This window comes from Schistocerca nitens, chromosome 3 (assembly GCF_023898315.1).
Source record: "Schistocerca nitens isolate TAMUIC-IGC-003100 chromosome 3, iqSchNite1.1, whole genome shotgun sequence".
Taxonomy (NCBI): Eukaryota; Metazoa; Arthropoda; class Insecta; order Orthoptera; family Acrididae; genus Schistocerca; species Schistocerca nitens.
The window spans coordinates 94,454,339-94,598,517 of NC_064616.1; positions in this window are offsets into that span (position 1 = coordinate 94,454,339).

Here is a 144,179-nt window from a genome sequence, read left to right on the forward strand (position 1 = left end):
TGCTAGTTGCTCACCCAAATACACATTTTTTTGATACTTTGGCCAGTCTGCCTCAAGTGACACCCCACTAGCTGTGTATCTTATGAGAAGCTTCGTTACATTTGCAAGCGGTTTCTTGAAGTTGGTGATTGGATTATGTTGGTGACGAGGCATTGGCTACCTTAAGAGAGTCATAGTGCTTCCTGCCAGTTGCTCACCCAAATACACATTTTGAGATACTGTGGCCATTGGCCTGAAGCGATACGCCGCTAGTTGTGTATCTTAAGAGAAACATCGTTACCTTTGCCAGCGGTTTCTTGACTTTGAAGATGGGATTATACTGGTGACGAGATATTGGCTACCCTAAGAGAGTCACAGTGTTTCCTGCCAGTTGCTCATCCAAATACACATTTTTTAGATACTCTTTCCAGTCTGCCTGATAGCTACGCCACTAGTTGTGTATCTTAAGAGTCATTGTAACTTTTGCCAGGGGTTTCTTGAAGTTGCTGATGTGATTATGCTGGTGACGAGGCTTTGGAAACCCTATGAGTGTCATAGTGATTCCTGCTAGTTGCTCACCCAAATACACATTTTTTTGATACTTTGGCCAGTCAGCCTCAAGTGACACCCCACTAGCTGTGTATCTTATGAGAAGCTTCGTTACCTTTGCAAGCGGTTTCTTTAAGTTGGTGATATGATTATGTTGGTGATGAGGCATTGGCTACCTTAAAAGAGTCATAGTGCTTTCTGCCAGTTGCTCACCCAAATACACATTTTGAGATACTGTAGCCAGTCTGCCTGAAGCGATATGCCACTAGTTGTGTATCTTAAGAGAAACATCGTTAGTCTTGCCAGCGGTTTCTTGACTTTGAAGATGTGATTATACTGGTGACGAGATATTGGTTACCCTAAGAGAGTCACAGTGTTTCGTGCCAGTTGCTCACACAAATACACATTTTTTAGATACTGTTTCCAGTGTGCCTGAAGCGATACGCCACTAGTTGTGTATCTTAAGAGAAACATCGTTACTTTTGAAAGGGGTTTCTAGTAGTAGCTGATTTGATTCTGCTGGTGACGAAGCATTGGCTACCTCAAGAGGGTCATAGAGATTCCTGCCAGTTCTTCACCCAAATACACATTTTTTAGATACACTTTCCAGTCTGCCTGATAGCTACGCCACTAGTTGTGTATCTTAAGAGTCATTGTAACTTTTGCCAGGGGTTTCTTGAAGTTGCTGATGTGATTATGCTGGTGACGAGGCATTGGCTACCCTATGAGTGTCATAGTGATTCCTGCTAGTTGCTCACCCAAATACACATTTTTTTGATACTTTGGCCAGTCTGCCTCAAGTGACACCCCACTAGCTGTGTATCTTATGAGAAGCTTCGTTACATTTGCAAGCGGTTTCTTGAAGTTGGTGATGTGATTATGTTGGTGACGAGGCATTGGCTACCTTAAGAGAGTCATAGTGCTTCCCGCCAGTTGCTCACCCATATACACATTTTGAGATACTGTGGCCAGTCTGCCTGAAGCGATACGCCGCTAGTTGTGTATCTTAAGAGAAACATCGTTACTCTTGCCAGCGGTTTCTTGACTTTGAAGATGGGATTATACTGGTGACGAGATATTGGCTTCCCTAAGAGAGTCACAGTGTTTCCTGCAAGTTGCTCATCCAAATACACATTTTTTAGATACTCTTTCCAGTCTGCCTGATGGCTACGCCACTAGTTGTGTATCTTAAGAGTCATTGTAACTTTTGCCAGGGGTTTCTTGAAGTTGCTGATGTGATTATGCTGGTGACGAGGCATTGGCTACCATATGAGTGTCATAGTGATTCCTGCTAGTTGCTCACCCAAATACACATTTTTTAGATACTCTTTCCAGTCTGCCTGATAGCTACGCCACTAGTTGTGTATCTTAAGAGTCATTGTAACTTTTGCCAGGGGTTTCTTGAAGTTGCTGATGTGATTATGCTGGTGACGAGGCGTTGGCTACCCTATGAGTGTCATAGTGATTCCTGCTAGTTGCTCACCCAAATACACATTTTTTTGATACTTTGGCCAGTCTGCCTCAAGTGACACCCCACTAGCTGTGTATCTTATGAGAAGCTTCGTTACCTTTGCAAGCGGTTTCTTGAAGTTGGTGATGGGATTATGTTGGTGACGATGCATTGGCTACCTTAAGAGAGTCATAGTGCTTCCTGCCAGTTGCTCACCCAAATCCACATTTTGAGATACTGTGGCCAGTCTGCCTGAAGCGATACGCCACTAGTTGTGTATCTTAAGAGAAACATCGTTACTCTTGCCAGCGGTTTCTTGACTTTGAAGCTGTGATTATACTGGTGACGAGATATTGGTTACCCTAAGAGAGTCACAGTGTTTCGTGCCAGTTGCTCACCCAAATACACATTTTTTAGATACTGTTTCCAGTGTGCCTGAAGCGATACGCCGCTAGTTGTGTATCTTAAGAGAAACATCGTTACTCTTGCCAGCGGTTTCTTGACTTTGAAGATGGGATTATACTGGTGACGAGATATTGGCTACCCTAAGAGAGTCACAGTGTTTCCTGCCAGTTGCTCATCCAAATACACATTTTTTAGATACTCTTTCCAGTCTGCCTGATAGCTACGCCACTAGTTGTGTATCTTAAGAGTCATTGTAACTTTTGCCAGGGGTTTCTTGAAGTTGCTGACGTGATTATGCTGGTGACGAGGCATAGGCTACCCTATGAGTGTCATAGTGATTCCTGCTAGTTGCTCACCCAAATACACATTTTTTTGATACTTTGGCCAGTCTGCCTCAAGTGACACCCCACTAGCTGTGTATATTATGAAAAGCTTCGTTACCTTTGCAAGCGGTTTCTTGAAGTTGGTGATGGGATTATGTTGGTGACGAGGCATTGGCTACCTTAAGAGAGTCATAGTGCTTCCTGCCAGTTGCTCACCGAAATACACATTTTGAGATACTGCGGCCAGTCTACCTGAAGCGATACGCCACTAGTTGTGTATCTTAAGAGAAACATCGTTACTCTTGCCAGCGGTTTCTTGACTTTGAAGATGTGATTATACTGGTGACGAGATATTGGCTACCCTAAGAGAGTCACAGTGTTTCGTGCCAGTTGCTCACCCAAATACACATTTTTTAGATACAGTTTCCAGTGTGCCTGAAGCAATACGCCACTAGTTGTGTATCTAAAGAGAAACATCGTTACTTTTGAAATGGGTTTCTAGAAGTTGCTGATTTGATTCTGCTGGTGACGAAGCATTGGCTACCTCAAGAGGGTCATAGAGATTCCTGCCAGTTCTTCACCCAAATACACACTTTTTAGATACTCTTTCCAGTCTGCCTGATAGCTACGCCACTAGTTGTGTATCTTAAGAGTCATTGTAACTTTTGCCAGGGGTTTCTTGAAGTTGCTGATGTGATTATGCTGGTGACGAGGCATTGGCTACCCTATGAGTGTCATAGTGATTCCTGCTAGTTGCTCACCCAAATACACATTTTTTTGATACTTTGGCCAGTCTGCCTCAAGTGACACCCCACTAGCTGTGTATCTTATGAGAAGCTTCGTTACATTTGCAAGCGGTTTCTTGAAGTTGGTGATTGGATTATGTTGGTGACGAGGCATTGGCTACCTTAAGAGAGTCATAGTGCTTCCTGCCAGTTGCTCACCCAAATACACATTTTGAGATACTGTGGCCATTGGCCTGAAGCGATACGCCGCTAGTTGTGTATCTTAAGAGAAACATCGTTACCTTTGCCAGCGGTTTCTTGACTTTGAAGATGGGATTATACTGGTGACGAGATATTGGCTACCCTAAGAGAGTCACAGTGTTTCCTGCCAGTTGCTCATCCAAATACACATTTTTTAGATACTCTTTCCAGTCTGCCTGATAGCTACGCCACTAGTTGTGTATCTTAAGAGTCATTGTAACTTTTGCCAGGGGTTTCTTGAAGTTGCTGATGTGATTATGCTGGTGACGAGGCTTTGGAAACCCTATGAGTGTCATAGTGATTCCTGCTAGTTGCTCACCCAAATACACATTTTTTTGATACTTTGGCCAGTCAGCCTCAAGTGACACCCCACTAGCTGTGTATCTTATGAGAAGCTTCGTTACCTTTGCAAGCGGTTTCTTTAAGTTGGTGATATGATTATGTTGGTGATGAGGCATTGGCTACCTTAAAAGAGTCATAGTGCTTTCTGCCAGTTGCTCACCCAAATACACATTTTGAGATACTGTAGCCAGTCTGCCTGAAGCGATATGCCACTAGTTGTGTATCTTAAGAGAAACATCGTTAGTCTTGCCAGCGGTTTCTTGACTTTGAAGATGTGATTATACTGGTGACGAGATATTGGTTACCCTAAGAGAGTCACAGTGTTTCGTGCCAGTTGCTCACACAAATACACATTTTTTAGATACTGTTTCCAGTGTGCCTGAAGCGATACGCCACTAGTTGTGTATCTTAAGAGAAACATCGTTACTTTTGAAAGGGGTTTCTAGTAGTAGCTGATTTGATTCTGCTGGTGACGAAGCATTGGCTACCTCAAGAGGGTCATAGAGATTCCTGCCAGTTCTTCACCCAAATACACATTTTTTAGATACACTTTCCAGTCTGCCTGATAGCTACGCCACTAGTTGTGTATCTTAAGAGTCATTGTAACTTTTGCCAGGGGTTTCTTGAAGTTGCTGATGTGATTATGCTGGTGACGAGGCATTGGCTACCCTATGAGTGTCATAGTGATTCCTGCTAGTTGCTCACCCAAATACACATTTTTTTGATACTTTGGCCAGTCTGCCTCAAGTGACACCCCACTAGCTGTGTATCTTATGAGAAGCTTCGTTACATTTGCAAGCGGTTTCTTGAAGTTGGTGATGTGATTATGTTGGTGACGAGGCATTGGCTACCTTAAGAGAGTCATAGTGCTTCCCGCCAGTTGCTCACCCATATACACATTTTGAGATACTGTGGCCAGTCTGCCTGAAGCGATACGCCGCTAGTTGTGTATCTTAAGAGAAACATCGTTACTCTTGCCAGCGGTTTCTTGACTTTGAAGATGGGATTATACTGGTGACGAGATATTGGCTTCCCTAAGAGAGTCACAGTGTTTCCTGCAAGTTGCTCATCCAAATACACATTTTTTAGATACTCTTTCCAGTCTGCCTGATGGCTACGCCACTAGTTGTGTATCTTAAGAGTCATTGTAACTTTTGCCAGGGGTTTCTTGAAGTTGCTGATGTGATTATGCTGGTGACGAGGCATTGGCTACCATATGAGTGTCATAGTGATTCCTGCTAGTTGCTCACCCAAATACACATTTTTTAGATACTCTTTCCAGTCTGCCTGATAGCTACGCCACTAGTTGTGTATCTTAAGAGTCATTGTAACTTTTGCCAGGGGTTTCTTGAAGTTGCTGATGTGATTATGCTGGTGACGAGGCGTTGGCTACCCTATGAGTGTCATAGTGATTCCTGCTAGTTGCTCACCCAAATACACATTTTTTTGATACTTTGGCCAGTCTGCCTCAAGTGACACCCCACTAGCTGTGTATCTTATGAGAAGCTTCGTTACCTTTGCAAGCGGTTTCTTGAAGTTGGTGATGGGATTATGTTGGTGACGATGCATTGGCTACCTTAAGAGAGTCATAGTGCTTCCTGCCAGTTGCTCACCCAAATCCACATTTTGAGATACTGTGGCCAGTCTGCCTGAAGCGATACGCCACTAGTTGTGTATCTTAAGAGAAACATCGTTACTCTTGCCAGCGGTTTCTTGACTTTGAAGCTGTGATTATACTGGTGACGAGATATTGGCTACCCTAACAGAGTCACAGTGTTTCGTGCCAGTTGCTCACCCAAATACACATTTTTTAGATACTGTTTCCAGTGTGCCTGAAGCGATACGCCACTAGTTGTGTATCTTAAGAGAAACATCGTTACTTTTGAAAGGGGTTTCTAGAAATTGCTGATTTGATTCTGCTGGTGACGAGGCATTGGCTACCTCAAGAGAGTCATAGAGATTCCTGCCAGTTCTCCACCCAAATACACACTTTTTAGATACTCTTTCCAGTCTGCCTGATAGCTACGCCACTAGTTGTGTATCTTAAGAGTCATTGTAACTTTTGCCAGGGGTTTCTTGAAGTTGCTGATGTGATTATGCTGGTGACGAGGCGTTGGCTACCCTATGAGTGTCATAGTGATTCCTGCTAGTTGCTCACCCAAATACACATTTTTTTGATACTTTGGCCAGTCTGCCTCAAGTGACACCCCACTAGCTGTGTATCTTATGAGAAGCTTCGTTACCTTTGCAAGCGGTTTCTTGAAGTTGGTGATGGGATTATGTTGGTGACGATGCATTGGCTACCTTAAGAGAGTCATAGTGCTTCCTGCCAGTTGCTCACCCAAATCCACATTTTGAGATACTGTGGCCAGTCTGCCTGAAGCGATACGCCGCTAGTTGTGTATCTTAACAGAAACATCGTTACTCTTGCCAGCGGTTTCTTGACTTTGAAGATGTGATTATACTGGTGACGAGATATTGGTTACCCTAAGAGAGTCACAGTGTTTCCTGCCAGTTGCTCATCCAAATACACATTTTTTAGATACTCTTTCCAGTCTGCCTGATGGCTACGCCACTAGTTGTGTATCTTAAGAGTCATTGTAACTTTTGCCAGGGGTTTCTTGAAGTTGCTGATGTGATTATGCTGGTGACGAGGCATTGGCTACCCTATGAGTGTCATAGTGATTCCTGCTAGTTGCTCACCCAAATACACATTTTTTTGATACTTTGGCCAGTCTGCCTCAAGTGACACCCCACTAGCTGTGTATCTTATGAGAAGCTTCGTTACATTTGCAAGCGGTTTCTTGAAGTTGGTGATTGGATTATGTTGGTGACGAGGCATTGGCTACCTTAAGAGAGTCATAGTGCTTCCTGCCAGTTGCTCACCCAAATACACATTTTGAGATACTGTGGCCAGTCTGCCTGAAGCGATACGCCACTAGTTGTGTATCTTAAGAGAAACATCGTTACTCTTGCCAGCGGTTTCTTGACTTTGAAGATGTGATTATTCTGGTGACGAGATATTGGTTACCCTAAGAGAGTCACAGTGTTTCGTGCCAGTTGCTCACCCAAATACACATTTTTTAGATACTGTTTCCAGTGTGCCTGAAGCGATACGCCGCTAGTTGTGTATCTTAAGAGAAACATCGTTACTCTTGCCAGCGGTTTCTTGACTTTGAAGATGGGATTATACTGGTGACGAGATATTGGCTACCCTAAGAGAGTCACAGTGTTTCCTGCCAGTTGCTCATCCAAATACACATTTTTTAGATACTCTTTCCAGTCTGCCTGATAGCTACGCCACTAGTTGTGTATCTTAAGAGTCATTGTAACTTTTGCCAGGGGTTTCTTGAAGTTGCTGATGTGATTATGCTGGTGACGAGGCATTGGCTACCCTATGAGTGTCATAGTGATTCCTGCTAGTTGCTCACCCAAATACACATTTTTTTGATACTTTGGCCAGTCTGCCTCAAGTGACACCCCACTAGCTGTGTATCTTATGAGAAGCTTCGTTACATTTGCAAGCGGTTTCTTGAAGTTGGTGATTGGATTATGTTGGTGACGAGGCATTGGCTACCTTAAGAGAGTCATAGTGCTTCCTGCCAGTTGCTCACCCAAATACACATTTTGAGATACTGTGGCCATTGTGCCTGAAGCGATACGCCGCTAGTTGTGTATCTTAAGAGAAACATCGTTACTCTTGCCAGCGGTTTCTTGACTTTGAAGATGGGATTATACTGGTGACGAGATATTGGCTACCCTAAGAGAGTCACAGTGTTTCCTGCCAGTTGCTCATCCAAATACACATTTTTTAGATACTCTTTCCAGTCTGCCTGATAGCTACGCCACTAGTTGTGTATCTTAAGAGTCATTGTAACTTTTGCCAGGGGTTTCTTGAAGTTGCTGATGTGATTATGCTGGTGACGAGGCATTGGAAACCCTATGAGTGTCATAGTGATTCCTGCTAGTTGCTCACCCAAATACACATTTTTTTGATACTTTGGCCAGTCAGCCTCAAGTGACACCCCACTAGCTGTGTATCTTATGAGAAGCTTCGTTACCTTTGCAAGCGGTTTCTTGAAGTTGGTGATGGGATTATGTTGGTGACGAGGCATTGGCTACCTTAAGAGAGTCATAGTGCTTTCTGCCAGTTGCTCACCCAAATACACATTTTGAGATACTGTGGCCAGTCTGCCTGAAGCGATACGCCACTAGTTGTGTATCTTAAGAGAAACATCGTTACTTTTGCCAGGGGTTTCTAGAAGTTGCTGATTTGATTCTGCTGGTGACGAGGCATTGGCTACCTCAAGAGAGTCATAGAGATTCCTGCCAGTTCTTCACCCAAATACACACTTTTTAGATACACTTTCCAGTCTGCCTGATAGCTACGCCACTAGTTGTGTATCTTAAGAGTCATTGTAACTTTTGCCAGGGGTTTCTTGAAGTTGCTGATGTGATTATGCTGGTGACGAGGCATTGGCTACCCTATGAGTGTCATAGTGATTCCTGCTAGTTGCTCACCCAAATACACATTTTTTAGATACTCTTTCCAGTCTGCCTGATAGCTACGCCACTAGTTGTGTATCTTAAGAGTCATTGTAACTTTTGCCAGGGGTTTCTTGAAGTTGCTCATGTGATAATGCTGGTGACGAGGCGTTGGCTACCCTATGAGTGTCATAGTGATTCCTGCTAGTTGCTCACCCAAATACACATTTTTTTGATACTTTGGCCAGTCTGCCTCAAGTGACACCCCACTAGCTGTGTATCTTATGAGAAGCTTCGTTACCTTTGCAAGCGGTTTCTTGAAGTTGGTGATGGGATTATGTTGGTGACGATGCATTGGCTACCTTAAGAGAGTCATAGTGCTTCCTGCCAGTTGCTCACCCAAATCCACATTTTGAGATACTGTGGCCAGTCTGCCTGAAGCGATACGCCACTAGTTGTGTATCTTAAGAGAAACATCGTTACTCTTGCCAGCGGTTTCTTGACTTTGAAGCTGTGATTATACTGGTGACGAGATATTGGCTACCCTAACAGAGTCACAGTGTTTCGTGCCAGTTGCTCACCCAAATACACATTTTTTAGATACTGTTTCCAGTGTGCCTGAAGCGATACGCCACTAGTTGTGTATCTTAAGAGAAACATCGTTACTTTTGAAAGGGGTTTCTAGAAATTGCTGATTTGATTCTGCTGGTGACGAGGCATTGGCTACCTCAAGAGAGTCATAGAGATTCCTGCCAGTTCTCCACCCAAATACACACTTTTTAGATACTCTTTCCAGTCTGCCTGATAGCTACGCCACTAGTTGTGTATCTTAAGAGTCATTGTAACTTTTGCCAGGGGTTTCTTGAAGTTGCTGATGTGATTATGCTGGTGACGAGGCGTTGGCTACCCTATGAGTGTCATAGTGATTCCTGCTAGTTGCTCACCCAAATACACATTTTTTTGATACTTTGGCCAGTCTGCCTCAAGTGACACCCCACTAGCTGTGTATCTTATGAGAAGCTTCGTTACCTTTGCAAGCGGTTTCTTGAAGTTGGTGATGGGATTATGTTGGTGACGATGCATTGGCTACCTTAAGAGAGTCATAGTGCTTCCTGCCAGTTGCTCACCCAAATCCACATTTTGAGATACTGTGGCCAGTCTGCCTGAAGCGATACGCCGCTAGTTGTGTATCTTAACAGAAACATCGTTACTCTTGCCAGCGGTTTCTTGACTTTGAAGATGTGATTATACTGGTGACGAGATATTGGTTACCCTAAGAGAGTCACAGTGTTTCCTGCCAGTTGCTCATCCAAATACACATTTTTTAGATACTCTTTCCAGTCTGCCTGATGGCTACGCCACTAGTTGTGTATCTTAAGAGTCATTGTAACTTTTGCCAGGGGTTTCTTGAAGTTGCTGATGTGATTATGCTGGTGACGAGGCATTGGCTACCCTATGAGTGTCATAGTGATTCCTGCTAGTTGCTCACCCAAATACACATTTTTTTGATACTTTGGCCAGTCTGCCTCAAGTGACACCCCACTAGCTGTGTATCTTATGAGAAGCTTCGTTACATTTGCAAGCGGTTTCTTGAAGTTGGTGATTGGATTATGTTGGTGACGAGGCATTGGCTACCTTAAGAGAGTCATAGTGCTTCCTGCCAGTTGCTCACCCAAATACACATTTTGAGATACTGTGGCCAGTCTGCCTGAAGCGATACGCCACTAGTTGTGTATCTTAAGAGAAACATCGTTACTCTTGCCAGCGGTTTCTTGACTTTGAAGATGTGATTATTCTGGTGACGAGATATTGGTTACCCTAAGAGAGTCACAGTGTTTCGTGCCAGTTGCTCACCCAAATACACATTTTTTAGATACTGTTTCCAGTGTGCCTGAAGCGATACGCCGCTAGTTGTGTATCTTAAGAGAAACATCGTTACTCTTGCCAGCGGTTTCTTGACTTTGAAGATGGGATTATACTGGTGACGAGATATTGGCTACCCTAAGAGAGTCACAGTGTTTCCTGCCAGTTGCTCATCCAAATACACATTTTTTAGATACTCTTTCCAGTCTGCCTGATAGCTACGCCACTAGTTGTGTATCTTAAGAGTCATTGTAACTTTTGCCAGGGGTTTCTTGAAGTTGCTGATGTGATTATGCTGGTGACGAGGCATTGGCTACCCTATGAGTGTCATAGTGATTCCTGCTAGTTGCTCACCCAAATACACATTTTTTTGATACTTTGGCCAGTCTGCCTCAAGTGACACCCCACTAGCTGTGTATCTTATGAGAAGCTTCGTTACATTTGCAAGCGGTTTCTTGAAGTTGGTGATTGGATTATGTTGGTGACGAGGCATTGGCTACCTTAAGAGAGTCATAGTGCTTCCTGCCAGTTGCTCACCCAAATACACATTTTGAGATACTGTGGCCATTGTGCCTGAAGCGATACGCCGCTAGTTGTGTATCTTAAGAGAAACATCGTTACTCTTGCCAGCGGTTTCTTGACTTTGAAGATGGGATTATACTGGTGACGAGATATTGGCTACCCTAAGAGAGTCACAGTGTTTCCTGCCAGTTGCTCATCCAAATACACATTTTTTAGATACTCTTTCCAGTCTGCCTGATAGCTACGCCACTAGTTGTGTATCTTAAGAGTCATTGTAACTTTTGCCAGGGGTTTCTTGAAGTTGCTGATGTGATTATGCTGGTGACGAGGCATTGGAAACCCTATGAGTGTCATAGTGATTCCTGCTAGTTGCTCACCCAAATACACATTTTTTTGATACTTTGGCCAGTCAGCCTCAAGTGACACCCCACTAGCTGTGTATCTTATGAGAAGCTTCGTTACCTTTGCAAGCGGTTTCTTGAAGTTGGTGATGGGATTATGTTGGTGACGAGGCATTGGCTACCTTAAGAGAGTCATAGTGCTTTCTGCCAGTTGCTCACCCAAATACACATTTTGAGATACTGTGGCCAGTCTGCCGGAAGCGATACGCCACTAGTTGTGTATCTTAAGAGAAACATCGTTACTCTTGCCAGCGGTTTCTTGACTTTGAAGCTGTGATTATACTGGTGACGAGATATTGGCTACCCTAACAGAGTCACAGTGTTTCGTGCCAGTTGCTCACCCAAATACACATTTTTTAGATACTGTTTCCAGTGTGCCTGAAGCGATACGCCACTAGTTGTGTATCTTAAGAGAAACATCGTTACTTTTGAAAGGGGTTTCTAGAAATTGCTGATTTGATTCTGCTGGTGACGAGGCATTGGCTACCTCAAGAGAGTCATAGAGATTCCTGCCAGTTCTTCACCCAAATACACACTTTTTAGATACTCTTTCCAGTCTGCCTGATAGCTACGCCACTAGTTGTGTATCTTAAGAGTCATTGTAACTTTTGCCAGGGGTTTCTTGAAGTTGCTGATGTGATTATGCTGGTGACGAGGCGTTGGCTACCCTATGAGTGTCATAGTGATTCCTGCTAGTTGCTCACCCAAATACACATTTTTTTGATACTTTGGCCAGTCTGCCTCAAGTGACACCCCACTAGCTGTGTATCTTATGAGAAGCTTCGTTACCTTTGCAAGCGGTTTCTTGAAGTTGGTGATGGGATTATGTTGGTGACGATGCATTGGCTACCTTAAGAGAGTCATAGTGCTTCCTGCCAGTTGCTCACCCAAATCCACATTTTGAGATACTGTGGCCAGTCTGCCTGAAGCGATACGCCACTAGTTGTGTATCTTAACAGAAACATCGTTACTCTTGCCAGCGGTTTCTTGACTTTGAAGATGTGATTATACTGGTGACGAGATATTGGTTACCCTAAGAGAGTCACAGTGTTTCCTGCCAGTTGCTCATCCAAATACACATTTTTTAGATACTCTTTCCAGTCTGCCTGATGGCTACGCCACTAGTTGTGTATCTTAAGAGTCATTGTAACTTTTGCCAGGGGTTTCTTGAAGTTGCTGATGTGATTATGCTGGTGACGAGGCATTGGCTACCCTATGAGTGTCATAGTGATTCCTGCTAGTTGCTCACCCAAATACACATTTTTTTGATACTTTGGCCAGTCTGCCTCAAGTGACACCCCACTAGCTGTGTATCTTATGAGAAGCTTCGTTACATTTGCAAGCGGTTTCTTGAAGTTGGTGATTGGATTATGTTGGTGACGAGGCATTGCCTGCCTTAAGAGAGTCATAGTGCTTCCTGCCAGTTGCTCACCCAAATACACATTTTGAGATACTGTGGCCAGTCTGCCTGAAGCGATACGCCACTAGTTGTGTATCTTAAGAGAAACATCGTCACTCTTGCCAGCGGTTTCTTGACTTTGAAGATGTGATTATTCTGGTGACGAGATATTGGTTACCCTAAGAGAGTCACAGTGTTTCGTGCCAGTTGCTCACCCAAATACACATTTTTTAGATACTGTTTCCAGTGTGCCTGAAGCGATACGCCGCTAGTTGTGTATCTTAAGAGAAACATCGTTACTCTTGCCAGCGGTTTCTTGACTTTGAAGATGGGATTATACTGGTGACGAGATATTGGCTACCCTAAGAGAGTCACAGTGTTTCCTGCCAGTTGCTCATCCAAATACACATTTTTTAGATACTCTTTCCAGTCTGCCTGATAGCTACGCCACTAGTTGTGTATCTTAAGAGTCATTGTAACTTTTGCCAGGGGTTTCTTGAAGTTGCTGATGTGATTATGCTGGTGAAAAGGCATTGGCTACCCTATGAGTGTCATAGTGATTCCTGCTAGTTGCTCACCCAAATACACATTTTTTTGATACTTTGGCCAGTCTGCCTCAAGTGACACCCCACTAGCTGTGTATATTATGAAAAGCTTCGTTACCTTTGCAAGCGGTTTCTTGAAGTTGGTGATGGGATTATGTTGGTGACGAGGCATTGGCTACCTTAAGAGAGTCATAGTACTTCCTGCCAGTTGCTCACCGAAATACACATTTTGAGATACTGTGGCCAGTCTACCTGAGGCGATACGCCACTAGTTGTGTATCTTAAGAGAAACATCGTTACTCTTGCCAGCGGTTTCTTGACTTTGAAGATGTGATTATACTGGTGACGAGATATTGGCTACCCTAAGAGAGTCACAGTGTTTCGTGCCAGTTGCTCACCCAAATAGACATTTTTTAGATACAGTTTCCAGTGTGCCTGAAGCAATACGCCACTAGTTGTGTATCTTAAGAGAAACATCGTTACTTTTGAAAGGGGTTTCTAGAAGTTGCTGATTTGATTCTGCTGGTGACGAAGCATTGGCTACCTCAAGAGGGTCATAGAGATTCCTGCCAGTTCTTCACCCAAATACACACTTTATAGATACTCTTTCCAGTCTGCCTGATAGCTACGCCACTAGTTGTGTATCTTAAGAGTCATTGTAACTTTTGCCAGGGGTTTCTTGAAGTTGCTGATGTGATTATGCTGGTGACGAGGCATTGGCTACCCTATGAGTGTCATAGTGATTCCTGCTAGTTGCTCACCCAAATACACATTTTTTTGATACTTTGGCCAGTCTGCCTCAAGTGACGCCCCACTAGCTGTGTATCTTATGAGAAGCTTCGTTACATTTGCAAGCGGTTTCTTGAAGTTGGTGATTGGATTATGTTGGTGACGAGGCATTGGCTACCTTAAGAGAGTCATAGTGCTTCCTGCCAGTTGCTCACCCAAATACACATTTTGAGATACTGTGGCCATTGTGCCTGAAGCGATACGCCGCTAGTTGTGTATCTTAAGAGAAACATCGTTACTCTTGCCAGCGGTTTCTTGACTTTGAAGATGGGATTATACTGGTGACGAGATATTGGCTACCCTAAGAGAGTCACAGTGTTTCCTGCCAGTTGCTCATCCAAATACACATTTTTTAGATACTCTTTCCAGTCTGCCTGATAGCTACGCCACTAGTTGTGTATCTTAAGAGTCATTGTAACTTTTGCCAGGGGTTTCTTGAAGTTGCTGATGTGATTATGCTGGTGACGAGGCATTGGAAACCCTATGAGTGTCATAGTGATTCCTGCTAGTTGCTCACCCAAATACACATTTTTTTGATACTTTGGCCAGTCAGCCTCAAGTGACACCCCACTAGCTGTGTATCTTATGAGAAGCTTCGTTACCTTTGCAAGCGGTTTCTTTAAGTTGGTGATATGATTATGTTGGTGATGAGGCATTGGCTACCTTAAAAGAGTCATAGTGCTTTCTGCCAGTTGCTCACCCAAATACACATTTTGAGATACTGTAGCCAGTCTGCCTGAAGCGATACGCCACTAGTTGTGTATCTTAAGAGAAACATCGTTACTCTTGCCAGCGGTTTCTTGACTTTGAAGATGTGATTATACTGGTGACGAGATATTGGTTACCCTAAGAAAGTCACAGTGTTTCGTGCCAGTTGCTCATACAAATACACATTTTTTAGATACTGTTTCCAGTGTGCCTGAAGCGATACGCCACTAGTTGTGTATCTTAAGAGAAACATCGTTACTTTTGAAAGGGGTTTCTAGAAGTAGCTGATTTGATTCTGCTGGTGACGAAGCATTGGCTACCTCAAGAGGGTCATAGAGATTCCTGCCAGTTCTTCACCCAAATACACATTTTTTAGATACACTTTCCAGTCTGCCTGATAGCTACGCCACTAGTTGTGTATCTTAAGAGTCATTGTAACTTTTGCCAGGGGTTTCTTGAAGTTGCTGATGTGATTATGCTGGTGACGAGGCATTGGCTACCCTATGAGTGTCATAGTGATTCCTGCTAGTTGCTCACCCAAATACACATTTTTTTGATACTTTGGCCAGTCTGCCTCAAGTGACGCCCCACTAGCTGTGTATCTTATGAGAAGCTTCGTTACATTTGCAAGCGGTTTCTTGAAGTTGGTGATTGGATTATGTTGGTGACGAGGCATTGGCTACCTTAAGAGAGTCATAGTGCTTCCTGCCAGTTGCTCACCCAAATACACATTTTGAGATACTGTGGCCAGTCTGCCTGAAGCGATACGCCGCTAGTTGTGTATCTTAAGAGAAACATCGTTACTCTTGCCAGCGGTTTCTTGACTTTGAAGATGGGATTATACTGGTGACGAGATATTGGCTACCCTAAGAGAGTCACAGTGTTTCCTGCCAGTTGCTCATCCAAATACACATTTTTTAGATACTCTTTCCAGTCTGCCTGATGGCTACGCCACTAGTTGTGTATCTTAAGAGTCATTGTAACTTTTTCCAGGGGTTTCTTGAAGTTGCTGATGTGATTATGCTGGTGACGAGGCATTGGCTACCCTATGAGTGTCATAGTGATTCCTGCTAGTTGCTCACGCAAATACACATTTTTTTGATACTTTGGCCAGTCTGCCTCAAGTGACACCCCACTAGCTGTGTATCTTATGAGAAGCTTCGTTACATTTGCAAGCGGTTTCTTGAAGTTGGTGATTGGATTATGTTGGTGACGAGGCATTGCCTACCTTAAGAGAGTCATAGTGCTTCCTGCCAGTTGCTCACCCAAATACACATTTTGAGATACTGTGGCCAGTCTACCTGAAGCGATACGCCACTAGTTGTGTATCTTAAGAGAAACATCGTTACTCTTGCCAGCGGTTTCTTGACTTTGAAGATGTGATTATACTGGTGACGAGATATTGGCTACCCTAAGAGAGTCACAGTGTTTCGTGCCAGTTGCTCACCCAAATACACATTTTTTAGATACAGTTTCCAGTGTGCCTGAAGCAATACGCCACTAGTTGTGTATCTTAAGAGAAACATCGTTACTTTTGAAAGGGGTTTCTAGAAGTTGCTGATTTGATTCTGCTGGTGACGAAGCATTGGCTACCTCAAGAGGGTCATAGAGATTCCTGCCAGTTCTTCACCCAAATACACACTTTTTAGATACTCTTTCCAGTCTGCCTGATAGCTACGCCACTAGTTGTGTATCTTAAGAGTCATTGTAACTTTTGCCAAGGGTTTCTTTAAGTTGCTGATGTGATTATGCTGGTGACGAGGCATTGGCTACCCTATGAGTGTCATAGTGATTCCTGCTAGTTGCTCACCCAAATACACATTTTTTTGATACTTTGGCCAGTCTGCCTCAAGTGACACCCCACTAGCTGTGTATCTTATGAGAAGCTTCGTTACATTTGCAAGCGGTTTCTTGAAGTTGGTGATTGGATTATGTTGGTGACGAGGCATTGGCTACCTTAAGAGAGTCATAGTGCTTCCTGCCAGTTGCTCACCCATATACACATTTTGAGATACTGTGGCCATTGTGCCTGAAGCGATACGCCGCTAGTTGTGTATCTTAAGAGAAACATCGTTACTCTTGCCAGCGGTTTCTTGACTTTGAAGATGGGATTATACTGGTGACGAGATATTGGCTACCCTAAGAGAGTCACAGTGTTTCGTGCCAGTTGCTCACCCAAATACACATTTTTTAGATACTCTTTCCAGTCTGCCTGAAGCGATACGCCACTAGTTGTGTATCTTAAGAGAAACATCGTTACTTTTGAAAGGGGTTTCTAGAAATTGCTGATTTGATTCTGCTGGTGACGAAGCATTGGCTACCTCAAGAGGGTCATAGAGATTCCTGCCAGTTCTTCACCCAAATACACATTTTTTAGATACTCTTTCCAGTCTGCCTGATAGCTACGCCACTAGTTGTGTATCTTAAGAGTCATTGTAACTTTTGCCAGGGGTTTCTTGAAGTTGCTGATGTGATTATGCTGGTGACGAGGCGTTGGCTACCCTATGAGTGTCATAGTGATTCCTGCTAGTTGCTCACCCAAATACACATTTTTTTGATACTTTGGACAGTCTGCCTCAAGTGACACCCCACTAGCTGTGTATCTTATGAGAAGCTTCGTTACCTTTGCAAGCGGTTTCTTGAAGTTGGTGATGGGATTATGTTGGTGACGATGCATTGGCTACCTTAAGAGAGTCATAGTGCTTCCTGCCAGTTGCTCACCCAAATCCACATTTTGAGATACTGTGGCCAGTCTGCCTGAAGCGATACGCCACTAGTTGTGTATCTTAAGAGAAACATCGTTACTCTTGCCAGCGGTTTCTTGACTTTGAAGCTGTGATTATACTGGTGACGAGATATTGGCTACCCTATGAGAGTCACAGTGTTTCGTGCCAGTTGCTCACCCAAATACACATTTTTTAGATACTGTTTCCAGTGTGCCTGAAGCGATACGCCACTAGTTGCGTATCTTAAGAGAAACATCGTTACTTTTGAAAGGGGTTTCTAGAAATTGCTGATTTGATTCTGCTGGTGACGAGGCATTGGCTACCTCAAGAGAGACATAGAGATTCCTGCAAGTTCTTCACCCAAATACACACTTTTTAGATACTCTTTCCAGTCTGCCTGATAGCTACGCCACTAGTTGTGTATCTTAAGAGTCATTGTAACTTTTGCCAGGGGTTTCTTGAAGTTGCTGATGTGATTATGCTGGTGACGAGGCGTTGGCTACCCTATGAGTGTCATAGTGATTCCTGCTAGTTGCTCACCCAAATACACATTTTTTTGGTACTTTGGCCAGTCTGCCTCAAGTGACACCCCACTAGCTGTGTATCTTTTGAGAAGCTTCGTTACCTTTGCAAGCGGTTTCTTGAAGTTGGTGATGGGATTATGTTGGTGACGATGCATTGGCTACCTTAAGAGAGTCATAGTGCTTCCTGCCAGTTGCTCACCCAAATCCACATTTTGAGATACTGTGGCCAGTCTGCCTGAAGCGATACGCCACTAGTTGTGTATCTTAAGAGAAACATCGTTACTCTTGCCAGCGGTTTCTTGACTTTGAAGCTGTGATTATACTGGTGACGAGATATTGGCTACCCTAAGAGAGTCACAGTGTTTCGTGCCAGTTGCTCACCCAAATACACATTCTTTAGATACTGTTTCCAGTGTGCCTGAAGCGATACGCCACTAGTTGTGTATCTTAAGAGAAACATCGTTACTTTTGAAAGGGGTTTCTAGAAATTGCTGATTTGATTCTGCTGGTGACGAAGCATTGGCTACCTCAAGAGGGTCATAGAGATTCCTGCCAGTTCTTCACCCAAATACACATTTTTTAGATACTCTTTCCAGTCTGCCTGATAGCTACGCCACTAGTTGTGTATCTTAAGAGTCATTGTAACTTTTGCCAGGGGTTTCTTGAAGTTGCTGATGTGATTATGCTGGTGACGAGGCATTGGAAACCCTATGAGTGTCATAGTGATTCCTGCTAGTTGCTCATCCAAATACACATTTTTTTGATACTTTGGCCAGTCTGCCTCAAGTGACACCCCACTAGCTGTGTATCTTATGAGAAGCTTCGTTACCTTAGCAAGCGGTTTCTTCAAGTTGGTGATGGGATTATGTTGGTGACGAGGCATTGGCTACCTTAAGAGAGTCATAGTGCTTCCTGCCAGTTGCTCACCCAAATCCACATTTTGAGATACTGTGGCCAGTCTGCCTGAAGCGATACGCCACTAGTTGTGTATCTTAAGAGAAACATCGTTACTCTTGCCAGCGGTTTCTTGACTTTGAAGCTGTGATTATACTGGTGACGAGATATTGGTTACCCTAAGAGAGTCACAGTGTTTCGTGCCAGTTGCTCACACAAATACACATTTTTTAGATACTGTTTCCTGTGTGCCTGAAGCGATACGCCACTACTTGTGTATCTTAAGCGAAACATCGTTACTTTTGAAAGGGGTTTCTAGTAGTAGCTGATTTGATTCTGCTGGTGACGAAGCATTGGCTACCTCAAGAGGGTCATAGAGATTCCTGCCAGTTCTTCACCCAAATACACATTTTTTAGAAACACTTTCCAGTCTGCCTGATAGCTACGCCACTAGTTGTGTATCTTAAGGGTCATTGTAAGTTTTGCCAGGGGTTTCTTGAAGTTGCTGATGTGATTATGCTGGTGACGAGCATTGGCTACCCTATGAGTGTCATAGTGATTCCTGCTAGTTGCTCACCCAAATACACATTTTTTTGATACTTTGGCCAGTGTGCCTCAAGTGACACCCCACTAGCTGTGTATCTTATGAGAAGCTTCGTTACATTTGCAAGCGGTTTCTTGAAGTTGGTGATGTGATTATGTTGGTGACGAGGCATTGGCTACCTTAAGAGAGTCATAGTGCTTCCTGCCAGTTGCTCACCCAAATACATATTTTGAGATACTGTGGCCAGTCTGCCTGAAGCGATACGCCGCTAGTTGTGTATCTTAAGAGAAACATCGTTACTCTTGCCAGCGGTTTCTTGACTTTGAAGATGGGATTATCCTGGTGACGAGATATTGGCTACCCTAAGAGAGTCACAGTGTTTCCTGCCAGTTGCTCATCCAAATACACATTTTTTAGATACTCTTTCCAGTCTGCCTGATGGCTACGCCACTAGTTGTGTATCTTAAGAGTCATTGTAACTTTTGCCAGGGGTTTCTTGAAGTTGCTGATGTGATTATGCTGGTGACGAGGCATTGGCTACCATATGAGTGTCATAGTGATTCCTGCTAGTTGCTCACCCAAATACACATTTTTTTGATACTTTGGCCAGTCTGCCTCAAGTGACACCCCACTAGCTGTGTATCTTATGAGAAGCTTCGTTACCTTTGCAAGCAGTTTCTTGAAGTTGGTGATGTGATTATGTTGGTGACGAGGCATTGGCAACCTTAAGAGAGTCATAGTGCTTTCTGCCAGTTGCTCACCCAAATACACATTTTGAGATACTGTGGCCAGTCTACCTGAAGCGATACGCCACTAGTTGTGTATCTTAAGAGAAACATCGTTACTCTTGCCAGCGGTTTCTTGACTTTGAAGATGTGATTATACTGGTGACGAGATATTGGTTACCCTAAGAGAGTCACAGTGTTTCGTGCCAGTTGCTCACCCAAATACACATTTTTTAGATACTGTTTCCAGTGTGCCTAAAAGCGATACGCCGCTAGTTGTGTATCTTAAGAGAAACATCGTTACTCTTGCCAGCGGTTTCTTGACTTTGAAGATGTGATTATACTGGTGACGAGATATTGGCTACCCTAAGAGAATCACAGTGTCTCGTGCCAGTTGCTCACCCAAATACACATTTTTTAGATACAGTTTCCAGTGTGCCTGAAGCAATACGCCACTAGTTGTGTATCTTAAGAGAAACATCGTTACTTTTGAAAGGGGTTTCTAGAAGTTGCTGATTTGATTCTGCTGGTGACGAAGCATTGGCTACCTCAAGAGGGTCATAGAGATTCCTGCCAGTTCTTCACCCAAATACACACTTTTTAGATACTCTTTCCAGTCTGCCTGATAGCTACGCCACTAGTTGTGTATCTTAAGAGTCATTGTAACTTTTGCCAGGGGTTTCTTGAAGTTGCTGATGTGATTATGCTGGTGACGAGGCATTGGCTACCCTATGAGTGTCATAGTGATTCCTGCTAGTTGCTCACCCAAATATACATTTTTTTGATACTTTGGCCAGTCTGCCTCAAGTGACACCCCACTAGCTGTGTATCTTATGAGAAGCTTCGTTACATTTGTAAGCGGTTTCTTGAAGTTGGTGATTGGATTATGTTGGTGACGAGGCATTGGCTACCTTAAGAGAGTCATAGTGCTTCCTGCCAGTTGCTCACCCAAATACACATTTTGAGATACTGTGGCCATTGTGCCTGAAGCGATACGCCGCTAGTTGTGTATCTTAAGAGAAACATCGTTACCTTTGCCAGCGGTTTCTTGACTTTGAAGATGGGATTATACTGGTGACGAGATATTGGCTACCCTAAGAGAGTCACAGTGTTTCCTGCCAGTTGCTCATCCAAATACACATTTTTTAGATACTCTTTCCAGTCTGCCTGATAGCTACGCCACTAGTTGTGTATCTTAAGAGTCATTGTAACTTTTGCCAGGGGTTTCTTGAAGTTGCTGATGTGATTATGCTGGTGACGAGGCATTGGAAACCCTATGAGTGTCATAGTGATTCCTGCTAGTTGCTCACCCAAATACACATTTTTTTGATACTTTGGCCAGTCAGCCTCAAGTGACACCCCACTAGCTGTGTATCTTATGAGAAGCTTCGTTACCTTTGCAAGCGGTTTCTTTAAGTTGGTGATATGATTATGTTGGTGATGAGGCATTGGCTACCTTAAAAGAGTCATAGTGCTTTCTGCCAGTTGCTCACCCAAATACACATTTTGAGATACTGTAGCCAGTCTGCCTGAAGCGATACGCCACTAGTTGTGTATCTTAAGAGAAACATCGTTAGTCTTGCCAGCGGTTTCTTGACTTTGAAGATGTGATTATACTGGTGACGAGATATTGGTTACCCTAAGAGAGTCACAGTGTTTCGTGCCAGTTGCTCACACAAATACACATTTTTTAGATACTGTTTCCAGTGTGCCTGAAGCGATACGCCACTAGTTGTGTATCTTAAGAGAAACATCGTTACTTTTGAAAGGGGTTTCTAGTAGTAGCTGATTTGATTCTGCTGGTGACGAAGCATTGGCTACCTCAAGAGGGTCATAGAGATTCCTGCCAGTTCTTCACCCAAATACACAATTTACAGATACACTTTCCAGTCTGCCTGATAGCTACGCCACTAGTTGTGTATCTTAAGAGTCATTGTAACTTTTGCCAGGGGTTTCTTGAAGTTGCTGATGTGATTATGCTGGTGACGAGGCATTGGCTACCCTATGAGTGTCATAGTGATTCCTGCTAGTTGCTCACCCAAATACACATTTTTTTGATACTTTGGCCAGTCTGCCTCAAGTGACACCCCACTAGCTGTGTATCTTATGAGAAGCTTCGTTACATTTGCAAGCGGTTTCTTGAAGTTGGTGATGTGATTATGTTGGTGACGAGGCATTGGCTACCTTAAGAGAGTCATAGTGCTTCCTGCCAGTTGCTCACCCAAATACACATTTTGAGATACTGTGGCCAGTCTGCCTGAAGCGATACGCCGCTAGTTGTGTATTGTAAGAGAAACATCGTTACTCTTGCCAGCGGTTTCTTGACTTTGAAGATGGGATTATACTGGTGACGAGATATTGGCTACCCTAAGAGAGTCACAGTGTTTCCTGCCAGTTGCTCATCCAAATACACATTTTTTAGATACTCTTTCCAGTCTGCCTGATGGCTACGCCACTAGTTGTGTATCTTAAGAGTCATTGTAACTTTTGCCAGGGGTTTCTTGAAGTTGCTGATGTGATTATGCTGGTGACGAGGCATTGGCTACCATATGAGTGTCATAGTGATTCCTGCTAGTTGCTCACCCAAATACACATTTTTTTGATACTTTGGCCAGTCTGCCTCAAGTGACACCCCACTAGCTGTGTATCTTATGAGAAGCTTCGTTACCTTTGCAAGCAGTTTCTTGAAGTTGGTGATGTGATTATGTTGGTGACGAGGCATTGGCTACCTTAAGAGAGTCATAGTGCTTTCTGCCAGTTGCTCACCCAAATACACATTTTGAGATACTGTGGCTAGTCTGCCTGAAGCGATACGCCACTAGTTGTGTATCATAACAGAAACATCGTTACTCTTGCCAGCGGTTTCTTGACTTTGAAGATGTGATTATACTGGTGACGAGATATTGGTTATCCTAAGAGAGTCACAGTGTTTCGTGCCAGTTGCTCACCCAAATACACATTTTTTAGATACTGTTTCCAGTGTGCCTGAAGCGATACGCCACTAGTTGTGTATCTTAAGAGAAACATCGTTACTTTTGCCAGGGGTTTCTAGAAGTTGCTGATTTGATTCTGCTGGTGACGAGGCATTGGCTACCTCAAGAGAGTCATAGAGATTCCTGCCAGTTCTTCACCCAAATACACACTTTTTAGATACACTTTCCAGTCTGCCTGATAGCTACGCCACTAGTTGTGTATCTTAAGAGTCATTGTAACTTTTGCCAGGGGTTTTTTGAAGTTGCTGATGTGATTATGCTGGTGACGAGGCATTGGCTACCCTATGAGTGTCATAGTGATTCCTGCTAGTTGCTCACCCAAATACACATTTTTTAGATACTCTTTCCAGTCTGCCTGATAGCTACGCCACTAGTTGTGTATCTTAAGAGTCATTGTAACTTTTGCCAGGGGTTTCTTGAAGTTGCTGATGTGATTATGCTGGTGAAAAGGCATTGGCTACCCTATGAGTGACATAGTGATTCCTGCTAGTTGCTCACCCAAATACACATTTTTTTGATACTTTGGCCAGTCTGCCTCAAGTGACACCCCACTAGCTTTGTATATTATGAAAAGCTTCGTTACCTTTGCAAGCGGTTTCTTGAAGTTGGTGATGGGATTATGTTGGTGACCTAAAGTTTCATTCACCTTTGCAATCTTGGATATGCTTTTACATGCCCCACTGGTGTAAAGCACCATTCATTTTATGGCAAAGCTGATAGCCATTGACAGAACTCTACATTTTCTAAACAACACTCCCTTGACCATGTTTCAATCTCCAGTGACTCAATGAACAATGTCCAGGCCATTGATCACTGGTACTCTTGTCACCCTGTGATATATGATATTCATGACCTTCTTTCTGACCTGATGCATTTTGCCTGCTCTGTTGTCTTTCTCTGCGTCCTCGGTCATGTGGGTATCACAGGGAATGAACTAGATGCAAATAAGACGTCCACTCACTCAGAGATTGAACAACATCTGATGGGTTACTGCCCCCTTCATAAACTGCACACTGCTGAGGCTACTGCTGTGTGGTGCTTTTCCTTCCATTCCTCCCAGAAGTAATTCGCCTTCCTATGTCACTTCCATGTCAGCCATACCACACTAAATCCATAGTTTTATTCTTTGTAATGAGGCACATCAAATTGTGGTTGTGGAGCCTTACAAGCAGTAACTCATATCCTGGTGGAATGTCCCGTAATCATAGACATCTTTGCTAAGCATGATCTTTTGGATTCTTTGCCTCTGATTGGTGGACTATTCATGAACAGTTGAAATGGTACTCCATTTTCTCCATGAAAGAAGTTTTTATTGTGAGATATAAAGTTTTCAACTACTGGACCAGAGTGTGTGGTGTTTGGGGTTGAGGCACTTCCCACTATATTTTGCCAGATGCCTTTTTCATCCCTCTTTTACTCTTGTGTAATTTTTTAAAATGTGGTTTATGTCTTTTTCTGCTGCACTCTATCTTCCATTTTAGGTGTGTGTTGACTACAGTTGATCAGAGGTGAGACTGCTGTCGGTGGGATGGCTTCTATCACATGCAAAGCCCTGGGGACACCTACAGGCTACTGTACCTATTTCTCTCACCTTATTGTTGCTGTTTACATTCCATTATGTTTCTAACTTTCTCAGTTGTTCTGAACCTCCCGACTACAAGGCATCCTTTGCTCTGTTCCTGTCTTCACCCTTAATTGGGATGGCAGGAGTCGGATATGGAGGGATTTCTCTCACCACAGATGAACCCTGGTAGATCCCTCATCTGTTGCGACTTACATACTGGCCCAGTCCATATATTTCTCTGTAAATTATTTCTCCGCTCTGACATCAGTATTGCCTTCAGTGTATTGACTTTATGGCTGCTACATACTTTCATCGTCAGCATGAATTCCTGGTGGATGACACTAACTACAAATGAACTACCTCTGGAATGAAGGAGTGATGACATCACTGTTTGGTCACTTAATGCTCAACTGACCAAACATCCCTCCCCCATCTTGCACCCAAATTCTAACTTGCCATCACCTGCAGTTTTAATGTACTACATATGTCTTTGATAATAATAATAATAAATATAAAATATATAAAACATTGTAATAAAATAATAATTTGGTTACAGCTGTGCTTAGTACATTGCTTTAACATAACTTTGCCAGCCAGTGTAGCCAAGTGCTTCTAGAAGCTTCAGTCTGGAATCGCGCGACTGCTATGGTCGCAGGTCCAAATCCTCCCTCGGACATGTGTGTGTGTGACATCCCTAGGTTAGTTAGGTTTAAGTAGTTCTAAGTTGTAATGGACTGATGACCTCAGATGTTAAGTCCCATAGTGCTCAGAGCCATTTGAACCATTTTTAACATAGCTTCAAAGAAATTTCAGTTCATAGAAATACACTATTTGAAAGGCGTTTATCCTAAAATTTGAGGTGTACATGTCTCATGCAATTGATGTAAAAATTATAATAGCAACAAACTCTCTATTCACTTGGCACTCAACTGCATGCACAGGTCTTCGAAATATGACAATTCGAGTGAGTAAGTGAGAAGAATGCTGTTTCTTTTACTCATTTCTGCCTGTTCTGAAAATCAGATGTTCTTAGTGTTCAGCATGGAGAGGGTGTCTTACACTTCCTGTTCTGGGTTACCCAGTTTCCCGTGGTTTACTGGTCCTATCTGTGGACTCTTGGACTGTGATGGATACGTTTTTAGCTGCACGTAAGGGCAACCTGTGACTAGAACCCATGTTCTCCACAGGCATTCAGGTTGCAAGGCCATCCATGTGCGCAAGAAGCTTTAATTCCTTGCCATTTTTTGAGACTTCTAGTTTTCGTTTGTAACCTCATATATCAAAAAATGTAAATGCTTTTACTAAGATTGCCTGCCCTGGGAGCAATGGAACAGATAAGGTGCCACTGAGGGAATAAATTTTTTCCGTTATGTGGTAATTACAGGGTGTGGGCAAAAGTATGGAAACACCAAAAACACAACACATTACCATGCCTGGTATGGTGGAGGAAAATGTTTGGTACTCAAAACAGCTCCCAGTCATCTCAGAATGGATAATTACTGAACCCATATGATTTTCAATGGGTTCTTACACCATTCTTCCTGCAAAATTGTGACAAGTTCAGCTAAAGATGATGGAGGTTGATAGTGATCACACAGTGTTCTGTCCAAAATAGACCACGAAGGCTCAGTATATTGAGATAAACCAGTTGTGGAAGATGTGAGCTGTGTGGGCAGTTTCTGTCATCTTGGAACACATGTCACCACTTGGAAACAAATATTATACCATGGGATGGACCTGATCAGCCAGAATGGTAGCTTTGGCATCATGTATTCCTGTTACAGGCACGTTGGTGATAGGGTGCATGAGTGCAATATTCATCTCAGCAGTGACTCTTGCAGATGTTGTCTTCTTATTTTTTGTCACACTCCTCTTCAGTGACCAGTTGCCATGATCACTCAACACACACTGTGATCCATGTTGTGACCTGGCATATGATATTTTTCCATTTTCCCTATATGTGGTGTAAATCCTTGATTGGTGCCTCTTAAAACACCGAACATGTTGACACCATATGAGCACCAACAATTTGTCCATGCCTGAATTCACTTAGCTCCAATATAATGCACTCACAACTACATAGAACACTGTTCTGGTCATCAGCATACTGAGGACATTTGACAGGTGCCGTTTGTGGTCACATACAACAAGAACACTGTTCTGACCATCAGCATACTGAGGACATTTGACAGGTGCCGTTTGTGGTCACATACAACAAGAACACTGTTCTGACCATCAGCATACTGAGGACATTTGACAGGTGCCGTTTGTGGTCACATACAACAGTGCCACATGCAGACTTGCATTTATGTTGTCATGTTTTTCTTGTGATGTTTTCACATTTTTCTCCTGCCCCTGTATATGGCCTTTGACTATGAAGTTATGTTAGCAATGAAAGGCAGCAGAATTTTCTGTTCATGGTATTTATTTACTGTTGAAGCTTTCATGTATAAATAACACTAAGAAAACTAACAGATGTATAAGAAAAAAGACATAAAAACTATAAATCTTCAGAGACTGTGTATAAATTACATGTAGATTGCTTTGTATGTGCAGTGTTCTGACTCCTCATTTATATAATCTCTCTCTCTCTCTCTCTCTCTCTCTCTCTCTCTCTCTCTCTCACACACACACACACACACACACACACACACACACACACACACACACATTTTCATTTTTGTTGTTGCTGTAATTTTTTTTTTTTTTTGTACATTTAGTAAAGTATTTCTTTTGTTGATACATTTTCTGTAATTATATAATAATGATTTTATAGAATTGAAAATAAGTTTTATTTAATTTAAGATAAAACTTAATTATGAGAAATACATCAAAGAAATGGTTACACTTGAAGATTAATAATTGTAGTAGATCAACTTGTTGGCAAATATACAGTGATAACTGCAGGAATGTGTGGTATGTTGGGCAGTTGGGTATCATATAATATTTCTGTCACTTGTTCACAGGGTAGTTTAAGGCATTAGGCCTTACATGGCAGGATGAGTATGAGAATTGAGTGGGTGAATGAGTGATTGTGTGTGAGTTGGTGGCAGAGTATTTAAAGATGTAATTATGCACATATATGGAACAGGGAGCATATGCAGATCAGTGAAGTGTGGAACAGGTGTATTCTCATAAAACAATTTCTGGTACATTTTCATAATATATCTATTCCATAGCATGTAGTCCAGTGCGTGATAGTTGCTGTAAAGACTATCGGCAACATTGTGCTGGTCACCTGCCTTCTACAGTTCATGTTTGCAGTTATTGGAGTCCAATTGTTTAAGGTAGGCAGCAGTTAAAAGAATGTTTTATTGACAAATGCACCTTTGGGAAAGGATTAATCTTAATGAGTTAACTTTTGTGATAATTTGTAAAAAAAAATCAATATTAATTTCAGCACTTCAATTTGTGGTGTATCTCAGATCAGTTTGATTCTTAATTATCATTATGACACCATGCTCCACATGAGTCAGGGAGTCAGCCAGCAAGTTTTTCTGTGACACTGTCTCAGAAAGCTTCCCATACTCATTTATGCATGTGTGTGTGAATTAGACATTGTGGCCACACCTTTCCCTTTATTTTTGATACGGATTTCATTTAGGAAGCTCATTAACTATGGAGTAGCTTGTTAACATATTAGTGTCTTAATAACTAGATCAGAATTCCCAGTGTCACCCTTGTATGAGACATTAGTCATACCTACTCCTTATGTGTGTACATGTCCATTAGCAGGGAAATAGGCTTATTTCAAACCAAAAGAAAAATTTGTTTCATGAAAGTATGTATGAGCTCACACACACACACACACACACACACACACACACACACACACACAGGATGAGGAAGAGCTAATGAGTAAAGTTACAGCTGCACACAGGGAGCCATCAGGCATGCAGCTATCTAACAAGTTAGTCAGTATACCATCACATATAACTGCTTACTTCTATCAATTATATGCTTCATAAAGGTTATTTGCTGCACCTTGAATGACTGAATTTACATAAGATACTGCCAGAATGAAGGACTTATGTGTGAGCTCCATCAAACACAGCAGTATTTAGTTATGGGGCAGCATATATTTCAGTGGAGAAATGGAAAAACCAAGTGCATTTAATAACTTGGAGAAGCTCTTTCTCTTCTGTATTTCAATAAATACCATCAACATGTGTTCAAAAAACAGCTTATTAATTGTGTGATATAATGTTATTTGTATACATTGCTTGCTGGCTCCCTACACTCTGAAGTAATTTTCAGCTTGCGAGTGTTATTTATTCATTTATACTCCTTATTCCCAATAAAAAAAGTCATCATGGCCAATTGTCTTTTCCCTGTTTCTTATACCCTCCCCCTTTAAGGGAGAAATTTTTTTATTACCAGAGTGAAGAAAAAAAGCTAGGCCTATCAAAGATTCTGCTGAGCATTTGTAGCAACACAGAAACAGCAGTGAATTTTTTGTCTGTAGAGGTTTCTCTTACTTTGAAAAGAGTTAGCATACAGATTGGTGTTCAGTTTCTCACAGTTGTTACTGCAATAAAATACTTTCACTTTTTGTGGATTAAAATCTTTGATGATCAAAAATTTTGAATTCTAGTTTTATTTCCATCACTCTGTCAGTTCTGGCACGGAGTTGTCATTCCAGCTCTCCTGCCCATCTCCCCTTAGGTGCATTTGACTGTATTCCTGCCTGCCTACCTGCCTAGCTTTGGGCTAGAATAACCATCACATCAATGCCCATACTGACACTTGCCTCTCTCTCTCTCCTCCCCTAGTACGTAGTGAAATGCGTGATAGTAGCCATTAAGACGATCGGCAATATCATGCTGGTAACCTACCTTCTGCAGTTCATGTTCGCTGTCATTGGAGTGCAGCTATTCAAGGTAACTCCCTCCAGAGCCTCTGTATATGTAGCACCTTGACGCTTCAGTATTGTTTTTACAGTTTTCTTGCATTTTGTATCCACTGGTATAGAATGTTTGAAAATTAACTTCATGCTTGCGAAGACTTTCACCATTAGTGTCTCTTGTGTGCAGATTCATGTTAAATGCACGAATGACTCGTATCCAAAAAACTGCACTGCATGTTTGCTGCCCATGCACAGCTTAGCACTGTTATATCCATAGAATAAGTTCTTTTAGTAAAATTTGATATCTGTTTGAGATACATGTCCATCTTTAACTACTGTTTCATATCATGCCAGTTATTCACTTAGCCTGGAAGACAAAGAAACTACAGAGAAAATTAAAAAAAACCTAATATATTTCTTGTGCCATACAAAACTTGCTTTTTGTGCTTAATGTGAATTTGAAAGAATGGAATTAGAACTTAAGTAGTGTCTTGTTTGTTCTTTTTCTGTATGTCATTGTCATATATGTGGTGCATACATTAAATAAATAAAGAATTAATTCTTTTTTTTAATTGATGTAATATGAATTATTTTAATAGATTTTTCATAAAGTTTCCTGTTGCATTTGTATATATAATCCTTAATGGTTACCAGTTTTGTACAAGTCTCTTCATTTTCCAACCATTGACTGCGTCTTTATCATGTGACTGTAAAATAATTCCAGTATACTCTATAAAAGTTTTGTTCTCATCTTAGAGTATTCATTTGAACTGTCTGTCCTTGAGACAACTGAGTTCCATACAGTAGGTCAACATAGCAAAAGTGATTGAATGTTGCTAAGTGGACCTAGTGTATGGAAGACAATTGCCCCAAGAGAAGATAATTCAGAAGTACTCGGTAAGAACAGAACAAAACTTTCATATATTGCACTGAAATTATTGTACAGTCACATAATAAATATGCCACCAGTGGCTGGAAAATAAACAGGCTCTTTTATAACTAACCACTATTAAAGAATATGCAGCTATGACAGGAAACTAAATAAATAATAAAATATAGTTGATAGTCCTTTGTGCCAACGCAATGTTGGACTTACACAAATTAATTTTTTATTTGTATGTTGCTGTTCATTAAATTGAATTTTTCCTTAAATATTTTTTGAGGCATTTCAACTGTATTGCATTTCAGGATTGTAACTTATTTCACTTTTTTTATTAGTTAAATAATATTTTTATGTTTGTTAATACCAGAATATAGTATATGAACAATGCACATGTTATTTAATAAGTCTTGCTACTTTGTTTATGCTATTGGACATAACACTTTTCTGTCTTTGGTATTCATTTTAATACTGTGCACATTAGCATAGAATTTGTGATTGATAGATGGAATTGTACAATAAATCTTTATTAAGTGCTATAAACTGCCATTTTATGGTCCATATAATGCGTTCTCCATTAAAATGGCAAAAAAGTGTAACTCATAAAGCCAATCCACCACAGTCATGATTTCCAATTTAATTGTATGGTGTCAACGAGGGAAGTAAGGGCTTTTTTCTTGTTACAATGTTTAAGGATAAAATTTTAAATGCCTGCAGCTGTAACTTATCTGTAAGCAGTGTGTGCAGCATGAAGTGTAAAGTATCTAAATAAACTAGCTCTCCTGTGCTGAAATGCATGTCTATAGTATCATCAGGACATGCAACACATGTCAGAGTTAGCCAACAGCTCACTGCTAAAAGCATGAAGGTTCTTCACTGCAGACGCAAGCATAGTATATATAGATGGCATGCAAGTTGAATGTTCAGACATAGTATTTTATCTGGGCATAAAAACAAATTATTTGATTATCATATTCATGCTTAATATTTCAGATGGTAATATCCAAAATATTTTTAGTTTTAACTGCTACAGAAGTGTAAATGACAGTTACTTAAAATGTACCAAATGATAGGGGTTCCCATTACTAAGTGTTAAAGGACATATGAACTGCATTTACTCATATCATTAATTGAGGAGAGGACATGCAATTTTGAAAGATATTCCCCATTCCAGTAACATATTCCCTATGTTTTGTACTACAGTCCCTCTAGCTCTCTGTCTGTATTTTCCAGTTTGGGTAGTTCTGATTGCTCATAGATTGTATGTACTTGAACAGCAAGCAAAAGCCTTAATATTATTATTAAGTGGATCTTTGGTATAATTTTAAGGACTACCACAGAAAGAAGGATCTAATTTTATAATAAAATTGCCGCTCTCTTCCAAACGCCTATACATACATCTCTGTAGTACTGGTCATCACTAAAAGAAATATCATTTTGAGTCTCACCTTACATTTCATGTTAGTTCAGCAATATTTGAATATGTGAATTATTATCTTGTGACCTTATAATTTATGTGCATAAATAATTGCACATACTTTTGGGGTGTACAGAAGGTACTTTCATTTCTAAAAGTAGAAAATATAATGACATTAGACTGAAGCAAACTTAAACTCCAAAGTGTGATATATATATGCTGGTTGCTGCAATGAAGGAAAATTTGTACCAAACCAGGATTCAAACATGGATCTACTGCTTGCTAGTAAGATGCACTAACTACTACACCACCCTGGAACAGTGGCTTTGCACAACTGCACCGACAACTCTAGCATTCCTCCGTCCTGTATCCAAATTGTCATTCACACCTCAACTCACTTGGTATTCCCCCATAACTCAAACAGCATCGAAGAGATTCTCCAGCTGTATTGAAATAGCACCTCAGCATTAAATGAAATGGGGGATCTTGAGTGAAACCCAGGTATATGTGGTTTCATCAATGAAACTAAATGGTTGCAGAGACCTTTTAATGTCTCAAACATCTATGATGTATAGATGTAGACTGAATCAATGAATGGAGGGAGAGAGGTATGCTAGAGTAGTCCATGCTGTTGTGCACAGCCACTGTGCCAGGGTGGCATAATGGTTAGTGGATCTGCCTAGCGAGCAGGAGATCCAGGTTCAAATCCCATCCTTCATACAAATTTTCATTCATTGCTTCCATCTGCATATATATATATATATATATATATATATATATATATATATATATATATATATATATATATATATTTTTTTTTTTATAGACCTATGAGATTTGAAAAGGTCTCTGGAACAATTTAGTTTCATTTGATTAAATTTTAAAGCATCAAAACTTTTATAACACGGCAAAGATAACAACACCAAAACTTGTTGGAGTGTTCATCTGTACCACCTGCTACTCTTATGATGCGCAAGTACACAAAAACGTACCATTGCCACAATATTAAGTGTCAAATTTAAAATTTAATAAGGCTGTGGCAGCTATATAACTTCACCTATTCGTTAACTTATTTGCAGAAGGTAATGACAGGAATGCAACATACTTTGATTAGTCTGTTCCTAATTGTGCAGGCTGGCCTGACCCAGCGTATATAATTATAATATGAAGGGCAAATCAGTGATATTAGCCAGCTTGTGTGTAACTTCTGTTATGTGAATTAAAAATGGACGTTTCACTGTTGTTGTGCAATGCATATGCACCACATCAGATATGGTGAACTGAAATAGGAAAGAGGATTGGGGAGGATTTTTCATTGTTACATCAAATACTTGTGAATTAACAGTTACGTATTCATAAGGCATACCGTACTTCAGACATTTGATTAAGTTCATTGTGAGTGAAACAGTATTAAGCCATTGCTTTGATCTGAAATTTTGTCATCAGGACGCATACTTGCACACATAATTTTTTTTCCTTTTCCTTTAATATATTAAAACTGGCCTCTGTTTTTTATGAAAAAATCTAAACTTCAGGGCAGTACTACTTTTGGAAAAAAAAAACCAGGTGCAACATAAGTGTAAAAGATTTTAATCACAAAGATATCAGTGCCAATTGGGATACCACTCTTTTTTTAATGTTTGCACATACTCTGAGTTTTAATGTTTGTACTACCCAGACAGTGAAACACTCCCATCCATTGATGCAGAGATGCTAAAGTGTCTGTGCAGTTACCTGTGTCAATGTATCATGTGGGGGGGGGGGGGTTGCAATCACGAAAGGAACTAGTTGCAACATGGCCAGTAACAAATGTTTTGTGACAATCATCTGTTATGCTAGAAATGTCACATGGAAGTGACGAGGTTTTGTGAGAGAACTTTATACAGTTGCTCACTTTCAGTTGTGAAACTTATTTTTAGTAATGAATATGAATTTAATTTAAATCTGTTGAACACTTGAAATGTGCAAAGACTTGCAGCAATGAGAAGTGACACAGTGTCTGTTGAAATCCTCCGTCATCTGCAGAATAGAACTAAGGCAATGAGTGTCACTAAGTCCTGTATAGATTGTATTCATGAATTCACCTCAGAGATATTTGTGTAGAAATGGTGGTGCAGAGCAGCATCTTGTAAAGTACTGACAACTTAGTTTTCATGCTTAAACTCTTCACCGTGTGGTTAGAGGTGCCACGTCACTGACTGCATGGCTCCTCCCACCCCTCCCACCGGAGGTTTGAGACCTCCCTCGTGTGTGTGTGTGTGTGTGTGTGTGTGTGTGTGTGTGTGTGTGTTGTTCTTAGCATAGGATAGTTTATGTAGTGTGTAAGCCTAGGGACTGATGACCTCTGTAGTTTGGTCCCTTAAGAACTCACACATATTTCAACATTTGAAATCTGCTGTGGTAAAATTCCATTGAACTAGAACTCTAGAACAGTTCATGAAAGCACATTTAAAACATACATTGAAATGTGATACAAAATGGCAGCAACCCCCCCCCCCCCACACACACACACACAGCTCACATGCAAGACTTCACGACATGGTTACTAGAATGTAGCGTCCTTTGAACCAAACAATAGATGACCAGGAAGAGAAGGCATGAAGTACAGTATTTTCTACTGAATGAATCAAGGACACTTGAGCTCATCTCAGATTTTAATTGACACAGTGTGCTTACACTGTTTCTATTTTTGTAGATCTGTGGCTTGGTTGGAATTCCCACAAATGGTTCAATTCTCACTTCTTTTGTGTTGTTAATTGTGTGTTTGCTGTGAAGTGAGACATTTTTAATTTTGATAGACCAACGGTCAGCAGCTGGTGGATGGCGGTCCAGATCTGGACGGTGGAAGGTCAAAAACTGGACCGCCAGCAAGAAAGTATATTCAAGAAAATTATTTTAAAAATGGTTTTTTTGTAGGTAACAATACGTTTGACTGGCACCCTTATCACTTTTAATAGTATTTTACAAGTAATTGCATGACCCATTTGTTTTGAGTTCTTAATGGTTAGTAGGTAGATTAAAAACACAGTTGCTATGCTGTGTAGCTCAGAAGGGTGCACTGCAGAGCAGAGGCAGAGGGGAGAGCAAGCTGTCTGGCTGGCACAGCATGTTGTGTTGATCCACATGAAAGCTCTGCACATTTGAAGGCAACACAAGAATTTTATTTAATGAAATAGGAAATTTTATAAATCAACCTCTGACTCTGGAAACTTGTGAAGCCTCTTTTAATCAGAGCAGGCATATTCATTTTAACACAACTCTAACAAAAGTTTAACGCTGCTTTATGAAACTTTGATGTGAAATGACAGTTTTATCTTTCGGGCAAGTGAACACAGTGACCTGTGACATGGAAGCAGCTCATTTATGGTGCCTTGGCACATGATTTGTGCCCAGCAGTATCTTTTAAAGGATGAATAGAAATAAAATAGACAAATTTTAACTGTCACTTTGTCAAGAGTAGTTGCGACCTCATACAGAGCTGTCATTCATTGGTCTTGTAGTAACAAGAAGCTTATAATGTTTGTTTGCATCAATATGGAACCTAAAATTCACAAAGATAATTCTGAAAACAGGAAGTATTTAACTGACTGGACTGAAGAACAATTGTTTTTCTTTTTTTTACACTGCATTATAGGCCTGGAGCTGTTTCACTTTGCCTCATATGTAACAAAACTGTTACTTATGTGAGACATATCAATTTAAAGTGACACTAGTAAACATCTCATCAACATTCCATAAAAATTTTCCTCTGGATAGTGAAGCTCATAAAAAAGTCTGTAGGCATATCTACCTTCTTTCAAAAAATGCATGCCCTTACAAAATCGCTCTATGAGCAGGCAAGTAAAAATCTCCAGAAAAAGTGTTGTGCATATGTTGGGTGCTTAATAAACTGTAGAAGCCATTTTTGGACACTGAGATAGAAAAAAAAAAAAAAATGTTGGAAGTGTCCACCGCACTTTCTGAAGAAAGAAAAGATGTTGTTGCCACAGTTCATGGTATTCATTGTCAGCAACAAGTAATACAAGAAGAACCAAAATTTTGGCTGGTGACAGTAAAACTAATTTGCATGAACTACTGCAGAAGACGCCTTGCCATGCCACAGCACTTGATGAATCATGAAGAACAAATCTCCACTTTCATGTGATTTTTGGATACTGAAAATAAATCATGTAGGAAAGCCTTACTATCATATGTTGCTTGACAAGACTCACGGAGAAGATTTATTGAAGATATCTGATGATTATATGAGAAAAACAACCATTCGGATGATAAAGTTATGTTTCTATGGTGCCCTGGCGATGATCGGCAAAGAAAAGGGACTAGTAAAGAGAATCAAGGACAAGAATGCTGGGCTACTATCTTCCCAGTGCATAATTCACCAGGCAGCCCTTTGTGGAAAACTTAGTACCACTCTGAAATACGTAATGGATAGCTTTATCAAGTTGATTAATTTTATGAGGTCTCATTCTGTTCTTCAGCACAGACAGCACAAAGAGTTTCTATCTGAGTGTGATTCATCGCACTGTGACTCAATGCAGCACAAGGGTGTACATTGGTTAAGCAAAGATCAAGTGATTAAATGATTTTGGCAAACAAAAGACCAATTAACCTCTTTTGTAGGCAAGAAGCTATGAGTTCCTAGCAATTGAATGCAGTATTCTGTCTGTGGATTTCCTGAAAGACATTCTAAAACATTCAAATGCACTCAAGTACCAAGCTCCATGGAAATGGGAAATTAATATGCGATCTGACATAAAGTATGTCTTCTTTCCGTCACAAGCTGAATGTCTTTGAAAACGAAATGTGATTCAAGAATATATTCACTTCCCAACAATTCTTGAAAATAAAAGTAATTCTGAAACAGGCATTTCAGTATTTTCATATTTTACATCTGATCTTAGGAAGAAATTTACAGCAAGATTCCAAGACTTTGCTGAGATACAGAAGTTGCTGTGATTTTTAAAATCGTCTTTTGAAGTTTCTCCAGTGGCAGAACTAACTGATGTGGCCGTGAAGTTGTTCCGCAATTCAAAGCCTTTTCTCCAAATATAGATAATGGGCTTGAATGGAGACATCACCTTGCAAATGTAGAAAACTCTGGCTAGCAAAATAAGGAAATTGAAAAAAAATGGCCATTTACCTGCTATTATGTTTGACTTCACATGTTTGTGAAACTTATGCTCTCTAGTGTCTGGAATATGTAGTATATCTACTGTTGAAACATCCATAGTGCTGCTTCAATCATCACTGCAGTGGCAGTTTTTGTACAAAGGCTTTTGCTTGTATGGTCATACTTATGATATGGATGGTTTGAAAGTGGACATGGGTGTCTGAAACAGTCAAGAGCTAAGAAATATACTTCCTAATGCAACTTATGATGGAGCTACAACAATTTATTCAATTTATTTTTTAAATGATTGTTTTTGAAGGATCAGTATCTCTCAGGACTAACAGTCATCCACCTTGAAGATGCTCTTCACATGTCATGCATCCCGTGTGAACCTGACTTAAAAAAAAACTACGTCAAGACCACAAATGTCATTTTTGAATGGAGTTATGTCTACCTATGGTTGTTCATATTATTCTCTGTAGTAAAATGTACCAAACATTCTCACAATTAATTAAAAAGAAATATCTTCTTCTGAAACTGGATGAAAGTAAATGAAAAAACCTGTCCAGTGCATGTCTGTACACTATGGGTTCTGTAATACAAACCCAAGGAATGGGAAATTTATTTTTCATTGAAATTACATAATTACTTGTTTAACAGTAATTTAATGTGATGTCACTTAAGGAGGATAATTTACTTCTGAGTCTTACCTGCAATAGGAAACATCTGTTATGTGAAACATATTTTCCTGTAAGTGCTCACGTAAAAATATGGTAATGCATTCCATTACGAAATAAATACTAAACATGTTCATAAAACAGTAATATAGTCTATAATATTATACATCCTTTTTTATGTAAGAAAGTTGTCTAAAGACATTTGTTTTTGCTTGCTCTTCAAAATGAGTGCTAAACACAGAAGACAGCTAGTTAAATGAAACATCTTTCCACATATTGGTTAATGCACAGTTTTATTGGATTCATGTTGGTTAATGATGACAGATCTAAAATAGAATTTATAAATGGCTATTTGAAGACCGTGAATTAATATGAGTCTTTGAAGTCAGGAGAACTTGCAACATTATTACAGAGAATTTGTAATATCATCATAGAGTCCTGAGTGGACATACTGTAGAGAACAGTTTCAAAATGAGTAATGTGGCTAAGATACAGCTGAATACTGCATTCTCAGCAGCACTGTCATTTATTGGAGCTTCTACTATACAAGAAGGAAGGTCATAGAACATCAAGTGACTTAATGTGCAACTGTAGCAGATGAAGACAGAAGGTTATTTTTCAATAGTTACCAGAGGCTAAAAAGAGGCACTGGACAGACCTATTATGTGAAACAGTGCTCATTAAGTGATTCAAGCTTTTACAAAATTATATTGTGTATTACTCATTATATGAATCACTCTTTATAGAAGGCGTTCATTAGGTGAGGTTTGACTGTACTTTATTCATCGTAATAATAATACTGATGTAAACATTAAACTGTTTATTCTTCCATATTTTCTGTTATTCCATTGTTATTTCTTTCCTCCAGAATACAAGCCATAGCATCAAGAGTAAAATCAATAACAATAATGGTATTATCCAGTGATTATATACAAATGCACAGTGCTTTATTGACACAACTGCAATTTTATGCTTGATGACTAATGTCTTTCATTTATATTATTTAAAATCATACTTGACATTTATCAGGATAAAAAAAATTCAAAAATTCCAATGAGAAGACTTTGTCTGTTTATTTGTTAATAATTTGTCAAATATTGGCTCTATTTTTGACCACAAATAAACAACTAATTTTCTAAATGAAGCCTATTACTCTACCTACAATGTTCACCACTGAAGAGAATGTCTAATTCACATAGATAGGAAGTGGTGAATGTCACTAATAAAAAGCTCTCCTTGCCAGCTGTGGATATTCATCTTTTCTCCTCATCCAGAAGATGTCAAACTGTTGGTGATATGATTATGTTGGTGATGAGGCATTGGCTACCTTAAGAGAGTCATAGTACTTCCTGCCAGTTGCTCACCGAAATACACATTTTGAGATACTGTGGCCAGTCTACCTGAAGCGATACGCCACAAGTTGTGTATCTTAAGAGAAACATCGTTACTCTTGCCAGCGGTTTCTTGACTTTGAAGATGTGATTATACTGGTGACGAGATATTGGCTACCCTAAGAGAGTCACAGTGTTTTGTGCCAGTTGCTCACCCAAATACACATTTTTTAGATACTGTTTCCAGTGTGCCTGAAGCAATACGCCACTAGTTGTGTATCTTAAGAGAAACATCGTTACTTTTGAAAGGGGTTTCTAGAAGTTGCTGATTTGATTCTGCTGGTGACGAAGCATTGGCTACCTCAAGAGGGTCATAGAGATTCCTGCCAGTTCTTCACCCAAATACACACTTTATAGATACTCTTTCCAGTCTGCCTGATAGCTACGCCACTAGTTGTGTATCTTAAGAGTCATTGTAACTTTTGCCAGGGGTTTCTTGAAGTTGCTGATGTGATTATGCTGGTGACGAGGCATTGGCTACCCTATGAGTGTCATAGTGATTCCTGCTAGTTGCTCACCCAAATACACATTTTTTTGATACTTTGGCCAGTCTGCCTCAAGTGACACCCCACTAGCTGTGTATCTTAAGAGAAGCTTCGTTACATTTGCAAGCGGTTTCTTGAAGTTGGTGATTGGATTATGTTGGTGACGAGGCATTGGCTACCTTAAGAGAGTCATAGTGCTTCCTGCCAGTTGCTCACCCAAATACACATTTTGAGATACTGTGGCCATTGTGCCTGAAGCGATACGCCGCTAGTTGTGTATCTTAAGAGAAACATCGTTACTCTTGCCAGCGGTTTCTTGACTTTGAAGATGGGATTATACTTGTGACGAGATATTGGCTACCCTAAGAGAGTCACAGTGTTTCCTGCCAGTTGCTCATCCAAATACACATTTTTTAGATACTCTTTCCAGTCTGCCTGATAGCTACGCCACTAGTTGTGTATCTTAAGAGTCATTGTAACTTTTGCCAGGGGTTTCTTGAAGTTGCTGATGTGATTATGCTGGTGACGAGGCATTGGAAACCCTATGAGTGTCATAGTGATTCCTGCTAGTTGCTCACCCAAATACACATTTTTTTGATACTTTGGCCAGTCAGCCTCAAGTGACACCCCACTAGCTGTGTATCTTATGAGAAGCTTCGTTACCTTTGCAAGCGGTTTCTTTAAGTTGGTGATATGATTATGTTGGTGATGAGGCATTGGCTACCTTAAAAGAGTCATAGTGCTTTCTGCCAGTTGCTCACCCAAATACACATTTTGAGATACTGTAGCCAGTCTGCCTGAAGCGATACGCCACTAGTTGTGTATCTTAAGAGAAACATCGTTACTCTTGCCAGCGGTTTCTTGACTTTGAAGATGTGATTATACTGGTGACGAGATATTGGTTACCCTAAGAGAGTCACAGTCTTTCGTGCCAGTTGCTCATACAAATACACATTTTTTAGATACTGTTTCCAGTGTGCCTGAAGCGATACGCCACTAGTTGTGTATCTTAAGAGAAACATCGTTACTTTTGAAAGGGGTTTCTAGAAGTAGCTGATTTGATTCTGCTGGTGACGAAGCATTGGCTACCTCAAGAGGGTCATAGAGATTCCTTGCCAGTTCTTCACACAAATACACATTTTTTAGATACACTTTCCAGTTTGCCTGATAGCTACGCCACTAGTTGTGTATCTTAAGAGTCATTGTAACTTTTGCCAGGGGTTTCTTGAAGTTGCTGATGTGATTATGCTGGTGACGAGGCATTGGCTACCCTATGAGTGTCATAGTGATTCCTGCTAGTTGCTCACCCAAATACACATTTTTTTGATACTTTGGCCAGTCTGCCTCAAGTGACGCCCCACTAGCTGTGTATCTTATGAGAAGCTTCGTTACATTTGCAAGCGGTTTCTTGAAGTTGGTGATTGGATTATGTTGGTGACGAGGCATTGGCTACCTTAAGAGAGTCATAGTGCTTCCTGCCAGTTGCTCACCCAAATACACATTTTGAGATACTGTGGCCAGTCTGCCTGAAGCGATACGCCACTAGTTGTGTATCTTAAGAGAAACATCGTTACTCTTGCCAGCGGTTTCTTGACTTTGAAGATGGGAATATTCTGGTGACGAGATATTGGTTACCCTAAGAGAGTCACAGTGTTTCGTGCCAGTTGCTCACCCAAATACACATTTTTTAGATACTGTTTCCAGTGTGCCTGAAGCGATACGCCGCTAGTTGTGTATCTTAAGAGAAACATCGTTACTCTTGCCAGCGGTTTCTTGACTTTGAAGATGGGATTATACTGGTGACGAGATATTGGCTACCCTAAGAGAGTCACAGTGTTTCCTGCCAGTTGCTCATCCAAATACACATTTTTTAGATACTCTTTCCAGTCTGCCTGATAGCTACGCCACTATTTGTGTATCTTAAGAGTCATTGTAACTTTTGCCAGGGGTTTCTTGAAGTTGCTGATGTGATTATGCTGGTGAAAAGGCATTGGCTACCCTATGAGTGTCATAGTGATTCCTGCTAGTTGCTCACCCAAATACACATTTTTTTGATACTTTGGCCAGTCTGCCTCAAGTGACACCCCACTAGCTGTGTATATTATGAAAAGCTTCGTTACCTTTGCAAGCGGTTTCTTGAAGTTGGTGATGGGATTATGTTGGTGACGAGGCATTGGCTACCTTAAGAGAGTCATAGTACTTCCTGCCAGTTGCTCACCGAAATACACATTTTGAGATACTGTGGCCAGTCTACCTGAAGCGATACGCCACTAGTTGTGTATCTTAAGAGAAACATCGTTACTCTTGCCAGCGGTTTCTTGACTTTGAAGATGTGATTATACTGGTGACGAGATATTGGCTACCCTAAGAGGGTCACAGTGTTTCCTGCCAGTTGCTCATCCAAATACACATTTTTTAGATACTCTTTCCAGTCTGCCTGATAGCTACGCCACTAGTTGTGTATCTTAAGAGTCATTGTAACTTTTGCCAGGGGTTTCTTGAAGTTGCTGATGTGATTATGCTGGTGACGAGGCGTTGGCTACCCTATGAGTGTCATAGTGATTCCTGCTAGTTGCTCACCCAAATACACATTTTTTTGATACTTTGGCCAGTCTGCCTCAAGTGACACCCCACTAGCTGTGTATCTTATGAGAAGCTTCGTTACCTTTGCAAGCGGTTTCTTGAAGTTGGTGATGGGATTATGTTGGTGACGAGGCATTGGCTACCTTAAGAGAGTCATAGTGCTTCCTGCCAGTTGCTCACCCAAATCCACATTTTGAGATACTGTGGCCAGTCTGCCTGAAGCGATACGCCACTAGTTGTGTATCTTTAGAGAAACATCGTTACTCTTGCCAGCAGTTTCTTGACTTTGAAGCTGTGATTATACTGGTGACGAGATATTGGCTACCCTAAGAGAGTCACAGTGTTTCGTGCCAGTTGCTCACCCAAATACACATTTTTTAGATACTGTTTCCAGTGTGCCTGAAGCGATACGCCACTAGTTGCGTATCTTAAGAGAAACATCGTTACTTTTGAAAGGGGTTTCTAGAAATTGCTGATTAGATTCTGCTGGTGACGAGGCATTGGCTACCTCAAGAGAGACATAGAGATTCCTGCCAGTTCTTCACCCAAATACACACTTTTTAGATACTCTCTCCAGTCTGCCTGATAGCTACGCCACTAGTTGTGTATCTTAAGAGTCATTGTAACTTTTGCCAGGGGTTTCTTGAAGTTGCTGATGTGATTATGCTGGTGACGAGGCATTGGCTACCCTATGAGTGTCATAGTGATTCCTGCTAGTTGCTCACCCAAATACACATTTTTTTGATACTTTGGCCAGTCTGCCTCAAGTGACACCCCACTAGCTGTGTATCTTATGAGAAGCTTCGTTACCTTTGCAAGCGGTTTCTTTAAGTTGGTGATGGGATTATGTTGGTGACGATGCATTGGCTACCTTAAGAGAGTCATAGTGCTTCCTGCCAGTTGCTCACCCAAATCCACATTTTGAGATACTGTGGCCAGTCTGCCTGAAGCGATACGCCACTAGTTGTGTATCTTAAGAGAAACATCGTTACTCTTGCCAGCGGTTTCTTGACTTTGAAGCTGTGATTATACTGGTGACGAGATATTGGCTACCCTAAGAGAGTCACAGTGTTTCGTGCCAGTTGCTCACCCAAATACACATTTTTTAGATACTGTTTCCAGTGTGCCTGAAGCGATACGCCACTAGTTGTGTATCTTAAGAGAAACATCGTTACTTTTGAAAGGGGTTTCTAGAAATTGCTGATTTGATTCTGCTGGTGACGAAGCATTGGCTACCTCAAGAGGGTCATACAGATTCCTGCCAGTTCTTCACCCAAATACACATTTTTTAGATACTCTTTCCAGTCTGCCTGATAGCTACGCCACTAGTTGTGTATCTTAAGAGTCATTGTAACTTTTGCCAGGGGTTTCTTGAAGTTGCTGATGTGATTATGCTGGTGACGAGGCGTTGGCTACCCTATGAGTGTCATAGTGATTCCTGCTAGTTGCTCACCCAATTACACATTTTTTTGATACTTTGGCCAGTCTGCCTCAAGTGACACCCCACTAGCTGTGTATCTTATGAGAAGCTTCGTTACCTTTGCAAGCGGTTTCTTGAAGTTGGTGATGGGATTATGTTGGTGACGATGCATTGGCTACCTTAAGAGAGTCATAGTGCTTCCTGCCAGTTGCTCACCCAAATCCACATTTTGAGATACTGTGGCCAGTCTGCCTGAAGCGATACGCCACTAGTTGTGTATCTTAAGAGAAACATCGTTACTCTTGCCAGCGGTTTCTTGACTTTGAAGCTGTGATTATACTGGTGACGAGATATTGGCTACCCTAAGAGAGTCACAGTGTTTCGTGCCAGTTGCTCACCCAAATACACATTCTTTAGATACTGTTTCCAGTGTGCCTGAAGCGATACGCCACTAGTTGTGTATCTTAAGAGAAACATCGTTACTTTTGAAAGGGGTTTCTAGAAATTGCTGATTTGATTCTGCTGGTGACGAAGCATTGGCTACCTCAAGAGGGTCATAGAGATTCCTGCCAGTTCTTCACCCAAATACACATTTTTTAGATACTCTTTCCAGTCTGCCTGATAGCTACGCCACTAGTTGTGTATCTTAAGAGTCATTGTAACTTTTGCCAGGGGTTTCTTGAAGTTGCTGATGTGATTATGCTGGTGACGAGGCATTGGCTACCCTATGAGTGTCATAGTGATTCCTGCTAGTTGCTCACCCAAATACACATTTTTTTGATACTTTGGCCAGTCTGCCTCAAGTGACACCCCACTAGCTGTGTATCTTATGAGAAGCTTCGTTACCTTTGCAAGCGGTTTCTTGAAGTTGGTGATGGGATTATGTTGGTGACGAAGCATTGGCTACCTTAAGAGAGTCATAGTGCTTCCTGCCAGTTGCTCACCCAAATACACATTTTGAGATACTGTGGCCAGTCTGCCTGAAGCGATACGCCACTAGTTGTGTATCTTAAGAGAAACATCGTTACTCTTGCCAGCGGTTTCTTGACTTTGAAGATGTGATTATACTGGTGACGAGATATTGGTTACCCTAAGAGAGTCACAGTGTTTCGTGCCAGTTGCTCACCCAAATACACATTTTTTAGATACTGTTTCCAGTGTGCCTGAAGCGATACGCCACTAGTTGTGTATCTTAAGAGAAACATCGTTACTTTTGAAAGGGGTTTCTAGAAGTTGCTGATTTGATTCTGCTGGTGACGAGGCATTGGCTACCTCAAGAGAGTCATAGAGATGTCTGCCAGTTCTTCACCCAAATACACATTTTTTAGATACTCTTTCCAGTCTGCCTGATAGCTACGCAACTAGTTGTGTATCTTAAGAGTCATTGTAACTTTTGAAAGGGGTTTCTTGAAGTTGCTGATGTGATTATGCTGGTGACGAGGCATTGGCTACCCTATTGGTGTCATAGTGATTCCTGCTAGTTGCTCACCCAAATACACATTTTTTTGATACTTTGGCCAGTCTGCCTCAAGTGACACCCCACTAGCTGTGTATCTTATGAGAAGCTTCGTTACCTTTGCAAGCGGTTTCTTGAAGTTGGTGATGGGATTATGTTGGTGACGAGGCATTGGCTACCTTAAGAGAGTCATAGTGCTTCCTGCCAGTTGCTCACCCAAATCCACATTTTGAGATACTGTGGCCAGTCTGCCTGAAGCGATACGCCACTAGTTGTGTATCTTAAGAGAAACATCGTTACTCTTGCCAGCGGTTTCTTGACTTTGAAGCTGTGATTATACTGGTGACGAGATATTGGCTACCCTAAGAGAGTCACAGTGTTTCGTGCCAGTTGCTCACCCAAATACACATTTTTTAGATACTGTTTCCAGTGTGCCTGAAGCGATACGCCACTAGTTGTGTATCTTAAGAGAAACATCGTTACTTTTGAAAGGGGTTTCTAGAAATTGCTGATTTGATTCTGCTGGTGACGAAGCATTGGCTACCTCAAGAGGGTCATAGAGATTCCTGCCAGTTCTTCACCCAAATACAAATTTTTTAGATACTCTTTCCAGTCTGCCTGATAGCTACGCCACTAGTTGTGTATCTTAAGAGTCATTGTAGCTTTTGCCAGGGGTTTCTTGAAGTTGCTGATGTGATTATGCTGGTGACGAGGCATTGGAAACCCTATGAGTGTCATAGTGATTCCTGCTAGTTGCTCATCCAAATACACATTTTTTTGATACTTTGGCCAGTCTGCCTCAAGTGACACCCCACTAGCTGTGTATCTTATGAGAAGCTTCGTTACCTTTGCAAGCGGTTTCTTGAAGTTGGTGATGGGATTATGTTGGTGACGAGGCATTAGCTACCTTAAGAGAGTCATAGTGCTTTCTGCCAGTTGCTCACCCAAATACACATTTTGAGATACTGTGGCCAGTCTGCCTGAAGCGATACGCCACTAGTTGTGTATCTTAAGAGAAACATCGTTACTCTTGCCAGCGGTTTCTTGACTTTGAAGATGTGATTATACTGATGACGAGATATTGGTTACCCTAAGAGAGTCACAGTGTTTCGTGCCAGTTGTTCACCCAAATACACATTTTTTAGATACTGTTTCCAGTGTGCCTGAAGTGATACGCCACTAGTTGTGTATCTTTAGAGAAACATCGTTACTTTTGAAAGGGGTTTCTAGAAGTTGCTGATTTGATTCTGTTCGTGACGAAGCATTGGCTACCTCAAGAGGGTCATAGAGATTCCTGCCAGTTCTTCACCCAAATACACACTTTTTAGATACTCTTTCCAGTCTGCCTGATAGCTACGCCACTAGTTGTGTATCTTAAGAGTCATTGTAACTTTTGCCAGGGGTTTCTTGAAGTTGCTGATGTGATTATGCTGGTGACGAGGCATTGGCTACCCTATGAGTGTCATAGTGATTCCTGCTAGTTGCTCACCCAAATACACATTTTTTTGATACTTTGGCCAGTCTGCCTCAAGTGACACCCCACTAGCTGTGTATCTTATGAGAAGCTTCGTTACCTTTGCAAGCGGTTTCTTGAAGTTGGTGATGGGATTATGTTGGTGACGAGGCATTGGCTACCTTAAGAGAGTCATAGTGCTTCCTGCCAGTTGCTCACCCAAATACACATTTTGAGATACTGTGGCCAGTCTGCCTGAAGCGATACGCCACTAGTTGTGTATCTTAAGAGAAACATCGTTACTCTTGCCAGCGGTTTCTTGACTTTGAAGATGTGATTATACTGGTGACGAGATATTGGTTACCCTAAGAGAGTCACAGTGTTTCGTGCCAGTTGCTCACCCAAATACACATTTTTTAGATACTGTTTCCAGTGTGCCTGAAGCGATACGCCACTAGTTGTGTATCTTAAGAGAAACATCGTTACTTTTGAAAGGGGTTTCTAGAAGTTGCTGATTTGATTCTGCTGGTGACGAGGCATTGGCTACCTCAAGAGAGTCATAGAGATTCCTGCCAGTTCTTCACCCAAATACACATTTTTTAGATACTCTTTCCAGTCTGCCTGATAGCTACGCCACTAGTTGTGTATCTTAAGAGTCATTGTAACTTTTGCCAGGGGTTTCTTGAAGTTGCTGATGTGATTATGCTGGTGACGAGGCATTGGAAACCCTATGAGTGTCATAGTGATTCCTGCTAGTTGCTCATCCAAATACACATTTTTTTGATACTTTGGCCAGTCTGCCTCAAGTGACACCCCACTAGCTGTGTATCTTATGAGAAGCTTCGTTACCTTTGCAAGCGGTTTCTTGAAGTTGGTGATGGGATTATGTTGGTGACGAGGCATTAGCTACCTTAAGAGAGTCATAGTGCTTTCTGCCAGTTGCTCACCCAAATACACACTTTGAGATACTGTGGCCAGTCTGTCTGAAGCGATACGCCACTAGTTGTGTATCTTAAGAGAAACATCGTTACTCTTGCCAGCGGTTTCTTGACTTTGAAGATGTGATTATACTGATGACGAGATATTGGTTACCCTAAGAGAGTCACAGTGTTTCGTGCCAGTTGCTCACCCAAATACACATTTTTTAGATACTGTTTCCAGTGTGCCTGAAGTGACACGCCACTAGTTGTGTATCTTAAGAGAAACATCGTTACTTTTGAAAGGGGTTTCTAGAAGTTGCTGATTTGATTCTGCTGGTGACGAAGCATTTGCTACCTCAAGAGGGTCATAGAGATTCCTGCCAGTTCTTCACCCAAATACACACTTTTTAGATACTCTTTCCAGTCTGCCTGATAGCTACTTCACTAGTTGTGTATCTTAAGAGTCATTGTAACTTTTGCCAGGGGTTTCTTGAAGTTGCTGATGTGATTATGCTGGTGACGAGGCATTGGAAACCCTATGAGTGTCATAGTGATTCCTGCTAGTTGCTCACCCAAATAAACATTTTTTTGATACTTTGGCCAGTCTGCCTCAAGTGACACCCCACTAGCTGTGTATCTTATGAGAAGCTTCGTTACCTTTGCAAGCGGTTTCTTGAAGTTGGTGATGGGATTATGTTGGTGACGAAGCATTGGCTACCTTAAGAGAGTCATAGTGCTTCCTGCCAGTTGCTCACCCAAATACACATTTTGAGATACTGTGGCCAGTCTGCCTGAAGCGATACGCCACTAGTTGTGTATCTTAAGAGAAACATCGTTACTCTTGCCAGCGGTTTCTTGACTTTGAAGATGTGATTATACTGGTGACGAGATATTGGTTACCCTAAGAGAGTCACAGTGTTTCGTGCCAGTTGCTCACCCAAATACACATTTTTTAGATACTGTTTCCAGTGTGCCTGAAGCGATACGCCACTACTTGTGTATCTTAAGAGAAACATCGTTACTTTTGAAAGGGGTTTCTAGAAGTTGCTGATTTGATTCTGCTGGTGACGAGGCATTGGCTACCTCAAGAGAGTCATAGAGATGCCTGCCAGTTCTTCACCCAAATACACATTTTTTAGATACTCTTTCCAGTCTGCCTGATAGCTACGCAACTAGTTGTGTATCTTAAGAGTCATTGTAACTTTTGAAAGGGGTTTCTTGAAGTTGCTGATGTGATTATGCTGGTGACGAGGCATTGGCTACCCTATTGGTGTCATAGTGATTCCTGCTAGTTGCTCACCCAAATACACATTTTTTTGATACTTTGGCCAGTCTGCCTCAAGTGACACCCCACTAGCTGTGTATCTTATGAGAAGCTTCGTTACCTTTGCAAGCGGTTTCTTGAAGTTGGTGATGGGATTATGTTGGTGACGAGGCATTGGCTACCTTAAGAGAGTCATAGTGCTTCCTGCCAGTTGCTCACCCAAATCCACATTTTGAGATACTGTGGCCAGTCTGCCTGAAGCGATACGCCACTAGTTGTGTATCTTAAGAGAAACATCGTTACTCTTGCCAGCGGTTTCTTGACTTTGAAGATGTGATTATACTGATGACGAGATATTGGTTACCCTAAGAGAGTCACAGTGTTTCGTGCCAGTTGCTCACCCAAATACACATTTTTTAGATACTGTTTCCAGTGTGCCTGAAGTGATACGCCACTAGTTGTGTATCTTAAGAGAAACATCGTTACTTTTGAAAGGGGTTTCTAGAAGTTGCTGATTTGATTCTGGTGGTGACGAAGCATTGGCTACCTCAAGAGGGTCATAGAGATTCCTGCCAGATCTTCACCCAAATACACACTTTTTAGATACTCTTTCCAGTCTGCCTGATAGCTACGCCACTAGTTGTGTATCTTAAGAGTCATTGTAACTTTTGCCAGGGGTTTCTTGAAGTTGCTGATGTGATTATGCTGGTGACGAGGCATTGGCTACCCTATGAGTGTCATAGTGATTCCTGCTAGTTGCTCACCCAAATAAACATTTTTTTGATACTTTGGCCAGTCTGCCTCAAGTGACACCCCACTAGCTGTGTATCTTATGAGAAGCTTCGTTACCTTTGCAAGCGGTTTCTTGAAGTTGGTGATGGGATTATGTTGGTGACGAGGCATTGGCTACCTTAAGAGAGTCATAGTGCTTCCTGCCAGTTGCTCACCCAAATACACATTTTGAGATACTGTGGCCAGTCTGCCTGAAGCGATACGCCACTAGTTGTGTATCTTAAGAGAAACATCGTTACTCTTGCCAGCGGTTTCTTGACTTTGAAGATGTGATTATACTGGTGACGAGATATTGGTTACCCTAAGAGAGTCACAGTGTTTCGTGCCAGTTGCTCACCCAAATACACATTTTTTAGATACTGTTTCCAGTGTGCCTGAAGCGATACTCCACTAGTTGTGTATCTTAAGAGAAACATCGTTACTTTTGAAAGGGGTTTCTAGAAGTTGCTGATTTGATTCTGCTGGTGACGAGGCATTGGCTGCCTCAAGAGAGTCATAGAGATGCCTGCCAGTTCTTCACCCAAATACACATTTTTTAGATACTCTTTCCAGTCTGCCTGATAGCTACGCCACTAGTTGTGTATCTTAAGAGTCATTGTAACTTTTGCCAGGGGTTTCTTGAAGTTGCTGATGTGATTATGCTGGTGACGAGGCATTGGCTACCCTATGAGTGTCATAGTGAATCCTGCTAGTTGCTCACCCAAATACACATTTTTTAGATACTCTTTCCAGTCTGCCTGAAGCGATACGCCACTAGTTGTGTATCTTAAGAGAAACATCGTTACTCTTGCCAGCGGTTTCTTGACTTTGAAGCTGTGATTATACTGGTGACGAGATATTGGCTACCCTAAGAGAGTCACAGTGTTTCGTGCCAGTTGCTCACCCAAATACACATTTTTTAGATACTGTTTCCAGTGTGCCTGAAGCGATACGCCACTAGTTGTGTATCTTAAGAGAAACATCGTTACTTTTGAAAGGGGTTTCTAGAAATTGCTGATTTGATTCTGCTGGTGACGAAGCATTGGCTACCTCAAGAGGGTCATAGAGATTCCTGCCAGTTCTTCACCCAAATACAAATTTTTTAGATACTCTTTCCAGTCTGCCTGATAGCTACGCCACTAGTTGTGTATCTTAAGAGTCATTGTAACTTTTGCCAGGGGTTTCTTGAAGTTGCTGATGTGATTATGCTGGTGACGAGGCATTGGAAACCCTATGAGTGTCATAGTGATTCCTGCTAGTTGCTGATCCAAATACAAATTTTTTTGATACTTTGGCCAGTCTGCCTCAAGTGACACCCCACTAGCTGTGTATCTTATGAGAAGCTTCGTTACCTTTGCAAGCGGTTTCTTGAAGTTGGTGATGGGATTATGTTGGTGACGAGGCATTAGCTACCTTAAGAGAGTCATAGTGCTTTCTGCCAGTTGCTCACCCAAATACACATTTTGAGATACTGTGGCCAGTCTGCCTGAAGCGATACGCCACTAGTTGTGTATCTTAAGAGAAACATCGTTACTCTTGCCAGCGGTTTCTTGACTTTGAAGATGTGATTATACTGATGACGAGATATTGGTTACCCTAAGAGAGTCACAGTGTTTCGTGCCAGTTGTTCACCCAAATACACATTTTTTAGATACTGTTTCCAGTGTGCCTGAAGTGATACGCCACTAGTTGTGTATCTTTAGAGAAACATCGTTACTTTTGAAAGGGGTTTCTAGAAGTTGCTGATTTGATTCTGTTCGTGACGAAGCATTGGCTACCTCAAGAGGGTCATAGAGATTCCTGCCAGTTCTTCACCCAAATACACACTTTTTAGATACTCTTTCCAGTCTGCCTGATAGCTACGCCACTAGTTGTGTATCTTATGAGTCATTGTAACTTTTGCCAGGGGTTTCTTGAAGTTGCTGATGTGATTATGCTGGTGACGAGGCATTGGCTACCCTATGAGTGTCATAGTGATTCCTGCTAGTTGCTCACCCAAATAAACATTTTTTTGATACTTTGGCCAGTCTGCCTCAAGTGACACCCCACTAGCTGTGTATCTTATGAGAAGCTTCGTTACCTTTGCAAGCGGTTTCTTGAAGTTGGTGATGGGATTATGTTGGTGACGAGGCATTGGCTACCTTAAGAGAGTCATAGTGCTTCCTGCCAGTTGCTCACCCAAATACACATTTTGAGATACTGTGGCCAGTCTGCCTGAAGAGATACGCCACTAGTTGTGTATCTTAAGAGAAACATCGTTACTCTTGCCAGCGGTTTCTTGACTTTGAAGATGTGATTATACTGGTGACGAGATATTGGTTACCCTAAGAGAGTCACAGTGTTTCGTGCCAGTTGCTCACCCAAATACACATTTTTTAGATACTGTTTCCAGTGTGCCTGAAGCGATACGCCACTAGTTGTGTATCTTAAGAGAAACATCGTTACTTTTGAAAGGGGTTTCTAGAAGTTGCTGATTTGATTCTGCTGGTGACGAGGCATTGGCTACCTCAAGAGAGTCATAGAGATGCCTGCCAGTTCTTCACACAAATACACATTTTTTAGATACTCTTTCCAGTCTGCCTGATAGCTACGCCACTAGTTGTGTATCTTAAGGGTCATTGTAACTTTTGCCAGGGGTTTCTTGAAGTTGCTGATGTGCTTATGCTGGTGACGAGGCATTGGCTACCCTATGAGTGTCATAGTGATTCCTGCTAGTTGCTCACCCAAATACACATTTTTTTGATACTTTGGCCAGTCTGCCTCAAGTGACACCCCACTAGCTGTGTATATTATGAAAAGCTTCGTTACCTTTGCAAGCGGTTTCTTGAAGTTGGTGATGGGATTATGTTGGTGACGAGGCATTGGCTACCTTAAGAGAGTCATAGTGCTTCCTGCCAGTTGCTCAACGAAATACACATTTTGAGATACTGTGGCCAGTCTGCCTGAAGCGATACGCCACTAGTTGTGTATCTTAAGAGAAACATCGTTACTCTTGCCAGCGGTTTCTTGACTTTGAAGATGTGATTATACTGATGACGAGATATTGGTTACCCTAAGAGAGTCACAGTGTTTCGTGCCAGTTGCTCACCCAAATACACATTTTTTAGATACTGTTTCCAGTGTGCCTGAAGTGATACGCCACTAGTTGTGTATCTTAAGAGAAACATCGTTACTTTTGAAAGGGGTTTCTAGAAGTTGCTGATTTGATTCTGCTGGTGACGAAGCATTGGCTACCTCAAGAGGGTCATAGAGATTCCTGCCAGTTCTTCACCCAAATACACACTTTTTAGATACTCTTTCCAGTCTGCCTGATAGCTACGCCACTAGTTGTGTATCTTAAGAGTCATTGTAACTTTTGCCAGGGGTTTCTTGAAGTTGCTGATGTGATTATGCTGGTGACGAGGCATTGGCTACCCTATGAGTGTCATAGTGATTCCTGCTAGTTGCTCACCCAAATACACATTTTTTAGATACTCTTTCCAGTCAGCCTGATAGCTACGCCACTAGTTGTGTATATTAAGAGTCATTGTAACTTTTGCCAGGGGTTTCTTGAAGTTGCTGATGTGATTATGCTGATGACGAGGCGTTGGCTACCCTATGAGTGTCATAGTGATTCCTGCTAGTTGCTCACCCAAATACACATTTTTTTGATACTTTGGCCAGTCTGCCTCAAGTGACACCCCACTAGCTGTGTATCTTATGAGAAGCTTCGTTACCTTTGCAAGCGGTTTCTTGAAGTTGGTGATGGGATTATGTTGGTGACGATGCATTGGCTACCTGAAGAGAGTCATAGTGCTTCCTGCCAGTTGCTCACCCAAATCCACATTTTGAGATACTGTGGCCAGTCTGCCTGAAGCGATACGCCACTAGTTGTGTATCTTAAGAGAAACATCGTTACTCTTGCCAGCGGATTCTTGACTTTGAAGCTGTGATTATACTGGTGACGAGATATTGGCTACCCTAAGAGAGTCACAGTGTTTCGTGCCAGTTGCTCACCCAAATACACATTTTTTAGATACTGTTTCCAGTGTGCCTGAAGCGATACGCCACTAATTGCGTATCTTAAGAGAAACATCGTTACTTTTGAAAGGGGTTTCTAGAAATTGCTGATTTGATTCTGCTGGTGACGAGGCATTGGCTACCTCAAGAGAGACATAGAGATTCCTGCCAGTTCTTCACCCAAATACACACTTTTTAGATACTCTTTCCAGTCTGCCTGATAGCTACGCCACTAGTTGTGTATCTTAAGAGTCATTGTAACTTTTGCCAGGGGTTTCTTGAAGTTGCTGATGTGATTATGCTGGTGACGAGGCGTTGGCTACCCTATGAGTGTCATAGTGATTCCTGCTAGTTGCTCACCCAAATACACATTTTTTTGATACTTTGGCCAGTCTGCCTCAAGTGACACCCCACTAGCTGTGTATCTTATGAGAAGCTTCGTTACCTTTGCAAGCGGTTTCTTGAAGTTGGTGATGGGATTATGTTGGTGACGATGCATTGGCTACCTTAAGAGAGTCATAGTGCTTCCTGCCAGTTGCTCACCCAAATCCACATTTTGAGATACTGTGGCCAGTCTGCCTGAAGCGATACGCCACTAGTTGTGTATCTTAAGAGAAACATCGTTACTCTTGCCAGCGGTTTCTTGACTTTGAAGCTGTGATTATACTGGTGACGAGATATTGGCTACCCTAAGAGAGTCACAGTGTTTCGTGCCAGTTGCTCACCCAAATACACATTTTTTAGATACTGTTTCCAGTGTGCCTGAAGCGATACGCCACTAGTTGTGTATCTTAAGATAAACATCGTTACTTTTGAAAGGGGTTTCTAGAAATTGCTGATTTGATTCTGCTGGTGACGAAGCATTGGCTACCTCAAGAGGGTCATAGAGATTCCTGCCAGTTCTTCACCCAAATACACATTTTTTAGATACTCTTTCCAGTCTGCCTGATAGCTACGCCACTAGTTGTGTATCTTAAGAGTCATTGTAACTTTTGCCAGGGGTTTCTTGAAGTTGCTGATGTGATTATGCTGGTGACGAGGCATTGGCTACCCTATGAGTGTCATAGTGATTCCTGCTAGTTGCTCATCCAAATACACATTTTTTTGATACTTTGGCCAGTCTGCCTCAAGTGACACCCCACTAGCTGTGTATCTTATGAGAAGCTTCGTTACCTTTGCAAGCGGTTTCTTGAAGTTGGTGATGGGATTATGTTGGTGACGAGGCATTAGCTACCTTAAGAGAGTCATAGTGCTTTCTGCCAGTTGCTCACCCAAATACACATTTTGAGATACTGTGGCTAGTCTGCCTGAAGCGATACGCCACTAGTTGTGTATCTTAAGAGAAACATCGTTACTCTTGCCGGCGGTTTCTTGACTTTGAAGATGTGATTATACTGATGACGAGATATTGGTTACCCTAAGAGAGTCACAGTGTTTCGTGCCAGTTGTTCACCCAAATACACATTTTTTAGATACTGTTTCCAGTGTGCCTGAAGTGATACGCCACTAGTTGTGTATCTTTAGAGAAACATCGTTACTTTTGAAAGGGGTTTCTAGAAGTTGCTGATTTGATTCTGCTGGTGACGAAGCATTGGCTACCTCAAGAGGGTCATAGAGATTCCTGCCAGTTCTTCACCCAAATACACACTTTTTAGATACTCTTTCCAGTCTGCCTGATAGCTACGCCACTAGTTGTGTATCTTAAGAGTCATTGTAACTTTTGCCAGGGGTTTCTTGAAGTTGCTGATGTGATTATGCTGGTGACGAGGCATTGGCTACCCTATGAGTGTCATAGTGATTCCTGCTAGTTGCTCACCCAAATAAACATTTTTTTGATACTTTGGCCAGTCTGCCTCAAGTGACACCCCACTAGCTGTGTATCTTATGAGAAGCTTCGTTACCTTTGCAAGCGGTTTCTTGAAGTTGGTGATGGGATTATGTTGGTGACGAGGCATTGGCTACCTTAAGAGAGTCATAGTGCTTCCTGCCAGTTGCTCACCCAAATACACATTTTGAGATACTGTGGCCAGTCTGCCTGAAGCGATACGCCACTAGTTGTGTATCTTAAGAGAAACATCGTTACTCTTGCCAGCGGTTTCTTGACTTTGAAGATGTGATTATACTGATGACGAGATATTGGTTACCCTAAGAGAGTCACAGTGTTTCGTGCCAGTTGCTCACCCAAATACACATTTTTTAGATACTGTTTCCAGTGTGCCTGAAGTGATACGCCACTAGTTGTGTATCTTAAGAGAAACATCGTTACTTTTGAAAGGGGTTTCTAGAAGTTGCTGATTTGATTCTGCTGGTGACGAAGCATTGGCTACCTCAAGAGGGTCATAGAGATTCCTGCCAGTTCTTCACCCAAATACACACTTTTTAGATACTCTTTCCAGTCTGCCTGATAGCTACGCCACTAGTTGTGTATCTTAAGAGTCATTGTAACTTTTGCCAGGGGTTTCTTGAAGTTGCTGATGTGATTATGCTGGTGACGAGGCATTGGCTACCCTATGAGTGTCATAGTGATTCCTGCTAGTTGCTCACCCAAATACACATTTTTTAGATACTCTTTCCAGTCAGCCTGATAGCTACGCCACTAGTTGTGTATATTAAGAGTCATTGTAACTTTTGCCAGGGGTTTCTTGAAGTTGCTGATGTGATTATGCTGATGACGAGGCGTTGGCTACCCTATGAGTGTCATAGTGATTCCTGCTAGTTGCTCACCCAAATACACATTTTTTTGATACTTTGGCCAGTCTGCCTCAAGTGACACCCCACTAGCTGTGTATCTTATGAGAAGCTTCGTTACCTTTGCAAGCGGTTTCTTGAAGTTGGTGATGGGATTATGTTGGTGACGATGCATTGGCTACCTGAAGAGAGTCATAGTGCTTCCTGCCAGTTGCTCACCCAAATCCACATTTTGAGATACTGTGGCCAGTCTGCCTGAAGCGATACGCCACTAGTTGTGTATCTTAAGAGAAACATCGTTACTCTTGCCAGCGGATTCTTGACTTTGAAGCTGTGATTATACTGGTGACGAGATATTGGCTACCCTAAGAGAGTCACAGTGTTTCGTGCCAGTTGCTCACCCAAATACACATTTTTTAGATACTGTTTCCAGTGTGCCTGAAGCGATACGCCACTAATTGCGTATCTTAAGAGAAACATCGTTACTTTTGAAAGGGGTTTCTAGAAATTGCTGATTTGATTCTGCTGGTGACGAGGCATTGGCTACCTCAAGAGAGACATAGAGATTCCTGCCAGTTCTTCACCCAAATACACACTTTTTAGATACTCTTTCCAGTCTGCCTGATAGCTACGCCACTAGTTGTGTATCTTAAGAGTCATTGTAACTTTTGCCAGGGGTTTCTTGAAGTTGCTGATGTGATTATGCTGGTGACGAGGCGTTGGCTACCCTATGAGTGTCATAGTGATTCCTGCTAGTTGCTCACCCAAATACACATTTTTTTGATACTTTGGCCAGTCTGCCTCAAGTGACACCCCACTAGCTGTGTATCTTATGAGAAGCTTCGTTACCTTTGCAAGCGGTTTCTTGAAGTTGGTGATGGGATTATGTTGGTGACGATGCATTGGCTACCTTAAGAGAGTCATAGTGCTTCCTGCCAGTTGCTCACCCAAATCCACATTTTGAGATACTGTGGCCAGTCTGCCTGAAGCGATACGCCACTAGTTGTGTATCTTAAGAGAAACATCGTTACTCTTGCCAGCGGTTTCTTGACTTTGAAGCTGTGATTATACTGGTGACGAGATATTGGCTACCCTAAGAGAGTCACAGTGTTTCGTGCCAGTTGCTCACCCAAATACACATTTTTTAGATACTGTTTCCAGTGTGCCTGAAGCGATACGCCACTAGTTGTGTATCTTAAGATAAACATCGTTACTTTTGAAAGGGGTTTCTAGAAATTGCTGATTTGATTCTGCTGGTGACGAAGCATTGGCTACCTCAAGAGGGTCATAGAGATTCCTGCCAGTTCTTCACCCAAATACACATTTTTTAGATACTCTTTCCAGTCTGCCTGATAGCTACGCCACTAGTTGTGTATCTTAAGAGTCATTGTAACTTTTTCCAGGGGTTTCTTGAAGTTGCTGATGTGATTATGCTGGTGACGAGGCATTGGCTACCCTATGAGTGTCATAGTGATTCCTGCTAGTTGCTCATCCAAATACACATTTTTTTGATACTTTGGCCAGTCTGCCTCAAGTGACACCCCACTAGCTGTGTATCTTATGAGAAGCTTCGTTACCTTTGCAAGCGGTTTCTTGAAGTTGGTGATGGGATTATGTTGGTGACGAGGCATTAGCTACCTTAAGAGAGTCATAGTGCTTTCTGCCAGTTGCTCACCCAAATACACATTTTGAGATACTGTGGCTAGTCTGCCTGAAGCGATACGCCACTAGTTGTGTATCTTAAGAGAAACATCGTTACTCTTGCCGGCGGTTTCTTGACTTTGAAGATGTGATTATACTGATGACGAGATATTGGTTACCCTAAGAGAGTCACAGTGTTTCGTGCCAGTTGTTCACCCAAATACACATTTTTTAGATACTGTTTCCAGTGTGCCTGAAGTGATACGCCACTAGTTGTGTATCTTTAGAGAAACATCGTTACTTTTGAAAGGGGTTTCTAGAAGTTGCTGATTTGATTCTGCTGGTGACGAAGCATTGGCTACCTCAAGAGGGTCATAGAGATTCCTGCCAGTTCTTCACCCAAATACACACTTTTTAGATACTCTTTCCAGTCTGCCTGATAGCTACGCCACTAGTTGTGTATCTTAAGAGTCATTGTAACTTTTGCCAGGGGTTTCTTGAAGTTGCTGATGTGATTATGCTGGTGACGAGGCATTGGCTACCCTATGAGTGTCATAGTGATTCCTGCTAGTTGCTCACCCAAATAAACATTTTTTTGATACTTTGGCCAGTCTGCCTCAAGTGACACCCCACTAGCTGTGTATCTTATGAGAAGCTTCGTTACCTTTGCAAGCGGTTTCTTGAAGTTGGTGATGGGATTATGTTGGTGACGAGGCATTGGCTACCTTAAGAGAGTCATAGTGCTTCCTGCCAGTTGCTCACCCAAATACACATTTTGAGATACTGTGGCCAGTCTGCCTGAAGCGATACGCCACTAGTTGTGTATCTTAAGAGAAACATCGTTACTCTTGCCAGCGGTTTCTTGACTTTGAAGATGTGATTATACTGGTGACGAGATATTGGTTACCCTAAGAGAGTCACAGTGTTTCGTGCCAGTTGCTCACCCAAATACACATTTTTTAGATACTGTTTCCAGTGTGCCTGAAGCGATACGCCACTAGTTGTGTATCTTATGAGAAACATCGTTACTTTTGAAAGGGGTTTCTAGAAGTTGCTGATTTGATTCTGCTGGTGACGAGGCATTGGCTACCTCAAGAGAGTCATAGAGATGCCTGCCAGTTCTTCACCCAAATACACATTTTTTAGATACTCTTTCCAGTCTGCCTGATAGCTACGCCACTAGTTGTGTATCTTAAGAGTCATTGTAACTTTTGCCAGGGGTTTCTTGAAGTTGCTGATGTGATTATGCTGGTGACGAGGCATTGGCTACCCTATGAGTGTCATAGTGATTCCTGCTAGTTGCTCACCCAAATACACATTGTTTTGATACTTTGGCCAGTCTGCCTCAAGTGACACCCCACTAGCTGTGTATATTATGAAAAGCTTCGTTACCTTTGCAAGCGGTTTCTTGAAGTTGGTGATGGGATTATGTTGGTGACGAGGCATTGGCTACTTTAAGAGAGTCATAGTGCTTCCTGCCAGTTGCTCACCGAAATACACATTTTGAGATACTGTGGCCAGTCTACCTGAAGCGATACGCCACTAGTTGTGTATCTTAAGAGAAACATCGTTACTCTTGCCAGCGGTTTCTTGACTTTGAAGATGTGATTATTCTGGTGACGAGATATTGGTTACCCTAAGAGAGTCACAGTGTTTCGTGCCAGTTGCTCACCCAAATACACATTTTTTAGATACTGTTTCCAGTGTGCCTGAAGCGATACGCCGCTAGTTGTGTATCTTAAGAGAAACATCGTTACTCTTGCCAGCGGTTTCTTGACTTTGAAGATGGGATTATACTGGTGACGAGATATTGGCTACCCTAAGAGAGTCACAGTGTTTCCTGCCAGTTGCTCATCCAAATACACATTATTTAGATACTCTTTCCAGTCTGCCTGATAGCTACGCCACTAGTTGTGTATCTTAAGAGTCATTGTAACTTTTGCCAGGGGTTTCTTGAAGTTGCTGATGTGATTATGCTGGTGACGAGGCATTGGCTACCCTATGAGTGTCATAGTGATTCCTGCCAGTTGCTCACCCAAATACACATTTTTTAGATACTGTTTCCAGTGTGCCTGAAGCGATACGCCACTAGTTGTGTATCTTAAGAGAAACATCGTTACTTTTGAAAGGGGTTTCTAGAAGTTGCTGATTTGATTCTGCTGGTGACGAGGCATTGGCTACCTCAAGAGAGTCATAGAGATGCCTGCCAGTTCTTCACCCAAATACACATTTTTTAGATACTCTTTCCAGTCTGCCTGATAGCTACGCCACTAGTTGTGTATCTTAAGAGTCATTGTAACTTTTGCCAGGGGTTTCTTGAAGTTGCTGATGTGATTATGCTGGTGACGAGGCATTGGCTACCCTATGAGTGTCATAGTGATTCCTGCTAGTTGCTCACCCAAATACACATTTTTTAGATACTCTTTCCAGTCTGCCTGATAGCTACGCCACTAGTTGTGTATCTTAAGAGTCATTGTAACTTTTGCCAGGGGTTTCTTGAAGTTGCTGATGTGATTATGCTGGTGACGAGGCGTTGGCTACCCTATGAGTGTCATAGTGATTCCTGCTAGTTGCTCACCCAAATACACATTTTTTTGATACTTTGGCCAGTCTGCCTCAAGTGACACCCCACTAGCTGTGTATCTTATGAGAAGCTTCGTTACCTTTGCAAGCGGTTTCTTGAAGTTGGTGATGGGATTATGTTGGTGACGATGCATTGGCTACCTTAAGAGAGTCATAGTGCTTCCTGCCAGTTGCTCACCCAAATCCACATTTTGAGATACTGTGGCCAGTCTGCCTGAAGCGATACGCCACTAGTTGTGTATCTTAAGAGAAACATCGTTACTCTTGCCAGCGGTTTCTTGACTTTGAAGCTGTGATTATACTGGTGACGAGATATTGGCAACCCTAAGAGAGTCACAGTGTTTCGTGCCAGTTGCTCACACAAATACACATTTTTTAGATACTGTTTCCAGTGTGCCTGAAGCGATACGCCACTAGTTGCGTATCTTAAGAGAAACATCGTTACTTTTGAAAGGGGTTTCTAGAAATTGCTGATTTGATTCTGCTGGTGACGAGGCATTGGCTACCTCAAGAGAGACATAGAGATTCCTGCCAGTTCTTCACCCAAATACACACTTTTTAGATACTCTTTCCAGTCTGCCTGATAGCTACGCCACTAGTTGTGTATCTTAAGAGTCATTGTAACTTTTGCCAGGGGTTTCTTGAAGTTGCTGATGTGATTATGCTGGTGACGAGGCGTTGGCTACCCTATGAGTGTCATAGTGATTCCTGCTAGTTGCTCACACAAATACACATTTTTTTGATACTTTGGCCAGTCTGCCTCAAGTGACACCCCACTAGCTGTGTATCTTATGAGAAGCTTCGTTACCTTTGCAAGCGGTTTCTTGAAGTTGGTGATGGGATTATGTTGGTGACGATGCATTGGCTACCTTAAGAGAGTCATAGTGCTTCCTGCCAGTTGCTCACCCAAATCCACATTTTGAGATACTGTGGCCAGTCTGCCTGAAGCGATACGCCACTAGTTGTGTATCTTAAGAGAAACATCGTTACTCTTGCCAGCGGTTTCTTGACTTTGAAGCTGTGATTATACTGGTGACGAGATATTGGCTACCCTAAGAGAGTCACAGTGTTTCGTGCCAGTTGCTCACCCAAATACACATTTTTTAGATACTGTTTCCAGTGTGCCTGAAGCGATACGCCACTAGTTGTGTATCTTAAGAGAAACATCGTTACTTTTGAAAGGGGTTTCTAGAAATTGCTGATTTGATTCTGCTGGTGACGAAGCATTGGCTACCTCAAGAGGGTCATAGAGATTCCTGCCAGTTCTTCACCCAAATACACATTTTTTAGATACTCTTTCCAGTCTGCCTGATAGCTACGCCACTAGTTGTGTATCTTAAGAGTCATTGTAACTTTTGCCAGGGGTTTCTTGAAGTTGCTGATGTGATTATGCTGGTGACGAGGCATTGGAAACCCTATGAGTGTCATAGTGATTCCAGCTAGTTGCTCATCCAAATACACATTTTTTTGATACTTTGGCCAGTCTGCCTCAAGTGACACCCCACTAGCTGTGTATCTTATGAGAAGCTTCGTTACCTTTGCAAGCGGTTTCTTGAAGTTGGTGATGGGATTATGTTGGTGACGAGGCATTAGCTACCTTAAGAGAGTCATAGTGCTTTCTGCCAGTTGCTCACCCAAATACACATTTTGAGATACTGTGGCCAGTCTGCCTGAAGCGATACGCCACTAGTTGTGTATCTTAAGAGAAACATCGTTACTCTTGCCAGCGGTTTCTTGACTTTGAAGATGTGATTATACTGATGACGAGATATTGGTTACCCTAAGAGAGTCACAGTGTTTCGTGCCAGTTGCTCACCCAAATACACATTTTTTAGATACTGTTTCCAGTGTGCCTGAAGTGATACGCCACTAGTTGTGTATCTTAAGAGAAACATCGTTACTTTTGAAAGGGGTTTCTAGAAGTTGCTGATTTGATTCTGCTGGTGACGAAGCATTGGCTACCTCAAGAGGGTCATAGAGATTCCTGCCAGTTCTTCACCCAAATACACACTTTTTAGATACTCTTTCCAGTCTGCCTGATAGCTACGCCACTAGTTGTATATCTTAAGAGTCATTGTAACTTTTGCCAGGGGTTTCTTGAAGTTGCTGATGTGATTATGCTGGTGACGAGGCATTGGCTACCCTATGAGTGTCATAGTGATTCCTGCTAGTTGCTCACCCAAATAAACATTTTTTTGATACTTTGGCCAGTCTGCCTCAAGTGACACCCCACTAGCTGTGTATCTTATGAGAAGCTTCGTTACCGTTGCAAGCGGTTTCTTGAAGTTGGTGATTGGATTATGTTGGTGACGAGGCATTGCCTACCTTAAGAGAGTCATAGTGCTTCCTGCCAGTTGCTCACCCAAATACACATTTTGAGATACTGTGGCCAGTCTGCCTGAAGCGATACGCCACTAGTTGTGTATCTTAAGAGAAACATCGTTACTCTTGCCAGCGGTTTCTTGACTTTGAAGATGTGATTATACTGGTGACGAGATATTGGTTACCCTAAGAGAGTCACAGTGTTTCGTGCCAGTTGCTCACCCAAATACACAATTTTTTAGATACTGTTTTCAGTGTGCCTGAAGCGATACGCCACTAGTTGTGTATCTTAAGAGAAACATCGTTACTTTTGAAAGGGGTTTCTAGAAGTTGCTGATTTGATTCTGCTGGTGACGAGGCATTGGCTACCTCAAGAGAGTCATAGAGATGCCTGCCAGTTCTTCACCCAAATACACATTTTTTAGATACTCTTTCCAGTCTGCCTGATAGCTACGCTACTAGTTGTGTATCTTAAGAGTCATTGTAACTTTTGAAAGGGGTTTCTTGAAGTTGCTGATGTGATTATGCTGGTGACGAGGCATTGGCTACCCTATTGGTGTCATAGTGATTCCTGCTAGTTGCTCACCCAAATACACATTTTTTTGATACTTTGGCCAGTCTGCCTCAAGTGACACCCCACTAGCTGTGTATCTTATGAGAAGCTTCGTTACCTTTGCAAGCGGTTTCTTGAAGTTGGTGATGGGATTATGTTGGTGACGAGGCATTGGCTACCTTAAGAGAGTCATAGTGCTTCCTGCCAGTTGCTCACCCAAATACACATTTTGAGATACTGTGGCCAGTCTGCCTGAAGCGATACGCCACTAGTTGTGTATCTTAAGAGAAACATCGTTACTCTTGCCAGCGGTTTCTTGACTTTGAAGATGTGATTATTCTGGTGACGAGATATTGGTTACCCTAAGAGAGTCACAGTGTTTCGTGCCAGTTGCTCACCCAAATACACATTTTTTAGATACTGTTTCCAGTGTGCCTGAAGCGATACGCCGCTAGTTGTGTATCTTAAGAGAAACATCGTTACTCTTGCCAGCGGTTTCTTGACTTTGAAGATGGGATTATACTGGTGACGAGATATTGGCTACCCTAAGAGAGTCACAGTGTTTCCTGCCAGTTGCTCATCCAAATACACATTTTTTAGATACTCTTTCCAGTCTGCCTGATAGCTACGCCACTAGTTGTGTATCTTAAGAGTCATTGTAACTTTTGCCAGGGGTTTCTTGAAGTTGCTGATGTGATTATGCTGGTGACGAGGCATTGGCTACCCTATGAGTGTCATAGTGATTCCTGCTAGTTGCTCACCCAAATACACATTTTTTTGATACTTTGGCCAGTCTGCCTCAAGTGACACCCCACTAGCTGTGTATATTATGAAAAGCTTCGTTACCTTTGCAAGCGGTTTCTTGAAGTTGGTGATGGGATTATGTTGGTGACGAGGCATTGGCTACCTTAAGAGAGTCATAGTGCTTCCTGCCAGTTGCTCACCGAAATACACATTTTGAGATACTGTGGCGTCTACCTGAAGCGATACGCCACTAGTTGTGTATCTTAAGAGAAACATCGTTACTCTTGCCAGCGGTTTCTTGTTTTTGAAGATGTGATTATACTGGTGACGAGATATTGGCTACCCTAAGAGAGTCACAGTGTTTCGTGCCAGTTGCTCACCCAAATACACATTTTTTAGATACAGTTTCCAGTGTGCCTGAAGCAATACGCCACTAGTTGTGTATCTTAAGAGAAACATCGTTACTTTTGAAAGGGGTTTCTAGAAGTTGCTGATTTGATTCTGCTGGTGACGAAGCATTGGTTACCTCAAGAGGGTCATAGAGATTCCTGCCAGTTCTTCACCCAAATACACACTTTCTAGATATTCTTTCCAGTCTGACTGATAGCTACGCCACTAGTTGTGTATCTTAAGAGTCATTGTAACTTTTGCCAGGGGTTTCTTGAAGTTGCTGATGTGATTATGCTGGTGACGAGGCATTGGCTACCCTATGAGTGTCATAGTGATTCCTGCTAGTTGCTCACCCAAATACACATCTTTTTGATACTTTGGCCAGTCTGCCTCAAGTGACACCCCACTAGCTGTGTATCTTATGAGAAGCTTCGTTACATTTGCAAGCGGTTTCTTGAAGTTGGTGATGGGATTATGTTGGTGACGAGGCATTGCCTACCTTAAGAGAGTCATAGTGCTTCCTGCCAGTTGCTCACCCAAATACACATTTTGAGATACTGTGGCCATTGTGCCTGAAGCGATACGCCGCTAGTTGTGTATCTTAAGAGAAACATCGTTACTCTTGCCAGCGGTTTCTTGACTTTGAAGATGGGATTATACTGGTGACGAGATATTGGCTACCCTAAGAGAGTCACAGAGTTTCCTGCCAGTTGCTCATCCAAATACACATTTTTTAGATACTCTTTCCAGTCTGCCTGATAGCTACGCCACTAGTTGTGTATCTTAAGAGTCATTGTAACTTTTGCCAGGGGTTTCTTGAAGTTGCTGATGTGATTATGCTGGTGACGAGGCATTGGCTACCCTATGAGTGTCATAGTGATTCCTGCTAGTTGCTCACCCAAATACACATTTTTTTGATACTTTGGCCAGTCTGCCTCAAGTGACGCCCCACTAGCTGTGTATCTTATGAGAAGCTTCGTTACATTTGCAAGCGGTTTCTTGAAGTTGGTGAAGTGATTATGTTGGTGACGAGGCATTGGCTACCTTAAGAGAGTCATAGTGCTTCCTGCCAGTTGCTCACCCAAATACACATTTTGAGATACTGTGGCGTCTGCCTGAAGCGATACGCCACTAGTTGTGTATCTTAAGAGAAACATCATTACTTTTGCCAGGGGTTTCTAGAAGTTGCTGATTTGATTCTGCTGGTGACGAGGCATTGGCTACCTCAAGAGAGTCATAGAGATTCCTGCCAGTTCTTCACCCAAATACACACTTTTTAGATACTCTTTCCAGTCTGCCTGATAGCTACGCCACTAGTTGTGTATCTTAAGAGTCATTGTAACTTTTGCCAGGGGTTTCTTGAAGTTGCTGATGTGATTATGCTGGTGACGAGGCGTTGGCTACCCTATGAGTGTCATAGTGATTCCTGCTAGTTGCTCACCCAAATACACATTTTTTTGATACTTTGGCCAGTCTGCCTCAAGTGACACCCCACTAGCTGTGTATCTTATGAGAAGCTTCGTTACCTTTGCAAGCGGTTTCTTGAAGTTGGTGATGGGATTATGTTGGTGACGATGCATTGGCTACCTTAAGAGAGTCATAGTGCTTCCTGCCAGTTGCTCACCCAAATCCACATTTTGAGATACTGTGGCCAGTCTGCCTGAAGCGATACGCCACTAGTTGTGTATCTTAAGAGAAACATCGTTACTCTTGCCAGCGGTTTCTTGACTTTGAAGCTGTGATTATACTGGTGACGAGATATTGGCTACCCTAAGAGAGTCACAGTGTTTCGTGCCAGTTGCTCACCCAAATACACATTTTTTAGATACTGTTTCCAGTGTGCCTGAAGCGATACGCCACTAGTTGTGTATCTTAAGAGAAACATCGTTACTTTTGAAAGGGGTTTCTAGAAATTGCTGATTTGATTCTGCTGGTGACGAAGCATTGGCTACCTCAAGAGGGTCATAGAGATTCCTGCCAGTTCTTCACCCAAATACACATTTTTTAGATACTCTTTCCAGTCTGCCTGATAGCTACGCCACTAGTTGTGTATCTTAAGAGTCATTGTAACTTTTGCCAGGGGTTTCTTGAAGTTGCTGATGTGATTATGCTGGTGACGAGGCATTGGAAACCCTATGAGTGTCATAGTGATTCCAGCTAGTTGCTCATCCAAATACACATTTTTTTGATACTTTGGCCAGTCTGCCTCAAGTGACACCCCACTAGCTGTGTATCTTATGAGAAGCTTCGTTACCTTTGCAAACGGTTTCTTGAAGTTGGTGATGGGATTATGTTGGTGACGAGGCATTAGCTACCTTAAGAGAGTCATAGTGCTTTCTGCCAGTTGCTCACCCAAATACACATTTTGAGATACTGTGGCCAGTCTGCCTGAAGCGATACGCCACTAGTTGTGTATCTTAAGAGAAACATCGTTACTCTTGCCAGCGGTTTCTTGACTTTGAAGATGTGATTATACTGATGACGAGATATTGGTTACCCTAAGAGAGTCACAGTGTTTCGTGCCAGTTGCTCACCCAAATACACATTTTTTAGATACTGTTTCCAGTGTGCCTGAAGTGATACGCCACTAGTTGTGTATCATAAGAGAAACATCGTTACTTTTGAAAGGGGTTTCTAGAAGTTGCTGATTTGATTCTGCTGGTGACGAAGCATTGGCTACCTCAAGAGGGTCATAGAGATTCCTGCCAGTTCTTCACCCAAATACACACTTTTTAGATACTCTTTCCAGTCTGCCTGATAGCTACGCCACTAGTTGTATATCTTAAGAGTCATTGTAACTTTTGCCAGGGGTTTCTTGAAGTTGCTGATGTGATTATGCTGGTGACGAGGCATTGGCTACCCTATGAGTGTCATAGTGATTCCTGCTAGTTGCTCACCCAAATAAACATTTTTTTGATACTTTGGCCAGTCTGCCTCAAGTGACACCCCACTAGCTGTGTATCTTATGAGAAGCTTCGTTACCTTTGCAAGCGGTTTCTTGAAGTTGGTGATGGGATTATGTTGGTGACGAGGCATTGGCTACCTTAAGAGAGTCATAGTGCTTCCTGCCAGTTGCTCACCCAAATACACATTTTGAGATACTGTGGCCAGTCTGCCTGAAGCGATACGCCACTAGTTGTGTATCTTAAGAGAAACATCGTTACTCTTGCCAGCGGTTTCTTGACTTTGAAGATGGGATTATACTGGTGACGAGATATTGGCTACCCTAAGAGAGTCACAGTGTTTCGTGCCAGTTGCTCACCCAAATACACTTTTTTTAGATACTGTTTCCAGTGTGCCTGAAGCGATACGCCACTAGTTGTGTATCTTAAGAGAAACATCGTTACTTTTGCCAGGGGTTTCTAGAAGTTGCTGATTTGATTCTGCTGGTGACGAGGCATTGGCTACCTCAAGAGAGTCATAGAGATTCCTGCCAGTTCTTCACCCAAATACACACTTTTTAGATACTCTTTCCAGTCTGCCTGATAGCTACGCCACTAGTTGTGTATCTTAAGAGTCATTGTAACTTTTGCCAGGGGTTTCTTGAAGTTGCTGATGTGATTATGCTGGTGACGAGGCGTTGGCTACCCTATGAGTGTCATAGTGATTCCTGCTAGTTGCTCACCCAAATACACATTTTTTTGATACTTTGGCCAGTCTGCCTCAAGTGACACCCCACTAGCTGTGTATCTTATGAGAAGCTTCGTTACCTTTGCAAGCGGTTTCTTGAAGTTGGTGATGGGATTATGTTGGTGACGATGCATTGGCTACCTTAAGAGAGTCATAGTGCTTCCTGCCAGTTGCTCACCCAAATCCACATTTTGAGATACTGTGGCCAGTCTGCCTGAAGCGATACGCCACTAGTTGTGTATCTTAAGAGAAACATCGTTACTCTTGCCAGCGGTTTCTTGACTTTGAAGCTGTGATTATACTGGTGACGAGATATTGGCTACCCTAAGAGAGTCACAGTGTTTCGTGCCAGTTGCTCACCCAAATACACATTTTTTAGATACTGTTTCCAGTGTGCCTGAAGCGATACGCCACTAGTTGTGTATCTTAAGAGAAACATCGTTACTTTTGAAAGGGGTTTCTAGAAATTGCTGATTTGATTCTGCTGGTGACGAAGCATTGGCTACCTCAAGAGGGTCATAGAGATTCCTGCCAGTTCTTCACCCAAATACACATTTTTTAGATACTCTTTCCAGTCTGCCTGATAGCTACGCCACTAGTTGTGTATCTTAAGAGTCATTGTAACTTTTGCCAGGGGTTTCTTGAAGTTGCTGATGTGATTATGCTGGTGACGAGGCATTGGAAACCCTATGAGTGTCATAGTGATTCCAGCTAGTTGCTCATCCAAATACACATTTTTTTGATACTTTGGCCAGTCTGCCTCAAGTGACACCCCACTAGCTGTGTATCTTATGAGAAGCTTCGTTACCTTTGCAAACGGTTTCTTGAAGTTGGTGATGGGATTATGTTGGTGACGAGGCATTAGCTACCTTAAGAGAGTCATAGTGCTTTCTGCCAGTTGCTCACCCAAATACACATTTTGAGATACTGTGGCCAGTCTGCCTGAAGCGATACGCCACTAGTTGTGTATCTTAAGAGAAACATCGTTACTCTTGCCAGCGGTTTCTTGACTTTGAAGATGTGATTATACTGATGACGAGATATTGGTTACCCTAAGAGAGTCACAGTGTTTCGTGACAGTTGCTCACCCAAATACACATTTTTTAGATACTGTTTCCAGTGTGCCTGAAGTGATACGCCACTAGTTGTGTATCATAAGAGAAACATCGTTACTTTTGAAAGGGGTTTCTAGAAGTTGCTGATTTGATTCTGCTGGTGACGAAGCATTGGCTACCTCAAGAGGGTCATAGAGATTCCTGCCAGTTCTTCACCCAAATACACACTTTTTAGATACTCTTTCCAGTCTGCCTGATAGCTACGCCACTAGTTGTGTATCTTAAGAGTCATTGTAACTTTTGCCAGGGGTTTCTTGAAGTTGCTGATGTGATTATGCTGGTGACGAGGCGTTGGCTACCCTATGAGTGTCATAGTGATTCCTGCTAGTTGCTCACCCAAATACACATTTTTTTGATACTTTGGCCAGTCTGCCTCAAGTGACACCCCACTAGCTGTGTATCTTATGAGAAGCTTCGTTACCTTTGCAAGCGGTTTCTTGAAGTTGGTGATGGGATTATGTTGGTGACGATGCATTGGCTACCTTAAGAGAGTCATAGTGCTTCCTGCCAGTTGCTCACCCAAATCCACATTTTGAGATACTGTGGCCAGTCTGCCTGAAGCGATACGCCACTAGTTGTGTATCTTAAGAGAAACATCGTTACTCTTGCCAGCGGTTTCTTGACTTTGAAGCTGTGATTATACTGGTGACGAGATCTTGGCTACCCTAAGAGAGTCACAGTGTTTCGTGCCAGTTGCTCACCCAAATACACATTTTTTAGATACTGTTTCCAGTGTGCCTGAAGCGATACGCCACTAGTTGTGTATCTTAAGAGAAACATCGTTACTTTTGAAAGGGGTCTCTAGAAATTGCTGATTTGATTCTGCTGGTGACGAAGCATTGGCTACCTCAAGAGGGTCATAGAGATTCCTGCCAGTTCTTCACCCAAATACACATTTTTTAGATACTCTTTCCAGTCTGCCTGATAGCTACGCCACTAGTTGTGTATCTTAAGAGTCATTGTAACTTTTGCCAGGGGTTTCTTGAAGTTGCTGATGTGATTATGCTGGTGACGAGGCATTGGAAACCCTATGAGTGTCATAGTGATTCCAGCTAGTTGCTCATCCAAATACACATTTTTTTGATACTTTGGCCAGTCTGCCTCAAGTGACACCCCACTAGCTGTGTATCTTATGAGAAGCTTCGTTACCTTTGCAAACGGTTTCTTGAAGTTGGTGATGGGATTATGTTGGTGACGAGGCATTAGCTACCTTAAGAGAGTCATAGTGCTTTCTGCCAGTTGCTCACCCAAATACACATTTTGAGATACTGTGGCGTCTGCCTGAAGCGATACGCCACTAGTTGTGTATCTTAAGAGAAACATCGTTACTCTTGCCAGCGGTTTCTTGACTTTGAAGATGTGATTATACTGGTGACGAGATATTGGTTACCCTAAGAGAGTCACAGTGTTTCGTGCCAGTTGCTCACCCAAATACACAATTTTTTAGATACTGTTTCCAGTGTGCCTGAAGCGATACGCCACTAGTTGTGTATCTTAAGAGAAACATCGTTACTTTTGAAAGGGGTTTCTAGAAGTTGCTGATTTGATTCTGCTGGTGACGAGGCATTGGCTACCTCAAGAGAGTCATAGAGATGCCTGCCAGTTCTTCACCCAAATACACATTTTTTAGATACTCTTTCCAGTCTGCCTGATAGCTACGCCACTAGTTGTGTATCTTAAGAGTCATTGTAACTTTTGAAAGGGGTTTCTTGAAGTTGCTGATGTGATTATGCTGGTGACGAGGCATTGGCTACCCTATTGGTGTCATAGTGATTCCTGCTAGTTGCTCACCCAAATACACATTTTTTTGATACTTTGGCCAGTCTGCCTCAAGTGACACCCCACTAGCTGTGTATCTTATGAGAAGCTTCGTTACCTTTGCAAGCGGTTTCTTGAAGTTGGTGATGGGATTATGTTGGTGACGAGGCATTGGCTACCTTAAGAGAGTCATAGTGCTTCCTGCCAGTTGCTCACCGAAATACACATTTTGAGATACTGTGGCGTCTACCTGAAGCGATACGCCACTAGTTGTGTATCTTAAGAGAAACATCGTTACTCTTGCCAGCGGTTTCTTGACTTTGAAGATGTGATTATACTGGTGACGAGATATTGGTTACCCTAAGAGAGTCACAGTGTTTCGTGCCAGTTGCTCACCCAAATACACATTTTGAGATACTGTGGCCAGTCTGCCTGAAGCGATACGCCACTAGTTGTGTATCTTAAGAGAAACATCGTTACTCTTGCCAGCGGTTTCTTGACTTTGAAGATGTGATTATTCTGGTGACGAGATATTGGTTACCCTAAGAGAGTCACAGTGTTTCGTGCCAGTTGCTCACCCAAATACACATTTTTAGATACTGTTTCCAGTGTGCCTGAAGCGATACGCCGCTAGTTGTGTATCTTAAGAGAAACATCGTTACTCTTGCCAGCGGTTTCTTGACTTTCAAGATGGGATTATACTGGTGACGAGATATTGGCTACCCTAAGAGAGTCACAGTGTTTCCTGCCAGTTGCTCATCCAAATACACATTTTTTAGATACTCTTTCCAGTCTGCCTGATAGCTACGCCACTAGTTGTGTATCTTAAGAGTCATTGTAACTTTTGCCAGGGGTTTCTTGAAGTTGCTGATGTGATTATGCTGGTGACGAGGCATTGGCTACCCTATGAGTGTCATAGTGATTCCTGCTAGTTGCTCACCCAAATACACATTTTTTTGATACTTTGGCCAGTCTGCCTCAAGTGACACCCCACTAGCTGTGTATATTATGAAAAGCTTCGTTAACTTTGCAAGCGGTTTCTTGAAGTTGGTGATGGGATTATGTTGGTGACGAGGCATTGGCTACCTTAAGAGAGTCATAGTGCTTCCTGCCAGTTGCTCACCGAAATACACATTTTGAGATACTGTGGCGTCTACCTGAAGCGATACGCCACTAGTTGTGTATCTTAAGAGAAACATCGTTACTCTTGCCAGCGGTTTCTTGACTTTGAAGATGTGATTATACTGGTGACGAGATATTGGCTACCCTAAGAGAGTCACAGTGTTTCGTGCCAGTTGCTCACCCAAATACACATTTTTTAGATACAGTTTCCAGTGTGCCTGAAGCAATACGCCACTAGTTGTGTATCTTAAGAGAAACATCGTTACTTTTGAAAGGGGTTTCTAGAAGTTGCTGATTTGATTCTGCTGGTGACGAAGCATTGGCTACCTCAAGAGGGTCATAAAGATTCCTGCCAGTTCTTCACCCAAATACACACTTTATAGATACTCTTTCCAGTCTGCCTGATAGCTACGCCACTAGATGTGTATCTTAAGAGTCATTGTAACTTTTGCCAGGGGTTTCTTGAAGTTGCTGATGTGATTATGCTGGTGACGAGGCATTGGCTACCCTATGAGTGTCATAGTGATTCCTGCTAGTTGCTCACCCAAATACACATTTTTTTGATACTTTGGCCAGTCTGCCTCAAGTGACACCCCACTAGCTGTGTATCTTATGAGAAGCTTCGTTACATTTGCAAGCGGTTTCTTGAAGATGGTGATGGGATTATGTTGGTGACGAGGCATTGGCTACCTTAAGAGAGTCATAGTGCTTCCTGCCAGTTGCTCACCCAAATACACATTTTGAGATACTGTGGCCATTGTGCCTGAAGCGATACGCCGCTAGTTGTGTATCTTAAGAGAAACATCGTTACTCTTGCCAGCGGTTTCTTGACTTTGAAGATGGGATTATACTGGTGACGAGATATTGGCTACCCTAAGAGAGTCACAGAGTTTCCTGCCAGTTGCTCATCCAAATACACATTTTTTAGATACTCTTTCCAGTGTGCCTGATAGCTACGCCACTAGTTGTGTATCTTAAGAGTCATTGTAACTTTTGCCAGGGGTTTCTTGAAGTTGCTGATGTGATTATGCTGGTGACGAGGCATTGGCTACCCTATGAGTGTCATAGTGATTCCTGCTAGTTGCCCACCCAAATACACATTTTTTTGATACTTTGGCCAGTCTGCCTCAAGTGACGCCCCACTAGCTGTGTATCTTATGAGAAGCTTCGTTACATTTGCAAGCGGTTTCTTGAAGTTGGTGATGTGATTATGTTGGTGACGAGGCATTGGCTACCTTAAGAGAGTCATAGTGCTTCCTGCCAGTTGCTCACCCAAATACACATTTTGAGATACTGTGGCCAGTCTGCCTGAAGCGATACGCCGCTAGCTGTGTATCTTAAGAGAAACATCGTTACTCTTGCCAGCGGTTTCTTGACTTTGAAGATGGGATTATACTGGTGACGAGATATTGGCTACCCTAAGAGAGTCACAGTGTTTCGTGCCAGTTGCTCACCCAAATACACTTTTTTTAGATACTGTTTCCAGTGTGCCTGAAGCGATACGCCACTAGTTGTGTATCTTAAGAGAAACATCGTTACTTTTGCCAGGGGTTTCTAGAAGTTGCTGATTTGATTCTGCTGGTGACGAGGCATTAGCTACCTCAAGAAAGTCATAGAGATTCCTGCCAGTTCTTCACCCAAATACACATTTTTTAGATACTCTTTCCAGTCTGCCTGATAGCTACGCCACTAGTTGTGTATCTTAAGAGTCATTGTAACTTTTGCCAGGGGTTTCTTGAAGTTGCTGATGTGATTATGCAGGTGACGAGGCATTGGCTACCCTATGAGTGTCATAGTGATTCCTGCTAGTTGCTCACCCAAATACACATTTTTTAGATACTCTTTCCAGTCTGCCTGATAGCTACGCCACTAGTTGTGTATCTTAAGAGTCATTGTAACTTTTGCCAGGGGTTTCTTGAAGTTGCTGATGTGATTATGCTGGTGACGAGGCGTTGGCTACCCTATGAGTGTCATAGTGATTCCTGCTAGTTGCTCACCCAAATACACATTTTTTTGATACTTTGGCCAGTCTGCCTCAAGTGACACCCCACTAGCTGTGTATTTTATGAGAAGCTTCGTTACCTTTGCAAGCGGTTTCTTGAAGTTGGTGATGGGATTATGTTGGTGACGATGCATTGGCTACCTTAAGAGAGTCATAGTGCTTCCTGCCAGTTGCTCACCCAAATCCACATTTTGAGATACTGTGGCCAGTCTGCCTGAAGCGATACGCCACTAGTTGTGTATCTTAAGAGAAACATCGTTACTCTTGCCAGCGGTTTCTTGACTTTGAAGATGTGATTATACTGGTGACGAGATATTGGTTACCCTAAGAGAGTCACAGTGTTTCCTGCCAGTTGCTCATCCAAATACACATTTTTTAGATACTCTTTCCAGTCTGCCTGATGGCTACGCCACTAGTTGTGTATCTTAAGAGTCATTGTAACTTTTGCCAGGGGTTTCTTGAAGTTGCTGATGTGATTATGCTGGTGACGAGGCATTGGCTACCCTATGAGTGTCATAGTGATTCCTGCTAGTTGCTCACCCAAATACACATTTTTTTGATACTTTGGCCAGTCTGCCTCAAGTGACACCCCACTAGCTGTGTATCTTATGAGAAGCTTCGTTACCTTTGCAAGCAGTTTCTTGAAGTTGGTGATGGGATTATGTTGGTGACGAGGCATTGGCTACCTTAAGAGAGTCATAGTGCTTTCTGCCAGTTGCTCACCCAAATACAAATTTTGAGATACTGTGGCCAGTCTGCCTGAAGCGATACGCCACTAGTTGTGTATCTTAACAGAAACATCGTTACTCTTGCCAGCGGTTTCTTGACTTTGAAGATGTGATTATACTGGTGACGAGATATTGGTTACCCTAAGAGAGTCACAGTGTTTCCTGCCAGTTGCTCATCCAAATACACATTTTTTAGATACTCTTTCCAGTCTGCCTGATGGCTACGCCACTAGATGTGTATCTTAAGAGTCATTGTAACTTTTGCCAGGGGTTTCTTGAAGTTGCTGATGTGATTATGCTGGTGACGAGGCATTGGCTACCCTATGAGTGTCATAGTGATTCCTGCCAGTTGCTCACCCAAATACACATTTTTTAGATACTGTTTCCAGTGTGCCTGAAGCGATACGCCACTAGTTGTGTATCTTAAGAGAAACATCGTTACTTTTGCCAGGGGTTTCTAGAAGTTGCTGATTTGATTCTGCTGGTGACGAGGTATTGGCTACCTCAAGAGAGTCATAGAGATTCCTGCCAGTTCTTCACCCAAATACACACTTTTTAGATACACTTTCCAGTCTGCCTGATAGCTACGCCACTAGTTGTGTATCTTAAGAGTCATTGTAACTTTTGCCAGGGGTTTCTTGAAGTTGCTGATGTGATTATGCTGGTGACGAGGCATTGGCTACCCTATGAGTGTCATAGTGATTCCTGCTAGTTGCTCACCCAAATACACTTTTTTTAGATACTCTTTCCAGTCTGCCTGATAGCTACGCCACTAGTTGTGTATCTTAAGAGTCATTGTAACTTTTGCCAGGGGTTTCTTGAAGTTGCTGATGTGATTATGCTGGTGACGAGGCGTTGGCTACCCTATGAGTGTCATAGTGATTCCTGCTAGTTGCTCACCCAAATACACATTTTTTTGATACTTTGGCCAGTCTGCCTCAAGTGACACCCCACTAGCTGTGTATCTTATGAGAAGCTTCGTTACCTTTGCAAGCGGTTTCTTGAAGTTGGTGATGGGATTATGTTGGTGACGATGCATTGGCTACCTTAAGAGAGTCATAGTGCTTCCTGCCAGTTGCTCACCCAAATACACATTTTGAGATACTGTGGCCAGTCTGCCTGAAGCGATACGCCACTAGTTGTGTATCTTAAGAGAAACATCGTTACTCTTGCCAGCGGTTTCTTGACTTTGAAGCTGTGATTATACTGGTGACGAGATATTGGCTACCCTAAGAGAGTCACAGTGTTTCGTGCCAGTTGCTCACCCAAATACACATTTTTTAGATACTGTTTCCAGTGTGCCTGAAGCGATACGCCACTAGTTGCGTATCTTAAGAGAAACATCGTTACTTTTGAAAGGGGTTTCTAGAAATTGCTGATTCGATTCTGCTGGTGACGAGGCATTGGCTACCTCAAGAGAGACATAGAGATTCCTGCCAGTTCTTCACCCAAATACACACTTTTTAGATACTCTTTCCAGTCTGCCTGATAGCTACGCCACTAGTTGTGTATCTTAAGTGTCATTGTAACTTTTGCCAGGGGTTTCTTGAAGTTGCTGATGTGATTATGCTGGTGACGAGGCGTTGGCTACCCTATGAGTGTCATAGTGATTCCTGCTAGTTGCTCACCCAAATACACATTTTTTTGATACTTTGGCCAGTCTGCCTCAAGTGACACACCACTAGCTGTGTATCTTATGAGAAGCTTCGTTACCTTTGCAAGCGGTTTCTTGAAGTTGGTGATGGGATTATGTTGGTGACGATGCATTGGCTACCTTAAGAGAGTCATAGTGCTTCCTGCCAGTTGCTCACCCAAATCCACATTTTGAGATACTGTGGCCAGTCTGCCTGAAGCGATACGCCACTAGTTGTGTATCTTAAGAGAAACATCGTTACTCTTGCCAGCGGTTTCTTGACTTTGAAGCTGTGATTATACTGGTGACGAGATATTGGCTACCCTAAGAGAGTCACAGTGTTTCGTGCCAGTTGCTCACCCAAATACACATTTTTTAGATACTGTTTCCAGTGTGCCTGAAGCGATACGCCACTAGTTGTGTATCTTAAGAGAAACATCGTTACTTTTGAAAGGGGTTTCTAGAAATTGCTGATTTGATTCTGCTGGTGACGAAGCATTGGCTACCTCAAGAGGGTCATAGAGATTCCTGCCAGTTCTTCACCCAAATACACATTTTTTAGATACTCTTTCCAGTCTGCCTGATAGCTACGCCACTAGTTGTGTATCTTAAGAGTCATTGTAACTTTTGCCAGGGGTTTCTTGAAGTTGCTGATGTGATTATGCTGGTGACGAGGCATTGGAAACCCTATGAGTGTCATAGTGATTCCTGCTAGTTGCTCATCCAAATACACATTTTTTTGATACTTTGGCCAGTCTGCCTCAAGTGACATCCCACTAGCTGTGTATCTTATGAGAAGCTTCGTTACCTTTGCAAGCGGTTTCTTGAAGTTGGTGATGGGATTATGTTGGTGACGAGGCATTAGCTACCTTAAGAGAGTCATAGTGCTTTCTGCCAGTTGCTCACCCAAATACACATTTTGAGATACTGTGGCCAGTCTGCCTGAAGCGATACGCCACTAGTTGTGTATCTTAAGAGAAACATCGTTACTCTTGCCAGCGGTTTCTTGACTTTGAAGATGTGATTATACTGATGACGAGATATTGGTTACCCTAAGAGAGTCACAGTGTTTCGTGCCAGTTGCTCACCCAAATACACATTTTTTAGATACTGTTTCCAGTGTGCCTGAAGTGATACGCCACTAGTTGTGTATCTTAAGAAAAACATCGTTACTTTTGAAAGGGGTTTCTAGAAGTTGCTGATTTGATTCTGCTGGTGACGAAGCATTGGCTACCTCAAGAGGGTCATAGAGATTCCTTCCAGTTCTTCACCCAAATACACACTTTTTAGATACTCTTTCCAGTCTGCCTGATAGCTACGCCACTAGTTGTGTATCTTAAGAGTCATTGTAACTTTTGCCAGGGGTTTCTTGAAGTTGCTGATGTGATTATGCTGGTGACGAGGCATTGGCTACCCTATGAGTGTCATAGTGATTCCTGCTAGTTGCTCACCCAAATACACATTTTGAGATACTGTGGCGTCTGCCTGAAGCGATACGCCACTAGTTGTGTATTTTAAGAGAAACATCGTTACTCTTGCCAGCGGTTTCTTGACTTTGAAGATGTGATTATACTGGTGACGAGATATTGGTTACCCTAAGAGAGTCACAGTGTTTCGTGCCAGTTGCTCACCCAAATACACATTTTTTAGATACTGTTTCCAGTGTGCCTGAAGCGATACGCCACTAGTTGTGTATCTTAAGAGAAACATCGTTACTTTTGAAAGGGGTTTCTAGAAGTTGCTGATTTGATTCTGCTGGTGACGAGGCATTGGCTACCTCAAGAGAGTCATAGAGATGCCTGCCAGTTCTTCACCCAAATACACATTTTTTAGATACTCTTTCCAGTCTGCCTGATAGCTACGCCACTAGTTGTGTATCTTAAGAGTCATTGTAACTTTTGAAAGGGGTTTCTTGAAGTTGCTGATGTGATTATGCTGGTGACGAGGCATTGGCTACCCTATTGGTGTCATAGTGATTCCTGCTAGTTGCTCACCCAAATACACATTTTTTTGATACTTTGGCCAGTCTGCCTCAAGTGACACCCCACTAGCTGTGTATCTTATGAGAAGCTTCGTTACCTTTGCAAGCGGTTTCTTGAAGTTGGTGATGGGATTATGTTGGTGACGAGGCATTGGCTACCTTAAGAGAGTCATAGTGCTTCCTGCCAGTTGCTCACCCAAATACACATTTTGAGATACTGTGGCCAGTCTGCCTGAAGCGATACGCCACTAGTTGTGTATCTTAAGAGAAACATCGTTACTCTTGCCAGCGGTTTCTTGACTTTGAAGCTGTGATTATACTGGTGACGAGATATTGGCTACCCTAAGAGAGTCACAGTGTTTCGTGCCAGTTGCTCACCCAAATACACATTTTTTAGATACTGTTTCCAGTGTGCCTGAAGCGATACGCCACTAGTTGTGTATCTTAAGAGAAACATCGTTACTTTTGAAAGGGGTTTCTAGAAATTGCTGATTTGATTCTGCTGGTGACGAAGCATTGGCTACCTCAAGAGGGTCATAGAGATTCCTGCCAGTTCTTCACCCAAATACACATTTTTTAGATACTCTTTCCAGTCTGCCTGATAGCTACGCCACTAGTTGTGTATCTTAAGAGTCATTGTAACTTTTGCCAGGGGTTTCTTGAAGTTGCTGATGTGATTATGCTGGTGACGAGGCATTGGAAACCCTATGAGTGTCATAGTGATTCCTGCTAGTTGCTCATCCAAATACACATTTTTTTGATACTTTGGCCAGTCTGCCTCAAGTGACATCCCACTAGCTGTGTATCTTATGAGAAGCTTCGTTACCTTTGCAAGCGGTTTCTTGAAGTTGGTGATGGGATTATGTTGGTGACGAGGCATTAGCTACCTTAAGAGAGTCATAGTGCTTTCTGCCAGTTGCTCACCCAAATACACATTTTGAGATACTGTGGCCAGTCTGCCTGAAGCGATACGCCACTAGTTGTGTATCTTAAGAGAAACATCGTTACTCTTGCCAGCGGTTTCTTGACTTTGAAGATGTGATTATACTGATGACGAGATATTGGTTTCCCTAAGAGAGTCACAGTGTTTCGTGCCAGTTGCTCACCCAAATACACATTTTTTAGATACTGTTTCCAGTGTGCCTGAAGTGATACGCCACTAGTTGTGTATCTTAAGAAAAACATCGTTACTTTTGAAAGGGGTTTCTAGAAGTTGCTGATTTGATTCTGCTGGTGACGAAGCATTGGCTACCTCCAGAGGGTCATAGAGATTCCTTCCAGTTCTTCACCCAAATACACACTTTTTAGATACTCTTTCCAGTCTGCCTGATAGCTACGCCACTAGTTGTGTATCTTAAGAGTCATTGTAACTTTTGCCAGGGGTTTCTTGAAGTTGCTGATGTGATTATGCTGGTGACGAGGCATTGGCTACCCTATGAGTGTCATAGTGATTCCTGCTAGTTGCTCACCCAAATACACATTTTGAGATACTGTGGCGTCTGCCTGAAGCGATACGCCACTAGTTGTGTATCTTAAGAGAAACATCGTTACTCTTGCCAGCGGTTTCTTGACTTTGAAGATGTGATTATACTGGTGACGAGATATTGGTTACCCTAAGAGAGTCACAGTGTTTCGTGCCAGTTGCTCACCCAAATACACATTTTTTAGATACTGTTTCCAGTGTGCCTGAAGCGATACGCCACTAGTTGTGTATCTTAAGAGAAACATCGTTACTTTTGAAAGGGGTTTCTAGAAGTTGCTGATTTGATTCTGCTGGTGACGAGGCATTGGCTACCTCAAGAGAGTCATAGAGATGCCTGCCAGTTCTTCACCCAAATACACATTTTTTAGATACTCTTTCCAGTCTGCCTGATAGCTACGCCACTAGTTGTGTATCTTAAGAGTCATTGTAACTTTTGAAAGGGGTTTCTTGAAGTTGCTGATGTGATTATGCTGGTGACGAGGCATTGGCTACCCTATTGGTGTCATAGTGATTCCTGCTAGTTGCTCACCCAAATACACATTTTTTTGATACTTTGGCCAGTCTGCCTCAAGTGACACCCCACTAGCTGTGTATCTTATGAGAAGCTTCGTTACCTTTGCAAGCGGTTTCTTGAAGTTGGTGATGGGATTATGTTGGTGACGAGGCATTGGCTACCTTAAGAGAGTCATAGTGCTTCCTGCCAGTTGCTCACCCAAATACACATTTTGAGATACTGTGGCCAGTCTGCCTGAAGCGATACGCCACTAGTTGTGTATCTTAAGAGAAACATCGTTACTCTTGCCAGCGGTTTCTAGTCTTTGAAGCTGTGATTATGCTGGTGACGAGATATTGGCTACCCTTAGAGAGTCACAGTGTTTCGTGCCAGTTGCTCACCCAAATACACATCTTTTAGATACTGTTTCCACTGTGCCTGAAGTGATACGCCACTAGTTGTGTATCTTAAGAGAAACATCGTTACCTTTGAAAGGGGTTTCTAGAAGTTGTTGATTTGATTGTGCTGGTGACGAAGCATTGGCTACCTCAAGAGGGTCATAGAGATTCCTGCCAGTTCTTCACCCAAATACACATTTTTTAGATACTCTTTCCAGTCTGCCTGATAGCTACGCCACTAGTTGTGTATCTTAAGAGTCATTGTAACTTTTGCCAGGGGTTTCTTGAAGTTGCTGATGTGATTATGCTGGTGACGAGGCATTGGCTACCCTATGAGTGTCATAGTGATTCCTGCTAGTTGCTCAACCAAATACACATTTTTTTGATACTTTGGCCAGTCTGCCTCAAGTGACACCCCACTAGCTGTGTATCTTATGAGAAGCTTCGTTACCTTTGCAAGCGGTTTCTTGAAGTTGGTGATGTGATTATGTTGGTGACGAGGCATTGGCTACCTTAAGAGAGTCATAGTGCTTTCTGCCAGTTGCTCACCCAAATACACATTTTGAGATACTGTGGCCAGTCTGCCTGAAGCGATACGCCACTAGTTGTGTATCTTAAGAGAAACATCGTTACTCTTGCCAGCGGTTTCTTGACTTTGAAGCTGTGATTATACTGGTGACGAGATATTGGCTACCCTAAGAGAGTCACAGTGTTTCGTGCCAGGTGCTCACCCAAATACACATTTTTTAGATACTGTGTCCAGTGTGCCTGAGGCGATACGCCACTAGTTGTGTATCTTAAGAGAAACATCGTTACTTTTGAAAGGGGTTTCTAGAAGTTGCTGATTTGATTCTGCTGGTGACGAAGCATTTGCTACCTCAAGAGGGTCATAAAGATTCCTGCCAGTTCTTCACCCAAATACACATTTTTTAGATACTCTTTCCAGTCTGCCTGATAGCTACGCCACTAGTTGTGTATCTTAAGAGTCATTGTAACTTTTGCCAGGGGTTTCTTGAAGTTGCTGATGTGATTATGCTGGTGACGAGGCATTGGCTACCCTATGAGTGTCATAGTGATTCCTGCTAGTTGCTCACCCTAATACATATTTTTTTGATACTTTGGCCAGTCTGCCTCAAGTGACACCCCACTAGCTGTGTATCTTATGAGAAGCTTCGTTACCTTTGCAAGCGGTTTCTTGAAGTTGGTGATGGGATTATGTTGGTGACGATGCATTGGCTACCTTAAGAGAGTCATAGTGCTTCCTGCCAGTTGCTCACCCAAATCCACATTTTGAGATACTGTGGCCAGTCTGCCTGAAGCGATACGCCACTAGTTGTGTATCTTAAGAGAAACATCGTTACTCCTGCCAGCGGTTTCTTGACTTTGAAGCTGTGATTATACTGGTGACGAGATATTGGCTACCCTAAGAGAGTCACAGTGTTTCGTGCCAGTTGCTCACCCAAATACACATTTTTTAGATACTGTTTCCAGTGTGCCTGAAGCGATACGCCACTAGTAGTGTATCTTAAGAGAAACATCGTTACTTTTGCCAGGGGTTTCTAGAAGTTGCAGATTTGATTCTGCTGGTGACGAGGCAGTGGCTACCTCAAGAGAGTCATAGAGATTCCTGCCAGTTATTCACCCAAATACACATTTTTAGATACTCTTTCCAGTCTGCCTGATAGCTACGCCACTAGTTGTGTATCTTAAGAGTCATTGTAACTTTTGCCAGGGGTTTCTTGAAGTTGCTGATGTGATTATGCTGGTGACGAGGCATTGGCTACCCTATGAGTGTCATAGTGATTCCTGCTAATTGCTCACCCAAATACACATTTTGAGATACTGTGGCGTCTGCCTGAAGCGATACGCCACTAGTTGTGTATCTTAAGAGAAACATCGTTACTCTTGCCAGCGGTTTCTTGACTTTGAAGATGTGATTATACTGGTGACGAGATATTGGTTACCCTAAGAGAGTCACAGTGTTTCGTGCCAGTTGCTCACCCAAATACACATTTTTTAGATACTGTTTCCAGTGTGCCTGAAGCGATACGCCACTAGTTGTGTATCTTAAGAGAAACATCGTTACTTTTGAAAGGGGTTTCTAGAAGTTGCTGATTTGATTCTGCTGGTGATGAAGCATTGGCTACCTCAAGAGGGTCATAGAGATTCCTGCCAGTTCTTCACCCAAATACACATTTTTTAGATACCCTTTCCAGTCTGCCTGATAGCTACGCCACTAGTTGTGTATCTTAAGAGTCATTGTAACTTTTGCCAGGGGTTTCTTGAAGTTGCTGATGTGATTATGCTGGTGACGAGGCATTGGCTACCCTATGAGTGTCATAGTGATTCCTGCTAGTTGCTCACCCAAATTAACATTTTTTTGATACTTTGGCCAGTCTGCCTCAAGTGACACCCCACTAGCTGTGTATCTTATGAGAAGCTTCGTTACCTTTGCAAGCGGTTTCTTGAAGTTGGTGATGGGATTATGTTGGTGACGAGGCATTAGCTACCTTAAGAGAGTCATAGTGCTTTCTGCCAGTTGCTCACCCAAATACACATTTTGAGATACTGTGGCCAGTCTGCCAGAAGCGATACGCCACTAGTTGTGTATCTTAAGAGAAACATCGTTACTCTTGCCAGCGGTTTCTTGACTTTGAAGCTGTGATTATACTGGTGACGAGATATTGGCTACCCTAAGAGAGTCACAGTGTTTCGTGCCAGGTGCTCACCCAAATACACATTTTTTAGATACTGTTTCCAGTGTGCCTGAGGCGATACGCCACTAGTTGTGTATCTTAAGAGAAACATCGTTACTTTTGAAAGGGGTTTCTAGAAGTTGCTGATTTGATTCTGCTGGTGACGAAGCATTTGCTACCTCAAGAGGGTCATAAAGATTCCTGCCAGTTCTTCACCCAAATACACATTTTTTAGATACTCTTTCCAGTCTGCCTGATAGCTACGCCACTAGTTGTGTATCTTAAGAGTCATTGTAACTTTTGCCAGGGGTTTCTTGAAGTTGCTGATGTGATTATGCTGGTGACGAGGCATTGGCTACCCTATGAGTGTCATAGTGATTCCTGCTAGTTGCTCACCCAAATACACATTTTTTTGATACTTTGGCCAGTCTGCCTCAAGTGACACCCCACTAGCTGTGTATCTTATGAGAAGCTTCGTTACCTTTGCAAGCGGTTTCTTGAAGTTGGTGAGGAGGAGGAGGAAATTAGTGTTTAACGTCCCGTCGACAATGAGGTCATTAGAGACGGAGCGCAAGCTCGGGTGAGGGAAGGATGGGGAAGGAAATCGGCCGTGCCCTTTCAAAGGAACCATCCCGGCATTTGCCTGAAGCGATTTAGGGAAATCACGGAAAACCTAAATCAGGATGGCCGGAGACGGGATTGAACCGTCGTCCTCCCGAATGCGAGTCCAGTGTGCTAACCACTGCGCCACCTCGCTCGGTTGAAGTTGGTGATGGGATTATGTTGGTGACGATGCATTGGCTACCTTAAGAGAGTCATAGTGCTTCCTGCCAGTTGCTCACCCAAATCCACATTTTGAGATACTGTGGCCAGTCTGCCTGAAGCGATACGCCACTAGTTGTGTATCTTAAGAGAAACATCGTTACTCTTGCCAGCGGTTTCTTGACTTTGAAGCTGTGATTATACTGGTGACGAGATATTGGCTACCCTAAGAGAGTCACAGTGTTTCGTGCCAGTTGCTCACCCAAATACACATTTTTTAGATACTGTTTCCAGTGTGCCTGAAGCGATACGCCACTAGTAGTGTATCTTAAGAGAAACATCGTTACTTTTGCCAGGGGTTTCTAGAAGTTGCTGATTTGATTCTGCTGGTGACGAGGCAGTGGCTACCTCAAGAGAGTCATAGAGATTCCTGCCAGTTATTCACCCAAATACACATTTTTAGATACTCTTTCCAGTCTGCCTGATAGCTACGCCACTAGTTGTGTATCTTAAGAGTCATTGTAACTTTTGCCAGGGGTTTCTTGAAGTTGCTGATGTGATTATGCTGGTGACGAGGCATTGGCTACCCTATGAGTGTCATAGTGATTCCTGCTAGTTGCTCACCCAAATACACATTTTGAGATACTGTGGCGTCTGCCTGAAGCGATACGCCACTAGTTGTGTATCTTAAGAGAAACATCGTTACTCTTGCCAGCGGTTTCTTGACTTTGAAGATGTGATTATACTGGTGATGAGATATTGGTTACCCTAAGAGAGTCACAGTGTTTCGTGCCAGTTGCTCACCCAAATACACATTTTTTAGATACTGTTTCCAGTGTGCCTGAAGCGATACGCCACTAGTTGTGTATCTTAAGAGAAACATCGTTACTTTTGAAAGGGGTTTCTAGAAGTTGCTGATTTGATTCTGCTGGTGATGAAGCATTGGCTACCTCAAGAGGGTCATAGAGATTCCTGCCAGTTCTTCACCCAAATACACATTTTTTAGATACCCTTTCCAGTCTGCCTGATAGCTACGCCACTAGTTGTGTATCTTAAGAGTCATTGTAACTTTTGCCAGGGGTTTCTTGAAGTTGCTGATGTGATTATGCTGGTGACGAGGCATTGGCTACCCTATGAGTGTCATAGTGATTCCTGCTAGTTGCTCACCCAAATAAACATTTTTTTGATACTTTGGCCAGTCTGCCTCAAGTGACACCCCACTAGCTGTGTATCTTATGAGAAGCTTCGTTACCTTTGCAAGCGGTTTCTTGAAGTTGGTGATGGGATTATGTTGGTGACGAGGCATTGGCTACCTTAAGAGAGTCATAGTGCTTCCTGCCAGTTGCTCACCCAAATACACATTTTGAGATACTGTGGCCAGTCTGCCTGAAGCGATACGCCACTAGTTGTGTATCTTAAGAGAAACATCGTTACTCTTGCCAGCGGTTTCTTGACTTTGAAGCTGTGATTATGCTGGTGACGAGATATTGGCTACCCTAAGAGAGTCACAGTGTTTCGTGCCAGTTGCTCACCCAAATACACATTTTTTAGATACTGTTTCCACTGTGCCTGAAGTGATACGCCACTAGTTGTGTATCTTAAGAGAAACATCGTTACTTTTGAAAGGGGTTTCTAGAAGTTGCTGATTTGATTCTGCTGGTGACGAAGCATTGGCTACCTCAAGAGGGTCATAGAGATTCCTGCCAGTTCTTCACCCAAATACACATTTTTTAGATACTCTTTCCAGTCTGCCTGATAGCTACGCCACTAGTTGTGTATCTTAAGAGTCATTGTAACTTTTGCCAGGGGTTTCTTGAAGTTGCTGATGTGATTATGCTGGTGACGAGGCATTGGCTACCCTATGAGTGTCATAGTGATTCCTGCTAGTTGCTCACCCAAATACACATTTTTTTGATACTTTGGCCAGTCTGCCTCAAGTGACACCCCACCAGCTGTGTATCTTATGAGAAGCTTCGTTACCTTTGCAAGCGGTTTCTTGAAGTTGGTGATGTGATTATGTTGGTGACGAGGCATTAGCTACCTTAAGAGAGTCATAGTGCTTTCTGCCAGTTGCTCACCCAAATACACATTTTGAGATACTGTGGCCAGTCTGCCTGAAGCGATACGCCACTAGTTGTGTATCTTAAGAGAAACATCGTTACTCCTGCCAGCGGTTTCTTGACTTTGAAGCTGTGATTATACTGGTGACGAGATATTGGCTACCCTAAGAGAGTCACAGTGTTTCGTGCCAGTTGCTCACCCAAATACACATTTTTTAGATACTGTTTCCAGTGTGCCTGAAGCGATACGCCACTAGTAGTGTATCTTAAGAGAAACATCGTTACTTTTGCCAGGGGTTTCTAGAAGTTGCAGATTTGATTCTGCTGGTGACGAGGCAGTGGCTACCTCAAGAGAGTCATAGAGATTCCTGCCAGTTATTCACCCAAATACACATTTTTAGATACTCTTTCCAGTCTGCCTGATAGCTACGCCACTAGTTGTGTATCTTAAGAGTCATTGTAACTTTTGCCAGGGGTTTCTTGAAGTTGCTGATGTGATTATGCTGGTGACGAGGCATTGGCTACCCTATGAGTGTCATAGTGATTCCTGCTAATTGCTCACCCAAATACACATTTTGAGATACTGTGGCGTCTGCCTGAAGCGATACGCCACTAGTTGTGTATCTTAAGAGAAACATCGTTACTCTTGCCAGCGGTTTCTTGACTTTGAAGATGTGATTATACTGGTGACGAGATATTGGTTACCCTAAGAGAGTCACAGTGTTTCGTGCCAGTTGCTCACCCAAATACACATTTTTTAGATACTGTTTCCAGTGTGCCTGAAGCGATACGCCACTAGTTGTGTATCTTAAGAGAAACATCGTTACTTTTGAAAGGGGTTTCTAGAAGTTGCTGATTTGATTCTGCTGGTGATGAAGCATTGGCTACCTCAAGAGGGTCATAGAGATTCCTGCCAGTTCTTCACCCAAATACACATTTTTTAGATACCCTTTCCAGTCTGCCTGATAGCTACGCCACTAGTTGTGTATCTTAAGAGTCATTGTAACTTTTGCCAGGGGTTTCTTGAAGTTGCTGATGTGATTATGCTGGTGACGAGGCATTGGCTACCCTATGAGTGTCATAGTGATTCCTGCTAGTTGCTCACCCAAATTAACATTTTTTTGATACTTTGGCCAGTCTGCCTCAAGTGACACCCCACTAGCTGTGTATCTTATGAGAAGCTTCGTTACCTTTGCAAGCGGTTTCTTGAAGTTGGTGATGGGATTATGTTGGTGACGAGGCATTAGCTACCTTAAGAGAGTCATAGTGCTTTCTGCCAGTTGCTCACCCAAATACACATTTTGAGATACTGTGGCCAGTCTGCCAGAAGCGATACGCCACTAGTTGTGTATCTTAAGAGAAACATCGTTACTCTTGCCAGCGGTTTCTTGACTTTGAAGCTGTGATTATACTGGTGACGAGATATTGGCTACCCTAAGAGAGTCACAGTGTTTCGTGCCAGGTGCTCACCCAAATACACATTTTTTAGATACTGTTTCCAGTGTGCCTGAGGCGATACGCCACTAGTTGTGTATCTTAAGAGAAACATCGTTACTTTTGAAAGGGGTTTCTAGAAGTTGCTGATTTGATTCTGCTGGTGACGAAGCATTTGCTACCTCAAGAGGGTCATAAAGATTCCTGCCAGTTCTTCACCCAAATACACATTTTTTAGATACTCTTTCCAGTCTGCCTGATAGCTACGCCACTAGTTGTGTATCTTAAGAGTCATTGTAACTTTTGCCAGGGGTTTCTTGAAGTTGCTGATGTGATTATGCTGGTGACGAGGCATTGGCTACCCTATGAGTGTCATAGTGATTCCTGCTAGTTGCTCACCCAAATACACATTTTTTTGATACTTTGGCCAGTCTGCCTCAAGTGACACCCCACTAGCTGTGTATCTTATGAGAAGCTTCGTTACCTTTGCAAGCGGTTTCTTGAAGTTGGTGAGGAGGAGGAGGAAATTAGTGTTTAACGTCCCGTCGACAATGAGGTCATTAGAGACGGAGCGCAAGCTCGGGTGAGGGAAGGATGGGGAAGGAAATCGGCCGTGCCCTTTCAAAGGAACCATCCCGGCATTTGCCTGAAGCGATTTAGGGAAATCACGGAAAACCTAAATCAGGATGGCCGGAGACGGGATTGAACCGTCGTCCTCCCGAATGCGAGTCCAGTGTGCTAACCACTGCGCCACCTCGCTCGGTTGAAGTTGGTGATGGGATTATGTTGGTGACGATGCATTGGCTACCTTAAGAGAGTCATAGTGCTTCCTGCCAGTTGCTCACCCAAATCCACATTTTGAGATACTGTGGCCAGTCTGCCTGAAGCGATACGCCACTAGTTGTGTATCTTAAGAGAAACATCGTTACTCTTGCCAGCGGTTTCTTGACTTTGAAGCTGTGATTATACTGGTGACGAGATATTGGCTACCCTAAGAGAGTCACAGTGTTTCGTGCCAGTTGCTCACCCAAATACACATTTTTTAGATACTGTTTCCAGTGTGCCTGAAGCGATACGCCACTAGTAGTGTATCTTAAGAGAAACATCGTTACTTTTGCCAGGGGTTTCTAGAAGTTGAAGATTTGATTCTGCTGGTGACGAGGCAGTGGCTACCTCAAGAGAGTCATAGAGATTCCTGCCAGTTATTCACCCAAATACACATTTTTAGATACTCTTTCCAGTCTGCCTGATAGCTACGCCACTAGTTGTGTATCTTAAGAGTCATTGTAACTTTTGCCAGGGGTTTCTTGAAGTTGCTGATGTGATTATGCTGGTGACGAGGCATTGGCTACCCTATGAGTGTCATAGTGATTCCTGCTAATTGCTCACCCAAATACACATTTTGAGATACTGTGGCGTCTGCCTGAAGCGATACGCCACTAGTTGTGTATCTTAAGAGAAACATCGTTACTCTTGCCAGCGGTTTCTTGACTTTGAAGATGTGATTATACTGGTGACGAGATATTGGTTACCCTAAGAGAGTCACAGTGTTTCGTGCCAGTTGCTCACCCAAATACACATTTTTTAGATACTGTTTCCAGTGTGCCTGAAGCGATACGCCACTAGTTGTGTATCTTAAGAGAAACATCGTTACTTTTGAAAGGGGTTTCTAGAAGTTGCTGATTTGATTCTGCTGGTGATGAAGCATTGGCTACCTCAAGAGGGTCATAGAGATTCCTGCCAGTTCTTCACCCAAATACACATTTTTTAGATACCCTTTCCAGTCTGCCTGATAGCTACGCCACTAGTTGTGTATCTTAAGAGTCATTGTAACTTTTGCCAGGGGTTTCTTGAAGTTGCTGATGTGATTATGCTGGTGACGAGGCATTGGCTACCCTATGAGTGTCATAGTGATTCCTGCTAGTTGCTCACCCAAATTAACATTTTTTTGATACTTTGGCCAGTCTGCCTCAAGTGACACCCCACTAGCTGTGTATCTTATGAGAAGCTTCGTTACCTTTGCAAGCGGTTTCTTGAAGTTGGTGATGGGATTATGTTGGTGACGAGGCATTAGCTACCTTAAGAGAGTCATAGTGCTTTCTGCCAGTTGCTCACCCAAATACACATTTTGAGATACTGTGGCCAGTCTGCCAGAAGCGATACGCCACTAGTTGTGTATCTTAAGAGAAACATCGTTACTCTTGCCAGCGGTTTCTTGACTTTGAAGCTGTGATTATACTGGTGACGAGATATTGGCTACCCTAAGAGAGTCACAGTGTTTCGTGCCAGGTGCTCACCCAAATACACATTTTTTAGATACTGTTTCCAGTGTGCCTGAGGCGATACGCCACTAGTTGTGTATCTTAAGAGAAACATCGTTACTTTTGAAAGGGGTTTCTAGAAGTTGCTGATTTGATTCTGCTGGTGACGAAGCATTTGCTACCTCAAGAGGGTCATAAAGATTCCTGCCAGTTCTTCACCCAAATACACATTTTTTAGATACTCTTTCCAGTCTGCCTGATAGCTACGCCACTAGTTGTGTATCTTAAGAGTCATTGTAACTTTTGCCAGGGGTTTCTTGAAGTTGCTGATGTGATTATGCTGGTGACGAGGCATTGGCTACCCTATGAGTGTCATAGTGATTCCTGCTAGTTGCTCACCCAAATACACATTTTTTTGATACTTTGGCCAGTCTGCCTCAAGTGACACCCCACTAGCTGTGTATCTTATGAGAAGCTTCGTTACCTTTGCAAGCGGTTTCTTGAAGTTGGTGAGGAGGAGGAGGAAATTAGTGTTTAACGTCCCGTCGACAATGAGGTCATTAGAGACGGAGCGCAAGCTCGGGTGAGGGAAGGATGGGGAAGGAAATCGGCCGTGCCCTTTCAAAGGAACCATCCCGGCATTTGCCTGAAGCGATTTAGGGAAATCACGGAAAACCTAAATCAGGATGGCCGGAGACGGGATTGAACCGTCGTCCTCCCGAATGCGAGTCCAGTGTGCTAACCACTGCGCCACCTCGCTCGGTTGAAGTTGGTGATGGGATTATGTTGGTGACGATGCATTGGCTACCTTAAGAGAGTCATAGTGCTTCCTGCCAGTTGCTCACCCAAATCCACATTTTGAGATACTGTGGCCAGTCTGCCTGAAGCGATACGCCACTAGTTGTGTATCTTAAGAGAAACATCGTTACTCTTGCCAGCGGTTTCTTGACTTTGAAGCTGTGATTATACTGGTGACGAGATATTGGCTACCCTAAGAGAGTCACAGTGTTTCGTGCCAGTTGCTCACCCAAATACACATTTTTTAGATACTGTTTCCAGTGTGCCTGAAGCGATACGCCAATAGTAGTGTATCTTAAGAGAAACATCGTTACTTTTGCCAGGGGTTTCTAGAAGTTGCTGATTTGATTCTGCTGGTGACGAGGCAGTGGCTACCTCAAGAGAGTCATAGAGATTCCTGCCAGTTATTCACCCAAATACACATTTTTAGATACTCTTTCCAGTCTGCCTGATAGCTACGCCACTAGTTGTGTATCTTAAGAGTCATTGTAACTTTTGCCAGGGGTTTCTTGAAGTTGCTGATGTGATTATGCTGGTGACGAGGCATTGGCTACCCTATGAGTGTCATAGTGATTCCTGCTAGTTGCTCACCCAAATACACATTTTGAGATACTGTGGCGTCTGCCTGAAGCGATACGCCACTAGTTGTGTATCTTAAGAGAAACATCGTTACTCTTGCCAGCGGTTTCTTGACTTTGAAGATGTGATTATACTGGTGATGAGATATTGGTTACCCTAAGAGAGTCACAGTGTTTCGTGCCAGTTGCTCACCCAAATACACATTTTTTAGATACTGTTTCCAGTGTGCCTGAAGCGATACGCCACTAGTTGTGTATCTTAAGAGAAACATCGTTACTTTTGAAAGGGGTTTCTAGAAGTTGCTGATTTGATTCTGCTGGTGATGAAGCATTGGCTACCTCAAGAGGGTCATAGAGATTCCTGCCAGTTCTTCACCCAAATACACATTTTTTAGATACCCTTTCCAGTCTGCCTGATAGCTACGCCACTAGTTGTGTATCTTAAGAGTCATTGTAACTTTTGCCAGGGGTTTCTTGAAGTTGCTGATGTGATTATGCTGGTGACGAGGCATTGGCTACCCTATGAGTGTCATAGTGATTCCTGCTAGTTGCTCACCCAAATAAACATTTTTTTGATACTTTGGCCAGTCTGCCTCAAGTGACATCCCACTAGCTGTGTATCTTATGAGAAGCTTCGTTACCTTTGCAAGCGGTTTCTTGAAGTTGGTGATGGGATTATGTTGGTGACGAGGCATTGGCTACCTTAAGAGAGTCATAGTGCTTCCTGCCAGTTGCTCACCCAAATACACATTTTGAGATACTGTGGCCAGTCTGCCTGAAGCGATACGCCACTAGTTGTGTATCTTAAGAGAAACATCGTTACTCTTGCCAGCGGTTTCTTGACTTTGAAGCTGTGATTATGCTGGTGACGAGATATTGGCTACCCTAAGAGAGTCACAGTGTTTCGTGCCAGTTGCTCACCCAAATACACATTTTTTAGATACTCTTTCCACTGTGCCTGAAGTGATACGCCACTAGTTGTGTATCTTAAGAGAAACATCGTTACTTTTGAAAGGGGTTTCTAGAAGTTGCTGATTTGATTCTGCTGGTGACGAAGCATTGGCTACCTCAAGAGGGTCATAGAGATTCCTGCCAGTTCTTCACCCAAATACACATTTTTTAGATACTCTTTCCAGTCTGCCTGATAGCTACGCCACTAGTTGTGTATCTTAAGAGTCATTGTAACTTTTGCCAGGGGTTTCTTGAAGTTGCTGATGTGATTATGCTGGTGACGAGGCATTGGCTACCCTATGAGTGTCATAGTGATTCCTGCTAGTTGCTCACCCAAATACACATTTTTTTGATACTTTGGCCAGTCTGCCTCAAGTGACACCCCACCAGCTGTGTATCTTATGAGAAGCTTCGTTACCTTTGCAAGCGGTTTCTTGAAGTTGGTGATGTGATTATGTTGGTGACGAGGCATTAGCTACCTTAAGAGAGTCATAGTGCTTTCTGCCAGTTGCTCACCCAAATACACATTTTGAGATACTGTGGCCAGTCTGCCTGAAGCGATACGCCACTAGTTGTGTATCTTAAGAGAAACATCGTTACTCTTGCCAGCGGTTTCTTGACTTTGAAGCTGTGATTATACTGGTGACGAGCTATTGGCTACCCTAAGAGAGTCACAGTGTTTCGTGCCAGGTGCTCACCCAAATACACATTTTTTAGATACTGTTTCCAGTGTGCCTGAAGCGATACGCCACTAGTTGTGTATCTTAAGAGAAACATCGTTACTTTTGAAAGGGGTTTCTAGAAGTTGCTAATTTGATTCTGCTGGTGACGAAGCATTGGCTACCTCAAGAGGGTCATAGAGATTCATGCCAGTTCTTCACCCAAATACACATTTTTTAGATACTCTTTCCAGTCTGCCTGATAGCTACGCCACTAGTTGTGTATCTTACGAGTCATTGTAACTTTTGCCAGGGGTTTCTTGAAGTTGCTGATGTGATTATGCTGGTGACGAGGCATTGGCACCCTATGAGTGTCATAGTGATTCCTGCTAGTTGCTCACCCAAATACACATTTCTTGGATACTTTGGCCAGTCTGCCTCAAGTGACACCCCACTAGCTGTGTATCTTATGAGAAGCTTCGTTACCTTTGCAAGCGGTTTCTTGAAGTTGGTGATGGGATTATGTTGGTGACGAGGCATTAGCTACCTTAAGAGAGTCATAGTGCTTCCTGCCAGTTGCTCACCCAAATACACATTTTGAGATACTGTGGCCAGTCTGCCTGAAGCGATACGCCACTAGTTGTGTATCTTAAGAGAAACATCGTTACTTTTGAAAGGGGTTTCTAGAAGTTGCTGATTTGATTCTGCTGGTGATGAAGCATTGGCTACCTGAAGAGGGTCATAGAGATTCCTGCCAGTTCTTCACCCAAATACACATTTTTTAGATACCCTTTCCAGTCTGCCTGATAGCTACGCCACAAGTTGTGAATCTTAAGAGTCATTGTAACTTTTGCCAGGGGTTTCTTGAAGTTGCTGATGTGATTATGCTGGTGACGAGGCATTGGCTACCCTATGAGTGTCATAGTGATTCCTGCTAGTTGCTCACCCAAATACACATTTTTTTGATACTTTGGCCAGTCTGCCTCAAGTGACACCCCACTAGCTGTGTATCTTATGAGAAGCTTCGTTACCTTTGCAAGCGGTTTCTTGAAGTTGGTGATGGGATTATGTTGGTGACGATGCATTGGCTACCTTAAGAGAGTCATAGTGCTTCCTGCCAGTTGCTCACCCAAATCCACATTTTGAGATACTGTGGCCAGTCTGCCTGAGGCGATACGCCACTAGTTGTGTATCTTAAGAGAAACATCGTTACTCTTGCCAGCGGTTTCTTGACTTTGAAGCTGTGATTATACTTTTGACGAGATATTGGCTACCCTAAGAGAGTCACAGTGTTTCGTGCCAGTTGCTCACCCAAATACACATTTTTTAGATACTGTTTCCAGTGTGCCTGAAGCGATACGCCACTAGTTGTGTATCTTAAGAGAAACATCGTTACTTTTGAAAGGGGTTTCTAGAAGTTGCTGACTTGATTCTGCTGGTGACGAAGCATTGGCTACCTCAAGAGGGTCATAGAGATTCCTGCCAGTTCTTCACCCAAATACACATTTTTTAGATACTCTTTCCAGTCTGCCTGATAGCTACGCCACTAGTTGTGTATCTTAAGAGTCATTGTAACTTTTGCCAGGGGTTTCTTGAAGTTGCTGATGTGATTATGCTGGTGACGAGGCATTGGCTACCCTATGAGTGTCATAGTGATTCCTGCTAGTTGCTCACCCAAATACACATTTTTTTGATACTTTGGCCAGTCTGCCTCAAGTGACACCCCACTAGCTGTGTATCTTATGAGAAGCTTCGTTACCTTTGCAAGCGGTTTCTTGAAGTTAATGATGGGATTATGTTGGTGACGATGCATTGGCTACCTTAAGAGAGTCATAGTGCTTCCTGCCAGTTGCTCACCCAAATCCACATTTTGAGATACTGTGGCCAGTCTGCCTGAGGCGATACGCCACTAGTTGTGTATCTTAAGAGAAACATCGTTACTCTTGCCAGCGGTTTCTTGACTTTGAAGCTGTGATTATACTGGTGACGAGATATTGGCTACCCTAAGAGAGTCACAGTGTTTCGTGCCAGTTGCTCACCCAAATACACATTTTTTAGATACTGTTTCCAGTGTGCCTGAAGCGATACGCCACTAGTTGTGTATCTTAAGAGAAACATCGTTACTTTTGAAAGGGGTTTCTAGAAGTTGCTGACTTGATTCTGCTGGTGACGAAGCATTGGCTACCTCAAGAGGGTCATAGAGATTCCTGCCAGTTCTTCACCCAAATACACATTTTTTAGATACTCTTTCCAGTCTGCCTGATAGCTACGCCACTAGTTGTGTATCTTAAGAGTCATTGTAACTTTTGCCAGGGGTTTCTTGAAGTTGCTGATGTGATTATGCTGGTGATGAGGCATTGGCTACCCTATGAGTGTCATAGTGATTCCTGCTAGTTGCTCACCCAAATACACATTTTTTTGATACTTTGGCCAGTCTGCCTCAAGTGACACCCCACTAGCTGTGTATCTTATGAGAAGCTTCGTTACCCTTGCAAGCGGTTTCTTGAAGTTGGTGATGTGATTATGTTGGTGACGAGGCATTGGCTACCTTAAGAGAGTCATAGTGCTTCCTGCCAGTTGCTCACCCAAATACACATTTTGAGATACTGTGGCCAGTCTGCCTGAAGCGATACGCCACTAGTTGTGTATCTTAAGAGAAACATCGTTACTCTTGCCAGCGGTTTCTTGACTTTGAAGATGTGATTATACTGGTGACGAGATATTGGCTACCCTAAGAGAGTCACAGTGTTTCGTGCCAGTTGCTCACCCAAATACACATTTTTTAGATACTGTTTCCAGTGTGCCTGAAGCGATACGCCACTAGTTGTGTATCTTAAGAGAAACATCGTTACTTTTGAAAGGGGTTTCTAGAAGTTGCTGATTTGATTCTGCTGGTGACGAAGCATTGGCTACCTCAAAAGGGTCATAGAGATTCCTGCCAGTTCTTCACCCAAATACACATTTTTTAGATACTCTTTCCAGTCTGCCTGATAGCTACGCCACTAGTTGTGTATCTTAAGAGTCATTGTAACTTTTGCCAGAGGTTTCTTGAAGTTGCTGATGTGATTATGCTGGTGACGAGGCATTGGCTACCCTATGAGTGTCATAGTGATTCCTGCTAGTTGCTCACACAAATACACATTTTTTTGATACTTTGGCCAGTCTGCCTCAAGTGACACCCCACTAGCTGTGTATCTTATGAGAAGCTTCGTTACCTTTGCAAGCGGTTTCTTGAAGTTGGTGATGGGATTATGTTGGTGACGATGCATTGGCTACCTTAAGAGAGTCATAGTGCTTTCTGCCAGTTGCTCACCCAAATACACATTTTGAGATACTGTGGCCAGTCTGCCTGAAGCGATACGCCACTAGTTGTGTATCTTAAGAGAAACATCGTTACTCTTGCCAGCGGTTTCTTGACTTTGAAGATGTGATTATACTGGTGACGAGATATTGGCTACCCTAAGAGAGTCACAGTGTTTCGTGCCAGTTGCTCACCCAAATACACATTTTTTAGATACTGTTTCCAGTGTGCCTGAAGCGATACGCCACTAGTTGTGTATCTTAAGAGAAACATCGTTACTTTTGAAAGGGGTTTCTAGAAGTTGCTGATTTGATTCTGCTGGTGACGAAGCATTGGCTACCTCAAAAGGGTCATAGAGATTCCTGCCAGTTCTTCACCCAAATACACATTTTTTAGATACTCTTTCCAGTCTGCCTGATAGCTACGCCACTAGTTGTGTATCTTAAGAGTCATTGTAACTTTTGCCAGGGGTTTCTTGAAGTTGCTGATGTGATTATGCTGGTGACGAGGCATTGGCTACCCTATGAGTGTCATAGTGATTCCTGCTAGTTGCTCACCCAAATACACATTTTTTGATATTTTGGCCAGTCTGCCTCAGGTGACACCCCACTAGCTGTGTATCTTATGAGAAGCTTCGTTACCTTTGCAAGCGGTTTCTTGAAGTTGGTGATGGGATTATGTTGGTGACGATGCATTGGCTACCTTAAGAGAGTCATAGTGCTTCCTGCCAGTTGCTCACCCAAATACACATTTTGAGATACTGTGGCCAGTCTGCCTGAGGCGATACGCCACTAGTTGTGTATCTTAAGAGAAACATCGTTACTCTTGCCAGCGGTTTCTTGACTTTGAAGCTGTGATTATACTGGTGACGAGATATTGGCTACCCTAAGAGAGTCACAGTGTTTCGTGCCAGTTGCTCACCCAAATACACATTTTTTAGATACTGTTTCCAGTGTGCCTGAAGCGATACGCCACTAGTTGTGTATCTTAAGAGAAACATCGTTACTTTTGAAAGGGGTTTCTAGAAGTTGCTGACTTGATTCTGCTGGTGACGAAGCATTGGCTACCTCAAGAGGGTCATAGAGATTCCTGCCAGTTCTTCACCCAAATACACATTTTTTAGATACTCTTTCCAGTCTGCCTGATAGCTACGCCACTAGTTGTGTATCTTAAGAGTCATTGTAACTTTTGCCAGGGGTTTCTTGAAGTTGCTGATGTGATTATGCTGGTGACGAGGCATTGGCTACCCTATGAGTGTCATAGTGATTCCTGCTAGTTGCTCACCCAAATACACATTTTTTGATACTTTGGCCAGTCTGCCTCAGGTGACACCCCACTAGCTGTGTATCTTATGAGAAGCTTCGTTACCTTTGCAAGCGGTTTCTTGAAGTTGGTGATGGGATTATGTTGGTGACGATGCATTGGCTACCTTAAGAGAGTCATAGTGCTTCCTGCCAGTTGCTCACCCAAATACACATTTTGAGATACTGTGGCCAGTCTGCCTGAAGCGATACGCCACTAGTTGTGTATCTTAAGAGAAACATCGTTACTTTTGAAAGGGGTTTCTAGAAGTTGCTGATTTGATTCTGCTGGTGATGAAGCATTGGCTACCTGAAGAGGGTCATAGAGATTCCTGCCAGTTCTTCACCCAAATACACATTTTTTAGATACCCTTTCCAGTCTGCCTGATAGCTACGCCACAAGTTGTGAATCTTAAGAGTCATTGTAACTTTTGCCAGGGGTTTCTTGAAGTTGCTGATGTGATTATGCTGGTGACGAGGCATTGGCTACCCTATGAGTGTCATAGTGATTCCTGCTAGTTGCTCACCCAAATACACATTTTTTTGATACTTTGGCCAGTCTGCCTCAAGTGACACCCCACTAGCTGTGTATCTTATGAGAAGCTTCGTTACCTTTGCAAGCGGTTTCTTGAAGTTGGTGATGGGATTATGTTGGTGACGATGCATTGGCTACCTTAAGAGAGTCATAGTGCTTCCTGCCAGTTGCTCACCCAAATCCACATTTTGAGATACTGTGGCCAGTCTGCCTGAGGCGATACGCCACTAGTTGTGTATCTTAAGAGAAACATCGTTACTCTTGCCAGCGGTTTCTTGACTTTGAAGCTGTGATTATACTGGTGACGAGATATTGGCTACCCTAAGAGAGTCACAGTGTTTCGTGCCAGTTGCTCACCCAAATACACATTTTTTAGATACTGTTTCCAGTGTGCCTGAAGCGATACGCCACTAGTTGTGTATCTTAAGAGAAACATCGTTACTTTTGAAAGGGGTTTCTAGAAGTTGCTGATTTGATTCTGCTGGTGACGAAGCATTGGCTACCTCAAAAGGGTCATAGAGATTCCTGCCAGTTCTTTACCCAAATACACATTTTTTAGATACTCTTTCCAGTCTGCCTGATAGCTACGCCACTAGTTGTGTATCTTAAGAGTCATTGTAACTTTTGCCAGAGGTTTCTTGAAGTTGCTGATGTGATTATGCTGGTGACGAGGCATTGGCTACCCTATGAGTGTCATAGTGATTCCTGCTAGTTGCTCACCCAAATACACATTTTTTGATACTTTGGCCAGTCTGCCTCAGGTGACACCCCACTAGCTGTGTATCTTATGAGAAGCTTCGTTACCTTTGCAAGCGGTTTCTTGAAGTTGGTGATGTGATTATGTTGGTGACGAGGCATTAGCTACCTTAAGAGAGTCATAGTGCTTTCTGCCAGTTGCTCACCCAAATACACATTTTGAGATACTGTGGCCAGTCTGCCTGAAGCGATACGCCACTAGTTGTGTATCTTAAGAGAAACATCGTTACTCTTGCCAGCGGTTTCTTGACTTTGAAGATCTGATTATACTGGTGACGAGATATCGGTTACCCTAAGAGAGTCACAGTGTTTCGTGCCAGTTGCTCACCCAAATACACATTTTTAGATACTGTTTCCAGTGTGCCTGAAGCGATACGCCACTAGTTGTGTATCTTAAGAGAAACATCGTTACTTTTGAAAGGGGTTTCTAGAAGTTGCTGATTTGATTCTGCTGGTGACGAAGCATTGGCTACCTCAAGAGGGTCATAGAGATTCCTGCCAGTTCTTCACCCAAATACACATTTTTTAGATACTCTTTCCAGTCTGCCTGATAGCTACGCCACAAGTTGTGTATCTTAAGAGTCATTGTAACTTTTGCCAGGGGTTTCTTGAAGTTGCTGATGTGATTATGCTGGTGACGAGGCATTGGCTACCCTATGAGTGTCATAGTGATTCCTGCTAGTTGCTCACACAAATACACATTTTTTTGATACTTTGGCCAGTCTGCCTCAAGTGACACCCCACTAGCTGTGTATCTTATGAGAAGCTTCGTTACCTTTGCAAGCGGTTTCTTGAAGTTGGTGATGGGATTATGTTGGTGACGATGCATTGGCTACCTTAAGAGAGTCATAGTGCTTTCTGCCAGTTGCTCACCCAAATACACATTTTGAGATACTGTGGCCAGTCTGCCTGAAGCGATACGCCACTAGTTGTGTATCTTAAGAGAAACATCGTTACTCTTGCCAGCGGTTTCTTGACTTTGAAGATGTGATTATACTGTTGACGAGATATTGGCTACCCTAAGAGAGTCACAGTGTTTCGTGCCAGTTGCTCACCCAAATACACATTTTTTAGATACTGTTTCCAGTGTGCCTGAAGCGATACGCCACTAGTTGTGTATCTTAAGAGAAACATCGTTACTTTTGAAAGGGGTTTCTAGAAGTTGCTGATTTGATTCTGCTGGTGACGAAGCATTGGCTACCTCAAAAGGGTCATAGAGATTCCTGCCAGTTCTTCACCCAAATACACATTTTTTAGATACTCTTTCCAGTCTGCCTGATAGCTACGCCACTAGTTGTGTATCTTAAGAGTCACTGTAACTTTTGCCAGGGGTTTCTTGAAGTTGCTGATGTGATTATGCTGGTGACGAGGCATTGGCTACCCTATGAGTGTCATAGTGATTCCTGCTAGTTGCTCACCCAAATACACATTTTTTGATATTTTGGCCAGTCTGCCTCAGGTGACACCCCACTAGCTGTGTATCTTATGAGAAGCTTCGTTACCTTTGCAAACGGTTTCTTGAAGTTGGTGATGGGATTATGTTGGTGACGATGCATTGGCTACCTTAAGAGAGTCATAGTGCTTTCTGCCAGTTGCTCACCCAAATACACATTTTGAGATACTGTGGCCAGTCTGCCTGAGGCGATACGCCACTAGTTGTGTATCTTAAGAGAAACATCGTTACTCTTGCCAGCGGTTTCTTGACTTTGAAGCTGTGATTATACTGGTGACGAGATATTGGCTACCCTAAGAGAGTCACAGTGTTTCGTGCCAGTTGCTCACCCAAATACACATTTTTTAGATACTGTTTCCAGTGTGCCTGAAGCGATACGCCACTAGTTGTGTATCTTAAGAGAAACATCGTTACTTTTGAAAGGGGTTTCTAGAAGTTGCTGACTTGATTCTGCTGGTGACGAAGCATTGGCTACCTCAAGAGGGTCATAGAGATTCCTGCCAGTTCTTCACCCAAATACACATTTTTTAGATACTCTTTCCAGTCTGCCTGATAGCTACGCCACTAGTTGTGTATCTTAAGAGTCATTGTAACTTTTGCCAGGGGTTTCTTGAAGTTGCTGATGTGATTATGCTGGTGACGAGGCATTGGCTACCCTATGAGTGTCATAGTGATTCCTGCTAGTTGCTCACCCAAATACACATTTTTTTGATACTTTGGCCTGTCTGCCTCAAGTGACACCCCACTAGCTGTGTATCTTATGAGAAGCTTCGTTACCCTTGCAAGCGGTTTCTTGAAGTTGGTGATGTGATTATGTTGGTGACGAGGCATTGGCTACCTTAAGAGAGTCATAGTGCTTCCTGCCAGTTGCTCACCCAAATACACATTTTGAGATACTGTGGCCAGTCTGCCTGAAGCGATACGCCACTAGTTGTGTATCTTAAGAGAAACATCGTTACTCTTGCCAGCGGTTTCTTGACTTTGAAGATCTGATTATACTGGTGACGAGATATCGGTTACCCTAAGAGAGTCACAGTGTTTCGTGCCAGTTGCTCACCCAAATACACATTTTTAGATACTGTTTCCAGTGTGCCTGAAGCGATACGCCACTAGTTGTGTATCTTAAGAGAAACATCGTTACTTTTGAAAGGGGTTTCTAGAAGTTGCTGATTTGATTCTGCTGGTGACGAAGCATTGGCTACCTCAAGAGGGTCATAGAGATTCCTGCCAGTTCTTCACCCAAATACACATTTTTTAGATACTCTTTCCAGTCTGCCTGATAGCTACGCCACAAGTTGTGTATCTTAAGAGTCATTGTAACTTTTGCCAGGGGTTTCTTGAAGTTGCTGATGTGATTATGCTGGTGACGAGGCATTGGCTACCCTATGAGTGTCATAGTGATTCCTGCTAGTTGCTCACACAAATACACATTTTTTTGATACTTTGGCCAGTCTGCCTCAAGTGACACCCCACTAGCTGTGTATCTTATGAGAAGCTTCGTTACCTTTGCAAGCGGTTTCTTGAAGTTGGTGATGGGATTATGTTGGTGACGATGCATTGGCTACCTTAAGAGAGTCATAGTGCTTTCTGCCAGTTGCTCACCCAAATACACATTTTGAGATACTGTGGCCAGTCTGCCTGAAGCGATACGCCACTAGTTGTGTATCTTAAGAGAAACATCGTTACTCTTGCCAGCGGTTTCTTGACTTTGAAGCTGTGATTATACTGTTGACGAGATATTGGCTACCCTAAGAGAGTCACAGTGTTTCGTGCCAGTTGCTCACCCAAATACACATTTTTTAGATACTGTTTCCAGTGTGCCTGAAGCGATACGCCACTAGTTGTGTATCTTAAGAGAAACATCGTTACTTTTGAAAGGGGTTTCTAGAAGTTGCTGATTTGATTCTGCTGGTGACGAAGCATTGGCTACCTCAAAAGGGTCATAGAGATTCCTGCCAGTTCTTCACCCAAATACACATTTTTTAGATACTCTTTCCAGTCTGCCTGATAGCTACGCCACTAGTTGTGTATCTTAAGAGTCATTGTAACTTTTGCCAGGGGTTTCTTGAAGTTGCTGATGTGATTATGCTGGTGACGAGGCATTGGCTACCCTATGAGTGTCATAGTGATTCCTGCTAGTTGCTCACCCAAATACACATTTTTTGATATTTTGGCCAGTCTGCCTCAGGTGACACCCCACTAGCTGTGTATCTTATGAGAAGCTTCGTTACCTTTGCAAACGGTTTCTTGAAGTTGGTGATGGGATTATGTTGGTGACGATGCATTGGCTACCTTAAGAGAGTCATAGTGCTTCCTGCCAGTTGCTCACCCAAATACACATTTTGAGATACTGTGGCCAGTCTGCCTGAGGCGATACGCCACTAGTTGTGTATCTTAAGAGAAACATCGTTACTCTTGCCAGCGGTTTCTTGACTTTGAAGCTGTGATTATACTGGTGACGAGATATTGGCTACCCTAAGAGAGTCACAGTGTTTCGTGCCAGTTGCTCACCCAAATACACATTTTTTAGATACTGTTTCCAGTGTGCCTGAAGCGATACGCCACTAGTTGTGTATCTTAAGAGAAACATCGTTACTTTTGAAAGGGGTTTCTAGAAGTTGCTGACTTGATTCTGCTGGTGACGAAGCATTGGCTACCTCAAGAGGGTCATAGAGATTCCTGCCAGTTCTTCACCCAAATACACATTTTTTAGATACTCTTTCCAGTCTGCCTGATAGCGCGGCCACTAGTTGTGTATCTTAAGAGTCATTGTAACTTTTGCCAGGGGTTTCTTGAAGTTGCTGATGTGATTATGCTGGTGACGAGGCATTGGCTACCCTATGAGTGTCATAGTGATTCCTGCTAGTTGCTCACCCAAATACACATTTTTTTGATACTTTGGCCTGTCTGCCTCAAGTGACACCCCACTAGCTGTGTATCTTATGAGAAGCTTCGTTACCCTTGCAAGCGGTTTCTTGAAGTTGGTGATGTGATTATGTTGGTGACGAGGCATTGGCTACCTTAAGAGAGTCATAGTGCTTCCTGCCAGTTGCTCACCCAAATACACATTTTGAGATACTGTGGCCAGTCTGCCTGAAGCGATACGCCACTAGTTGTGTATCTTAAGAGAAACATCGTTACTCTTGCCAGCGGTTTCTTGACTTTGAAGATGTGATTATACTGGTGACGAGATATTGGCTACCCTAAGAGAGTACAGTGTTTCGTGCCAGTTGCTCACCCAAATACACATTTTTTAGATACTCTTTCCAGTGTGCCTGAAGCGATACGCCACTAGTTGTGTATCTTAAGAGAAACATCGTTACTTTTGAAAGGGGTTTCTAGAAGTTGCTGATTTGATTCTGCTGGTGACGAAGCATTGGCTACCTCAAAAGGGTCATAGAGATTCCTGCCAGTTCTTCACCCAAATACACATTTTTTAGATACTCTTTCCAGTCTGCCTGATAGCTACGCCACTAGTTGTGTATCTTAAGAGTCATTGTAACTTTTGCCAGAGGTTTCTTGAAGTTGCTGATGTGATTATGCTGGTGACGAGGCATTGGCTACCCTATGAGTGTCATAGTGATTCCTGCTAGTTGCTCACCCAAATACACATTTTTTGATACTTTGGCCAGTCTGCCTCAGGTGACACCCCACTAGCTGTGTATCTTATGAGAAGCTTCGTTACCTTTGCAAGCGGTTTCTTGAAGTTGGTGATGTGATTATGTTGGTGACGAGGCATTAGCTACCTTAAGAGAGTCATAGTGCTTTCTGCCAGTTGCTCACCCAAATACACATTTTGAGATACTGTGGCCAGTCTGCCTGAAGAGATACGCCACTAGTTGTGTATCTTAAGAGAAACATCGTTACTCTTGCCAGCGGTTTCTTGACTTTGAAGATCTGATTATACTGGTGACGAGATATCGGTTACCCTAAGAGAGTCACAGTGTTTCGTGCCAGTTGCTCACCCAAATACACATTTTTAGATACTGTTTCCAGTGTGCCTGAAGCGATACGCCACTAGTTGTGTATCTTAAGAGAAACATCGTTACTTTTGAAAGGGGTTTCTAGAAGTTGCTGATTTGATTCTGCTGGTGACGAAGCATTGGCTACCTCAAGAGGGTCATCGAGATTCCTGCCAGTTCTTCACCCAAATACACATTTTTTAGATACTCTTTCCAGTCTGCCTGATAGCTACGCCACAAGTTGTGTATCTTAAGAGTCATTGTAACTTTTGCCAGGGGTTTCTTGAAGTTGCTGATGTGATTATGCTGGTGACGAGGCATTGGCTACCCTATGAGTGTCATAGTGATTCCTGCTAGTTGCTCACACAAATACACATTTTTTTGATACTTTGGCCAGTCTGCCTCAAGTGACACCCCACTAGCTGTGTATCTTATGAGAAGCTTCGTTACCTTTGCAAACGGTTTCTTGAAGTTGGTGATGGGATTATGTTGGTGACGATGCATTGGCTACCTTAAGAGAGTCATAGTGCTTCCTGCCAGTTGCTCACCCAAATACAGATTTTGAGATACTGTGGCCAGTCTGCCTGAAGCGATACGCCACTAGTTGTGTATCTTAAGAGAAACATCGTTACTTTTGAAAGGGGTTTCTAGAAGTTGCTGATTTGATTCTGCTGGTGATGAAGCATTGGCTACCTGAAGAGGGTCATAGAGATTCCTGCCAGTTCTTCACCCAAATACACATTTTTTAGATACCCTTTCCAGTCTGCCTGATAGCTACGCCACAAGTTGTGAATCTTAAGAGTCATTGTAACTTTTGCCAGGGGTTTCTTGAAGTTGCTGATGTGATTATGCTGGTGACGAGGCATTGGCTACCCTATGAGTGTCATAGTGATTCCTGCTAGTTGCTCACACAAATACACATTTTTTTGATACTTTGGCCAGTCTGCCTCAAGTGACACCCCACTAGCTGTGTATCTTATGAGAAGCTTCGTTACCTTTGCAAGCGGTTTCTTGAAGTTGGTGATGGGATTATGTTGGTGACGATGCATTGGCTACCTTAAGAGAGTCATAGTGCTTTCTGCCAGTTGCTCACCCAAATACACATTTTGAGATACTGTGGCCAGTCTGCCTGAGGCGATACGCCACTAGTTGTGTATCTTAAGAGAAACATCGTTACTCTTGCCAGCGGTTTCTTGACTTTGAAGCTGTGATTATACTGGTGACGAGATATTGGCTACCCTAAGAGAGTCACAGTGTTTCGTGCCAGTTGCTCACCCAAATACACATTTTTTAGATACTGTTTCCAGTGTGCCTGAAGCGATACGCCACTAGTTGTGTATCTTAAGAGAAACATCGTTACTTTTGAAAGGGGTTTCTAGAAGTTGCTGACTTGATTCTGCTGGTGACGAAGCATTGGCTACCTCAAGAGGGTCATAGAGATTCCTGCCAGTTCTTCACCCAAATACACATTTTCTAGATACTCTTTCCAGTCTGCCTGATAGCTACGCCACTAGTTGTGTATCTTAAGAGTCATTGTAACTTTTGCCAGGGGTTTCTTGAAGTTGCTGATGTGATTATGCTGGTGACGAGGCATTGGCTACCCTATGAGTGTCATAGTGATTCCTGCTAGTTGCTCACCCAAATACACATTTTTTTGATACTTTGGCCTGTCTGTCTCAAGTGACACCCCACTAGCTGTGTATCTTATGAGAAGCTTCGTTACCCTTGCAAGCGGTTTCTTGAAGTTGGTGATGTGATTATGTTGGTGACGAGGCATTGGCTACCTTAAGAGAGTCATAGTGCTTCCTGCCAGTTGCTCACCCAAATACACATTTTGAGATACTGTGGCCAGTGTGCATGAAGCGATACGCCACTAGTTGTGTATCTTAAGAGAAACATCGTTACTCTTGCCAGCGGTTTCTTGACTTTGAAGATGTGATTATACTGGTGACGAGATATTGGCTACCCTAAGAGAGTCACAGTGTTTCGTGCCAGTTGCTCACCCAAATACACATTTTTTAGATACTCTTTCCAGTGTGCCTGAAGCGATACGCCACTAGTTGTGTATCTTAAGAGAAACATCGTTACTTTTGAAAGGGGTTTCTAGAAGTTGCTGATTTGATTCTGCTGGTGACGAAGCATTGGCTACCTCAAAAGGGTCATAGAGATTCCTGCCAGATCTTCACCCAAATACACATTTTTTAGATACTCTTTCCAGTCTGCCTGATAGCTACGCCACTAGTTGTGTATCTTAAGAGTCATTGTAACTTTTGCCAGAGGTTTCTTGAAGTTGCTGATGTGATTATGCTGGTGACGAGGCATTGGCTACCCTATGAGTGTCATAGTGATTCCTGCTAGTTGCTCACCCAAATACACATTTTTTGATACTTTGGCCAGTCTGCCTCAGGTGACACCCCACTAGCTGTGTATCTTATGAGAAGCTTCGTTACCTTTGCAAGCGGTTTCTTGAAGTTGGTGATGTGATTATGTTGGTGACGAGGCATTAGCTACCTTAAGAGAGTCATAGTGCTTTCTGCCAGTTGCTCACCCAAATACACATTTTGAGATACTGTGGCCAGTCTGCCTGAAGCGATACGCCACTAGTTGTGTATCTTAAGAGAAACATCGTTACTCTTGCCAGCGGTTTCTTGACTTTGAAGATCTGATTATACTGGTGACGAGATATCGGTTACCCTAAGAGAGTCACAGTGTTTCGTGCCAGTTGCTCACCCAAATACACAATTTTAGATACTGTTTCCAGTGTGCCTGAAGCGATACGCCACTAGTTGTGTATCTTAAGAGAAACATCGTTACTTTTGAAAGGGGTTTCTAGAAGTTGCTGACTTGATTCTGCTGGTGACGAAGCATTGGCTACCTCAAGAGGGTCATAGAGATTCCTGCCAGTTCTTCACCCAAATACACATTTTTTAGATACTCTTTCCAGTCTGCCTGATAGCTACGCCACAAGTTGTGTATCTTAAGAGTCATTGTAACTTTTGCCAGGGGTTTCTTGAAGTTGCTGATGTGATTATGCTGGTGACGAGGCATTGGCTACCCTATGAGTGTCATAGTGATTCCTGCTAGTTGCTCACACAAATACACATTTTTTTGATACTTTGGCCAGTCTGCCTCAAGTGACACCTCACTAGCTGTGTATCTTATGAGAAGCTTCGTTACCTTTGCAAGCGGTTTCTTGAAGTTGGTGATGGGATTATGTTGATGACGATGCATTGGCTACCTTAAGAGAGTCATAGTGCTTTCTGCCAGTTGCTCACCCAAATACACATTTTGAGATACTGTGGCCAGTCTGCCTGAAGCGATACGCCACTAGTTGTGTATCTTAAGAGAAACATCGTTACTCTTGCCAGCGGTTTCTTGACTTTGAAGATGTGATTATACTGGTGACGAGATATTGGCTACCCTAAGAGAGTCACAGTGTTTCGTGCCAGTTGCTCACCCAAATACACATTTTTTAGATACTGTTTCCAGTGTGCCTGAAGCGATACGCCACTAGTTGTGTATCTTAAGAGAAACATCGTTACTTTTGAAAGGGGTTTCTAGAAGTTGCTGATTTGATTCTGCTGGTGACGAAGCATTGGCTACCTCAAAAGGGTCATAGAGATTCCTGCCAGTTCTTCACCCAAATACACATTTTTTAGATACTCTTTCCAGTCTGCCTGATAGCTACGCCACTAGTTGTGTATCTTAAGAGTCATTGTAACTTTTGCCAGGGGTTTCTTGAAGTTGCTGATGTGATTATGCTGGTGACGAGGCATTGGCTACCCTATGAGTGTCATAGTGATTCCTGCTAGTTGATCACCCAAATACACATTTTTTGATATTTTGGCCAGTCTGCCTCAGGTGACACCCCACTAGCTGTGTATCTTATGAGAAGCTTCGTTACCTTTGCAAACGGTTTCTTGAAGTTGGTGATGGGATTATGTTGGTGACGATGCATTGGCTACCTTAAGAGAGTCATAGTGCTTCCTGCCAGTTGCTCACCCAAATCCACATTTTGAGATACTGTGGCCAGTCTGCCTGAGGCGATACGCCACTAGTTGTGTATCTTAAGAGAAACATCGTTACTCTTGCCAGCGGTTTCTTGACTTTGAAGCTGTGATTATACTGGTGACGAGATATTGGCTACCCTAAGAGAGTCACAGTGTTTCGTGCCAGTTGCTCACCCAAATACACATTTTTTAGATACTGTTTCCAGTGTGCCTGAAGCGATACGCCACTAGTTGTGTATCTTAAGAGAAACATCGTTACTTTTGAAAGGGGTTTCTAGAAGTTGCTGACTTGATTCTGCTGGTGACGAAGCATTGGCTACCTCAAGAGGGTCATAGAGATTCCTGCCAGTTCTTCACCCAAATACACATTTTTTAGATACTCTTTCCAGTCTGCCTGATAGCTACGCCACTAGTTGTGTATCTTAAGAGTCATTGTAACTTTTGCCAGGGGTTTCTTGAAGTTGCTGATGTGATTATGCTGGTGACGAGGCATTGGCTACCCTATGAGTGTCATAGTGATTCCTGCTAGTTGCTCACCCAAATACACTTTTTTTTTTGATACTTTGGCCTGTCTGCCTCAAGTGACACCCCACTAGCTGTGTATCTTATGAGAAGCTTCGTTACCCTTGCAAGCGGTTTCTTGAAGTTGGTGATGTGATTATGTTGGTGACGAGGCATTGGCTACCTTAAGAGAGTCATAGTGCTTCCTGCCAGTTGCTCACCCAAATACACATTTTGAGATACTGTGGCCAGTCTGCCTGAAGCGATACGCCACTAGTTGTGTATCTTAAGAGAAACATCGTTACTCTTGCCAGCGGTTTCTTGACTTTGAAGATGTGATTATACTGGTGACGAGATATTGGCTACCCTAAGAGAGTCACAGTGTTTCGTGCCAGTTGCTCACCCAAATACACATTTTTTAGATACTCTTTCCAGTGTGCCTGAAGCGATACGCCACTAGTTGTGTATCTTAAGAGAAACATCGTTACTTTTGAAAGGGGTTTCTAGAAGTTGCTGATTTGATTCTGCTGGTGACGAGGCATTGGCTACCTCAAAAGGGTCATAGAGATTCCTGCCAGTTCTTCACCCAAATACACATTTTTTAGATACTCTTTCCAGTCTGCCTGATAGCTACGCCACTAGTTGTGTATCTTAAGAGTCATTGTAACTTTTGCCAGAGGTTTCTTGAAGTTGCTGATGTGATTATGCTGGTGACGAGGCATTGGCTACCCTATGAGTGTCATAGTGATTCCTGCTAGTTGCTCACCCAAATACACATTTTTTGATACTTTGGCCAGTCTGCCTCAGGTGACACCCCACTAGCTGTGTATCTTATGAGAAGCTTCGTTGCCTTTGCAAGCGGTTTCTTGAAGTTGGTGATGGGATTATGTTGGTGACGATGCATTGGCTACCTTAAGAGAGTCATAGTGCTTTCTGCCAGTTGCTCACCCAAATACACATTTTGAGATACTGTGGCCAGTCTGCCTGAAGCGATACGCCACTAGTTGTGTATCTTAAGAGAAACATCGTTACTCTTGCCAGCGGTTTCTTGACTTTGAAGATGTGATTATACTGGTGACGAGATATTGGCTACCCTAAGAGAGTCACAGTGTTTCGTGCCAGTTGCTCACCCAAATACACATTTTTTAGATACTGTTTCCAGTGTGCCTGAAGCGATACGCCACTAGTTGTGTATCTTAAGAGAAACATCGTTACTTTTGAAAGGGGTTTCTAGAAGTTGCTGATTTGATTCTGCTGGTGACGAAGCATTGGCTACCTCAAGAGAGTCATAGAGATTCCTGCCAGTTCTTCACCCAAATACACATTTTTTAGATACTCTTTCCAGTCTGCCTGATAGCTACGCCACTAGTTGTGTATCTTAAGAGTCATTGTAACTTTTGCCAGGGGTTTCTTGAAGTTGCTGATGTGATTATGCTGGTGACGAGGCATTGGCTACCCTATGAGTGTCATAGTGATTCCTGCTAGTTGCTCACCCAAATACACATTTTTTGATATTTTGGCCAGTCTGCCTCAGGTGACACCCCACTAGCTGTGTATCTTATGAGAAGCTTCGTTACCTTTGCAAACGGTTTCTTGAAGTTGGTGATGGGATTATGTTGGTGACGATGCATTGGCTACCTTAAGAGAGTCATAGTGCTTCCTGCCAGTTGCTCACCCAAATACACATTTTGAGATACTGTGGCCAGTCTGCCTGAAGCGATACGCCACTAGTTGTGTATCTTAAGAGAAACATCGTTACTTTTGAAAGGGGTTTCTAGAAGTTGCTGATTTGATTCTGCTGGTGATGAAGCATTGGCTACCTGAAGAGGGTCATAGAGATTCCTGCCAGTTCTTCACCCAAATACACATTTTTTAGATACCTTTTCCAGTCAGCCTGATAGCTACGCCACAAGTTGTGAATCTTAAGAGTCATTGTAACTTTTGCCAGGGGTTTCTTGAAGTTGCTGATGTGATTATGCTGGTGACGAGGCATTGGCTACCCTATGAGTGTCATAGTGATTCCTGCTAGTTGCTCACCCAAATACACATTTTTTTGATACTTTGGCCAGTCTGCCTCAAGTGACACCCCACTAGCTGTGTATCTTATGAGAAGCTTCGTTACCTTTGCAAGCGGTTTCTTGAAGTTGGTGATGGGATTATGTTGGTGACGATGCATTGGCTACCTTAAGAGAGTCATAGTGCTTCCTGCCAGTTGCTCACCCAAATCCACATTTTGAGATACTGTGGCCAGTCTGCCTGAGGCGATACGCCACTAGTTGTGTATCTTAAGAGAAACATCGTTACTCTTGCCAGCGGTTTCTTGACTTTGAAGCTGTGATTATACTGGTGACGAGATATTGGCTACCCTAAGAGAGTCACAGTGTTTCGTGCCAGTTGCTCACCCAAATACACATTTTTTAGATACTGTTTCCAGTGTGCCTGAAGCGATACGCCACTAGTTGTGTATCTTAAGAGAAACATCGTTACTTTTGAAAGGGGTTTCTAGAAGTTGCTGACTTGATTCTGCTGGTGACGAAGCATTGGCTACCTCAAGAGGGTCATAGAGATTCCTGCCAGTTCTTCACCCAAATACACATTTTTTAGATACTCTTTCCAGTCTGCCTGATAGCTACGCCACTAGTTGTGTATCTTAAGAGTCATTGTAACTTTTGCCAGGGGTTTCTTGAAGTTGCTGATGTGATTATGCTGGTGACGAGGCATTGGCTACCCTATGAGTGTCATAGTGATTCCTGCTAGTTGCTCACCCAAATACACATTTTTTTGATACTTTGGCCAGTCTGCCTCAAGTGACACCCCACTAGCTGTGTATCTTATGAGAAGCTTCGTTACCCTTGCAAGCGGTTTCTTGAAGTTGGTGATGTGTTTATGTTGGTGACGAGGCATTGGCTACCTTAAGAGAGTCATAGTGCTTTCTGCCAGTTGCTCACCCAAATACAAATTTTGAGATACTGTGGCCAGTCTGCCTGAAGCGATACGCCACTAGTTGTGTATCTTAAGAGAAACATCGTTACTCTTGCCAGCGGTTTCTTGACTTTGAAGATGTGATTATACTGGTGACGAGATATTGGCTACCTTAAGAGAGTCATAGTGCTTCCTGCCAGTTGCTCACCCAAATACACATTTTGAGATACTGTGGCCAGTCTGCCTGAAGCGATACGCCACTAGTTGTGTATCTTAAGAGAAACATCGTTACTTTTGAAAGGGGTTTCTAGAAGTTGCTGATTTGATTCTGCTGGTGACGAGGCATTGGCTACCTCAAAAGGGTCATAGAGATTCCTGCCAGTTCTTCACCCAAATACACATTTTTTAGATACTCTTTCCAGTCTGCCTGATAGCTACGCCACTAGTTGTGTATCTTAAGAGTCATTGTAACTTTTGCCAGGGGTTTCTTGAAGCTGCTGATGTGATTATGCTGGTGACGAGGCATTGGCTACCCTATGAGTGTCATAGTGATTCCTGCTAGTTGCTCACCCAAATACACATTTTTTGATACTTTGGCCAGTCTGCCTCAGGTGACACCCCACTAGCTGTGTATCTTATGAGAAGCTTCGTTACCTTTGCAAGCGGTTCCTTGAAGTTGGTGATGTGATTATGTTGGTGACGAGGCATTAGCTACCTTAAGAGAGTCATAGTGCTTTCTGCCAGTTGCTCACCCAAATACACATTTTGAGATACTGTGGCCAGTCTGCCTGAAGCGATACGCTACTAGTTGTGTATCTTAAGAGAAACATCGTTACTCTTGCCAGCGGTTTCTTGACTTTGAAGATCTGATTATACTGGTGACGAGATATCGGTTACCCTAAGAGAGTCACAGTGTTTCGTGCCAGTTGCTCACCCAAATACACATTTTTAGATACTGTTTCCAGTGTGCCTGAAGCGATACGCCACTAGTTGTGTATCTTAAGAGAAACATCGTTACTTTTGAAAGGGGTTTCTAGAAGTTGCTGATTTGATTCTGCTGGTGACGAAGCATTGGCTACCTCAAGAGGGTCATAGAGATTCCTGCCAGTTCTTCACCCAAATACACATTTTTTTAGATACTCTTTCCAGTCTGCCTGATAGCTACGCCACAAGTTGTGTATCTTAAGAGTCATTGTAACTTTTGCCAGGGGTTTCTTGAAGTTGCTGATGTGATTATGCTGGTGACGAGGCATTGGCTACCCTATGAGTGTCATAGTGATTCATGCTAGTTGCTCACCCAAATACACATTTTTTTGATACTTTGGCCAGTCTGCCTCAAGTGACACCCCACTAGCTGTGTATCTTATGAGAAGCTTCGTTACCTTTGCAAGCGGTTTCTTGAAGTTGGTGATGGGATTATGTTGGTGACGAGGCATTGGCTACCTTAAGAGAGTCAAAGTGCTTCCTGCCAGTTGCTCACCCAAATACACATTTTGGGATACTGTGGCCAGTCTGCCTGAAGCGATACGCCACTAGTTGTGTATCTTAAGAGAAACATCGTTACTCTTGCCAGCGGTTTCTTGACTTTGAAGATGTGATTATACTGGTGACGAGATATTGGCTACCCTAAGAGAGTCACAGTGTTTCGTGCCAGTTGCTCACCCAAATACACATTTTTTAGATACCGTTTCCAGTGTGCCTGAAGCGATACGCTACTAGTTGTGTATTTTAAGAGAAACATCGTTACTTTTGAGAGGGTTTCTAGAAGTTGCTGATTTGATTCTGCTGGTGACGAGGCATTGGCTACCTCAAGAGAGTCATAGAGATTCCTGCCAGTTCTTCACCCAAATACACATTTTTTAGATACTCTTTCCAGTCTGCCTGATAGCTACGCCACTAGTTGTGTATCTTAAGAGTCATTGTAACTTTTGCCAGGGGTTTCTTGAAGTTGCTGATGTGATTATGCTGGTGACGAGGCACTGGCTACCCTATGAGTGTCATAGTGATTCCTGCTAGTTGCTCACCCAAATACACATTTTTTTGATACTTTGGCCAGTCTGCCTCAAGTGACACCCCACTAGCTGTGTATCTTATGAGAAGCTTCGTTACCTTTGCAAGCGGTTTCTTGAAGTTGGTGATGGGACTATGTTGGTGACGAGGCATTGGCTACCTTAAGAGAGTCATAGTGCTTCCTGCCAGTTGCTCACCCAAATACACATTTTGAAATACTGTGGCCAGTCTGCATGAAGCGATACGCCACTAGTTGTGTATCTTAAGAGAAACATCGTTACTCTTGCCAGCGGTTTCTTGACTTTGAAGCTGTGATTATGCTGGTGACGAGATATTGGCTACCCTAAGAGAGTCACAGTGTTTCGTGCCAGTTGCTCACCCAAATACACATTTTTTAGATACTGTTTCCAGTGTGCCTGAAGCGATACGCCACTAGTTTGTATCTCAAGAGAAACATCTTTACTTTTGCCAGGGGTTTCTAGAAGTTGCTGATTTGATTCTGCTGGTGACGAGGCATTGGCTACCTCAAGAAAGTCATAGAGATTCCTGCCAGTTCTACACCCAAATATACATTTTTTAGATACTCTTTCCAGTCTGCCTGATAGCTACGCCACTAGTTGTGTATCTTAAGAGTCATTGTAACTTTTGCCAGGGGTTTCTTGAAGTTGCTGATGTGATTATGCTGGTGACGAGGCATTGGCTACCCCATGAGTGTCATAGTGATTCATGCTAGTTGCTCACCCAAATACACATTTTTTTGATACTTTGGCCAGTCTGCCTCAAGTGAAACCCCACTAGCTGTGTATCTTATGAGAAGCTTCGTTACCTTTGCAAGCGGTTTCTTGAAGTTGGTGATGGGATTATGTTGGTGACGAGGCATTGGCTACCTTAAGAGAGTCAAAGTGCTTCCTGCCAGTTGCTCACCCAAATACACATTTTGGGATACTGTGGCCAGTCTGCCTGAAGCGATACGCCACTAGTTGTGTATCTTAAGAGAAACATCGTTACTCTTGCCAGCGGTTTCTTGACTTTGAAGATGTGATTATACTGGTGACGAGATATTGGCTACCCTAAGAGAGTCACAGTGTTTCGTGCCAGTTGCTCACCCAAATACACATTTTTTAGATACCGTTTCCAGTGTGCCTGAAGCGATACGCTACTAGTTGTGTATTTTAAGAGAAACATCGTTACTTTTGAGAGGGTTTCTAGAAGTTGCTGATTTGATTCTGCTGGTGACGAGGCATTGGCTACCTCAAGAGAGTCATAGAGATTCCTGCCAGTTCTTCACCCAAATACACATTTTTTAGATACTCTTTCCAGTCTGCCTGATAGCTACGCCACTAGTTGTGTATCTTAAGAGTCATTGTAACTTTTGCCAGGGGTTTCTTGAAGTTGCTGATGTGATTATGCTGGTGACGAGGCACTGGCTACCCTATGAGTGTCATAGTGATTCCTGCTAGTTGCTCACCCAAATACACATTTTTTTGATACTTTGGCCAGTCTGCCTCAAGTGACACCCCACTAGCTGTGTATCTTATGAGAAGCTTCGTTACCTTTGCAAGCGGTTTCTTGAAGTTGGTGATGGGACTATGTTGGTGACGAGGCATTGGCTACCTTAAGAGAGTCATAGTGCTTCCTGCCAGTTGCTCACCCAAATACACATTTTGAAATACTGTGGCCAGTCTGCCTGAAGCGATACGCCACTAGTTGTGTATCTTAAGAGAAACATCGTTACTCTTGCCAGCGGTTTCTTGACTTTGAAGCTGTGATTATGCTGGTGACGAGATATTGGCTACCCTAAGAGAGTCACAGTGTTTCGTGCCAGTTGCTCACCCAAATACACATTTTTTAGATACTGTTTCCAGTGTGCCTGAAGCAATACGCCACTAGTTGTGTATCTTAAGAGAAACATCGTTACTTTTGCCAGGGGTTTCTAGAAGTTGCTGATTTGATTCTGCTGGTGACGAGGCATTGGCTACCTCAAGAGAGTCATAGAGATTCCTGCCAGTTCTTCACCCAAATACACATTTTTAGATACTCTTTCCAGTCTGCCTGATAGCTACGCCACTAGTTGTGTATCTTAAGAGTCATTGTAACTTTTGCCAGGGGTTTCTTGAAGTTGCTGATGTGATTATGCTGGTGACGAGGCATTGGCTACCCTATGAGTGTCATAGTGATTCCTGCTAGTTGCTCACCCAAATACACATTTTTTTGATACTTTGGCCAGTCTGCCTCAAGTGACACCCCACTAGCTGTGTATCTTATGAGAAGCTTCGTTACCTTTGCAAGCGGTTTCTTGAAGTTGGTGATGGGATTATGTTGGTGACGAGGCATTGGCTACCTTAAGAGAGTCATAGTGCTTCCTGCCAGTTGCTCACCCAAATACACATTTTGAGATACTGTGGCCAGTCTGCCTGAAGCGATACGCCACTAGTTGTGTATCTTAAGAGAAACATCGTTACTCTTGCCAGCGGTTTCTTGACTTTGAAGCTGTGATTATACTGGTGACGAGATATTGGCTACCCTAAGAGAGTCACAGTGTTTCGTGCCAGTTGCTCACCCAAATACACATTTTTTAGATACTGTTTCCAGTGTGCCTGAAGCGATACGCCACTAGTTGTGTATCTTAAGAGAAACATCTTTACTTTTGAAAGGGGTTTCTCGAAGTTGCTGATTTGATTCTGCTGGTGACGAAGCATTGGCTACCTCAAGAGGGTCATAGAGATTCCTGCCAGTTCTTCACCCAAATACACATTTTTTAGATACTCTTTCCAGTCTGCCTGATAGCTACGCCACTAGTTGTGTATCTTAAGAGTCATTGTAACTTTTGCCAGGGGTTTCTTGAAGTTGCTGATGTGATTATGCTGGTGACGAGGCATTGGCTACCCTATGAGTGTCATAGTGATTCCTGCTAGTTGCTCACCCAAATACACATTTTTTTGATACTTTGGCCAGTCTGCCTCAAGTGACACCCCACTAGCTGTGTATCTTATGAGAAGCTTCGTTACCTTTTTAAAAGGTTTCTTGAAGTTGGTGATGGGATTATGTTGGTGACGAGGCATTGGCTACCTTAAGAGAGTCATAGTGCTTCCTGCCAGTTGCTCACCCAAATACACATTTTGGGATACTGTGGCCAGTCTGCCTGAAGCGATACGCCACTAGTTGTGTATCTTAAGAGAAACATCGTTACTCTTGCCAGCGGTTTCTTGACTTTGAAGCTGTGATTATACTGGTGACGAGATATTGGCTACCCTAAGAGAGTCACAGTGTTTCGTGCCAGTTGCTCACCCAAATACACATTTTTTAGATACTGTTTCCAGTGTGCCTGAAGCGATACGCTACTAGTTGTGTATCTGAAGAGAAACATCGTTACTTTTGCCAGGGGTTTCTAGAAGTTGCTGATTTGATTCTGCTGGTGACGAGGCATTGGCTACCTCAAGAGAGTCATAGAGATTCCTGCCCGTTCTTCATCCAAATACACATTTTTTAGATACTCTTTCCAGTCTGCCTGATAGCTACGCCACTAGTTGTGTATCTTAAGAGTCATTGTAACTTTTGCCAGGGGTTTCTTGAAGTTGCTGATGTGATTATGCTGGTGACGAGGCACTGGCTACCCTATGAGTGTCATAGTGATTCCTGCTAGTTGCTCACCCAAATACACATTTTTTTGATACTTTGGCCAGTCTGCCTCAAGTGACACCCCACTAGTTGTGTATCTTATGAGAAGCTTCGTTACCTTTGCAAGCGGTTTCTTGAAGTTGGTGATGGGATTATGTTGGTGACGAGGCATTGGCTACCTTAAGAGAGTCATAGTGCTTCCTGCCAGTTGCTCACCCAAATACACATTTTGAAATACTGTGGCCAGTCTGCCTGAAGCGATACGCCACTAGTTGTGTATCTTAAGAGAAACATCGTTACTCTTGCCAGCGGTTTCTTGACTTTGAAGCTGTGATTATGCTGGTGACGAGATATTGGCTACCCTAAGAGAGTCACAGTGTTTCGTGCCAGTTGCTCACCCAAATACACATTTTTTAGATACTGTTTCCAGTGTGCCTGAAGCAATACGCCACTAGTTGTGTATCTTAAGAGAAACATCGTTACTTTTGCCAGGGGTTTCTAGAAGTTGCTGATTTGATTCTGCTGGTGACGAGGCATTGGCTACCTCAAGAGAGTCATAGAGATTCCTGCCAGTTCTTCACCCAAATACACATTTTTTAGATACTCTTTGCAGTCTGCCTGATAGCTACGCCACTAGTTGTGTATCTTAAGAGTCATTGTAACTTTTGCCAGGGGTTTCTTGAAGTTGCTGATGTGATTATGCTGGTGACGAGGCATTGGCTACCCTATGAGTGTCATAGTGATTCCTGCTAGTTGCTCACCCAAATACACATTTTTTTGATACTTTGGCCAGTCTGCCTCAAGTGACACCCCACTAGCTGTGTATCTTATGAGAAGCTTCGTTACCTTTGCAAGCGGTTTCTTGAAGTTGGTGATGGGATTATGTTGGTGACGAGGCATTGGCTACCTTAAGAGAGTCATAGTGCTTCCTGCCAGTTGCTCACCCAAATACACATTTTGAGATACTGTGGCCAGTCTGCCTGAAGCGATACGCCACTAGTTGTGTATCTTAAGAGAAACATCGTTACTCTTGCCAGCGGTTTCTTGACTTTGAAGCTGTGATTATACTGGTGACGAGATATTGGCTACCCTAAGAGAGTCACAGTGTTTCGTGCCAGTTGCTCACCCAAATACACATTTTTTAGATACTGTTTCCAGTGTGCCTGAAGCGATACGCCACTAGTTGTGTATCTTAAGAGAAACATCTTTACTTTTGAAAGGGGTTTCTCGAAGTTGCTGATTTGATTCTGCTGGTGACGAAGCATTGGCTACCTCAAGAGGGTCATAGAGATTCCTGCCAGTTCTTCACCAAAATACACATTTTTTAGATACTCTTTCCAGTCTGCCTGATAGCTACGCCACTAGTTGTGTATTTTAAGAGTCATTGTAACTTTTGCCAGGGGTTTCTTGAAGTTGCTGATGTGATTATGCTGGTGACGAGGCATTGGCTACCCTATGAGTGTCATAGTGATTCCTGCTAGTTGCTCACCCAAATACACATTTTTTTGATACTTTGGCCAGTCTGCCTCAAGTGACACCCCACTAGCTATGTATCTTATGAGAAGCTTCGTTACCTTTGCAAGCGGTTTCTTGAAGTTGGTGATGTGACTATGTTGGTGACGAGGCATTGGGTACCTTAAGAGAGTCATAGTGCTTTCTGCCAGTTGCTCACGCAAATACACATTTTGAGATACTGTGGCCAGTCTGCCTGAAGCGATACGCCACTAGTTGTGTATCTTAAGAGAAACATAATTACTCTTGCCAGCGGTTTCTTGACTTTGAAGCTGTGATTATACTGGTGACGAGTTATTGGCTACCCTAAAGGAGTCACAGTGTTTCGCGCCAGTTGCTCACCCAAATACACATATTTTAGATATTGTTTCCAGTGTGCCTGAAGCGATACGCCATTAGTTGTGTATCTTAAGAGAAACATCGTTACTTTTGCCAGGGGTTTCTAGAAGTTGCTGATTTGATTCTGCTGGTGACGAGGCATTGGCTACCTCAAGAGAGTCATAGAGATTCCTGCCAGTTCTTCACCCAAATACACATTTTTTAGATACTCTTTCCAGTCTGCCTGATAGCTACGCCACTAGTTGTGTATCTTAAGAGTCATTGTAACTTTTGCCAGGGGTTTCTTGAAGTTGCTGATGTGATTATGCTGGTGACGAGGCATTGGCTACCCTATGAGTGTCATAGTGATTCCTGCTAGTTGCTCACCCAAATACACATTTTTTTGATACTTTGGCCAGTCTGCCTCAAGTGACACCCCACTAGCTGTGTATCTTATGAGAAGCTTCGTTAACTTTTTAAAAGGATTCTTGAAGTTGGTGATGGGATTATGTTGGTGACGAGGCATTGGCTACCTTAAGAGAGTCATAGTGCTTCCTGCCAGTTGCTCACCCAAATACACATTTTGAGATACTGTGGCCAGTCTGCCTGAAGCGATACGCCACTAGTTGTGTATCTTAAGAGAAACATCGTTACTCTTGCCAGCGGTTTCTTGACTTTGAAGCTGTGATTATACTGGTGACGAGATATTGGCTACCCTAAGAGAGTCACAGTGTTTCGTGCCAGTTGCTCACCCAAATACACATTTTTTAGATACTGTTTCCAGTGTGCCTGAAGCGATACGCCACTAGTTGTGTATCTTAAGAGAAACATCTTTACTTTTGAAAGGGGTTTCTCGAAGTTGCTGATTTGATTCTGCTGGTGACGAAGCATTGGCTACCTCAAGAGGGTCATAGAGATTCCTGCCAGTTCTTCACCAAAATACACATTTTTTAGATACTCTTTCCAGTCTGCCTGATAGCTACGCCACTAGTTGTGTATCTTAAGAGTCATTGTAACTTTTGCCAGGGGTTTCTTGAAGTTGCTGATGTGATTATGCTGGTGACGAGGCATTGGCTACCCTATGAGTGTCATAGTGATTCCTGCTAGTTGCTCACCCAAATACACATTTTTTTGATACTTTGGCCAGTCTGCCTCAAGTGACACCCCACTAGCTATGTATCTTATGAGAAGCTTCGTTACCTTTGCAAGCGGTTTCTTGAAGTTGGTGATGTGACTATGTTGGTGACGAGGCATTGGCTACCTTAAGAGAGTCATAGTGCTTTCTGCCAGTTGCTCACGCAAATACACATTTTGAGATACTGTGGCCAGTCTGCCTGAAGCGATACGCCACTAGTTGTGTATCTTAAGAGAAACATCGTTACTCTTGCCAGCGGTTTCTTGACTTTGAAGCTGTGATTATGCTGGTGACGAGATATTGGCTACCCTAAGAGAGTCACAGTGTTTCGTGCCAGTTGCTCACCCAAATACACATTTTTTAGATACTGTTTCCAGTGTGCCTGAAGCAATACGCCACTAGTTGTGTATCTTAAGAGAAACATCGTTACTTTTGCCAGGGGTTTATAGAAGTTGCTGATTTGATTCTGCTGGTGACGAGGCATTGGCTACCTCAAGAGAGTCATAGAGATTCCTGCCAGTTCTTCACCCAAATACACATTTTTTAGATACTCTTTCCAGTCTGCCTGATAGCTACGCCACTAGTTGTGTATCTTAAGAGTCATTGTAACTTTTGCCAGGGGTTTCTTGAAGTTGCTGATATGATTATGCTGGTGACGAGGCATTGGCTACCCTATGAGTGTCATAGTGATTCCTGCTAGTTGCTCACCCAAATACACATTTTTTTGATACTTTGGCCTGTCTGCCTCAAGTGACACCCCACTAGCTGTGTATCTTATGAGAAGCTTCGTTACCTTTTTAAACGGTTTCTTGAAGTTGGTGATGGGATTATGTTGGTGACGAGGCATTGGCTACCTTAAGAGAGTCATAGTGCTTCCTGCCAGTTGCTCACCCAAATACACATTTTGGGATACTGTGGCCAGTCTGCCTGAAGCGATACGCCACTAGTTGTGTATCTTAAGAGAAACATCGTTACTCTTGCCAGCGGTTTCTTGACTTTGAAGCTGTGATTATACTGGTGACGAGATATTGGCTACCCTAAGAGAGTCACAGTGTTTCGTGCCAGTTGCTCACCCAAATACACATTTTTTAGATACTGTTTCCAGTGTGCCTGAAGCGATACGCTACTAGTTGTGTATCTTAAGAGAAACATCGTTACTTTTGCCAGGGGTTTCTAGAAGTTGCTGATTTGATTCTGCTGGTGACGAGGCATTGGCTACCTCAAGAGAGTCATAGAGATTCCTGCCCGTTCTTCATCCAAATACACATTTTTTAGATACTCTTTCCAGTCTGCCTGATAGCTACGCCACTAGTTGTGTATCTTAAGAGTCATTGTAACTTTTGCCAGGGGTTTCTTGAAGTTGCTGATGTGATTATGCTGGTGACGAGGCACTGGCTACCCTATGAGTGTCATAGTGATTCCTGCTAGTTGCTCACCCAAATACACATTTTTTTGATACTTTGGCCAGTCTGCCTCAAGTGACACCCCACTAGTTGTGTATCTTATGAGAAGCTTCGTTACCTTTGCAAGCGGTTTCTTGAAGTTGGTGATGGGATTATGTTGGTGACGAGGCATTGGCTACCTTAAGAGAGTCATAGTGCTTCCTGCCAGTTGCTCACCCAAATACACATTTTGAAATACTGTGGCCAGTCTGCCTGAAGCGATACGCCACTAGTTGTGTATCTTAAGAGAAACATCGTTACTCTTGCCAGCGGTTTCTTGACTTTGAAGCTGTGATTATGCTGGTGACGAGATATTGGCTACCCTAAGAGAGTCACAGTGTTTCGTGCCAGTTGCTCACCCAAATACACATTTTTTAGATACTGTTTCCAGTGTGCCTGAAGCAATACGCCACTAGTTGTGTATCTTAAGAGAAACATCGTTACTTTTGCCAGGGGTTTCTAGAAGTTGCTGATTTGATTCTGCTGGTGACGAGGCATTGGCTACCTCAAGAGAGTCATAGAGATTCCTGCCAGTTCTTCACCCAAATACACATTTTTTAGATACTCTTTGCAGTCTGCCTGATAGCTACGCCACTAGTTGTGTATCTTAAGAGTCATTGTAACTTTTGCCAGGGGTTTCTTGAAGTTGCTGATGTGATTATGCTGGTGACGAGGCATTGGCTACCCTATGAGTGTCATAGTGATTCCTGCTAGTTGCTCACCCAAATACACATTTTTTTGATACTTTGGCCAGTCTGCCTCAAGTGACACCCCACTAGCTGTGTATCTTATGAGAAGCTTCGTTACCTTTGCAAGCGGTTTCTTGAAGTTGGTGATGGGATTATGTTGGTGACGAGGCATTGGCTACCTTAAGAGAGTCATAGTGCTTCCTGCCAGTTGCTCACCCAAATACACATTTTGAGATACTGTGGCCAGTCTGCCTGAAGCGATACGCCACTAGTTGTGTATCTTAAGAGAAACATCGTTACTCTTGCCAGCGGTTTCTTGACTTTGAAGCTGTGATTATACTGGTGACGAGATATTGGCTACCCTAAGAGAGTCACAGTGTTTCGTGCCAGTTGCTCACCCAAATACACATTTTTTAGATACTGTTTCCAGTGTGCCTGAAGCGATACGCCACTAGTTGTGTATCTTAAGAGAAACATCTTTACTTTTGAAAGGGGTTTCTCGAAGTTGCTGATTTGATTCTGCTGGTGACGAAGCATTGGCTACCTCAAGAGGGTCATAGAGATTCCTGCCAGTTCTTCACCAAAATACACATTTTTTAGATACTCTTTCCAGTCTGCCTGATAGCTACGCCACTAGTTGTGTATCTTAAGAGTCATTGTAACTTTTGCCAGGGGTTTCTTGAAGTTGCTGATGTGATTATGCTGGTGACGAGGCATTGGCTACCCTATGAGTGTCATAGTGATTCCTGCTAGTTGCTCACCCAAATACACATTTTTTTGATACTTTGGCCAGTCTGCCTCAAGTGACACCCCACTAGCTATGTATCTTATGAGAAGCTTCGTTACCTTTGCAAGCGGTTTCTTGAAGTTGGTGATGTGACTATGTTGGTGACGAGGCATTGGCTACCTTAAGAGAGTCATAGTGCTTTCTGCCAGTTGCTCACGCAAATACACATTTTGAGATACTGTGGCCAGTCTATCTGAAGCGATACGCCACTAGTTGTGTATCTTAAGAGAAACATAATTACTCTTGCCAGCGGTTTCTTGACTTTGAAGCTGTGATTATACTGGTGACGAGTTATTGGCTACCCTAAAGGAGTCACAGTGTTTCGCGCCAGTTGCTCACCCAAATACACATATTTTAGATATTGTTTCCAGTGTGCCTGAAGCGATACGCCATTAGTTGTGTATCTTAAGAGAAACATCGTTACTTTTGCCAGGGGTTTCTAGAAGTTGCTGATTTGATTCTGCTGGTGACGAGGCATTGGCTACCTCAAGAGAGTCATAGAGATTCCTGCCAGTTCTTCACCCAAATACACATTTTTTAGATACTCTTTCCAGTCTGCCTGATAGCTACGCCACTAGTTGTGTATCTTAAGAGTCATTGTAACTTTTGCCAGGGGTTTCTTGAAGTTGCTGATGTGATTATGCTGGTGACGAGGCATTGGCTACCCTATGAGTGTCATAGTGATTCCTGCTAGTTGCTCACCCAAATACACATTTTTTTGATACTTTGGCCAGTCTGCCTCAAGTGACACCCCACTAGCTGTATATCTTATGAGAAGCTTCGTTACCTTTTTAAAAGGTTTCTTGAAGTTGGTGATGGGATTATGTTGGTGACGAGGCATTGGCTACCTTAAGAGAGTCATAGTGCTTCCTGCCAGTTGCTCACCCAAATACACATTTTGAGATACTGTGGCCAGTCTGCCTGAAGCGATACGCCACTAGTTGTGTATCTTAAGAGAAACATCGTTACTCTTGCCAGCGGTTTCTTGACTTTGAAGCTGTGATTATACTGGTGACGAGATATTGGCTACCCTAAGAGAGTCACAGTGTTTCGTGCCAGTTGCTCACCCAAATACACATTTTTTAGATACTGTTTCCAGTGTGCCTGAAGCGATACGCCACTAGTTGTGTATCTTAAGAGAAACATCTTTACTTTTGAAAGGGGTTTCTCGAAGTTGCTGATTTGTTTCTGCTGGTGACGAAGCATTGGCTACCTCAAGAGGGTCATAGAGATTCCTGCCAGTTCTTCACCAAAATACACATTTTTTAGATACTCTTTCCAGTCTGCCTGATAGCTACGCCACTAGTTGTGTATCTTAAGAGTCATTGTAACTTTTGCAAGGGGTTTCTTGAAGTTGCTGATGTGATTATGCTGGTGACGAGGCATTGGCTACCCTATGAGTGTCATAGTGATTCCTGCTAGTTGCTCACCCAAATACACATTTTTTTGATACTTTGGCCAGTCTGCCTCAAGTGACACCCCACTAGCTATGTATCTTATGAGAAGCTTCGTTACCTTTGCAAGCTGTTTCTTGAAGTTGGTGATGTGACTATGTTGGTGACGAGGCATTGGCTACCTTAAGAGAGTCATAGTGCTTTCTGCCAGTTGCTCACGCAAATACACATTTTGAGATACTGTGGCCAGTCTGCCTGAAGCGATACGCCACTAGTTGTGTATCTTAAGAGAAACATAATTACTCTTGCCAGCGGTTTCTTGACTTTGAAGCTGTGATTATACTGGTGACGAGTTATTGGCTACCCTAAAGGAGTCACAGTGTTTCGCGCCAGTTGCTCACCCAAATACACATATTTTAGATATTGTTTCCAGTGTGCCTGAAGCGATACGCCATTAGTTGTGTATCTTAAGAGAAACATCGTTACTTTTGCCAGGGGTTTCTAGAAGTTGCTGATTTGATTCTGCTGGTGACGAGGCATTGGCTACCTCAAGAGAGTCATAGAGATTCCTGCCAGTTCTTCACCCAAATACACATTTTTTAGATACTCTTTCCAGTCTGCCTGATAGCTACGCCACTAGTTGTGTATCTTAAGAGTCATTGTAACTTTTGCCAGGGGTTTCTTGAAGTTGCTGATGTGATTATGCTGGTGACGAGGCATTGGCTACCCTATGAGTGTCATAGTGATTCCTGCTAGTTGCTCACCCAAATACACATTTTTTTGATACTTTGGCCAGTCTGCCTCAAGTGACACCCCACTAGCTGTGTATCTTATGAGAAGCTTCGTTACCTTTTTAAAAGGATTCTTGAAGTTGGTGATGGGATTATGTTGGTGACGAGGCATTGGCTACCTTAAGAGAGTCATAGTGCTTCCTGCCAGTTGCTCACCCAAATACACATTTTGAGATACTGTGGCCAGTCTGCCTGAAGCGATACGCCACTAGTTGTGTATCTTAAGAGAAACATCGTTACTCTTGCCAGCGGTTTCTTGACTTTGAAGCTGTGATTATACTGGTGACGAGATATTGGCTACCCTAAGAGAGTCACAGTGTTTCGTGCCAGTTGCTCACCCAAATACACATTTTTTAGATACTGTTTCCAGTGTGCCTGAAGCAATACGCCACTAGTTGTGTATCTTAAGAGAAACATCGTTACTTTTGCCAGGGGTTTCTAGAAGTTGCTGATTTGATTCTGCTGGTGACGAGGCATTGGCTACCTCAAGAGAGTCATAGAGATTCCTGCCAGTTCTTCACCCAAATACACATTTTTTAGATACTCTTTCCAGTCTGCCTGATAGCTACGCCACTAGTTGTGTATCTTAAGAGTCATTGTAACTTTTGCCAGGGGTTTCTTGAAGTTGCTGATGTGATTATGCTGGTGACGAGGCATTGGCTACCCTATGAGTGTCATAGTGATTCCTGCTAGTTGCTCACCCAAATACACATTTTTTTGATACTTTGGCCAGTCTGCCTCAAGTGACACCCCACTAGCTGTGTATCTTATGAGAAGCTTCGTTACCTTTTTAAAAGGTTTCTTGAAGTTGGTGATGGGATTATGTTGGTGACGAGGCATTGGCTACCTTAAGAGAGTCATAGTGCTTCCTGCCAGTTGCTCACCCAAATACACATTTTGGGATACTGTGGCCAGTCTGCCTGAAGCGATACGCCACTAGTTGTGTATCTTAAGAGAAACATCGTTACTCTTGCCAGCGGTTTCTTGACTTTGAAGCTGTGATTATACTGGTGACGAGATATTGGCTACCCTAAGAGAGTCACAGTGTTTCGTGCCAGTTGCTCACCCAAATACACATTTTTTAGATACTGTTTCCAGTGTGCCTGAAGCGATACGCTACTAGTTGTGTATCTTAAGAGAAACATCGTTACTTTTGCCAGGGGTTTCTAGAAGTTGCTGATTTGATTCTGCTGGTGACGAGGCATTGGCTACCTCAAGAGAGTCATAGAGATTCCTGCCCGTTCTTCATCCAAATACACATTTTTTAGATACTCTTTCCAGTCTGCCTGATAGCTACGCCACTAGTTGTGTATCTTAAGAGTCATTGTAACTTTTGCCAGGGGTTTCTTGAAGTTGCTGATGTCATTATGCTGGTGACGAGGCACTGGCTACCCTATGAGTGTCATAGTGATTCCTGCTAGTTGCTCACCCAAATACACATTTTTTTGATACTTTGGCCAGTCTGCCTCAAGTGACACCCCACTAGTTGTGTATCTTATGAGAAGCTTCGTTACCTTTGCAAGCGGTTTCTTGAAGTTGGTGATGGGATTATGTTGGTGACGAGGCATTGGCTACCTTAAGAGAGTCATAGTGCTTCCTGCCAGTTGCTCACCCAAATACACATTTTGAAATACTGTGGCCAGTCTGCCTGAAGCGATACGCCACTAGTTGTGTATCTTAAGAGAAACATCGTTACTCTTGCCAGCGGTTTCTTGACTTTGAAGCTGTGATTATGCTGGTGACGAGATATTGGCTACCCTAAGAGAGTCACAGTGTTTCGTGCCAGTTGCTCACCCAAATACACATTTTTTAGATACTGTTTCCAGTGTGCCTGAAGCAATACGCCACTAGTTGTGTATCTTAAGAGAAACATCGTTACTTTTGCCAGGGGTTTCTAGAAGTTGCTGATTTGATTCTGCTGGTGACGAGGCATTGGCTACCTCAAGAGAGTCATAGAGATTCCTGCCAGTTCTTCACCCAAATACACATTTTTTAGATACTCTTTGCAGTCTGCCTGATAGCTACGCCACTAGTTGTGTATCTTAAGAGTCATTGTAACTTTTGCCAGGGGTTTCTTGAAGTTGCTGATGTGATTATGCTGGTGACGAGGCATTGGCTACCCTATGAGTGTCATAGTGATTCCTGCTAGTTGCTCACCCAAATACACATTTTTTTGATACTTTGGCCAGTCTGCCTCAAGTGACACCCCACTAGCTATGTATCTTATGAGAAGCTTCGTTACCTTTGCAAGCGGTTTCTTGAAGTTGGTGATGTGACTATGTTGGTGACGAGGCATTGGCTACCTTAAGAGAGTCATAGTGCTTTCTGCCAGTTGCTCACGCAAATACACATTTTGAGATACTGTGGCCAGTCTGCCTGAAGCGATACGCCACTAGTTGTGTATCTTAAGAGAAACATAATTACTCTTGCCAGCGGTTTCTTGACTTTGAAGCTGTGATTATACTGGTGACGAGTTATTGGCTACCCTAAAGGAGTCACAGTGTTTCGCGCCAGTTGCTCACCCAAATACACATATTTTAGATATTGTTTCCAGTGTGCCTGAAGCGATACGCCATTAGTTGTGTATCTTAAGAGAAACATCGTTACTTTTGCCAGGGGTTTCTAGAAGTTGCTGATTTGATTCTGCTGGTGACGAGGCATTGGCTACCTCAAGAGAGTCATAGAGATTCCTGCCAGTTCTTCACCCAAATACACATTTTTTAGATACTCTTTCCAGTCTGCCTGATAGCTACGCCACTAGTTGTGTATCTTAAGAGTCATTGTAACTTTTGCCAGGGGTTTCTTGAAGTTGCTGATGTGATTATGCTGGTGACGAGGCATTGGCTACCCTATGAGTGTCATAGTGATTAATGCTAGTTGCTCACCCAAATACACATTTTTTTGATACTTTGGCCAGTCTGCCTCAAGTGACACCCCACTAGCTGTGTATCTTATGAGAAGCTTCGTTACCTTTTTAAAAGGATTCTTGAAGTTGGTGATGGGATTATGTTGGTGACGAGGCATTGGCTACCTTAAGAGAGTCATAGTGCTTCCTGCCAGTTGCTCACCCAAATACACATTTTGAGATACTGTGGCCAGTCTGCCTGAAGCGATACGCCACTAGTTGTGTATCTTAAGAGAAACATCGTTACTCTTGCCAGCGGTTTCTTGACTTTGAAGCTGTGATTATACTGGTGACGAGATATTGGCTACCCTAAGAGAGTCACAGTGTTTCGTGCCAGTTGCTCACCCAAATACACATTTTTTAGATACTGTTTCCAGTGTGCCTGAAGCAATACGCCACTAGTTGTGTATCTTAAGAGAAACATCGTTACTTTTGCCAGGGGTTTCTAGAAGTTGCTGATTTGATTCTGCTGGTGACGAGGCATTGGCTACCTCAAGAGAGTCATAGAGATTCCTGCCAGTTCTTCACCCAAATACACATTTTTTAGATACTCTTTCCAGTCTGCCTGATAGCTACGCCACTAGTTGTGTATCTTAAGAGTCATTGTAACTTTTGCCAGGGGTTTCTTGAAGTTGCTGATGTGATTATGCTGGTGACGAGGCATTGGCTACCCTATGAGTGTCATAGTGATTCCTGCTAGTTGCTCACCCAAATACACATTTTTTTGATACTTTGGCCAGTCTGCCTCAAGTGACACCCCACTAGCTGTGTATCTTATGAGAAGCTTCGTTACCTTTTTAAAAGGTTTCTTGAAGTTGGTGATGGGATTATGTTGGTGACGAGGCATTGGCTACCTTAAGAGAGTCATAGTGCTTCCTGCCAGTTGCTCACCCAAATACACATTTTGGGATACTGTGGCCAGTCTGCCTGAAGCGATACGCCACTAGTTGTGTATCTTAAGAGAAACATCGTTACTCTTGCCAGCGGTTTCTTGACTTTGAAGCTGTGATTATACTGGTGACGAGATATTGGCTACCCTAAGAGAGTCACAGTGTTTCGTGCCAGTTGCTCACCCAAATACACATTTTTTAGATACTGTTTCCAGTGTGCCTGAAGCGATACGCTACTAGTTGTGTATCTTAAGAGAAACATCGTTACTTTTGCCAGGGGTTTCTAGAAGTTGCTGATTTGATTCTGCTGGTGACGAGGCATTGGCTACCTCAAGAGAGTCATAGAGATTCCTGCCCGTTCTTCATCCAAATACACATTTTTTAGATACTCTTTCCAGTCTGCCTGATAGCTACGCCACTAGTTGTGTATCTTAAGAGTCATTGTAACTTTTGCCAGGGGTTTCTTGAAGTTGCTGATGTCATTATGCTGGTGACGAGGCACTGGCTACCCTATGAGTGTCATAGTGATTCCTGCTAGTTGCTCACCCAAATACACATTTTTTTGATACTTTGGCCAGTCTGCCTCAAGTGACACCCCACTAGTTGTGTATCTTATGAGAAGCTTCGTTACCTTTGCAAGCGGTTTCTTGAAGTTGGTGATGGGATTATGTTGGTGACGAGGCATTGGCTACCTTAAGAGAGTCATAGTGCTTCCTGCCAGTTGCTCACCCAAATACACATTTTGAAATACTGTGGCCAGTCTGCCTGAAGCGATACGCCACTAGTTGTGTATCTTAAGAGAAACATCGTTACTCTTGCCAGCGGTTTCTTGACTTTGAAGCTGTGATTATGCTGGTGACGAGATATTGGCTACCCTAAGAGAGTCACAGTGTTTCGTGCCAGTTGCTCACCCAAATACACATTTTTTAGATACTGTTTCCAGTGTGCCTGAAGCAATACGCCACTAGTTGTGTATCTTAAGAGAAACATCGTTACTTTTGCCAGGGGTTTCTAGAAGTTGCTGATTTGATTCTGCTGGTGACGAGGCATTGGCTACCTCAAGAGAGTCATAGAGATTCCTGCCAGTTCTTCACCCAAATACACATTTTTTAGATACTCTTTGCAGTCTGCCTGATAGCTACGCCACTAGTTGTGTATCTTAAGAGTCATTGTAACTTTTGCCAGGGGTTTCTTGAAGTTGCTGATGTGATTATGCTGGTGACGAGGCATTGGCTACCCTATGAGTGTCATAGTGATTCCTGCTAGTTGCTCACCCAAATACACATTTTTTTGATACTTTGGCCAGTCTGCCTCAAGTGACACCCCACTAGCTATGTATCTTATGAGAAGCTTCGTTACCTTTGCAAGCGGTTTCTTGAAGTTGGTGATGTGACTATGTTGGTGACGAGGCATTGGCTACCTTAAGAGAGTCATAGTGCTTTCTGCCAGTTGCTCACGCAAATACACATTTTGAGATACTGTGGCCAGTCTGCCTGAAGCGATACGCCACTAGTTGTGTATCTTAAGAGAAACATAATTACTCTTGCCAGCGGTTTCTTGACTTTGAAGCTGTGATTATACTGGTGACGAGTTATTGGCTACCCTAAAGGAGTCACAGTGTTTCGCGCCAGTTGCTCACCCAAATACACATATTTTAGATATTGTTTCCAGTGTGCCTGAAGCGATACGCCATTAGTTGTGTATCTTAAGAGAAACATCGTTACTTTTGCCAGGGGTTTCTAGAAGTTGCTGATTTGATTCTGCTGGTGACGAGGCATTGGCTACCTCAAGAGAGTCATAGAGATTCCTGCCAGTTCTTCACCCAAATACACATTTTTTAGATACTCTTTCCAGTCTGCCTGATAGCTACGCCACTAGTTGTGTATCTTAAGAGTCATTGTAACTTTTGCCAGGGGTTTCTTGAAGTTGCTGATGTGATTATGCTGGTGACGAGGCATTGGCTACCCTATGAGTGTCATAGTGATTCCTGCTAGTTGCTCACCCAAATACACATTTTTTTGATACTTTGGCCAGTCTGCCTCAAGTGACACCCCACTAGCTGTGTATCTTATGAGAAGCTTCGTTACCTTTTTAAAAGGATTCTTGAAGTTGGTGATGGGATTATGTTGGTGACGAGGCATTGGCTACCTTAAGAGAGTCATAGTGCTTCCTGCCAGTTGCTCACCCAAATACACATTTTGAGATACTGTGGCCAGTCTGCCTGAAGCGATACGCCACTAGTTGTGTATCTTAAGAGAAACATCGTTACTCTTGCCAGCGGTTTCTTGACTTTGAAGCTGTGATTATACTGGTGACGAGATATTGGCTACCCTAAGAGAGTCACAGTGTTTCGTGCCAGTTGCTCACCCAAATACACATTTTTTAGATACTGTTTCCAGTGTGCCTGAAGCAATACGCCACTAGTTGTGTATCTTAAGAGAAACATCGTTACTTTTGCCAGGGGTTTCTAGAAGTTGCTGATTTGATTCTGCTGGTGACGAGGCATTGGCTACCTCAAGAGAGTCATAGAGATTCCTGCCAGTTCTTCACCCAAATACACATTTTTTAGATACTCTTTCCAGTCTGCCTGATAGCTACGCCACTAGTTGTGTATCTTAAGAGTCATTGTAACTTTTGCCAGGGGTTTCTTGAAGTTGCTGATGTGATTATGCTGGTGACGAGGCATTGGCTACCCTATGAGTGTCATAGTGATTCCTGCTAGTTGCTCACCCAAATACACATTTTTTTGATACTTTGGCCAGTCTGCCTCAAGTGACACCCCACTAGCTGTGTATCTTATGAGAAGCTTCGTTACCTTTTTAAAAGGTTTCTTGAAGTTGGTGATGGGATTATGTTGGTGACGAGGCATTGGCTACCTTAAGAGAGTCATAGTGCTTCCTGCCAGTTGCTCACCCAAATACACATTTTGGGATACTGTGGCCAGTCTGCCTGAAGCGATACGCCACTAGTTGTGTATCTTAAGAGAAACATCGTTACTCTTGCCAGCGGTTTCTTGACTTTGAAGCTGTGATTATACTGGTGACGAGATATTGGCTACCCTAAGAGAGTCACAGTGTTTCGTGCCAGTTGCTCACCCAAATACACATTTTTTAGATACTGTTTCCAGTGTGCCTGAAGCGATACGCTACTAGTTGTGTATCTTAAGAGAAACATCGTTACTTTTGCCAGGGGTTTCTAGAAGTTGCTGATTTGATTCTGCTGGTGACGAGGCATTGGCTACCTCAAGAGAGTCATAGAGATTCCTGCCCGTTCTTCATCCAAATACACATTTTTTAGATACTCTTTCCAGTCTGCCTGATAGCTACGCCACTAGTTGTGTATCTTAAGAGTCATTGTAACTTTTGCCAGGGGTTTCTTGAAGTTGCTGATGTCATTATGCTGGTGACGAGGCACTGGCTACCCTATGAGTGTCATAGTGATTCCTGCTAGTTGCTCACCCAAATACACATTTTTTTGATACTTTGGCCAGTCTGCCTCAAGTGACACCCCACTAGTTGTGTATCTTATGAGAAGCTTCGTTACCTTTGCAAGCGGTTTCTTGAAGTTGGTGATGGGATTATGTTGGTGACGAGGCATTGGCTACCTTAAGAGAGTCATAGTGCTTCCTGCCAGTTGCTCACCCAAATACACATTTTGAAATACTGTGGCCAGTCTGCCTGAAGCGATACGCCACTAGTTGTGTATCTTAAGAGAAACATCGTTACTCTTGCCAGCGGTTTCTTGACTTTGAAGCTGTGATTATGCTGGTGACGAGATATTGGCTACCCTAAGAGAGTCACAGTGTTTCGTGCCAGTTGCTCACCCAAATACACATTTTTTAGATACTGTTTCCAGTGTGCCTGAAGCAATACGCCACTAGTTGTGTATCTTAAGAGAAACATCGTTACTTTTGCCAGGGGTTTCTAGAAGTTGCTGATTTGATTCTGCTGGTGACGAGGCATTGGCTACCTCAAGAGAGTCATAGAGATTCCTGCCAGTTCTTCACCCAAATACACATTTTTTAGATACTCTTTGCAGTCTGCCTGATAGCTACGCCACTAGTTGTGTATCTTAAGAGTCATTGTAACTTTTGCCAGGGGTTTCTTGAAGTTGCTGATGTGATTATGCTGGTGACGAGGCATTGGCTACCCTATGAGTGTCATAGTGATTCCTGCTAGTTGCTCACCCAAATACACATTTTTTTGATACTTTGGCCAGTCTGCCTCAAGTGACACCCCACTAGCTGTGTATCTTATGAGAAGCTTCGTTACCTTTGCAAGCGGTTTCTTGAAGTTGGTGATGGGATTATGTTGGTGACGAGGCATTGGCTACCTTAAGAGAGTCATAGTGCTTTCTGCCAGTTGCTCACGCAAATACACATTTTGAGATACTGTGGCCAGTCTGCCTGAAGCGATACGCCACTAGTTGTGTATCTTAAGAGAAACATAATTACTCTTGCCAGCGGTTTCTTGACTTTGAAGCTGTGATTATACTGGTGACGAGTTATTGGCTACCCTAAAGGAGTCACAGTGTTTCGCGCCAGTTGCTCACCCAAATACACATATTTTAGATATTGTTTCCAGTGTGCCTGAAGCGATACGCCATTAGTTGTGTATCTTAAGAGAAACATCGTTACTTTTGCCAGGGGTTTCTAGAAGTTGCTGATTTGATTCTGCTGGTGACGAGGCATTGGCTACCTCAAGAGAGTCATAGAGATTCCTGCCAGTTCTTCACCCAAATACACATTTTTTAGATACTCTTTCCAGTCTGCCTGATAGCTACGCCACTAGTTGTGTATCTTAAGAGTCATTGTAACTTTTGCCAGGGGTTTCTTGAAGTTGCTGATGTGATTATGCTGGTGACGAGGCATTGGCTACCCTATGAGTGTCATAGTGATTCCTGCTAGTTGCTCACCCAAATACACATTTTTTTGATACTTTGGCCAGTCTGCCTCAAGTGACACCCCACTAGCTGTGTATCTTATGAGAAGCTTCGTTACCTTTTTAAAAGGTTTCTTGAAGTTGGTGGTGGGATTATGTTGGTGACGAGGCATTGGCTACCTTAAGAGAGTCATAGTGCTTCCTGCCAGTTGCTCACCCAAATACACATTTTGAGATACTGTGGCCAGTCTGCCTGAAGCGATACGCCACTAGTTGTGTATCTTAAGAGAAACATCGTTACTCTTGCCAGCGGTTTCTTGACTTTGAAGCTGTGATTATACTGGTGACGAGATATTGGCTACCCTAAGAGAGTCACAGTGTTTCGTGCCAGTTGCTCACCCAAATACACATTTTTTAGATACTGTTTCCAGTGTGCCTGAAGCGATACGCCACTAGTTGTGTATCTTAAGAGAAACATCTTTACTTTTGAAAGGGGTTTCTCGAAGTTGCTGATTTGATTCTGCTGGTGACGAAGCATTGGCTACCTCAAGAGGGTCATAGAGATTCCTGCCAGTTCTTCACCAAAATACACATTTTTTAGATACTCTTTCCAGTCTGCCTGATAGCTACGCCACTAGTTGTGTATCTTAAGAGTCATTGTAACTTTTGCCAGGGGTTTCTTGAAGTTGCTGATGTGATTATGCTGGTGACGAGGCATTGGCTACCCTATGAGTGTCATAGTGATTCCTGCTAGTTGCTCACCCAAATACACATTTTTTTGATACTTTGGCCAGTCTGCTTCAAGTGACACCCCACTAGCTATGTATCTTATGAGAAGCTTCGTTACCTTTGCAAGCGGTTTCTTGAAGTTGGTGATGTGACTATGTTGGTGACGAGGCATTGGCTACCTTAAGAGAGTCATAGTGCTTTCTGCCAGTTGCTCACGCAAATACACATTTTGAGATACTGTGGCCAGTCTGCCTGAAGCGATACGCAACTAGTTGTGTATCTTAAGAGAAACATCGTTACTCTTGCCAGCGGTTTCTTGACTTTGAAGCTGTGATTATGCTGGTGACGAGATATTGGCTACCCTAAGAGAGTCACAGTGTTTCGTGCCAGTTGCTCACCCAAATACACATTTTTTAGATACTGTTTCCAGTGTGCCTGAAGCAATACGCCACTAGTTGTGTATCTTAAGAGAAACATCGTTACTTTTGCCAGGGGTTTCTAGAAGTTGCTGATTTGATTCTGCTGGTGACGAGGCATTGGCTACCTCAAGAGAGTCATAGAGATTCCTGCCAGTTCTTCACCCAAATACACATTTTTTAGATACTCTTTGCAGTCTGCCTGATAGCTACGCCACTAGTTGTGTATCTTAAGAGTCATTGTAACTTTTGCCAGGGGTTTCTTGAAGTTGCTGATATGATTATGCTGGTGACGAGGCATTGGCTACCCTATGAGTGTCATAGTGATTCCTGCTAGTTGCTCACCCAAATACACATTTTTTTGATACTTTGGCCAGTCTGCCTCAAGTGACACCCCACTAGCTGTGTATCTTATGAGAAGAATCGTTACCTTTGCAAGCGGTTTCTTGAAGTTGGTGATGGGATTATGTTGGTGACGAGGCATTGGCTACCTTAAGAGAGTCATCGTGCTTCCTGCCAGTTGCTCACCCAAATACACATTTTGAGATACTGTGGCCAGTCTGCCTGAAGCGATACGCCACTAGTTGTGTATCTTAAGAGAAACATCGTTACTCTTGCCAGCGGCTTCTTGACTTTGAAGCTGTGATTATACTGGTGACGAGATATTGGCTACCCTAAGAGAGTCACAGTGTTTCGTGCCAGTTGCTCACCCAAATACACATTTTTTAGATACTGTTTCCAGTGTGCCTGAAGCGATACGCCACTAGTTTTGTATCTTAAGAGAAACATCGTTACTTTTGCCAGGGGTTTCTAGAAGTTGCTGATTTGATTCTGCTGGTGACGAGGCATTGGCTACCTCAAGAGAGTCATAGAGATTCCTGCCAGTTCTTCACCCAAATACACATTTTTTAGATACTCTTTCCAGTCTGCCTGATAGCTACGCCACTAGTTGTGTATCTTAAGAGTCATTGTAACTTTTGCCAGGGGTTTCTTGAAGTTGCTGATGTGATTATGCTGGTGACGAGGCATTGGCTACCCTATGAGTGTCATAGTGATTCCTGCTAGTTGCTCACCCAAATAGACATTTTTTTGATACTTTGGCCAGTCTGCCTCAAGTGACACCCCACTAGCTGTGTATCTTATGAGAAGCTTCTTTACCTTTGCAAGCGGTTTCTTGAAGTTGGTGATGGGATTATGTTGGTGACGAGGCATTGGCTACCTTAAGAGAGTCATAGTGCTTCCTGCCAGTTGCTCACCCAAATACACATTTTGAGATACTGTGGCCAGTCTGCCTGAAGCGATACGCCACTAGTTGTGTATCTTAAGAGAAACATCGTTACTCTTGCCAGCGGTTTCTTGACTTTGAAGCTGTGATTATACTGGTGACGAGATATTGGCTACCCTAAGAGAGTCACAGTGTTTCGTGCCAGTTGCTCACCCAAATACACATTTTTTAGATACTGTTTCCAGTGTGCCTGAAGCGATACGCCACTAGTTGTGTATCTTAAGAGAAACATCGTTACTTTTGAAAGGGGTTTCTAGAAGTTGCAGATTTGATTCTGCTGGTGACGAAGCATTGGCTACCTCAAGAGAGTCATAGAGATTCCTGCCAGTTCTTCACCCAAATACACATTTTTTAGATACTCTTTCCAGTCTGCCTGATAGCTACGCCACTAGTTGTGTATCTTAAGAGTCATTGTAACTTTTGCCAGGGGTTTCTTGAAGTTGCTGATGTGATTATGCTGGTGACGAGGCATTGGCTACCCTGTGAGTGTCATAGTGATTCCTGCTAGTTGCTCACCCAAATACACATTTTTTTGATACTTTGGCCAGTCTGCCTCAAGTGACACCCCACTAGCTGTGTATCTTATGAGAAGAATCGTTACCTTTGCAAGCGGTTTCTTGAAGTTGGTGATGGGATTATGTTGGTGACGAGGCATTGGCTACCTTAAGAGAGTCATCGTGCTTCCTGCCAGTTGCTCACCCAAATACACATTTTGAGATACTGTGGCCAGTCTGCCTGAAGCGATACGCCACTAGTTGTGTATCTTAAGAGAAACATCGTTACTCTTGCCAGCGGTTTCTTGACTTTGAAGCTGTGATTATACTGGTGACGAGATATTGGCTACCCTAAGAGAGTCACAGTGTTTCGTGCCAGTTGCTCACCCAAATACACATTTTTTAGATACTGTTTCCAGTGTGCCTGAAGCGATACGCCACTAGTTTTGTATCTTAAGAGAAACATCGTTACTTTTGCCAGGGGTTTCTAGAAGTTGCTGATTTGATTCTGCTGGTGACGAGGCATTGGCTACCTCAAGAGAGTCATAGAGATTCCTGCCAGTTCTTCACCCAAATACACATTTTTTAGATACTCTTTCCAGTCTGCCTGATAGCTACGCCACTAGTTGTGTATCTTAAGAGTCATTGTAACTTTTGCCAGGGGTTTCTTGAAGTTGCTGATGTGATTATGCTGGTGACGAGGCATTGGCTACCCTATGAGTGTCATAGTGATTCCTGCTAGTTGCTCACCCAAATAGACATTTTTTTGATACTTTGGCCAGTCTGCCTCAAGTGACACCCCACTAGCTGTGTATCTTATGAGAAGCTTCTTTACCTTTGCAAGCGGTTTCTTGAAGTTGGTGATGGGATTATGTTGGTGACGAGGCATTGGCTACCTTAAGAGAGTCATAGTGCTTCCTGCCAGTTGCTCACCCAAATACACATTTTGAGATACTGTGGCCAGTCTGCCTGAAGCGATACGCCACTAGTTGTGTATCTTAAGAGAAACATCGTTACTCTTGCCAGCGGTTTCTTGACTTTGAAGCTGTGATTATACTGGTGACGAGATATTGGCTACCCTAAGAGAGTCACAGTGTTTCGTGCCAGTTGCTCACCCAAATACACATTTTTTAGATACTGTTTCCAGTGTGCCTGAAGCGATACGCCACTAGTTGTGTATCTTAAGAGAAACATCGTTACTTTTGAAAGGGGTTTCTAGAAGTTGCAGATTTGATTCTGCTGGTGACGAAGCATTGGCTACCTCAAGAGAGTCATAGAGATTCCTGCCAGTTCTTCACCAAAATACACATTTTTTAGATACTCTTTCCAGTCTGCCTGATAGCTACGCCACTAGTTGTGTATCTTAAGAGTCATTGTAACTTTTGCCAGGGGTTTCTTGAAGTTGCTGATGTGATTATGCTGGTGACGAGGCATTGGCTACCCTGTGAGTGTCATAGTGATTCCTGCTAGTTGCTCACCCAAATACACATTTTTTTGATACTTTGCCAGTCTGCCTCAAGTGACACCCCACTAGCTGTGTATCTTATGAGAAGCTTCGTTACCTTTGCAAGCGGTTTCTTGAAGTTGGTGATGGGATTATGTTGGTGACGAGGCATTGGCTACCTTAAGAGAGTCATAGTGCTTCCTGCCAGTTGCTCACCCAAATACACATTTTGAGATACTGTGGCCAGTCTGCCTGAAGCGATACGCCACTAGTTGTGTATCTTAAGAGAAACATCGTTACTCTTGCCAGCGGCTTCTTGACTTTGAAGCTGTGATTATGCTGGTGACGAGATATTGGCTACCCTAAGAGAGTCACAGTGTTTCGTGCCAGTTGCTCACCCAAATACACATTTTTTAGATACTGTTTCCAGTGTGCCTGAAGCGATACACTACTAGTTGTGTATCTTAAGAGAAACATCGTTACTTTTGCCAGGGGTTTTTAGAAGTTGCTGATTTGATTCTGCTGGTGACGAGGCATTGGCTACCTCAAGAGAGTCATAGAGATTCCTGCCAGTTCTTCATCCAAATACACATTTTTTAGATACTCTTTCCAGTCTGCCTGATAGCTACGCTACTAGTTGTGTATCTTAAGAGTCATTGTAACTTTTGCCAGGGGTTTCTTGAAGTTGCTGATGTGATTATGCTGGTGACGAGGCACTGGCTACCCTATGAGTGTCATAGTGATTCCTGCTAGTTGCTCACACAAATACACATTTTTTTGATACTTTGGCCAGTCTGCCTCAAGTGACACCCCACTAGTTGTGTATCTTATGAGAAGCTTCGTTACCTTTGCAAGCGGTTTCTTGAAGTTGGTGATGGGATTATGTTGGTGACGAGGCATTAGCTACCTTAAGAGAGTCATAGTGCTTCCTGCCAGTTGCTCACCCAAATACACATTTTGAAATACTGTGGCCAGTCTGCCTGAAGCGATACGCCACTAGTTGTGTATCTTAAGAGAAACATCGTTACTCTTGCCAGCGGTTTCTTGACTTTGAAGCTGTGATTATGCTGGTGACGAGATATTGGCTACCCTAAGAGAGTCACAGTGTTTCGTGCCAGTTGCTCACCCAAATACACATTTTTTAGATACTGTTTCCAGTGTGCCTGAAGCAATACGCCACTAGTTGTGTATCTTAAGAGAAACATCGTTACTTTTGCCAGGGGTTTCTAGAAGTTGCTGATTTGATTCTGCTGGTGACGAGGCATTGGCTACCTCAAGAGAGTCATAGAGATTCCTGCCAGTTCTTCACCCAAATACACATTTTTTAGATACTCTTTGCAGTCTGCCTGATAGCTACGCCACTAGTTGTGTATCTTAAGAGTCATTGTAACTTTTGCCAGGGGTTTCTTGAACTTGCTGCTATGATTATGCTGGTGACGAGGCATTGGCTACCCTATGAGTGTCATAGTGATTCCTGCTAGTTGCTCACCCAAATACACATTTTTTTGATACTTTGGCCAGTCTGCCTCAAGTGACACCCCACTAGCTGTGTATCTTATGAGAAGAATCGTTACCTTTGCAAGCGGTTTCTTGAAGTTGGTGATGGGATTATGTTGGTGACGAGGCATTGGCTACCTTAAGAGAGTCATAGTGCTTCCTGCCAGTTGCTCACCCAAATACACATTTTGAGATACTGTGGCGTCTGCCTGAAGCGATACGCCACTAGTTGTGTATCTTAAGAGAAACATCGTTACTCTTGCCAGCGGCTTCTTGACTTTGAAGCTGTGATTATGCTGGTGACGAGATATTGGCTACCCTAAGAGAGTCACAGTGTTTCGTGCCAGTTGCTCACCCAAATACACATTTTTTAGATACTGTTTCCAGTGTGCCTGAAGCGATACGCCACTAGTTGTGTATCTTAAGAGAAACATCGTTACTTTTGCCAGGGGTTTCTAGAAGTTGCTGATTTGATTCTGCTGGTGACGGGGCATTGGCTTCCTCAAGAGTGTCATAGAGATTCCTGCCAGTTCTTCACCCAAATACACATTTTTTAGATACTCTTTCCAGTCTGCCTGATAGCTACGCCACTAGTTGTGTATCTTAAGAGTCATTGTAACTTTTGCCAGGGGTTTCATGAAGTTGCTGATGTGATTATGCTGGTGACGAGGCATTGGCTACCCTATGAGTGTCATAGTGATTCCTGCTAGTTGCTCACCCAAATACACATTTTTTTGATACTTTGGCCAGTCTGCCTCAAGTGACACCCCACTAGCTGTGTATCTTATGAGAAGCTTCGTTACCTTTGCAAGCGGTTTCTTGAAGTTGGTGATGGGATTATGTTGGTGACGAGGCATTGGCTACCTTAAGAGAGTCATAGTGCTTCCTGCCAGTTGCTCACCCAAATCCACATTTTGAGATACTGTGGCCAGTCTGCCTGAAGCGATACGCCACTAGTTGTGTATCTTAAGAGAAACATCGTTACTCTTGCCAGCGGTTTCTTGACTTTGAAGCTGTGATTATACTGGTGACGAGATATTGGCTACCCTAAGAGAGTCACAGTGTTTCGTGCCAGTTGCTCACCCAAATACACATTTTTTAGATACTGTTTCCAGTGTGCCTGAAGCGATACGCCACTAGTTGTGTATCTTAAGAGAAACATCTTTACTTTTGAAAGGGGTTTCTCGAAGTTGCTGATTTGATTCTGCTGGTGACGAAGCATTGGCTACCTCAAGAGGGTCATAGAGATTCCTGCCAGTTCTTCACCAAAATACACATTTTTTAGATACTCTTTCCAGTCTGCCTGATAGCTACGCCACTAGTTGTGTATCTTAAGAGTCATTGTAACTTTTGCCAGGGGTTTCTTGAAGTTGCTGATGTGATTATGCTGGTGACGAGGCATTGGCTACCCTATGAGTGTCATAGTGATTCCTGCTAGTTGCTCACCCAAATACACATTTTTTTGATACTTTGGCCAGTCTGCCTCAAGTGACACCCCACTAGCTATGTATCTTATGAGAAGCTTCGTTACCTTTGCAAGCGGTTTCTTGAAGTTGGTGATGTGACTATGTTGGTGACGAGGCATTGGCTACCTTAAGAGAGTCATAGTGCTTTCTGCCAGTTGCTCACGCAAATACACATTTTGAGATACTGTGGCCAGTCTGCCTGAAGCGATACGCCACTAGTTGTGTATCTTAAGAGAAACATCATTACTCTTGCCAGCGGTTTCTTGACTTTGAAGCTGTGATTATACTGGTGACGAGTTATTGGCTACCCTAAAGGAGTCACAGTGTTTCGTGCCAGTTGCTCACCCAAATACACATATTTTAGATATTGTTTCCAGTGTGCCTGAAGCGATACGCCATTAGTTGTGTATCTTAAGAGAAACATCGTTACTTTTGCCAGGGGTTTCTAGAAGTTGCTGATTTGATTCTGCTGGTGACGAGGCATTGGCTACCTCAAGAGAGTCATAGAGATTCCTGCCAGTTCTTCACCCAAATACACATTTTTTAGATACTCTTTCCAGTCTGCCTGATAGCTACGCCACTAGTTGTGTATCTTAAGAGTCATTGTAACTTTTGCCAGGGGTTTCTTGAAGTTGCTGATGTGATTATGCTGGTGACGAGGCATTGGCTACCCTATGAGTGTCATAGTGATTCCTGCTAGTTGCTCACCCAAATACACATTTTTTTGATACTTTGGCCAGTCTGCCTCAAGTGACACCCCACTAGCTGTGTATCTTATGAGAAGCTTCGTTACCTTTGCAAGCGGTTTCTTGAAGTTGGTGATGGGATTATGTTGGTGACGAGGCATTGGCTACCTTAAGAGAGTCATAGTGCTTCCTGCCAGTTGCTCACCCAAATACACATTTTGGGATACTGTGGCCAGTCTGCCTGAGGCGATACGCCACTAGTTGTGTATCTTAAGAGAAACATCGTTACTCTTGCCAGCGGTTTCTTGACTTTGAAGCTGTGATTATACTGGTGACGAGATATTGGCTACCCTAAGAGAGTCACAGTGTTTCGTGCCAGTTGCTCACCCAAATACACATTTTTTAGATACTGTTTCCAGTGTGCCTGAAGCGATACGCTACTAGTTGTGTATCTTAAGAGAAACATCGTTAGTTTTGCCAGGGGTTTCTAGAAGTTGCTGATTTGATTCTGCTGGTGACGAGGCATTGGCTACCTCAAGAGAGTCATAGAGATTCCTGCCAGTTCTTCATCGAAATACACATTTTTTAGATACTCTTTCCAGTCTGCCTGATAGCTACGCCACTAGTTGTGTATCTTAAGAGTCATTGTAACTTTTGCCAGGGGTTTCTTGAAGTTGCTGATGTGATTATGCTGGTGACGAGGCACTGGCTACCCTATGAGTGTCATAGTGATTCCTGCTAGTTGCTCACCCAAATACACATTTTTTTGATACTTTGGCCAGTCTGCCTCAAGTGACACCCCACTAGCTGTGTATCTTATGACAAGCTTCGTAACCTTTTTAAGCGGTTTCTTGAAGTTGGTGATGGGATTATGTTGGTGACGAGGCATTGGCTACCTTAAGAGAGTCATAGTGCTTCCTGCCAGTTGCTCACCCAAATACACATTTTGAAATACTGTGGCCAGTCTGCCTGAAGCGATACGCCACTAGTTGTGTATCTTAAGAGAAACATCGTTACTCTTGCCAGCGGTTTCTTGACTTTGAAGCTGTGATTATGCTGGTGACGAGATATTGGCTACCCTAAGAGAGTCACAGTGTTTCGTGCCAGTTGCTCACCCAAATACACATTTTTTAGATACTGTTTCCAGTGTGCCTGAAGCAATACGCCACTAGTTGTGTATCTTAAGAGAAACATCGTTACTTTTGCCAGGGGTTTCTAGAAGTTGCTGATTTGATTCTGCTGGTGACGAGGCATTGGCTACCTCAAGAGAGTCATAGAGATTCCTGCCAGTTCTTCACCCAAATACACATTTTTTAGATACTCTTACCAGTCTGCCTGATAGCTACGCCACTAGTTGTGTATCTTAAGAGTCATTGTAACTTTTGCCAGGGGTTTCTTGAAGTTGCTGATATGATTATGCTGGTGACGAGGCATTGGCTACCCTATGAGTGTCATAGTGATTCCTGCTAGTTGCTCACCCAAATACACATTTTTTTGATACTTTGGCCAGTCTGCCTCAAGTGACACCCCAATAGCTGTGTATCTTATGAGAAGATTCGTTACCTTTGCAAGCGGTTTCTTGAAGTTGGTGATGGGATTATGTTGGTGACGAGGCATTGGCTACCTTAAGAGAGTCATAGTGCTTCCAGCCAGTTGCTCACCCAAATACACATTTTGAGATACTGTGGCCAGTCTGCCTGAAGCGATACGCCACTAGTTGTGTATCTTAAGAGAAACATCGTTACTCTTGCCAGCGGTTTCTTGACTTTGAAGCTGTGATTATACTGGTGACGAGATATTGGCTACCCTAAGAGAGTCACAGTGTTTCGTGCCAGTTGCTCACCCAAATACACATTTTTTAGATACTGTTTCCAGTGTGCCTGAAGCGATACGCCACTAGTTGTGTATCTTAAGAGAAACATCGTTACTTTTGCCAGGGGTTTCTAGAAGTTGCTGATTTGATTCTGCTGGTGACGGGGCATTGGCTTCCTCAAGAGTGTCATAGAGATTCCTGCCAGTTCTTCACCCAAATACACATTTTTTAGATACTCTTTCCAGTCTGCCTGATAGCTACGCCACTAGTTGTGTATCTTAAGAGTCATTGTAACTTTTGCCAGGGGTTTCATGAAGTTGCTGATGTGATTATGCTGGTGACGAGGCATTGGCTACCCTATGAGTGTCATAGTGATTCCTGCTAGT